The sequence below is a fragment of the Macrosteles quadrilineatus genome, unplaced genomic scaffold (assembly GCF_028750875.1).
Source record: "Macrosteles quadrilineatus isolate MER2022 unplaced genomic scaffold, UCM_ALF_1.0 Scaffold_3__2_contigs__length_128488019, whole genome shotgun sequence".
In the NCBI taxonomy this organism is placed as follows: Eukaryota; Metazoa; Arthropoda; class Insecta; order Hemiptera; family Cicadellidae; genus Macrosteles; species Macrosteles quadrilineatus.
The window spans coordinates 64431516-64559707 of record NW_026542596.1 but is presented as its reverse complement, the minus strand read 5'-3'; the positions used below and the strand labels follow the sequence as shown (position 1 = coordinate 64559707).

At 34.6% G+C, this 128192-nt stretch overlaps 4 protein-coding genes and 1 long non-coding RNA gene across 6 annotated transcripts; 2 read left to right on the top strand and 3 right to left on the bottom strand.

The window, feature by feature from the left end:
- Positions 1-12419: 12419 nt before the first annotated feature.
- Positions 12420-51624, bottom strand: LOC128989262 (uncharacterized). Its single transcript, XM_054411139.1, has 20 exons — positions 51530-51624; positions 28841-28902; positions 27336-27400; positions 26733-26859; positions 24158-24357; positions 22142-22289; positions 21746-21837; positions 20372-20640; positions 19324-19506; positions 18905-19059; positions 17777-18022; positions 17472-17616; positions 17091-17223; positions 16831-16945; positions 16176-16365; positions 15560-15698; positions 15069-15198; positions 14624-14825; positions 13832-14013; positions 12420-13375 (listed from the first exon to the last, which is right to left on the bottom strand). The coding sequence occupies exons 1-20, from the start codon at positions 51622-51624 to the stop codon at positions 12420-12422; spliced, it is 3834 nt and encodes a 1277-aa protein (XP_054267114.1).
- A 6466-nt stretch (positions 51625-58090) lies between these two features.
- LOC128991183 (uncharacterized) lies at positions 58091-65549 on the top strand. Its single transcript, XM_054413966.1, has 4 exons — positions 58091-58190; positions 62809-62927; positions 63402-63492; positions 65155-65549. Exons 1-4 carry the CDS (start codon positions 58098-58100, stop codon positions 65299-65301), a joined length of 450 nt encoding a protein of 149 aa, XP_054269941.1. The 5' UTR covers positions 58091-58097; the 3' UTR covers positions 65302-65549.
- An 8626-nt stretch (positions 65550-74175) lies between these two features.
- On the bottom strand, positions 74176-86297 carry LOC128988878 (eukaryotic translation initiation factor 5A). Its single transcript, XM_054410617.1, has 5 exons — positions 86209-86297; positions 78522-78647; positions 77449-77616; positions 76295-76429; positions 74176-74498 (listed from the first exon to the last, which is right to left on the bottom strand). Exons 2-5 carry the CDS (start codon positions 78627-78629, stop codon positions 74427-74429), a joined length of 483 nt encoding a protein of 160 aa, XP_054266592.1. The 5' UTR covers positions 78630-78647; positions 86209-86297; the 3' UTR covers positions 74176-74426.
- Positions 86298-102124: 15827 nt separating this feature from the next.
- Positions 102125-109033, bottom strand: LOC128990394 (uncharacterized). 2 transcript variants are annotated; one of them, XR_008490520.1, is made up of 4 exons: positions 108877-109033; positions 107530-107735; positions 104237-104375; positions 102125-102580 (listed from the first exon to the last, which is right to left on the bottom strand). It is a non-coding gene; the product is annotated as an uncharacterized LOC128990394 (long non-coding RNA). The 2 variants fall into 2 exon arrangements; XR_008490519.1 differs by lacking the exon at positions 108877-109033 and having other exon boundaries at positions 107530-108234.
- Positions 109034-109653: 620 nt separating this feature from the next.
- On the top strand, positions 109654-126822 carry LOC128989943 (leucine carboxyl methyltransferase 1-like). Its single transcript, XM_054412109.1, has 6 exons — positions 109654-109752; positions 110695-110958; positions 117819-118002; positions 118138-118379; positions 121712-121821; positions 122467-126822. The coding sequence occupies exons 2-6, from the start codon at positions 110761-110763 to the stop codon at positions 122663-122665; spliced, it is 933 nt and encodes a 310-aa protein (XP_054268084.1). The 5' UTR covers positions 109654-109752; positions 110695-110760; the 3' UTR covers positions 122666-126822.
- Positions 126823-128192: the final 1370 nt, after the last annotated feature.

Below are 128192 nucleotides of genomic sequence, written 5' to 3'. Positions count from 1 at the left end.
CAAAAGCTGGCCAATGCAATTGACCATAGTTTATTTGTTTACATTTTTGTTTACTTATTTTATTATTTGCTTTTATGTTCTTTCTTAAAAGAGGTGAGGTGAATGGACAGTGAGGCTATTTCTAGCTGTTTGATACAACTGGATTAAAGGTGTTCGAAACACGATTAACAGACCATGTATGTTGTTCGTTCCAAGATGTCGTCACCAACCTTTGACAGGTCGCCATTTCATTGAAAAGTATTCAAGTATAAAAAACGTCGTGATAGAGAGCGACGAATTCAGGTACAACCGTACCCACCTCGGCCACCTTAGGACGTAAGGTATGAAGGTTCCACTGCTTTTAACATCCGTTCAGATGAAAATTTCTCAAACTTGGGCCCTTTTAAATGAAACTAGTGTAAATGTTGCTCGAAATCGAGCAATTTCAAATTAGTACAGGAGTTATTTATAAACAAATAACTTGTTTAAAAACTAATAACAGTCATAATTTCCGATGATTATAAAAGAGTCAACTAAAAGATTATTAACTAATGGATATACTCACAATTTACATAACAATCCTATTCCAGTTTAAAGGCTTAATTTTTAACAATCAAACTGCCCATGGACAGGAAAAGGTAAACTTACAATTTAAGTCAACGTAAAAAGGCTGGCAGCTTTTATAAAGTACCCGTGTTATTTAGCCAATTTGTAGACAATAAGGTGTAGGCCACTTTAAACTCTACAGACAGAGTTAGGCAAAAACTGGCAGAACTCTGAAATGGTGTTATTTATTTATATGGCTTACTCATATGCCAAATCCTTTAAATAAAAATCCAATAACTAATAACTTATATCATTAAACACAAACCACCATCCAAAAATATACACATTTGTAATACAACATAGATAATTTACACATTGACTGTTTACAAAATTAACATATGTTCTTCTTCTAACTATTAATTTTTTCTTCGCAACGGGAAAAATCTGTTTCATAATCATTGAAATAGATTTATAATAATCTATCATAAAGTTTAAGATTAAATAAACCTATACCACATAGTTGTTTTATTTTTTATCAGCTGTCTGAAATTTTGAAATAGGATTTGACAGTTCTGATTGTTTACATTTAAAAGTCAAAGCAAATGTAAACATTGTGAATTTTCTCATGCTTCCATGGAGACCAACTATTAATATTTAATTTCTGACAACAGCTGGAGTTTCAAAACAATTTTTGTCCCCCATGTTAATCTTATGGAGAAATACAAAACTTTAAATGGCCCCAGCGCCTCACTCTTTAATTATTTCCCTAAAAAGAAAGTTTCCTGCACAACTTCACGTTACGCTCTTTCCAATGAGACCAAAAACATGTCAATCGGTTCAGTAGTTTCGGAGGAGTAATTGTCACAAAAATCCTGCTTGCGTATTAAATAAGTACGAGAGGTCGTCCAGTGGTCGAAACTCGACCAAAAATATGTAATGTACTCACTTAACTATTTTCACCCCACACTGTAAATAAAACATGTGATTGGAGTTTCCTCCATTTGTTTTGATTTTCTGTTTATATTTCGTTGTTATTTCGTAACCAGCATAGCAACGCATAAGATCCATGTTATTTTTTTACAACTTTTAAACTTATTTTTTGTGCTTATCTTTGAGCCTATTTAAATTTATAAAGGGATTCTGCACACCTACAGGAAAATAGCTTTCCAACGGTATGCGTAGATTTTCCCTACGATGCACACGAGCTGAGAAAAAAGGTTTTAAAGAAACATGCTTGCCTATTTTATATAAAGATAGATATATAGATATAGATATAGATTTCTGACAACAGCTGGAGTTTCAAAACAATTTTTGTCCCCCATGTTAATCTTATGGAGAAATACAAAACTTTAAATGGCCCCAGCGCCTCACTCTTTAATTATTTCCCTAAAAAGAAAGTTTCCTGCACAACTTCACGTTACGCTCTTTCCAATGAGACCAAAAACATGTCAATCGGTTCAGTAGTTTCGGAGGAGTAATTGTCACAAAAATCCTGCTTGCGTATTAAATAAGTACAAGAGGTCGTCCAGTGGTCGAAACTCGACCAAAAATATGTAATGTACTCACTTCTCTATTTTCACCCCACACTGTAAATAAAACATGTGATTGGAGTTTCATCCATTTGTTTTGATTTTCTGTTTATATTTCGTTGTTATTTCGTCACCAGCATGGCAACGCATGAGGTCCATGTTAATTTTTTCAAATTTTTAAACTCATTTTTCGTGCTTATCTTTGAGCCTATTTAAATTTATAAAGGGATTCTGCACACCTACAGGAAAATTGCTTTCTAACGGTATGCGCAGATTTACCCCACGATGCCCACTGGCTGAGAAAAAAGGTTTTAAAGAAACATGCTTGCCTATTAATATATGGATAGATAGATATCAAGTCAAAGTTGATTAAATCAACTTAATGGTGGCTTCTGTACACCCGTGAATTCTCGGGTAGAACCTCTTGTATTCAAATTAATTTATTACAGTTAACTACTATCGTATAGAATTTCGTTTTTATATCGTGTAGTCTACACATTGCTCAAGATAATTACGAAAACGTTTTGTTAGTCATGTCATATTGAAAGACCTTTATACATTTTCTGGATGTAGGCCTACTCGTTTGAAATACATTTAGCTAACTAACATAAGATTAAATTTCTGAGATTTTTCTTCTATCTTAAAAAAGAAACAACAATAAAATTAACACTCACGTTTATTACTCCTAATTCCTATATATTGGCAAGCTTACAAATCTACATTAGAACTGGTAGCTTCGGTATAAGCATACAAACAGGCCCTTTTTGATTATAGATTGAGTTCAGACTTCTCCATTTTTTAACCGAAAATCTTAATCCACGTAGCCGAGTGAGTACTTTTGATAAAAGATAAAGTGTGTTCGTGGAAAGTGATATGTTCTATTTCTGGGAAGTTAATCACGTAAAAGGTCCCCTTGTCTCTGGGTGCAGACAGCGGCGAGGCATGGCATGACTGACCTTCCCATCGAGTGTTTAGGTGTCACTGAAAATATTATTATTTTTACTTTTACCATACAACTTCATTTTAAAATAACCCATGTACAATAAACCAACGTAAACGATTTTGTATGTAGGGACTATTGTTGATTATTAGATAAAGGCAGGACTACTCGCGGGGCTACAAACTGTGTTTTATGACTTATTTTATCTGTGGGGACACTGCTTTTGATATTGACAGTAGAGAAAAGTAGAGAAGTTGACATGCTATGGTAAAACTAGCTTACCCTGTCGTGTCTTTGCTTAACAATATTTTAGTTAAATACATGCGCCTGAGTTAAACTAAGAGAGAATTTATTCATTTACAAACAATAACTGTCCTTCTACCAGGAGCTTCAGACTGCTCACTCTGAAATCACTTATGTTTTTCGCCAGAATACTATTCCCGCTATATCTCCTTTCACATAGGTTTACACGCTTAAACATAATTTTCAAATAGTACTGTCAGTTTTCCCATAACTTTATTGAAAAGTATTATGTATCTAAAGTAACATAGCATACGATGTTTTATTGTGGTTCTTATAATCCTCAAAGGCCCTAAACAGTAGCAGGTCTACAGTGTCTGAGTTTTCACCAAGCGGAATGCACTCACATAAAAGTGGCTTTTCTCACCTCTCCAGCAAAAGGAATTATTAACACTTCGTCAATATCATACATAAATTTAATTAAAAAAAAAACATAACAAGATAATACTTTACATAATCCGCCAAAAACGTGAACTCTGATTGTAAAGCAACATAGTCATCTGTAATGGCATGTTTGTGACATTGTTATCAGCCAAAGGGTTGGAAGTGATTAAGAACTTCTGATATTCTCTCTTGAGAGCCCATTACAAATAATCATAAAGTTGTTGGTTTGTTTCAGTTTTTTTCCGAAGCAATCTCGACACCTAGAAGAAGCATCCCCAAATGATAGAAGAAGGCGGGTGCCATCCCTTGAAAATATTTGATGAAACTCGATTGCAAATAATCATTCCTCTATTCCTCTGACATTGATATTCCGAACAAACTAAATAATACACTGTTAACGTACTGAATTGCTAGAGAAACCCATATCTTAAAAAACAACAAATAGATCTTTATTTTTAAAATCATTATATGATGAAAAAGTGTTATGCAATAAAACAAAAATTCAATTAAACATTTTTTTTTCATTTTAGTGAGAATTATTTTTTTTTTGTTTAGCAATTCAACAAGGAATCTATTTTTTAAAGGTTAAGACAATAGTTTTAAACAACATTTGATTTTTAAGTACCTATATATTAAAACTTATCTATTTTATTTGAAGCTAAGCCATGATTAATGTGAGATTTTTAATAATTATGATTAGAAAATAGCCAAATGTTTCATGAAAATAAAAGATTAATGAGGTCAACAGATTGGCCTTTCCTGCGACCTTTTTAGTGTTAATGACTGTTTCTTTACTCTCGCTTCTCCATTTAAAAGACTCTCATTGCTGTAAAAAGGATAAGACATATTGTCCGTATACAATATAATATTTAGGATATTTAATAACAAACATTAGGCTATATATGTTTTTTAACGAGTGTAGATTGTCATCTTAATGATGTACCAACATTTATACTCTTTCTTTTTGACAGAGCAAAACAAAATTTATAAAAGACAGTTAACCATTGATTAAGTTTAGTTTTAGATCTAATTACATCCACACACTTATTCCTTCAATAAAGTTTAAATACTGTAATTTGAAACATCCCATCATTTCATTGCAGCGTATTGCAAAGTGAGTTAGAAAATATCATTTGGTTTGAAAGACATTAGGTACAGGTTTGGGTTTTTATTACTATATTACTTCACCATTGTACACGTCATTTACTTTTAACTGAAAGAATACCTAAACCATTTAAATATTTGGTAAATCTGAAAACAAAATGGTTTTATGTCCTATATCACTTTAGGGTATTGATATAGACTATGTTTACTAACTTATTTTATATAAAACATTACAATAAGCAGGGATGGAAACTTTTTTTAACGATTATAATTTTTGAGCTGAAAACAAAGCGGTACTTACGTATTATACGGAGGCCACTTATTTTACAGCGCGCTGCGGCGGTTGGGTTAAGTTGGGTTATCATAAATATGTTTGTAGAACTTTCCTAGTTTCGTTATGAATCGAACTATACGAGATGAGTCATAAAAACTTATGATAACCCAACCTAACCTAACCGCCGCAGCGCGCTTACAATAAGTGGCCTCCGTATAATACGTAAGTACCAAAAGAAACCCGAAAGATTAACACTTCTCACAACCCATGGGATATTCTAAATGGATTTTAGTGTTTTTGGATATTATTATCTCCAATTAATAATCATATGCTGTTGTTGAATTTGTATTGATTCTATCTGTTTTTGCACTGGATTTGACTTATTTATGGTTTTGTTTTAACAATATATCGTATGAAAGTTATCTTTTTACGGTTAGAGTTTACACAATATATCACAATATTTCGATTTATAAGCTAGCAAAACCTAAGTTCTAACTGGTCGTGGATAAAGACGATGGGTTATGTGTCAATCAAATCAAGTTAATGCTTACTCATATATGGCTAGTGCTACATAAATCTTTAACGGACTGATAATCCTAACTTTATTGAGGGCTTGAACAAAATCAACAAGCATTTCATTTTAATAGTCTACAACCTGCATAATAGCTGTCATCGTATTTGTATTTATCTGTAACCACAGAATTAAGAGTTAATCTCTGTGCTAACCAAGTAAAATTCATAAAACAAAACTCTTCAAAAGATAATAAGGGTGCACAGAAACAGGTTTGCTAGCAAAATAATTAATGGGAAATCCTTATATACAGGGTGAGTTTTAAATGAGTCCCCCCCCTACTTTTTTCTACATTTCTTATGATTGACCCAGTAACCTTGTTATAAACATCAGGGTCTACCTTGCATGAAATGGGGTAGTAGGTTTCTTTTTTTTATGTTGTTTGTAATAGTACCGAGTTGCTAAATCCAAATTTTCGACCTCGACGACCTTCCGGATCACCTCCAAAAAGCTTAAAAATCGGCAGAATTACGCACTATTTTTACGTTTGTCCGATTTTGACCCTTAAGCATCACTTTTTCATTAAGAACAACCATAATCACTTTTAAAGAATATTAAATTACCTATCATATAAGACCAAAATGGTTATTACAGGCCTAATAGTTTTCAAGATATGACTCCGCAAACAACGGCTAAAATTACCAAATTTTGAATGTTTTTTAAGTTTGGCTAACGTTAACCCTTAAGCATAACTTTATCGTTATTTTTCATTAAAACAACCATAATTACTTTGAAACTGCATTAAATTACTCACAATTTAAGACCAAAATGGTGATTATAGGCCTAACACATTGAGAGATATGCCTCTTCAAGGTTTATAAAATCTTTCATAAATGTTTGTATTTTAAGATTCAACTTTCAATTTATTCAATTTGGTCAAGTTTTATAAATGAACCATAACAATAAATAAACAAATTTATTTCATTTCAAGTACAGATTGTGTTATAACAATTTATTTTTAAATTAATTTAAAATAGTAATTTAAAATTAATTTATTATAAATTGAAATAAATCTATTGTATCTATCTACATAAACACACACGTACATTGTTACAATAATTGGTTCTCGGACAGGCCTGTGACGAACGGTATTCATTTTTACGTAGTTTTGATTTTAAATTAAACTGTTTACAACATAGAAATACCTAATAATGGCTTAAATACTATGATTTTGAATACAGATATGGCTTCTGTAATAGCATAAAGAAAGTATAAAAGGATTACAATCATATTTTTTCCAAATAAACCCCATTTAAGGGGTCAAAAACATTACGTAAATTAATTAATTTGGCCTAACACATTTTGTGTCTTAAACTTTGAAATGCTTAAAATTGGCTTAAATATTATAATTTTTAATACAATTATGGTTTTTTTTAATTGCATAAAAAGTGTATAAAATGAATACAACTAAAAGGTATACAAGTAAAGCTCATTTAATAGGTGAAAAACATTACGTAACAGATTTTGCGTAACAGATTTTCTGATTTCAACTTTAAAATGGTAAAAAAGCTTAAATTTAATAATTTTGAATAGGATAATGGTATTATAAATTACACAAAGAGTATATAAATGGAATACAATTCTAACTTAAACAAAAAATCATATTTAATGAGTGCAAAACATCACGTAAGCAAAATACTCAAATTATTTTTGCTAACATTTTACTTGTTTATCTCCTTGCAGTTCATATATTTTTAACGCTTGAAAATGCTTTATTACTGAAGGACTATATACTTAATGGTATAGAACCAATTTAGACTATAAAAAGTCAATAGTTTGCTTCATAATTCAAAAACAAAGTCAGATTTACAAGAATTTAAGCGAGTTTTGTTGTGCAAACCATACATTATTTGTTAATATTTTTCAAATTATTCACGATTGACTTTTTAAAACCTCATATATCAAAAGAGTACTAGTTGGAGCAAGGTAAGAAACTAAAAAATACCAATAAAAACCTATGGTTTACGCAAGAATTAAGTTTTAACATAGGAAAGAGCTAAAGACCACCCACATCGCCAAGGGGACTATGGACACCTGTGGTCACTATTACCACAGAAAACGTACTACTATAACCCAGAATGCCAACCGCATGGTAAAAAGCATTAAGTGTTTTGAGAGAGCTTTGCCTGTCAATCGGTAGGCAGCGCCACCAGCGTTGCTATGCTATTGCTATTGTTGGCTGCCTACGGATTGACAGGCAAAGCTCTCTCAAACCGCTTAATGCTTTTTACCATGCAGTTGGCATTCTGGGTTATAGTAGTACGTTTTCTGTGCTATGACCTACAAACAACCATGATATGACTCATGATGACATATAGTTTTTTTTTTTGTCAGATATTGTAGATATTTGAATCATATACATCCTGCAGTTAATCCCATACTGATGGGTTGAAGCGTTCAAAAGTTATAGGACTTTGAAATTTCAAATTGAGACAACTTTTTTCACCCAAAAAATCATATTAATGTTCTTAATTTCAATTAAATTCTCGAAATTTGTTACAATTTGTCCTCTTGATTTAATGCTTAAAGGTAAAGCATACCTAAAGGTTGTTTAATCTTATTCCTTATCAAGAAATTGTGAAAATTCATAGGCATGCAGGCAGGCAGATCCAGTGTAAGAGTTCCTTATCAGGTTCATGTAAGGATACCTATACCCATGTCCTTCTAGTGTCAGTGCTGTAGTTTGAACAAGTTGGTCCTTCCCCCCACTACTGCTCAATTCATACAGCACAGACAGGACAGGAGGTCCTGAGGAGTGCCAGTAAATCCTGGCATAAAAGAAGTAATATATTGCATGGCAGAACGACAGCAAAGTTGAAACCTTTTTTCACTGTTGCATCTTCATTCTTTATATCAATTTCTCTTGATAGTACTGTATAAACATTTTAATTACAATAGATTTCTTCCATAAAAAAACGCATAATATGTTGTTGAAATGAAATAAATTTGTTTATATTCTTATTATGGTTCTTTTATAAAATTTGATCAAATTGAACAACTTGAATCTTAAAATACAAACATTTATGGAAGATTTTATGAACCTTGAAGAGGCATATCTCTCAATGTGTTAGGCCATTAATTACCGTTTTGGTCTTAAATTGTGAGTAATTTAATGCAGTTTCAAAGTAATTATGGTTGTTTTAATGAAAAATAACGATAAAGTTATGCTTAAGGGTTAACGTTAGCCAAACTTAAAAAACATTCAAAATTTGGTAATTTTAGCCGTTGTTTGCGGAGTCATATCTTGAAAACTATTAGGCCTGTAATAACCATTTTGGTCTTATATGATAGGTAATTTAATATACTTTAAAAATGATTATGGTTGTTCTTGATGAAAAAGTGATGCTTCAGGGTCAAAATCGGACAAACGTAAAAATAGTGCGTAATTCTGCCGATTTTTAAGCTTTTTGGAGGTGATCCGGAAGGTCGCCGAGGTCGAAAATTTGGATTTAGCAACTCGGTACTATTACAAACAACATAAAAAAAAGAAACCTACTACCCCATTTCATGCAAGGTAAAATGCGTTAGGTTACTGGATTAGATATCAACTCCGGACCACGTAAGATCATTGTAGAGTAGTAAGTACTTCATTTTGACTGGGTATGAAATTTTGGCCGCCATCTTGGATCTGCCATATTGGATACAAAGTTTTTTTTTTCAAATGTAAAGGTAGGATTGTGACCCATCGTTTCAAACTAGATTTGTACGATGAATATGATGCTGCAATCCGTTTTTAAAAATCTTGATCCATTCTAAAGTTATGGACACATTTTATAACTTATTTTTAGCCCATTTTAACATTGTGCAGTTACAAACTCAGACTATAATCGTAAAATAGAGCTAGATAAAGATAAGTATACACCACCAGTCATTGTCAACCTATTTTCACTTGGTTATGATCACTTGGATACGATTATGGTCTTAGTTTGTAACTGTACAATGTTAAAATTGGCTAAAAATAAAGTTTTAAACAGTTTAGAACGGATCAAGATTTTTAAAAACGGATTGCAGCATCGTATTCAGCGTAAAAATCTAGTTTGAAACGATGGGTCAAAACCCTACCTTTGCATTAAAAAAAAAAAAAACTTTGTATCCAATATGGAAGATACAGGAATATCTATTCTGACACATAGATAATATATTTCTTTGTTTGTTTAAATATTAGAATAATTTATTTTATATTATTGAGCATTTTAGGGACTTATGTCCCTACAAGCCACTAGTATCAAATATTTATGTAGAGATGTTTGCTCTTATCGTGTCTAATAAAATCCAAACATAGAAACCTTGCCTAAAATGGTACCCATCTTGGCAAATTATTTGCACCTGCCTATATTACGGACTTGGGCGCACTGGGTTGGTAACATTAATGAAAATAACACGACATTTTGGCTGTAAAATATGGTACAAAGAGAAAATACTATTTAAGCAGCACCTGTTATGACAGAAAGGTCATATTCCTTTTAAACTAGATTACATAATCCTTTATAAGATACGTTGATTAACAATATGTAAACGTCAATATATACGTAACAGCCAATTTACAGCATTTTTGCTTTTTGGAAATGTCCAATTGCTATGTTATTTGCATTATTTGTTGCCAATGGAGCCGCAAGACCATATGAACTAGGAGGCCTCTAACAGTTCAAGAATAAAAGCCGATTTTATTTTTGAACTTCACTTCAAGTATTCCACTACACCTAACATTCCGTAGAGATATTATATTGACAACTTTACGTTATTGATAAGGCTGAGACAACTAACTGACATCCCCCATGTCAAGGAATTCCAGCTTTAACAGTAACCCCACAATCAATTTCTCAAAACTATGCTAGAGGGTTCATTCATTGACACAGAAGTACGATATGAACTGACGCGACGTGACAGGAAAAATTAAACTTACACTGTAACGGATATACCTCCCTTTGAAGTTAGAATATGTCTTCCCAAAAAATATTTCCTTTTGAAATAAAATCATATTATACTGATGAAATCACGGATGTGTTTAGCTACAAAAGATCCACCAATACGATTTTAATACTATTTAAAGGTTCTTCCAAAGGAATAGCTACCATATAACATAGTAATAATAACTGCGATGACGTACGGTATGGGGAATATTTTATTCATTGAATGATCAACCAAATTTGGCAACTAACTCAATTAATATCATTATTGTTTTTACACCTATTACTCTTTAAACAATGCTAAATGCTCAAAATATGTGTATTTCACCCAATTTATCGCAGTTGGATGAATTAACGTAAGCCTTGAAAGTAACCGTCGATTTCGACGGGTTTCACCTAGTTAATTTTAATACTTAATCACTTAGAATTTAAAATTAACACAAATTACACGCATACATACAACACCGAATTTATTGATGCGACAGCTCTTCTATTATTTTTTATGAAACACGTTTGCAGTTTTTGTTCTAACATTCCTTCAAAAATCAATCCTGGTTGTTGTTCGCGTGAGTGCAATAATCGACATTTAAAACAGCTGTAATGGAAACAAGTTATTTTTCCTACAGTCACCTGACAAAGTTGGCTTCCTTGTACTCTTTATAGTACAGAAAGCTGCTAATTGCTGCATATTTATACTTTGCCGTACGGTTTATACTTTGCCGTACGGTTTATACTTTGCCGCACATCAGGATTCCAACGAAACAACACAAAACAGCGTGGTTCTATTATGCACGTAATCCGTGTACGCTTGGAAATAGGTTGGCAACACTTTAAAAATAATAATACTATGAGCAGCTGATTGACTATTATAACTACGATTTAACCTGTCATTTCGTGTTTATAGTTTCGGTATTTCTGAACTTTCTGGACTTTTCTTTTAAACGTTTTTAAAATATTCCTACGATCTTAACAAACAAGAAAATACCTTTAAAGCATTTTTTTAAGGCGCAGAAACCACTTCAAATTACAAAAACATACGGAACTATATTCTCAAAACGCGGAGCATATTTCTTGCCGAGGTAAAATAGCGGAGTGATACGGACCGCGGGTACTACTTTCTCTAGGGCACCATTTGTGTTGCCAGCTGAACCTAAAAACGTGTTGTATAGTGTTTGAAAGACTAATTATTTATATGCTTTATAATGACTGTAGGAAAAATATAATGTGTAACACGAGTGAAAAAGGCCTTTGCTGCACTCGAGATCATTTCTATGTAAACATTGCTCTCGTGTGCAGCAAAGTGCCACTTTCACCACTAGTTACACAAATAACTATTTCAAGGCTCAGTCATGTGTATAATGCATTGTGAAAAGAAAACATAGTTTTGTATAAAACGTTTTATTTAAAAAATATATATCACTAAACTAAATTGTAAAGCTGTGTTTTTGACATGTGTCTTGCCTTACCTATATCTACGTTTAACATTTGTTTCATTACTTATAAGCGTTATTTTTTTAATACAGTTACTAATATAGTTTTATACAGTGGGATTAGGTTAACAGTTAACAGTTATCACAATGCACTGATCATGGGTATTTTTATAAATCTGCAATCATGAGTAGCTAAGCTAAATTGATTATTAAATTGAAATGTGTTTCTAAAAGCCGTTATTAAACTCTATTAGTACAATAATATTGTTTACGAGGCAATATTACTAAGGGTAACCTTTTTGTTGCCATTTAGAAGGTACATAAAGCATGTATTACAGTTACGGATAGTACCGACATTGATGTTTGAGGCTGATTATGTCCAAACTAAATGTGGCAGTTGTATACATGTATAATCAAGTTGTATCGATTTAAATAATCATAAATAATTTATTAAACTACACGTTTGTTTCAGTCACAAAGATGTAAGGATGGTCACGTTCAATTTCGCCTTCAGTTATAGAATCATTTCCAGGCTTGATTTCCTCTGTCACAGTTGCATCGTTCCTATTCATTACACGGCTACAGCTCCCGCTCCCCGCAACTGTTCCACTCATGTCACCAGGTTTACCCGCAAACTGTTCAATGTTGCTATGTTCATTTGCAACCGTTCCTCCTGTGTTGCCAATTTCATCCACAACTGTTTCTCTGATGTCACTAGGTTCGCCCACAACCGTACCTCTAATGTGTACAGGTTCATCCACAAGCGTTTCACTATTGCCAAATGCACCTGCAACTGTAACACCCATGGTACTAGGTCCAGGCGAAAGCGTTCCATCGACGGTGACAGTGTCATTCACCACCGTTCCATCAATATTGCCGGATATGCCTGGAACAGTTCCACCCATGTCACCACTTTCATCCAAAACTGTTCCACTAATTTCTCCATGCCTATCCCAATCTTGTGTGACCGCTCTTACGTCATTGTTATCCTCATAACTTGCCGGTCTTTGTCTGCTAGTTACTTCACGTGACGTTCCCGCTTCTAGAGAACTAGCTCTCCTGTTCATACTGACGTAGCTCCCACTCATTCTCTTCAGCAACAGCTTCTTGGTCTCATACTGTGACTCCTTTTCACCAGAAGGATCGTCACTTCCGTCTATGTTTATCTGGACATCGTTCTGGTACTGGTTGGCAGGTTTGGCCCTCAACACCGTGTAGTGTTTGTTGCCGAGGTTGTTTAGACTTATTGTCTCCACGACTGAAGTTATTCTCAAAGGTCTCGGGTCGTCGTAGGCCTCTGCCTTGTAGCTGACCATGTCATTCGCATACTTGACCAGCGATGTCTGGTTGATCTCTTTCTCCGCCTTGTGCGGGTTGGGAATCTTGTACCCGAAATCCTGCTTCAAGACATCTGGAAAAGAAAAGAACTTTGCTGACATCGATCTAATGAATGTTACAGCTACATTCTTTTTAAATGAAGAAATCAAGGGCGCAGACTAGAGTTATCTATTCATTGTTCAAACAATGTAACACGATTTGTAAGATTTGAGCAAAAATATAAATTCACTACATAGCTACCTTAGAAGTTTTAGCAGAAATAAAACTTACTATTTGATTAAAAATGAGCTGTATCAGATAGGGTTAAAATATTTTGTGTATAAACTTTTGAAGAGTATAAAGAAGATTGTTATTTGATTTTAGCAACTATTGAAAGTTTGTTGATAAAGAGAGCAGTTCATACCTTACCTACTTCATTGTACACACGGCTCATTAATGTATATAATTCCCTTTTGTTTACAAGTTTTACCCTATAGATTATATATTTATTTCCCCCAAATTTCATGTAGGTAAATAACTAAAATATCACCAATGTCGTCCTCGGGAGAGAAGTCTGCCAGGTAGCCTTTGTTGATGACGAGTCTGTTCTCCAGCTGGAGTGGCAGGTAGTCAGTGTCTTCCTCCAGGAGTTTCTCCAGCCGCGCGGAGATGTGCCAGAACGGAGGCCGCTCTAGAGGATCCTCCCGCCAACAGTCCAGCATCAGATCGTACCTGACCGAGATGAACATTAATTTCGCGTTCTAAGCACTTGAGGGATGTAGTAACTCATTTAGTTTTATGTTTATACATAAATCGTTATGTGAAATAAATAAACGATAAAAATTGCATAATACTATGAGTCCACATTTTGGAGACCATCGCAAAAGGAGGATTCGGAAAAAGTTCTGTAATAAACTTGAACAAATTTCCTTTTTGAGATATCAATAATCATAAAGGGAGTAAGTTAGGTGCAAAAATAAGTGTCTCATAAACATGATGGAGTGTAGTTACGTTTATCCTTCGATATAACTCTTATGGCTTATCTTGATGAACATTAAGATTGCAACCTCACATTATAGCATGGTATTTCGTGCATGGGTCTAAAATACCAAACGAAAACTTACAGTATTGAATGATTAAATATGTATAACAGCCGATTTGATATCTACTTGTTAAAGACTTTTGCTTATCCATATTTCGACCTTTGACATTAAAAGATGTTTCTTCCGTCCTAGTTTTTTGAACAATTGAGATTAATTTCCCTTCCTGAATGAAACTGGAGTAAGACAGTAAGTAGTATTTAAGTGTTAGAAAAGTTGACTGTATGTTTGACACAACTCACAATCTGTCTGTGCAAGTGAGGGGGCGGTCCATGCGGTAGCCGGCGCGCAGCAGGGGATACAAGCTGTGCACTGCTACCCCTGGGTAAGGGGATGATCCCAGTGTCACCAACTCCCACAAAACTACTCCATAACTCCACACGTCACTTTTGGTCGTGTACACGTGATCAGCCAAAGACTCCAGTGCCATCCATTTCACTGGTACTGCAACCAAACAGGTTGTTGACGTTTTCAACAGTTGGTGTAGGTTTTACAACAGTCATATTTTCTATCTATATCTTGAATTAACTGCATTGGTTGGTTTAGGCCAAGCTTTTGGTTTAGGGGTTGATGTTGAATTTCTAGTTCAAACATGTTTCTAAGTTGTATTTTTTTAATTTGTCAATCCTGTGTATTTTAATGCATGTGATGTATTAAGTAAAATATATAATTGGTTTGTTCACATACCTCTTCCCTTGCTACGTTTGAAATATGCATCATCTTCGTAAACATCCCGAGACAGTCCGAAGTCTGATATCTTGCATAAAAGTCCCGAAGCCAACAACACGTTCCTTGCAGCTAGATCACGATGAACTAGCTGTGAAAGAAAAAAACTCTTGTCAACTAATACTAGGTTTGGATTATATTATTTCACAAAAATTCAGAATACTTTATGTAAACCATTGAGTTGTATCATAAGTCAAAGTGTAAAATAACATTCAGCATACACGCTTCAGTGAAACTCAAACGTCAACAGATTCTAATACGAAATACAATTAGGGACGATGTATTAATTTTTATGCAACGATTGGCTACCACATTGGCATGGACGAAGCATATCAACTACTCTCCGTAGTCAGAGATAAATTGTAAAGATTTACATACTAATAAACACACACCTAATCGTACTTTAGAAATCTTTATACAAAGATCCTTAAACATTGTTAAGTTTAGCCTACCTTATTTTCGGCCAAATAAGCCATTCCCTTTGATATCTGCAGAGCGAACGTCAGCAGAGACTTATACGTCAGCGGCTCCACGGCCTGGTTAGGAGATCCTGGAGCTGGGGGAACTAGGCGACTGCGTCTCAGGTACGATCTGGAGAATGGACACAGAAGGTATCAATCATCAAAATCGTGTCAAGAAATTGTGACTTGCCTAGAAGTGTTCTAGACCCTAATCCAAATATGAATGGAAAACTAATACGGGGATGAGGTTGCTTGTGTTGCTTTTTAAAAGGCAATATCTTCTAAAAAGTTGGTTTAAAAACTGCATTAATTACGCAGTATACACGAGAACATATTGGTAGTGCAGTGACCCCATGGCTTGTTAAAGGCTGTGAGAAGTAAAGAAAATGCCCAATATTTATAAGTTTTAGAATCACTAGACAGTTAACTAGAGGAGGGCGAAGAAAGAAGCGGTATCTATGATGGAGGAAGAAGAACTGTGGTAGGATATGTGATATTGAAAGTTTTAACCTAACCAATTGAACTTTATTAGTTGGCCTACTCGAGCTGTGTCAACTTATTTTCATGCCGACAATCTGTAGTCAAGCAGTGGACTTTATTGGCCTACCTCAACGAACCGTGTTCGGCGTACTCTATAATTATGAAGACAGGTCCACCGAGTGAGGTACAGGCTCCCAATAGTCTGACTACGTGGGGATGGCACACATCCTTCATCATTTGGTACTCTGCTAGCAAATCTGCCATTTCCGCCGAGGTGGCCGACACTTTAAGAGTCTTCACTGCCACTGTAGTTACACCTAACAGGAGAACATATATTTTAGGAATGACTATGCTATTATCTTTGCTCATGACATAAAATCTAAAAAAGTAAACAAACTTTCTACTGAATGCGTGAAAACTGTGCTTTATTATTAGCAAGTACTCCAAAAACATACGTTTAATTATTTTGAATCATTCTGAGCCCAGATTTCTCTTGGTCAGTCGTATGATCACTATTAAAAGTGAGAAATGGATAAGCAAACGAACAGTTTTGATTGGGCGCCAACAGTACTTCATGAAGTTTCAGTCTTATTTAACACAGGTCTGAATCAATATGATTTTATCATAAGTACTTGACAATAACAAGTGATTGAAGAAGATGGAGTAGCCAATTCACAAATAGAAAGCAAAATACATTCATCAGTATACATAAAATTAAAATTGTACCTTTAATCTGTTTGTCTGTACGAGTTAAGGACTTACTTAATAGTTCGCTTGCTTACCCTTAATGCCATCTATGTCCATTGCTCTTGCTTTCAACACACGTCCAAATTCTCCTTCACCTAAACACTGCTCAATGATCAGTGACTCACGAGGAAACTCCCAGCGTTTGTCAGGCTAGAAACAAAATATATTTTAAACAAATGAAAACTACTGATATTTATTTGGCCTAGAAATGTATAACTCTTTTCATAGTTAGTTATCCAAAAATAGAAAATCTTGGATAAATCTAGAGAACAACATAAATTTCACATCTACTTACCACAATGTACGGCTCTGGTGGTTGACTGACAACTGGATGAGTGAAAGTCTGTAACAAGTTGTCAGCTGCTCTCTGAGCTTCTAGCAGAGTGTTGGACGTGTCCATCAGCTTACGACTGCTGTTTTTGCGCCTTCTACGCAAAATGTAATTACGCAACATTTCAAAACATTGTATGGTAATACATAGAAAAAACTGAAAACTGCCAAGCATAAAATGCGAGGAGTGTGTGATGACTGATGTTGCCGCTGCTTTAAAAATGTTTCAGGATAATAATCATACACACAACTTTTACTACCTAATATATTGTCTTCTTACATGAAACGACTTTGCAAAGTATTTCACACAGTAATCTAGGTTCAAAATAACTTGTTTAACACTTACTGTCGACGAGACGTAAGAAACAACATGAAGAAGAGGCAAGATGACATGATAAAGATGATGCCGATGGCTGCCTTTGTCTGACACTTGAAGCCACATCCTTCTCTTCGACGTCCTTTTGGTTCGGTAGATTCAGAGGTTTTGATATCTAAAAGTGTAAATTCCAAATTTTGTATCGTAACGGTAGGCAGTACTCTAGACAATTTGTCAACTGGATAAACCTAACCTAGCCTGACCTAACCCAACCTAAAACCGACCTTCCTAACACAGCCCTAACAAATGAGGGTATGTTAGGGTTTTCAACCTACCAGGAACTAGTGAGAGGCTAGTTGTTGTGAGGTTATGTGGTGTCTGGGTGGATTTAGATGTCACTGACAAGGGTTCAGTTTTGTTGTGGGACGTGATGGGCCTCATCATGAGATTCTTCGGCGGCCTGGGAGGCTGGCCGGCACACACACAGGCCCGGCTGTGGTCGCAAGAACAGAAGGTACCAGAGGTAAACGGTTGAATCCCTTGGCCCACGTCCCTCACTCGTCCTGCGCCTAGGACATGGGCTGTGAACAGACAGGCCAGTGTGAGAATCTAAGATATTACAAAGTAGCGAATCCTGGAAAATATATCTAGTTACGCGGAGGTGCATTAACTGCACCAAATAGTTCCATAATTGTGCCTAGCTCTGGGTCCCAAAAAATCTTCCTTAGTTGCGCCAAAAGTATGTAAATGTCGTAAAGAATAAATGTCCTTAGTAGCCAGGTAGAGGTGAGTTGCCAGAGAAGGAATTGCCTTGTTTATGTGTCATCCTAACCTAACCTAACCTAGTCAAAGAGGGCCGTCACTTAGTGCAGTTAATAAACGTATCGGGTGGTTCCCTGGAGTAGTTGGCGCAATTCAGGAATACCCGACTACCTGACTCAGGTCAGCAATTAATGCCCAGTTACGTCAAGAAAACGCGTTACTACTCTCTTGAATCATCAGCTAATCACGCCTTTTTAAACTGATGGTTGAACTATTGTAATTTTTTGGCTGTAGTTATTAAAGTTACATAGATTAAAGTTATCTTTTAATAGAAATATTAAAAATAATGTATTTCGTGCAATGTGGGCAGTTAAACTAAAAGGCAGGCTTACATTGTGTAGCCCTAAAGTGGAGGAATTTATTTAGTAGTTAATTATGGTATGCGTTTTAGTGGAGAGAGTTCCCCAATACAGAGGAAGTTCTTCACTTGATGGATTCATGTTTTAAAATTTTGATTAATCGCAGCACAGCTTAGAGTTTGCGTCAGTCCAAAGGATGGTGATGAAACCGTATAAATAAAAACCCTTGAAATTTGAATCGGTGCCTCTAGGACGGACGTCTAGCGTTTAACCACTAGACCAGCCGCACACATAAGATATTCGGTGTTCCCATATATCTAATGTTGTGCTGTAATTCCTCACTTGTACAGTCTTGTAGACAGGTGAGGTTGTGTGAGAGCCGCTCCAGAGGATCGCACCAGTAGTCCGGACAGTGAGCGACGTCCACGGTGCAGGTGGAGTACCGTGTCGTGCTGCCGGGCAACCACTCGCACCTGAGAGCTGGGCGGCTACTGTTGCTGTGACATTAGTAAACGGAATTACAAAAAAATATCAGTAAAAATAGGGCTCAGCAAGATCTAGCATAACAAATACAAGAGGAAGATGAAAGTGGATTTAAGCCCACAATCATCCCACATAGTAAGACAAGCTATTGACCTAACTCCATGGGAAATATAAAGCAGAGAAGGTCCAAGAAAATTTGGATACAATTGAGCAAGCTACACGGCACTCCTAGCGGTGGACGCCGGAACATAAGCTAACTGCAGCACTGCTGTCGTTACCTAGCTCTGCCGCCGAGACCGTGGGCACACGTGGTCCTCTGGCACTCTCGCTGCTCCAGGGCGGAGCACAGGTTGTCCCCGTGGTCGTGGTCGGTGCAAGGCGGAGTGTCAGGGTCTACAAGCTCCACCGAGATCTGGGCAGAGTCCCGTCGACCGCTGGCTTCTCTCCACTCCACTGTCACCCTGTTGGGTATCAGAATGCTAAAAATGAGTCACATAACAACTGAGCCAGCTACACAAACTATCCTACTCATCCCAAACTAATGTTTGTGTCAAAATACGCCTTAGTAACACCCCAATGGGGATAGAAGGTGGGTGAGTATTGAGCTCTTTCCCCTTAGTACTTTATTCAAGGAAGTGTCGTGTAATGACCGTGTCAGTCGACCAAACGTTAGAATTGAGCGCGTACAGTTAGATATTTCCTTAACTATTCGAATGGTGTGTAGATTACATTTAAATTTCTTTCCGATTTTCCACTCAAGGCTAACATTTGTAACTCTAATATGTGGATATATTAAAATTTTAAAATGCATGGGTCTGTCACACATACTATAGACTTTTTAGAGTTACTTTCCAATTGTATAATAGCATAAATGGATAGATTTTACCACGAATATTAGAAAAGCCCCGGTATGGATCATAAACATAAACAAAGGACGTTTTTGGCCCGAAAGTAGACAAAACCATACGTTATTTAATGCTATTAGTATAGAGTTTTTGTTTACTTTCGGACTAAAAACGTTATTTGTTTATGTTTATGATCCATACCGGTGGATGTTTACGTCAAAACATGTGAGCTACAATTATTTGTCAGTTGTTATGTTAAACAAAGAGTAAAGATCACACTGTAATAAGGTAATAATCATCATAAGAGAGCAATATTTGTTCGGCATCACGCACCAAAGCAATATTAAACACCAGAATACGATGCAGGTTCCACAACACGAATAGAAGTCTACGTACAAGTCAATAACAACACATGAAAAATATCTTGTTACGATTTCTTACAAAATAATGATTTCCGATTTTCAAATACATCTCCACCAACCTGACGACTCTCTGAGCACGCTGCAGCGCTACGGGGTCGGATACATACAGGATGCCAGCTCTCTCAGTGACGTTGATTGAGGGGTGCTTCAGGGTGAATGTCGGTCCAGTAGGAGAGTCCAGGGCCCGCAAGTCGTAGGGCTCCGCCACCCTGGCGTGTAGAGACGCCGCGCGGGACAGAGTAACCGCGGGAGGGTACTGCACCATCGGCCGCGTCTGGGCCAAGGGCTGGAGAAGAGTCTGTGGTTGGAACGTGAGAGGTATCGAAACCTGGAATACGTTCGGGTTACTAGGAATACTGTATAGCTAAGTGTACAAAATAATAGGGAGTTTGAGGTAACCTATTACGGCTGTAACCGTTACATTTTAGTTGTATGGTTACTTATCCTATTACGTTAAATAACGACCATTTCTAATACGAACTACGTGACTATCAGTATAAGTAATTAATTTATATTGCATAAATGGAGTATTTTTTATATTCTCTATAAGATTCTTGCTAACCAAAATTATTCTGGTCCAATTTATTTGGTTATACATGAGCGTAGGTATAAAATATTCCTGTGTAGATTTGTCATTCTTGTGGATATGCTACATGTAATTTTAAAGAATGTTTCTATCCGGTAAAGTTAGAGTGTGTTTAGACGTTTTAATGTACATATTTATGTTTATTTTACCAGCTATAAACAATTTTGACAATACAAAATTAACTATTTGTAATACATTTTTACATGTATTTATACAAGTATAACCAGTCAGTTAAGTTCGCACTACATAAGTATCGCAAAATGATACGTTTAGTCGTCTTTGACGTACTAAAACACAAAAGTTATGATATAATTAGCTAAGTAGCCTATTTTACCACAGGATGGAAGGTCTTCCCGTATCATTGGCAGTGGTTATGCTTTCGAATTCAAGGTACATTGGATGAGGAAATAATCTATTTTCAAGAACTCAGAATTGATATTTTGATTGTTGGATATTTTCTATAGGGGAAATTTTCAAGTATAGGCCCATAAAGACCTATCAACAACATTAGGCCTATATCAGTAAGAAAAAACTATAGTTACCTTCAAAATAAGACTATTGGACTTTTTTGTAAACGTACGAGTACCAGTTCCTCGATTGTCAAGTACATACGTCAATATAGTAGCATATAAATTAAATAAATACATTTTCAATCTAAAGGAGAATACATTGGTGTTTTTCAGAATTTTCTTCTTTCTCCGAGATACACGATCGTAGGCTAATGCTAATTAATCCAAGATACACGATCGCAGACAAATGTTTGCCAATAAGTACCTGGTATATGATTTAGAGATAACTAATAATTCATCATACAAAATTTACTCAAATGAATGTGTAAAAGGTTTACCGTGCAGGGAGGAGGAAGATCCTTGTCGGTCAGCCTCACGACGAACGTGTAGCCAGCCTCTGGTATAGAGCGTCCCGCTTGTACACTCACATCTGCAAAATGTATTTTATATAGACTAGAGGTCGTCCAGTGGTCGAAAACTCTACCAAAAATGTGTAATTTACAGACTTTTCTATATCTTAAAAATAAATAATTTAGTATATTGTAGCGTTATTATATACCTAATGGTTGCAAAGGAAATTCAAACAACTATAACATAGAAATTTAAAATTCCTATGGTAATCTTCTAATTGTTGTGGAGAATTAATAAACTGTTGTATTTTTATAGGATGTATTTTTTCCATTTTTTATTTCATACCAAAATATTAACATAAACAGAAACCATAGGCTACTTACTTATCTTAATTCTTGTAGCCTCAACGCCTCCATACTCAGTTGGTGAGGCGATCAGTTCATACTGAAGGATATTTTTCGTGTCGTCCAACAGTTTAATTTCAAAGTTGTTGGCCCCAAATGTGTCCAAATCGATTAACTCGATTTCACTCTAAAAATATTTACAAATTTTTTTATTAAATACTATAACATTATTTGTTGACACTTGAAGTAAAATAAACATTTTTGAGAAACTTGTTTTATTTGACATTAGTTTTATTAAAAGAGTACTTACCTAGTTTAGTAATTAACTACAGAGACACAGTTCCATATTATTAATTATCTAATTGGCCAAGTCGTCATGGTGCTTACTTGCAAATATAAAGGTTGCCGATTCGATCCTAGCGAGGTATATTCTGGATCCTCATGTCATTTTTTAATTTGATTCATAATGATTCATGCTATCGAACAAAGTGCCAACGTTATATGTTCACATAGACAAATAGAATAAAAAATACCGACAGCAGTTCTGCGGTTATCATAAGATCTGGCGTCCACCGCTAGGAGTGCAGTGAAGTTAGCGCACGCGCTGCGTAGCTACACTGCACTCATAGCGGTGGATGCCAGAACTTATGGTACCGCAGCAGTGCTGTCGGTCTTTATTTAATTTTGTCTATATTAACTAGGATTTGAAAAAATCTCTCAAAACAATAAAAAAATACCAGCGGTAAAATAACCCACCAAATAAAATGTGTAAGAGGGAAACTCGATGTATTTTGCCGTTTTATTACGTCATCAACATCAACTGCAGTAGCATACCTGTATTTCTCCGTTTAGTGATTGTCGTTCCACAGCTGACTGGGACACGCCCCTCGCATGTCGTAATTACTAGGTAAGTGATAGTCACTCAGCTGTTAACTTCAACCTATCACGTTCCTCCACCCCCCCTCCCCCCCCCCACCCAGTAAACCCTACCGCAACTATCAATAGCACAGTGTGTTGTATTGTTATATGATTGTGTATCGCGTACAGTATTTTCAAATAAATAGATTGAAAAGATTACGTTTCTCAGTTATAAACTGGTATTTAAAACAACTAAAGTTAAAAATAAGAAATGATTGTTAATTAAAATTGAATCACACAAATAGCCTATTGTATTAGCTGTAAATACCAACAATAGATAAAATATGGAAACAACAACGACATCTAGAAAGTCTGGATTAGAAAATGTGCACAACATCCAGAGTGAATTTTTAAGTTCCATTTTTTAGATGAAAAATTGTATTCAAAGTTTTTTTACATTTTTTAACTTTAGAAAAACAAAAGTTTGGCACTTGACAAATTAATGCTGAACCTGGCATGTATAGTATTGATATGTTTAAGTGACTTTATAAAACTATTTGTTTGTAACAATTACTTATCATGGTGAGTTTTTTTTAGGAGAATGGACGTAATAAACGCAAAGATTATACTAAACTGATAATTGTTCGAATTATTCTTATTTGTACAAAAATCACACTACATTTTAACATGGCTAGGATTAATTCTATCTGTTTTTGTGGTTAAATATAAAGACCCTGATTAAGTCATTTTGATTATTTTACTTAGAACACTACAATTACCGAGAGTGCATAACAATAGTACTGCGATGTACAAATCCGACGCACACTTAAGCGCGTATTTCGGACTGAATATAGGGAGTTTAAATAATTTTAGAACGTGGAGAGGTGATCTATGCACAGCTACATATCATCTCTCCACATACTTAGTGTATGAGATCGAGATCTATGAGATCAGCTGTTTCTGTGGTCATGTTTAAGATTCCAAAATATATTAACAAGGACAGCTGGCTCAGTTTCGAACGACGAACTATACTGCAGTATAGGTTGGTTTTGAACCTTTACAAAACTACTGAATTTTCTCAGGATTGAGCCAGGGGCCTTTGGCTTTAGATAATAAAACGGATACTCTAACCACTTAGCTACCAAGACCAAAATCGTCAAACTAGACAAGCTATATAAAGGTCCACAGTATTTGTACCGAGTCCGAGGTGCTGGTGATGTTCAGGACCTCAGGCAAGTTGTCGTCCGTGTCCAGGAGTGTGACGGAGAGGACTCGGTCGTACGTGACGTCATCCAGAGTACAGGACACCTCTACTGACAGAGGTCCAGGGAGATCCTCACGGTCCAGGGCTGGGGCGCTCCACAGCTCCGAGCCAACTAGGCGGGCTATAGAACCCCCTGTTAACGTGAACCACTATAGTTTAGTATAGACTATACTTAAATAAACTAAAGGTACGTGGTAGTTATATTTGTATTTTGTTCAAATTTTACCAAGAATATGAAGTGTTTTCATACAGGGTGAATAAAAAGTCAAGACCCCCCCCCATCTAATATTTTTCCAAGTAAATATACAGAGATATATTTAAAAAAAAAGTTTCATTTTATGATTTTGAAATTTTTGAGTGTCCCCCCAAAAGGGGGATTCGGGGGGCAACTCAAATATTTTAAATGTAAACCCCCTTCAAGTGACACCTCATGTTGAAGGGTTTACAAAAAATTAAGGAATGGTGAAAACTAGAGGTTGCTATCTCTTTTCTATCCAAAATGCCAGCCCGTCAAATATTGTGGAAAATCAATAATAAAATTGGTTCGTAATGGTAATATTGGCTACCATTTTGGATAGAGAAGAGATAGCGAACTCTGGTTTTCACCATTCTTTAGGTTTTTGTAAACACTTCAAAATAAGGTGTCACTTGATGGGCATTTACATTGAAAAATGTTTAGTTGCCCCCAAATCCCCCTTTTGGGGGGGGGCACTCAAAACTTTTAAATGTAAATCCCCATTTAGTGACACTTTGTTTTGCAGTATTTACAAAAACTTAAAGAATGGTGAAAACCAGAGTTCGCTATCTCTTCTCTATCCAAAATGGTAGCCAATATTACCATTACGAACCAATTTTACCATTGATTTTCCACAATATTTGACGGGCTGGCATTTTGGATAGAAAAGAGATAGCAACCTCTAGTTTTCACCATTCTTTAAGTTTTTGTAAACCCTTCAACATGAGGTGTCACTTGAAGGGGGTTTACATTTAAAATATTTGAGTTACCCCCCCAAATCCCATTGGGGGGACACTCAAAAATTTCAAAATCATAAAATGAAACTTTCTGCTAAGATTGCACGACCACCAAAAGGATATCTCTGTATATTTACTTGGAAACATATTAGATGGGGGGGTCTTGACTTTTTATTCACCCTGTATAAAAATGTGGATTTAATAACATAAACAAATAATAAGTGTAAATAAAAAAATACATAATATTTTTCTGGAAAATATTCTCTAGAAGACGTCTATAGAAAACTATCATAAGGATAGCTACCTTATAAATGGTTTTGAGACTTACTAATCCAATACAACCCAATTCCAACTCAGTAAATTCAATAGAACCCTATTCTAAGATAACCTAACTCTAAACTAATCTAACCCAACACAACCTATCTCAACTCAACTCAACCAAATACAGCTTAACCGATTAAAGGCTTAACGTCTGTTCTTACCGATGGCTATAGGTGAGTTGCGGCCGGGACACTAATCTCTCACCTTTTACTTGTCAACGATGAACAAAACTCTATTATAGGGTTTTCTACCAAGCTCAATTTGAAAGTTTTTGAAAAGGTGGAAAAGGTGTACGTGGATGGAACTTTCAAGAGTTGTCCTAAATTGTTCACACAAATGTTCACTCTTCATGGATTGGTAAATGAAACGTATGATTAACAACAACATTAATATTTTTCTTTCTGCCTGACAAAACAAAGAAATCATACTCTTTAGCACTGAAATGTGTAGCTAGTGAATGTGATTCTCTTAATTTTATCTGCTCCCCTAAAGTTTTCATAGATTTTGAGCCAACACAATAAGCTTATGTATAATGGAGCGCAAACCAAACTAACACAACAAACTTATTTCTTAAATTATGTATGATTATTTTATGTACCATTAAACCAACCATATAATTGGCAATTAATCTGTTTATACTCGGGCCGCAACTCGTACAAAACTTTTTTCAGTCTGGGCCGCAACTCATACGCAAAATGAGGTTTGGGCCGCAACTCACCAACACCGTTACCGATTGTAACTAAGAAAATAATTTATTCATACAAATTAAGGTGCATTACAAAAATAAGGTTACCAATGACACAGAAAGTTTTACACTTAAAATGAGAATGATTATATCAGCTATAAGTTAAGACTATTAATTGTGATGTTAATCATAGAAAGGATTTCCTGAATGAACCTCTAGTCAATTACTCTCCTAATGATTCATATTGTATAATTATTTTCAAAAATAATCTTTCCAAATTATATTGTTTCCTAAGGTTTCCAAAAGAAATTGATAGTAACTGCTTGTAACATTTATCATAACTAACTTCAATATTTTTCAAACACTTTCTATGGATTCAAAACATTGTTTTGCAACTATAGGCCTACGACTAATTTTAATAAAAGTTACAAAATCATTCGACTCTTGTTACATGTCTGAAAAATATTAAAACATTAAACTTATAATAAATTTAACGAATTGAATAACTAAGCCTTAAGTAATTCACTGACCATGGAGTATCCTGTATACAGGCGATCTTGTAGAATTGTGGCAGTACCGCGGTCCCAGCACTCCCAGCATTGTGGAGGGAGAGTTCTCTGGTACAACATACCTGGCCGAGTCACCGAAACACAACTCCTACGAATAAATAACAAAGAAAATCATTTGACTTGGACAATGTGGGGTCTTTCCGAAAAAATGGTTGCCACTACTAAAATTAACCCTATGCAGATGAAGGTGATCTAAACCAACCCATCCTAACCTAACTTATATAGGGAAAGTTTTAATACAACCCAACCCAATAGTCATCTTCTTAAAAAGGCCCCAAATCCAATTACAATGTATGAAAGTAAGTTACACAACTTACTTTAATTAAAGATTAAGGTGCGCACTATTAGAGTCCAAATAAATTAAATAAATTGTGTTTTGGGGCAATGAAATGTTTGTTTTTATCCAAAAAGGATCGTTGGATTTTACAAGGATTCGTGTAGCGTCTGCCTGAATTGCCAAATAAATCTGGCCAATATTGGGAAAATTTTGATTGGTTGGGTTCAACCAGAACTGTTGGTTCAACAGATGACATTGCCAAGCAAACGTAGAAAATATTCCAATACAAAGGATATGTCGTATGCAATGTCCACATCTTTACTTATGAAACTTGTTATAGATGTTGATAGTTCTGAGACAAACCGATAGGTTAAACTGATGAAATAGTTGTGTTATATCACTGACTATTGGATACTATATCTATGAAAGTTGTTTTAATTTATTGCTTTATTAAAAATCATGAAACGTAATCGCTCCGCTCAACTGGCTTTCACCGCTATGAAAGCAATCCTAGTTTAATTAGTAAAAGCCACGAATTAAAGGCCTCGTGGTTTAGGACTGTTAGATATAGTTTAGAAGAAAAAAAACTTACTTTTGTTTACCTTTTGTTACGCTGTTTAATGTTAATCATTATAACCTCCCTCAATGTTATAGCTGTACAAAATGTCAACAAAAATACGGCGATAGTTTTGGCCAAAAATAAATCAACAAATGTTTTGGCATTGACAAGGGAAAACTAATAACGTCGTTGTGCAGAGAACAATGCCATCCATTGAGCCGTCGCAAGTAAACAGTCCATCAGTGCTTTGAACAGTAATATTTTCTCGATCGTGAAAAATATAGGTACTACACTGTTGTTAAAATAAACAGTGTTTCGCAATCGTGTCTTTTGTTGAGTGGTACATTTAGTTGTAGCATTGGCTGATTCCTGAGTAACATATTATATAGTAGAGAAATAATATTTTGTAACCATCTGTAAGAAGTTTCATCACTATATCTTTATGTCAAAATGTATAAGATTGAACGCAACTGGGCTTATTTTAAGCCAATTATGTACTAAATATAAGAGTGAAACAATTAAAAAAATATAAGAATAAGATAACCAGTTTCCTTGTAGTGCACATATAAAAAAAAACCTATCAATACCAGATGGGCCCATCTTGAACCATAAAAAATACAGTTAAAAAATGTAATTTAATATAAAAACTTAGAGTAGTAAAAAGGTGAATAATAGTTACTAATGGAAATAATTGGCTAAAGTTAAAATTAAATCTTATTTGATCGCATTTATTTTAAGAATTGTAACTTAAATTGGATTACATGTCAGATATGAATTTGAATATTATTAGGAATTTTCTAAACTTAAATAGGTATCCACAGATTTTTCCAAGCAGATTATAATTTAATTTAGACTTAATTTTTAAATTCATTCCGATTAGTCAATTTTGGTAGTAAAAACAAACGAGTATCGGTTTATTTTATTTTCGAACACTCTTGTCTTCCCTCCATGAGAAAATACTTCCCGAAATTTTCCTCGAGAACTCCAAGAATTCCTGGATCAAGATAATGTTTTCAGTTAAACGATTTAAAATGCTCCAACCTTTGGATACATTAACACTGTGTAACAGATAAACTAACGGCATCACTTAGATGTTGCAAAGTGTAAAGAGTACGTTAATCTAAAACATAAAATATATGAATACTGCAATAATAAAACCTGAGCTGTACTAGAGAGAATTACAAAATTCTGAATTGGTTTGTTGAATTGTTTATTGAAATAAATTTGTTTTACCTGAAGTCTTCGCGGACAGTCCGAGGTAGTAGGCTGCGCTTTGGTGACAGTGTGTGAGTCGGCTGAAATATATTAAATTAATTATAAACTATTATATTAACAGTTTTTTTTTCAGTGGGGGAATTAAAATTCTGGCCAAACATGTTTCGATGTAAAACATATAATCATCTTTTTATGGAAAGTTTTCTGCTAGTGACTGTCGTTTGATGGGGTAGAGACAATTCACACAATGTTGGATAACTAAATATAGGCTACAATAACACAAAACATGTTCAGTTGAAATCTTTGGCTATTGATACACAACCATATAATATTTGGTTTGATTTTTTATTAGTTTTATATTATTATTATTTAGTTATAGTGGAATCAACAGTAGCCCGTTCTGATCAAACCAACTCTTAACCATGAGCAGAGCAGTCCACGATCAGCTGTTTCATAAAACCCTCCTAGCTGTCTCCTTGGAATATAACAGCTATGTCGCCTGCATAGTGAAATCTTTCCGTAGGGCAGATTGAATAAATTTACCTATGTTTTCAAAATATTGATGTAGGCTGAAAACAAAGCAGGACCGTGTACTGCCTTGGATCACCCCGTAATCAATCTTTCTTGGGGAACTGTTACAATATTGAAACAACCTGATATCTGATGTATTTTATACTAGTAAACCACTTACACGTAAACAGCATAACTTCTTTAGAAGTAAGCCTGACTGATCAAAGTTATCAAAAGCTTTAGCTAAATCGATAAAAATTAGTATTTATGAACATAAAAATAAGAAATTTTATCTATTAAGGGTTGAAACATGTTCCTCGTGCCCATGATTCGATCATGCTGGTTCACGGACTCGTTCCAATAAACGTAGTAAGTATTCAAATTGTAATAATTTTATCGGATGATTTATTACTCGAGTAATCGCGCTAACACATACACACACACACACACACACACACACACACCCAAGAATTATCTTGATTTTGAACGGATGCTTTTCTGGCCCCTGGAGACCTCAAAACAAAAAAGTATCAAAACAAAAATCGGTCCGGGGTCCATATCTTACCATGACACCTACTTTATAGCTTATTCCGTATTTGGTGAATTCAATAATAACTTACTTACATTTTTTTATTATATTAGAGTAGATAAAAGCATAAAAGATTACATTATGAATCGGTAACATTAAAAAGTCCTAGTTTGAAAGTTTGGAAGCACATAGATAACTGATTTTCTTCTATTTTAAGAGTCATTGGAGGCTAGCGGCCATATTGGATAGTTTCGAACCGCTGCTGAAGAGTTAATTATCATCTATTATCAACAACCTTTAAAATATATTGAGCCGATTCACGATCACGATAAATATGAACTGCATTGGAATTAATTTATGCTTGTAACACCCTAGTGTAACAAAGGTAATGCCAGCCTTGCAGTTTGAGTTTTAAGGAAAATAGCTGTTAAAGAAGAAGAAAAAAGAAATCTGTTATGGAAAAAACTGTTAAGGAATTACTTAGTTTTATAATCAAAGTTAATACTGTATTACTAATCTAGCAATAACAGAGAATCTTTCAAGGTAATTTCAAAAGTTTTTAGATAGCTTTTAACCCTAAAATCTATTTTTTGGTCTTAGATATAATCTTATCAATTGAAATTCGTACCAATTTCTGAGTTGATTCTCAATGGTGCAATTGACCTGAATGAAACCTTGTTGAATTTATCTCGAGACCTATAAGATAATTCAGTTTTAAAATCGTCCACCATTTTACTTCAAATCTATGATGATTGGTTCGTATCATCCCTTGCGAGCGAATTAATTGTCAATTGAAATCCATAATTAGTAAAAGACGTAGTAAAATGTACTTGATAAATTATTGTTCCAAAACTATTTGAAAATTTCTGTGAGGTGTGAGGTATAAAACAGGTTAATGTCTATTAAACTAAAAAATATCAAAATGTAATCTATGTAATACAATTAAAAACGTGATAGTAAAGGTTCTGATGGTCGCAAGTTTAATAGTTTGACCAAAGAGGTATAGTTGTGAGTATAAAATCTATGAACCTTAGTAGATATTGTTGCAATAAAACTTTAAAATTTAAACTATAACATACCTGTGTTTGAGGCACACTTGTGAAACAGTGTGAGTAAAATCCAATAAATAGCAAACATATCGATTCACTATTTATATCCAAATTATATTGTTGGGAATCTCTCAGTAAACCTCAACAATTTAAATTCAATTAAATCAAATCAGCTCAATTTATTTTAACTTACAGCTTACTACTTTTTTAAAGTTCAAAATAGTTTTTATCACTACTGAGTGGAATAAAAATAGTTTATTGCGATTAATGAAAACTGTTTTTATAAATTTGAACTAAAGTAATGGTCGAAACTTGGTTAAATATAGGTTTAACAAGGAACCAGCACCACATTAATATTTTGCAAGCAATAAAAACTAACTACGACTGAGTGGTATGAGAAACTACTGTATCAGTGTTAGTCGAATGGCGCGGTAGTACTGAGTCGCGGCTTGGAGGGTGATACAGAGACCCACCACCCCCTGAACTACCCACACAGGGGGTATATGGAAAATTGGTACAAACATAGCATTTGTTCTTATTTTAATAGAAATATACAATAAACTGTATCAGAAACCTGACACATACTTTCTCCCATTACCTTGCCAACTTTATCATGGGTGGTGGGTGTAACTATGATATTTTATAGGGAAAATAACTGTTGAACCGTATTTGTTTCAGCAATGGGGGTTGCACTATTTTGTTTGGAATTATAAGGACCAAAGAAATTAAATTTAATCTTTTTTTAATAACACGTATTACAGTAACTTTTGAACCAAAGTTTTTACAGAAAATTGATTTGTACAACTTTTCAGGATTTTATGGAATATACCATACTAAAATTTTATCAAAATCGTTCGGTCCGTTTTAAAAAAAATCAGATTTTCCGTTTTTTATAAGTTTTATGAGGAAATTGACATTGAAATAAAAATGTCTAAAAAATGAAAAAAACTCCTGGAGATACCATAGATTAGTACCTACATTAAAAATGTCATCAAAATTGAACCACAGATCTGGTCTGTAGCTCTACACATCTACACATACAGACAGACAGTCAGACACACACACGGGCAGACATAACTTCGAAAACCACTTTTTTGGGTCTAGGTGGGGCCCAATGGATCTATCCACTCAAAACTTAAACTCTAAAATTTTAACAAAAACAATACTTTCTCCATACTAGGACAGAAAGTAAACCACGATTGTTTGTAAAAAAAACTCTCAGGCTATTTTTTGTGTTTGAAATTAACTGATTGTCATACAGCTTTAATAGCTGGATTTCTCCAATATCAAGAAAGTTCTTCGCTCCTGGAATGTCTGACATTTTGTTTGATTCACTATACTGGTGGACCCCAAAGTACATTACATTAAAGCAAAATGTCCATTGATGATTGGCGGGGTCCCGAGCCATCAGGACAGAAGCCAAACTCTCTATCTACTTTACCAGACGTGACTATCAATTTTTATTTTCGTATCGTAGTTATCGCGTTTTGAATAGCAATGGTATTGATCATACAACGGCTATGATTTTTAAAACAAGTAATATTTCTTTGTAGCTGAAACACTCACAGAAAAATATAATTTCCACAAATATATCAGACTAGTGTCTTTTTTAATTGCACTGACCAAGTTTCTTAAAAAAATATGACGAAGAAACTTAAGAAAATTTCTTCAGTTTATAAAGGTGTATAAGTTTGACGTGATATCGATAGTAATTACATGAGAATTCCTTTGAAAATCATATTCCTCGCCCACATTTATTCATTTTTATTCTTAATTGTCTTCAAATCATAAAAAATCTAATAATAAAAAAAATCCTTTTATGATGAAAATGAACATCTGCGATGCGTATCCTTTAGAAAAGATGAGGAAGGGTGAGTACCAATATCCGTTCGTCTGAAGAAACGCTTGGTTCTCGTCAAAATGTCTACCTCCGCAGCTGACTATTGTATTTTATACAAGTTGTTGAGTCGAAGTTAAAATTGAAAACATTTTGAGTTTCATAATTTGCATCCATAAATAAAAGAATTAATGTAGTAATAAATAGTGATTACCCACTACTCAAATGTTTTAAGTAGGAAATAGTACATTACCTAGAGATATTTTATTAACCGTATGCAGCCATATACTGTAGGCTTATTGAATGTCCCAGCTATGATATCTATATATTAATTTGAAACTGTTTTTCTTTGTGACAGCTATTTTGAGAGAACGGCTGGGCGTAGAAACTCGGTAGAGGTGTCTAAAGAAATGTCCTGGTCTGTAGATGAGCCATCAAAAGAGAAACATGGAGAATTCCCTCGGGGCTCTGCCCCAGTGGCCTTTAAATTCCCATCCCATGTTATTCTTATGGAGGAAAACGAGGTTTTTGTCACAGCTAATTTGAGAGAACGGCTGGGCGTAGAAACTTGGTAGGGGTGTCTAAAGAAAGGTATTGGTCTGTAGGTGAGTCCTCAAAAGAGAAACGATGTAAATTTCCTTGGGGCTCTGCCCCAGAGGCCTTTAAAGTTCACTCTGCAATTTTGTTTACATTTCGACCATATGGATAATTTTACACTTTTTTTAATGAACCAGCTGTTAATATTAAAATTGTATTCAAAGGTCTACTGAAACTGTCAAAATTAAATGTTTACATTATTATTTATGATTTTAAATGGATTCTCCACTGCATGGCAAGTTTTTTTATAGTTTCAACAAAATGATGAATTTATGATACGTTTGAAATGTTTTGTTCAAAAATCTATGCTTTATTGCTCTAAGAAAATTTTAAATTATGAAATAAGTGTGACATCAATTTCAAAGGAACATATAACTATTCCTTATCGGGTTAGCTTATACATATTGTAAGGTTGGCACTTTCCTTTTTTTCCTACTTTCAATCACCATTTATTTTTAAATTCAAGAAAGAACACCTGAGATTCATTTATTGGTATAACAGTTTTGATAATCGGGTTGAAAATTGTGTCATAGATGAGTACGTTGAGGATGAGAGCTGTGTTCAAGTTTTGGAATAGACTAACTACGGAGTCTATGGTTTTGGTAAAGTAGGTGAACTAATGTCAATTCAGGTATTTAAACAAAATGTGTACACAGTTTTTACTTTGATGTACACATGTAGCTAGGTTGAACAACGCATCTAAACCTCACTACATACAAAACATTCGGAAACACAACAGCGTCATCACATCTCATCGCATTTGCATAATTTGTTACCAATGCTGGACTAGGTTATGGATTTGGTTCCGCAAATGTTCAAGATTTGTGATAAAATTTCCTACAATTATGGTTCATTCCAATCCACGAAATACATGCACAGCTTTATGTGATCTATATGGCCAAGGCAAAACTACCCCATAAGTTAATGAATTATCAAGTAAGAACAGGATGATTAAATACATGGGTCGATGTGGCAAGAGAAGGATTTAAAATTGCTGAGATCGAAGTAAGAATGTTACTGCTTTCTGGAGAATCAGATATTTTTTATCAAAAAAAGATGAAGATTTACTTATAAATCCGGATACAATCTGAATGATTTTCCTAAAGCAGATGGAATTAGTGGTTAGTAATAAATATTGACTCTTTCCGTAACATGATATACTAATTATATGAATTCATTCTCCCCTATAGTGAAAGTGGCTTTGGTATGAAACAAACTCATGAACAAACAATTTTAAGACTCCTAAAAAACCTTTTGGGCAACCTAAAGCCGATAAAAAGAAAGGTAGGAAATATTGTGTTAAAAGAATTCATCAATCACGTTTTTTAGGGAACACAATCGTCATACTTATTATTGCTTATCCTCCCTTCATAAGATTTTAATGACTTCACTCTATCCAACGCAGTTAGCTGAATTTACATAAAACCTCAAGATTAACCGTCGATTTCGACGGGGTTCCACTAGTTTGTTATGAATACAATTATTTGCAATTAATTTCACCTCTTATTTTACTATTGATAGTAGTGAAACTGATTTACCTACACAATAACAATAATGAACAATTATTAGTGTACAAATAATGATATTATGCGTTTTCTAAGCTGTTATTAGGTTTAAAGCTATGTAACTTAAAAAGAAACTCTTTAAGCATCAATTATGATAAAGTAGTAACTCAATTTGGGCATTTTTCGTATATAATAGACCCAGAAGTAATTTACCGGTAATGTATTGTGGATTTATTTAGTGAAAGGAGAACATCATTGAAAAAATACTTAAAACAGTGATCAGAAAAAGGAAATATTTATAAAAGTATTATGTTTGACAGTTAGTTGCCAAATGGAAGTTGTTCATTAGCAAGTTTGTGATTTTGAGAAAAATATTAATTTAAAAAGACAACTCTCTCAGGATACAAAATTGCACGCAATCTGGCTAATGTCATTAAAATGATTTGATAATGTTTTTTTTTTTTATAATTGAATCTATAACTTTTCAGTCTCTAAGTGTGAATAGTCTGAATGCAAAAGCTAGGTAACCATGTCATCACTCTTTCCCTTGCAAATTTACGGATTATTTTCCAACACGTATTTTTTTCCTTGGGTGCTAGGCACGAGCCCGGGATTGTTTTTCACATTACTTCAGGCTAGACCTAGGGGTTGCGGCATTATCACTTAGATAAAATCCATTAGTGACTTGGCGGGATTTGAACCCGGGACCTCGGGGACTGAAGTCCCGCGCTCTAACCACTACACCAGCTCGCCCCCCCCCCTCGTATGGATATAATACACAATTTTTGTGGTATTGCCTTCCGTATTACTTAACAATTAATAATACGACAACTAATTCAGATGAATTTTCGAAAAATCTTTTGAAAATATTGATCGGAATACAATAAAAATTAGTTTATCGATTAATCAACATTTTACCAGGTGGCTTGCGATGTGTTTTGAAATTTAAAAATTAAAATACAAAAAATTGAGGGTTACATTTTTCGAATAAAAATATGTTAAACTATAAAATTTACAAAAATCGTCTATTGTTTACTTATTATTTGTGAATTTTTTTTAAGTTTGTAGTTTATAACCCTTAAAAATATTTTAAAATTTAGCATAAGAGATATATTTTTACTAGAACAAAATTATGTTGAAACAATGACATTGTATCATGTTGCACAATCTATGAGTCACAGGGTTGCCAACATCTTCATCTCACAGTGGTGGAATGAATGGGTGGTTAGGGGGTGGGAAGGTCACGTGACTCACTGGGCTCGTCACAAACACGGTCATATCACATACCGTCACAACCCTCATCTCATCTCATATACATCGCCGCTGGCCTACATTGTTGCTCAACTCGTTTAAATGTTTTTCCCACTCCATTAAACGTTAGTTATTCATATTTCACTACGCTTGTGCACATTTGCGTGGTTACGCAGTATAAAGTATTAATATTGTGCGTGTGTTGATTTATCTAACTACCTTTTTGCGACATTAGAAGAACTAGAATTTCTTTTGGGAGTCATTTCGTGAATTAAAAATATGCATTAATAGCTAATTAAGTTATGTGGAAACGCGTACTTATTAATTCAGTGTTATGCACATTAGATCAAATGTTTGGGATGATTATTACGAACGAGTATTTAGTATGAAATTTGCATTAACAGTGTTTCTTAGTTTTCATGCGTAATTAATATAAATTCTCTCAATATAAAAGTATTTACCTATGACTGTTTTTTAAATAGCCATTTCAGTTCAGTTCTTAGAATTGAAAGGTTTTACATAACAGCATTGTTTACTTACATAACAGCATAGTTTTACTAATAACAACACGAGTAACGGACCAATGAGGTTCAAGGATTGAGAGAAGAAGTAAATTTGTAATGATTCGAACTTCAACTAATCAGCTGTCCAGGCAAATGTAATTGTTGTGTGGTGCAATTGTTTGGTACAATGTTTCGTTGCACCACTGTCAGTGGCAATGAGAGGTTATAAATGAAGACATAACCTCCCTTAGAAGTTATGAGTATGATTTTTAGTAATTAAAACACTGTCGTGGTTAAAGTAGTATACGCAACTCGCGGAAATCTTTCCGATTACAAAGGTCTGAATCGAAGTGGCGTTTAAGTTATATAAATTAAACATAAACATCCTTCCTTGGTCAGTATAGGATTAAGAATCAAGAATCTTTGTCTTTGATAAGACACTGTATAGTTTCTTGAATGTCGTCATTTATGTACAAGGAAACTATACATTATGTCAAACAATGATATACTATAATAAACAATACCAACATTTAGGAGTACCTAAAGATCACAGTAAATATTATGAAATCTGAATGCTAAAGTTACAGTCAACCTTTTATTGTTGGATATGTGTAAAAAATACAAATAAACACAATGTCACCATGTGTATACAGCATCGATCTCTATTACAAAGAGATCGATGCTGTATACAGTAAATATATCCATCCATAGAGATGTTAACCAAAGATGTTAACCGTTGGAGGCCTCACTTGTGCCTCAATTATACAGGTCAAATAGATACGAGAACAATCACTGACTATGTGCTTTAGTTAGGGGCACTCATTCGGTAATCCAAAATGTTCAATAGATAAATTATGAAATAACTGAAACAGTTTTAAAGTTTGTTAAATTACAAGGAATAAAAATTTAACATCAAAACCCAACCTACAATAGTAAAGGAACATCCTTTTTGATGTCTTCAGGTATTTGTTAGGGTGACGGATCTTGAAAGGGAGTATGTTGTACAGTATGAAGCAGCGCCGTGCAGTGAGGAGTAGGCAACTTGAGTTCTGTACCCAGATTGCGTTGGCAGGTTTGAAGGCGTCTGTACCATACGTACGCGTTTATACCATGTCATTTCTCTAGGAAATGTTAGTTACATTTGATAATGTAACAAGCAATATGAACAGTGTTATTGTAATATGAGCAGTATATTGTCTTAGATAAGTTATCATTGTTATTTACCTTCTCGCTTTCGGTATTTGATACCGAAATTTGCAATAACATTTGCAAACATTAAATGCTTGAACAACAAAATATTTACCATACTAATAAACATTTCTGAAATTAAAATCTGTACATTTTTAAAACTACTTTTCAAAAAAATAAATACTTTTCGTCAGCCATAATGCAGTCAGCCATAACCATATATGATAACAAGTTCTCAATTTTACCGTAAGACGAGAAATCATCTTACAGTATTCAAATTCAAAGTCCCAACTAAAACTTGAGCCAAGGGGTTGGTAAGAATATAACACAACCTTTTTCCTAAATATTTTATTAAAAACCATAAGCGTGAATGAAATGTTTACGAGTCCATAAGGCGCATTTTACTGCATAGCTTGACCGCGTAAAAGTTCCACTTCCTCTATACGAGAACCCTACGCTCTCCCCACAGCCAGACATAACCCGTCACTGGCGATTAACCCATCAATCCTACGGTCTACAGTCGGCAATCAATTGGGCTAAAGTTAACAACCAGATAAATAAGGGATTGAAGTGATTATTGGTCAATTAAGGGGTCGCGAGACGAGGGTTGTGAGAGACACGCGTGTGGCATCAATACACGGGAACAAGAGAGGCTGCATTGCTATTGTTGTTAACCATTGGAATAAAAGATGTATGAACAATAATTGTATAAATTCATAGATATGTGTCATGGTTTGATTCGTAGGTGTTGTATGATTAGTTCACGATACGAAATCAAACTTTAGAAGCATTCGCCATTCCTTTTGTAGGGAACAGCCTAAGGCCTCGTTTATTACCTAATCCGACCTTCTGTTAGGAATCAGTATAAATGCTAGGGACGTAATGACGTACCACTCAAAGAGTACAGGTCATTACACAGTTTTACTTAAGAGTCCTTAGAGGCTAGCAGCCATCTTGGAAAATTTCAAACAGCAACTGAAGGTTGGTTATTCATCGGCCAAAAATATGTTTTCAAACACGAAAGTGATTATAATTTAATCTAGTATACTGTAGGATTAGAATTTTCTTTGTGATTTTGGTTTGTTCTCCGAGAGAGTTCCTGGAAGTTAACCATCTTAGATTTTCCCGCCTTAAGAGCAATGATCATTTCAAACAGCAGCTGAAGAGTTTTTTACCATCTCAAAATATTTTTTCAAAGACCAGAGTGATTGTAAATATCTAGTATACTGTGAGATTGAAAATTGTCTTTGTATTTCTTTAATTGTTTGTCAAGGAGTACTATTGGTGTTTACACACATCACTCAATGAGTAAAGGATTTTAAAATGTAACACTCAAAGAGTACAGGTTGCTATTTTGTTTCTCTTAATGAGTTCAGGTTTTTACGCTGTATCACTCAATGAGTTACGGAATTCCAACGTAACACTCAAGGAGTACAAGTTTTTATTTTGTTTCTCTTAAGGAGTGCCGGTTTTCACACTGTATCACTCAATGAGTAAAGAAGTTAAAAATGTAACACTCAAGTAACTCAGGTTTTACAATGTTTCTCTTAAGCAGTGTCGATTTTTACGCTGTATCACTCAATGAGTTAAGGAATTCCAACGTAACACTCAAGAAGTACAGGTGTTTATTTTGTTTCTCTTAATGAGTGCAGGTTATTTACACTGTAACACTCAATGAATAAGGGAGTTTCCAACGTAACACTCAAGAAGTACAGGTTTTGAACCGTATCATTTTGGGAGTTCAGACGTTTTATGGTTTTACGTATTCACTAAAGAAGTTCAGGTATTTTCACCATATCACTTAAGGAGTGCACGTAAGTATGTCTCAAGGGGTTGTGTTTTCGTATAAGCAACACTTTGCAGTCGATCGACTTTATGGCAGGCGTCGTCGAACCTTTCCAATCATGCATAAACACAATTTATCTGTTTACATTTTACCCAAGACGTTGCGGGCTTAGAACCTGCTAACCATGATTTAATTAGATATAATTAAACGTGTATATAATTTTGTAATTATCATACAGTTTGCATTAATAGTTGACAAAACTACTTTGTTTTCGCTAGAACTACTTCGTTGTTCTTTCTAATAATTAAGACATTACTGAAACTGTTTGTAAAACATATTTTCATTACGAACTACACTTTGCTCAATAGTAGGATAGTAGCAACTGATATTTTCCCCTTTGTACTGTATTGTATAATTTGCTAGTGTACTATGTATGGCTTGTTATAAACACGTGTTACAAGTTGTTTTGTTTATTTTTTCCTTGTTATTTTGTTCAACTAACGTGGTTACTTAACAACCCATAAGGCCAATGTTAAAAAAATGTAGATTTTTGCGGGATTGGATTGTTGTTGACAGTTTTAACTACAACATAATTTTTTAGCCATTCATTGAAATTATACAGGGTGAGTTTTAAATGAGTTCCCCCCCCCCCTACTTTTTTCTATATTTCTTAAGAAATCATCTCCGGACCACATCAGATCATTGTAGAGTAGTAAGTACTTCATTTTGACTGGGTACACATTTTTGGCCGCCATCTTGGATCCGCAATATTGGATACAAAGTTTTTTTTCAAATGTAAAGGTAAGGTTGTGACCCATTATTTTAAACTAGAATTTTACGCTCATTACAATGCCGCAATTAGTTTTTAAAAATCTTAATCCGTTCTAAAGTTATGAGGACTTTTTATAACTTTATTTTTAGCCCATTTTAACATTGTGCATTTACAAATTAAGACCATAATCTCAAAATAGTGCTAGATAACGATAAGTATACACCACCATTCATTGTCGACCTATTTTCACTTGGTTATGACAGATGTAATTTTTTCGGCCACCATCTTGGATCCGCCATTTTGAAATGAGATGAATTAATTTAAATATGAAGGTGGTGTTGTTACCCATCATTTTGAGCTACTTTGTTATGCTGAACTTAATGCCGCAATCCGTTTTTCATTTGCATCTTTGGTTTTTAAAATATTGGAATTTTAAATAAGAGAATATTAATATTTCATCAAGAAAGCTTGATAACCAAAAACTGATTGTGGCATTGAGTTCAGTATAAAAAAGTAGTTCAAAATTATAGGTCACAACACCACTATCATATTTAAATTAATTGATCACATTTCAAAATGGCGGATCCAAGATGGCGACCGAAAACATTACATTCGTTATAAGCAAGTGAAGATAGGTCGACAATGAATGGTGGTGTATACTTATCGTTATCTAGCACTATTTTGAGATTATGGTCTTAGTTTGTAGATGCACAATGTTAAAATGTGCTAAAAATAAAGTTATAAAAAGTCCTCATAACTTTAGAACGGATCAAGATTTTTTAAACTAATTGCGGCATTGTAATCAGTGTAAAATTCTAGTTGAAAATAGTGGGTCACAACCCTACATTTACATTTGAAAAAAAAATTTTGTACCTATCCACAGAGAAGTAATATAAATATAATATAATATTATAATATTATATTTACTTAATAAAAAATTAAGTAATATATAAGTTATATTACTTCTCTGTGACCTATCCAATAAGGTGGATCCAAGATGGCGGCCAAAAATGCATACCCAGTCAAAATGAAGTACTTACTACTCTACAATGATCTGATGTGGTCCGGAGTTGATATCTTAAGAAATGTAAAAAAAAGTAGGGGGGAACTCATTTAAAACTCACCATGTATGTTTTAGTACACTGACAATGTCAATGCATGTAAATGTCCTTGATAATAAATTATTTTATTTTATTTGCAGTAAACACGTTTGTAGGCCAGATAAAAATTATTTACAACAAATGAAGGAAATCGTCGAAGCCGATTTCAAAATATTTTTGCAAGCATACATACAAGCAAAACATTGCTTATAATAAGAGTATAGAATGCCATAATCTATGAGGTTGAGATGATATTTATTTTTTTTATTTTTCACACAGGAAAGTGCATACAACATTTTTGCTCTTGAATAACAAAAAGTTAAGAAGATATCCTAATTATTTATCCTTTTTGTGTTTACTAAACATTTTGAAACCACATGTTTGTTCTTTTATAATCTTCTCCATGAAACAATTCCTCAGAGGAGATGCTGACACATTCTAGCGGATATTTGAAGAACTGAAACTTCACTTCCAGTTCGTTTACAGCGCCACTAACACGAAGTGTAAACATCTCCCATTTTGGGTATTGTTGTAATACAGTAGTTTCAAAGTAAAATGTCTCCATAAATGTTATTATTGGTTTTATTAGTTCAGTTTCATTCTCTTATTTTGCTTAATTCAAAGGCTAGACATACAAAATCCACATACAATTATTGTTTACACTGCCACGTCTCTACCCCGTTGCAAAGCGCGGGTATAGCAACTAATAATATTATATTAGTAAGAAGTAAGATAAGCTAGGCTATTTGATTTATCAATTTTACTATAGCTCGCAATAGTTCTAAATTAAATTGTTTGGGTTTACTTGTATTAACATTGCCTATCATTAGATTTTCATATCTTATTTATTTATTTTTACGCGGTATAAAACATGTATAGTCATTGAATATTTGTAACCGTATAGTCCTTTATATGTTAATTGGATTAGCTGTGCCTAAACCGATAATGAAGGGAGAAAACTAAAGTTGATCTGTGGCTTGAACTGTGAATGAGAAGCGGACTCCATTGTTTGCACACTGCTGGGGTAGTTACTCAGGAAAAATCTCTGACAAAATAAATAGCGCATTGGTGCAATGACGGTGCGTTTTGGGGAGTAGATTTGGCAGTGGCACTTGGCCGGTGTCTAGTGGTCCAATCCCGGTGGGCCGTCGGGAGCAGAGACCAGACCACAGATTGTTACTTTTTAGACAGAACCACCCTCTTTTTTTTATCCCAAATATGAATGAAAGGTGGGTGTAGAATGTAGTAAATCAAACCAAGTGATTTTTTTACCTAAAATCAGCTGTTAAAAAAGGTCAATGGACAAGAACAGCTGGACCAATTTTTCAACCGTATTTACCTAACCTGAACCATGTGTGTTTATGTGACATGTTTTGTGCTCGAATAAGTCCAGGAGCTGAGGGGGGTTGAGCATGCATGAAAGTAGTACGCAATGTTATTGCTGATTATTGTAATATGGACTGTGGTGATCAAAATTACGTATGTCGCCTATTTCAAAAGTGGTCGATAAGGTGGGGGGGAGGGGGCAAACATGGCGGTTTGCGCTATGCGTTAAAACGCTGATAGTTCGAAAACGGTAAAAGATAGAACATCGGTTAAAACGTCGTTGTAATCCTAGAAATGTGGACAACAATAATGGTCATTGGGTCCGAGGTCGTATCTCTATAAATAAACAAGTTATTGTATAAAATATGTAAAAATGGACTTTTCGTGTAGATTTTTTACCGAAAGTAGAATTAATTTGTGAGTGTCGCAAAGAAGTAATATCAAATATCTTTGCTGATAGTTGTAATATGGACTGTGGTGATACAAAATACGCATGTCGCTTACTTTTCAGGTGGTCGAGAACTTGGGGGGAGGGGGGCAAAGATGGCGGAACGGGCTATACATCGAAATGACTGTAGCTCGAGAACGGTACGAGATAGGACATCGGTTAAAACGTATTTTGAATCCAAAAAATATTACCAATAGAAAAGGTCATCGGGTAAAAAGTCGTATCTTAACTAATAAAAAAGTTATAACAATAATAAGTTTAACAAAATCTACATCGTACAGCTATTTTTTTCGAAAATCGTATGGATTGTTGATAAATAATAGTGTAATTACTTAATTACTTGGCTAAATATTAACTAGATGCATTTTCTTATAAGAAAAAAATATATTATTACGAATACATATGGTTTAAAATGTAAAACACGGCCTCCAAACGCCTTGGGGTTCGTCCGTTAGGTTGCGTTATAATTGCTGCTGTTTTTAAAATAATGATTGCTTGTATTTTGTATTTCATTATACACTGAGTATATAAATGAAATAATGATAAATAAATAATCAAACAAATAAGATAATAATTAAATATGAAATATAATATATAGTAGTTTAATTCCATTGTCAATATAAACACCATTAACTTTAAATTTCTTGACCGCTCTCATGCATTAATTATATATAGATGTATATACATTTGTATCAAAGAAAATATTTACAATTTTTTATTTGTATTACAGGTGCTAAGAGAAATTAAAAAGGTACCTAGTTAAATTCAACAAATAATATGAACAACCAGTGTAATTGTTATGGATAGAATGAAGAGATTTGCCGTATTTTTTATTATAAGGTATTTACTTTTGTAGTAATGTTTTTTATTTCATATAACTGTATTAAATGAGAATCTGTTACATAATCATATTGTAATAACCTAGAACATTATAATAATTAAAATTGGATTTGTAGTGGTAGTCTGTATTATGCATTTGATTGCGGCGAAACCCCAAGTATTATATGTAGTTTGGAGGCCGTGTTTTTACATTTTAAACCATATTTATTCGTAATAATATATTTTTTTCTTATAAGAAAATGCATCTAGTTAATATTTAGCCGAGTAATTAAGTAATTACACTATTATTTATCAACAATCCATACGATTTTCGAAAAAAATAGCTGTACGATGTAGATTTTGTTAAACTTATTATTGTTATAACTTTTTTATTAGTTAAGATACGACTTTTTACCCAATGACCTTTTCTATTGGTAATATTTTTTGGATTAAAACTACGTTTTAACCGATGTCCTATCTCGTACCGTTCTCGAGCTACAGTCATTTCGATGTATAGCGCGTTCCGCCATCTTTGCCCCCCTCCCCCAAGTTCTCGACCACCTGAAAAGTAGGCGACATTCATATTTTGTATCACCACAGTCCATATTACAATACATAATATACTATATATACTATATATACATAGTATAGATAGTATATTACACGGAGCTCTAGATACGATAGACTTTGACGAGTATGTTATGAGACTATTGTCGATAGTGACGTCACAGAAGAGCGGAATGTTGATATTGCTTTCTCTTTTCCTTGTTGTCACAAAGCCTGAGGCTGCAAAGGCTCATAAGCAGGATTTCATTTTCTTTGTTTTACTATAAACATACAAAGGGTTTATTTCGCTTTTTGAGGACTTTCAAAACCATTTTCAATATTTTAACCCAGAAAATAATCTTCGATGTGAACTCTTTAGCAATCCTGATGCAACCGCATAAAATCAAACAAAACTAAAGGAAAAGTAAATATTTACACGAATTGAATAGGTACATTTGATCGAACACACACTGATTAATATAATTAAATGTAATAATTACAATTCTTTACGATGTACAGAAATATTACTCAAAAACCTATTACAATCCTAATTACCGAATGCAATTAACATTTTTAGAATTTTTATATTTGGATGGGTATTATCAAGTTACCCCATACACTTAGTTAGTTTACACACTTTCATGTGTGTTTTCAAAGGTAACATTTCCTTAGAGTTATCATAGACTTTTACTTTTAGATTTAACTACTTAGATTTTTATTTCATCCATGAAAGTGTACTTACATTAATCTCTGAATGTCAAGCAACTCCATTGTTCCAATCACAGATCAATAACTAGTGTACACATAAGAGAAGCATTTTGTTCATTATTGGAAGGACCATCATAAATCCATTATCAAGGATGTATCACAGTGGTATTTTAGCAAATATTTATTGTATAGTAAAACGTTTACAGACATTTACCTACGGCAGTTTTTTAAAGTAGCCATTTCAGTTCAGTTCTTAGAATTGAAAAGTTTCATATAACAGCTGTTTACTTTCATAACACCATAGTTTCATTAAATAACAGCATAGTATTTCTCATAACAATACGGGTAACGGACCAATTAAGATCAGGGATTTGGAGAAAATAAGTAAAATCGTAATGCTTTGAACGTCAACTAATCAGCTGATCAGCTGATCAGTTGACAATTTTTATTGTTGATCCGACTTGTTCCTGTTGATACTCGCGTATTTTTAACCTAAGTTTGTGGAAGTTAAAGGAAGGTAGATTAAACTGATTTACAAATGACAGTTAGTGAAAGTGAAGTTGACGAGATGGAAATGAGAGCACAAACTGTTTTTGCTAATCTTTTGCCACCAAATTTGAAACAAAGGTATGAAATTACATACCAGCAATTCATTAATTGGACGAAACAAAATAAGGTTAAATTGATAAATAAAAATGTGCTCACCCAACTCGTCGTGGACCACATATTCGAAGCTGAGATCTAACTAACTGCAGTTAATCTAATTAACTGTTTCACTATATAATTTAGTTGTCCAAAAAATATGCAATATTTTCCTAATTGTACCTGATACAGCATTTGCACAGTAGTAAGAATGCTGCTAGCAGAACATATTCCCTGAAAAAAGTAACGTATTATTTAACGAAGTTTTACAAACACGCAATTACATGAAATCAGCTGATTATACAATAAGTCGTTACATCACTTTCAGTGGCAATGACAATAAACGAAAACATAACCTCTCTAAGAAGTTATGAGTGGTGATTGTTAGTAATTTGAAACCAGATTGTTAGTAATTAAAAAACGGTCGTAGGTAAAGTAGTGTGACTATTAGTCTTTACGACATTTGGCACTCGCCAAGGCTCGTGTATTAAATTTTCTACTCGTGTCGTAAAGTCTAACTTAACGCAATCGTTGCGTAAACTACTATAATTGCATTCAAATAGTTTGTATTTATAATTTTACTTTTTAATTAAATTTCTAGAATTTTTTGTGTGCTGGGAAAACGCAAGGCATATTGGGGAAAACGTAGCCTACCTTATTTTAACAGTTCAGTTTTTACCTCTATATACCTAAAAAATACTACATTCCTAAATATAATACCCTCCAATGATGAGTGTAAACAATCTCTACACGCAGAAAAATTAACACTGGCACGCCACCAACTAATGCGGGAACAAAGAGAGTCGTGCAAGTTGAATCGATCGCTGAATGAGCGAACAATGCCGGAAGATGCTGTATGTTTATCCGGAGTCGCGGTCGCCATGGCAACGCAGCATACGTCAGCGCATGCGTCACTACTACTCGATCAGCTGACATCGACTACGTTTGTTTAATTGATGAATCGATTGTTTCGGTCACAATTAGTGCCGATATTCATGGCCCTGTCGTTGTCGTTGGTCGTTACCATCTATAAATATTCCATCAGCCATTCTCGTTCCAGCTTTATTGTTTCCCATCGGCCCAATACGATAGTCATGATGTATGGCCTCCGATAGCTTTTTAGTTTGTCTCTGTTGGCTTGTAATTATAGATGATCAAGTGATGAACACACGTTGATTTCAATATTCGGTTTTGGGTTCAGTACTACGATGGTATCACGAATTGAACTGTTTTCGTGATGACGAGTATAATTAAATATTATGGATGTAGTATGAAATTGTCTAAAAATAATTATATCGTTTTTCGAAAGATAGACAAATTGTTTACGTAATACATTATTAATTACTAACAGAGATTACCCTCCCTCATGGGTATGGGGTTAGGGAAAAATTATTAAAATTATTCAAATACTGTAATTTAAATCTAACGATTTCCTTTCTACATTCCGTCTGTATACAGAGAGGCTGAAAAGTAACTTACCCCCCCCCCATTTAACTTTACAACCATTTGATATATTTGAAATCAGTTTGTGGCGACCCTCTAGATATGAGGGGCTACAATAATTATGGTTGATTTTGAAAATTTTCGCCTTAGGAGTGCGGGGGTAGGGGTGGCTCAACATTTTCAAAGGCAAGTATAGTCGAGTTTGGTATCATTTTCCAGGTCTTGACAAAACTAAACAATTTACATAAAGAAAATCAAAATCGGACCACTAATAACAAAATGGCGTCCTAAAACGTATCAAATCCAAATAACCATGAGGGCTGAAAATTAACTTGCACCTCCTTAAATATTTAACTATTTGAGATATTTGAAATCGGCTTTCGGCAAACTGTTTGAATATGAGGGGCTACAATAATGATGGTTAATATTGAAAACTTTGCCCTTAGGTATTGGGGGTGAGGGGTAGCTCAAAATGATCAAAAGGAAACATGGTCGAGATTGGTATCTTTACAGGTCTTGACTAAACTAAACAATTAACATAAAGAAAATAGAAATCGGACCACTTACAACAAAATGGCAGTTAAAAATTACTTTTAATGGCCAATGTCTTAATAATTTTTCTTACCCTGAGAGCTTCTTTAAAAGCTTACTCCCAGCTTTTTATTTACTTATATGGTAAATTTGTTAAAAAGAGTATTAATCAAAAACTTCACTGGGTAAAATTTCAATTCAATATGTTTTTTTATTTTCTTCAATATGATAAATTAATTTCTTCCTCAGGATTTGGATATTTAGAAGCAGTTGATTGTAGCGTCCTCAACTCAAGAGACTTTCATTTGAAGAGACGACAAAATTCTCTGCGATTAATTATCACTCAAAACGCGATTTTCTCTCATAAAAGGCACGTTCCGTTCATTTCAAGTAGCAATCAATATTAGGCCTAGTGATTCTAAACATTAAAGATCCTGATCACTAGAAAAATCTGTGTTATATCTGTATTAAAAGAATAAATCTAAAGCCCACCTGACCTTAGACAACCCATAAAATGATATTAAAATTAAACTTTTAATAACTGATTATTTCATAGAAGATCTTACATGTGGAATAATTTTAATTAAATTTGAAATTGAACCATATAACTTAGTTTTAAATACATTGTAATTGCATTTAATTTATGTCAAATTAAATTAAATCGTTATTACACAATAACCATTTAATAATACCAAGAAGTCCAAACATAATACAAGAAGTCGACATTGCAATTGAATTGAATTGAATTGCCTTCAGTACACTCTTAAAATTGCAAACATAATCAAAAATTGGTAAAAAATAATCATCATTATTATTTTATTTTTTTATTTATTTATTTACAGAGTATTTTGAGACTGAAACCATTCTAGACAATTCCGAAACTTTCGGTTATGTGATAATTTTTGGTGGGAATTTATTAAAACAAGAATTTAACGTGTTACTACTGATGATACTTGGCTAAAAATACCTACTTTGTATGGTCGCCATTTCATAGAACAGTATTAACAGATGGTATTAAAAAATGTGAAATAATTTTGTATGTATACTCGACAACCCTAAAGTTATTTGAATAAGTAAAATCTTAGATAAAGGAATTACGACTATTTTAGTAAAAAATAATAATGACACAAATGGAAATTCACGTGGTCTGCGAATTTGCTGTGGGATATTTTCAAGGCATTTTTCAAATCACGACATTCATCTCAAGTCAAAATAACACGAGTTATAAACTTTGCTGCTTTGAGCGCCACTTTAATGAAGCCATTGAATAATCGAGGGGTTGGAAGCACCCTTTATAATTGCAAATGGGTTTGAGGGCGAAAGAGACGCAGTGTAACCTCAACAGGCTTGCGGGCCGCCCCTGGCACAACATTGCATAACATCATCTATGTACACAGCGGCGACATTCCGTTAGACAAAGGGGTTGACACACGTTTACTACCCTACCTCGTGCTGCCTCAAGATTATCGCAAGTTACGTAGTCAATGGTTGTACCCAGTATCGTGTACATAGTGTAAAGTGTTGCTATAGGTTCAGTTAGGTTAGGCTAAGGTGTTATAGTTTAGCTTTCATACTTTGTGTATGTAAAAGGGAGCTTTTGTTTAAAGCGTGTCGAGTTTTGCTGCATTATTTTATTGAATAATGATTGTACTCAAAATGGTTTACTCTTACTGGACTTTTTCCGTTAATTCCCTGCCAATAATAGTGTATTAGGTTAGGTTAGGTTAGGTTAGGACCTTTTCCGTTAACATAGTTCCTAACCTAACCTAACCAAATATACTATTTAGTGGTAGTGAATTAACGGAAAAGGTCTGATGTTAGATTTTGAATTTTATGAATTATTCAGTGATTTGAGTCTACATGGAGATATCGTAGAACAACATTTCGAATGGATATTTTTATGCGTTTAAACTATTGTAGTTTCAAGGTGTGTAAAATAGCAAAAGATGAATAGCACACATCAGTCTTCCATAGGGAAGTAGTACAAGTTATAATTGTTTACAAAACTATACACAATGATGATTTTTATGTGTTTATGCTCAGTATACATTTATAGTAAACCCAGAATGACTTACGCGAAGAAAGGAAATGTATGAACAGTTTGACCTCTCAAACTATAAGTTGATGATATTATAATGGATTATGCTTTATGGTAAAATGACCTGTAAAATGTGCTATGTGCTGCAACACAATATTAAATAGCCAATTAAGAAACTAAGCCTTTAAGACACCTGGTAGGTATGCATAAATCTTGATGTAGGTTTTTATGTCAATATTTAAGAAAAATCTATTATGTTACAAAAAAAAAATACAATGTATAACAATCAAAATTTACATTTCAACAATAGTACACAAATATATCGATAACTATTTGCCATAAAATCATGATGTACTGTACGAGTAAATATCTAAAGTTGGTTTTTGTACTTAACAGTGGCAGAACGTTTTAAAAGTATTGACAAATATCGTGTAAAATTGTTTTACTTCTATTTTGTTTGTTACACAAACACTCATCGGATAATCGGATTGGTCTGGTTGGCGATCTCATTCGAATGGATGTTTTGTTGGTTTAATCGTTTGTTCAGATAACAATAAAACTCATTCTCAATTTACGGGGGCTATAATGTCAATTGAGCTGGACCGATTAGATACCTCGGTGGACATGCCTCTACATGGACCAGCTGTATCCAATGTGTTAATCAAATTGAACCTGTAAGAGCAACTTACAGAATGAGCTACAGTACTGGAATAGTTATTTGTGTAACTAGTGTGCGAAGTGGCATTTTGCTACACACGATATAATTTTTTTACTCACGAGCCACAGGCGAGTTACACATTATATTTTTTTAAGTGTTACACATTATATTTTTCCTACAGTTATTATAAATCATAGAAATAATTACAGTAGTCTTTCAAACACTATACAACACGTTTTAGGTTAGGTTAAATCCAAGCGTGGAACTAAATCGGAAACACTGCAACAGCTGATCGTTGTCTTTAAGTGTTGCCAACTTATTTTTAAGCATAGACGTATTACGTGCCTTTGGAATTCTGGAGTGCGGCAAAAGTAAGTAAATGCAGCACAATAATCACTAATCAGTGAAACGAAGCTCACTTTGTCAGGTAACTGCAAGAAAACAAATTTTTATCCCTTTTGATACTATGATGATTTGACTTTTATATTGATAGCCTATAAAAAATGTTATAGTTTACAGTAAGCTGTTCTTTCAAAAAAATGTTTGTGAAAAGATCATACATCAATTGAAACATACACTCTGTTGGATGTTACGTTGTGATTTGCACAGTTATGTTTGTTTTTCCTCAGTTGGTCTTGTACTTGCGGGACTTATGCACTAAATACGAGGAACAGGATGTCGTCCAAAACTTGCATTTTGAAATTATTTATCCACTACTCTGTGGTTAGAAGCACACCTTATGCTGTGGCCTTTATCAAGTAGAAATATCGTCCTCTTTGACTGGAAGATCTACATTTATTTATTAAATTCGCAAAAACGAAAACCCATACGGTAATTACATTTTAAATCTGGAAATAACCAACAAATACCCTGCATTTGATAAAAACGAACAACAATAAATGAATTACTGCACTTACTTACTGAAGTGGCTCCAAAAATCTCAGTTGATTCTTCGCTTCGTGTACCAGCATCTTCCACCCTTCTCTGTCTTCTGCCACGTTGCCATTTGCATCCATTGTCCTGATGTCGTTCAATACTTTGTCAGTCCATCTCAATTTCGGCCTTCCCAATGGAAGTTTACCTCCAGGTGTGGCTCTCCAAACTCCATAGTCTTGTTCCTTTCTCTCTTCTTAGCTCATGCCCTATCCAAATTCTTCTTCCTTTAACCATTGCAACAATATCTGGGTCAGTGTAGTGATCTTAGCTCTCTATTTTTCCTTATTCTCCACATTTCTCCCTGCTGCACTGGTCCAAATATTTTCCTTAGGACTTTATTCCCAAACACCATGAGTCGTTTTTCATTTTTCTTCGGCAATATTACTGCACTTACAATTTACAAACAAATTAGGTATTTAAGTTGCATTTACTCACGTATGCGTTTTTATCACGAAACTCTGCAAATTTTAGATGAAATCCAATTAAAAGTTGGATAAAATAACACTTGGAGCTTTCCAGACTGTTACAGGTACAATTGCTTCAAGAGAGGACAATTAGTACGCAGTCTAAGCCGGTTGAGGAACGCTATGTAAGGCCGCACTAATGAGCTGGCCTCTCTGTTCTATACAGGGTTACTTAGCAGAAAAACTCGTATTAGAATACTCGAATATGGTGTGTATGCTGGAATATTCACTGTAACTGTGAGTTAAAAACAGATTTTTAAAAAGATGAAAAGGTAAAGTTTGTTTAATTACTTATTTTCTCGTCTGAAATGCTTTTTCTCTGTTTGATACAACAACGTTTAATAGTACTAGCTGTTACCCACGGGATTCAACACGTTTGACTTCATAAGTATTAATAAAACCATTGATTGGTTAAGTTAAGCTTAAATAAACAAAACCGAATAGAATAATACAAACAAATAATCACCAGGGGCCGATTTCATAATAAAGTACAAACTAATATATTACTAGCTGTTGTACCCGTGCTTTGCAACGGGAAGAGGACACAAAATAGAAACATTTTAATCTTTATCTCTTGCATATAATAGTTACACATCCGCCAACGCTTTTAGAAACAAAATTCAACTTTTATAGCCTTAATAGAAACGTTTAAGTTATATGACTTTTAAATCTAGTAAGTAGTGGATAGCACCATTTTGGTTTTGATTAATTTTAAATCTTGTGTAGGCTGATATGAGAAAAACTGACCAAATCTTCGAATAAAACATTGACATACATGATTGACCTTAATCTTACATATCTTTTAATTTATTATTGACATTTTAAATTTTAATTTTGAAGTTGCAAAAATACTAATTATTAAATTTAAATGAAAATTTTTTTAAATTTCACTCTTCTTTATATTAAATCACAAATCCTTCGATCTTCAGTTTCTTCACTCACAATAAATCATTAGCAAAACTAAGTCAGCTGTTATAAACTTTAGAAATATTGCTGTGCTAGATCAATACAGTTTTTTTGAAATTTTAAAGAAACTATATCTATAGGTACTATAAAAAATTGTAAACAAATAATTTAGCATTAAAGACAGCAGACAAAACTAATATGATTAACAAAGCATCAAGGACTAAAAAATGTAATAGCAAATACAGTATATGTTTCATTGCATCTCTGATTCTACTCTACAAAAATATCAACAAACAACTTAATATACAAACTCGTTCTTTTAATCAGCTCCATCGTCCATTGCCTTTACATTTTCACCCTTACCATTAAGTAAACATAGTAACATATATTTCATTGATTTTAGAAACAAAAGAACACTGTGTACTGCTTAGTTTTATGATATTTTCCTTGGTTTAATTTAATCAGTGGTGTGGCAAAACACAAATAATAAATGTATCAAATAAATTAAATGTGAACTGAAAGCTATGTTAAGATAAAATAAGAGTATTTTGTATTAGCATTTGATAATTAAATATAGTTATATATACACAACAGATTTTAGAAAACAAAAATCATCGTACAATTTAGTTATTGACGATATTCTTTAGTTTAATTTAAGCATAGGTTTAGCAAAACACAATAACTTAATTTACCTAAATATACATATAAATACCCCCGCCGCAGCAAACCTGCCGACTAAGCGAATTTCCATTTGTCTGAATTTATTTTCAATTAAATTTATTTAAATAACATTAGGTTTAATGAGTACCTAGGTTTGCTGCTACCAGGAAACTAATAAAGTGTATTTTTTAGGAAAATATTTATAGCTTAGTGTAAAATAAATAAATTTGCCAAGTTTGATCAAAATAAATCCATAAACAAGCAAAATACAACGGTTATTTTCTCCATAAGAATAACATGGGAATTTTAAATTTACAATTTTTTTAATTTTCTCCGTTACCAATCATCGTACAAAATCACTTTGATATACTAAATTATTTGTTTTTTAAGCTCTTTAAAAAGGTCTAGAGAGAAATTGGGTAATTTTGTGTTTTGAGGGTCAAAAATGAGAAAACCCATTTTTTATCCCATAAAACCTCCCGTAAAACGACGTTCCCATGGTCCGATCATGCTGGTTCGCGAACTCATTCAAGTTTATCCCGCCTTACACCTTTATACCAAATTTCATCAAAATCGGACAAAACACATGTTAAGCAGTTAGAACTTATTTAAAGTAGCCTCCAAATTCATATAAAACATCTATACTTTGTAATTTTAATACTGTTTCCATGAAAACATATCAATAACATTATTTTCATTACTTAGACGCTTTAAAAAATCCAAAGCAGAGCCGGAGTTGATACAGCAACGGTTATAGAATTTTTTTTTTATAATCATTGACATAGTTTCAGAATAAATAATCCATGATAAAAGGTTAGATTAAAATAAACCTACCTCATAGTTATGGAAAATATTATATTTAATTTCTTTGTATCAGCTGTCTGAAATTGTGAAATATGCAGTTTAGCAGTTCTTCTTGTTTACATTTAAATGTCAAAGCAAATGTAAACAAACATTGTTAGTGTTCTCATCACAGTCATGGAGACCAATCAATATTTGCTTTTAAAATATTCACCTCAGAACTTTTAAAACCAAAGGGGCAAAGCCTACGGTCAGTTTTGAAATGTGAATAGTCTTATAATGGTCCTTGGTATGGTAGCTATATTTTTGTATAATTTAAGCCCAGTTGGTTCAGTAGTTTTTGCACCTATTAGTAATACACATACAGACAGACACCATTAGATTTTTATATAATAGTATAGAAGATTAGTAAATCAGCTGATCGCCCAATGCAAATCTAATGGAAATTACAAGTTACTAGTTGTTACTTGTAACTTGTAGTTTATTATGAATGGGCCCCTGTTTTTTGGTAATAAATTGAAGGAATAACAAACAAATACGTACAGCTGAGGTATTTTTAACATTAGGTATATGGAAAATTCCCTTTGGAAAGTAATTACGACCTTAAAGTGCAATTTATGAAATAATGGATAGTTTTGCGCAAGGTTTCTCGTCATGACGAACATTTTAAGTATATGGTTTATGGGACGTGATTTGTGGTTTCTCAAAAGTTCATGGGTACTTTGGGATTTGTATATGGATTGCCATTGACTATTGGATACACTACTTAATATTACAGTATTTTGACTGATCTCATCGTGCTGTGAATCTAATTAAAAATTGTCAGTAGTATTCAGAGCATATTATTCATTTAACGTATAATTAAATCAGCATTTGATAAAAATTAACGTTTAATATCAGTTTGTACGCGTATGGTATTATTTTTGAATATTATTTTTGTCCTCATGAGTACGTTGCAACAGTATCAGTATTCACTGAGTTTGAAGCGCATTGCCAATCTCAGTATCAACATCAATATCAGAATCCACCAAGACTGGAGTGTACTGTAAATATCAGAGCATCTGTATAAATTTCCTTGTCTCAAGTGCACCAAATATACACATATTTGGACAGATGATCAGTATTCACTAAGTGTTCAGTTGCAATTCAGCAAAAATATCAGCATTAACTGAATGAGGTTAATGTTATTTCTACGTCAGTATCACTAGAGGTAAGGTGCAGTATCAATATCAGTATAAATTCACTGAGTGTGATGTGCAATATCAGTAGTATCAATATCAGCATCCGTTGAATATCGGGTGATATTTCTACGTCAGTATCACTAAGTGTAAGGTGCAGTATCAATATCAGTTTATATTCACTGAGTGTGAAATGCAATATCAGTCAGTAGTATAAATATCAGCATACGTTGATTATGAGGTGATATTTCTACGTCAGTATCACTAAGGGTAAGGTGCAGTATCAATATCAGTATATATTCACTGAGTGTGAAGTGCAATATCAGTAGTATCAATATCAGCATTCTTTGAATATCAGGTGATGTTTCTACGTCAGTATCACTAAGTGTAAGGTGCAGTATCAATATCAGTTTATATTCACTGAGTGTGAAATGTAATATCAGTAGTATCAATATCAGCATTCGTTGAATATGAGACGATGTTTCTACGTCAGTATCACTAAGGGTAAGGTGCAGTATCAATATCAGTATATATTCACTGAGTGTGGAGTGCAATATCAGTATTCACTGAGGTGTTTTCTAACACACGCAACAGCAACCTTGTAAATCACGCAGTTGAGCCCCAAGAGCCGTTTTAAAGCTAATAACGCCCCAATGGAACTTTACACTGTAACTTTATTACAATTGCCGCTCATGGTTTCTCATATGTAGTGGTATCTCTGTACCACACTTATTTCTTTTTGTTTAAATATTTTATTTAACGAAACAATTTTATTTTCGTTCTTTGTATGATTTTATTTTATTTCTGATCCTAAAATGAATTGGCAATTAATTGTTACATATGAGTTATTATTGTGTATGTTTGTTCTATTGAGTTATTTATTCTTATTCACGTTGATCGCTAACTATAAATTGTGAACAAAAAAATACTTAGGGGATTAAGTTTTGGTAGTAGAGAGCCAGGTAAAGTAATCAGGTACCTAACTTATTTGATCGGAACTGTTTTCCCCTATAGAGATTAATATTCAATGTAATCTTTGCTCAATAGTAAACAACTGATGTTTTCCCCCTTGTACTGTATATTGTAATCTGCTAGTATACTGTGGATGGCTTGTCATAAACACATTTTTCAAGTCTTTAGTTTACTTTTCCTTATTATTTTGTTCAACCAACATAGTTACTTGGCAACCTATAAGGCCAATGTTAAAAATTTAAATATTCCAATGAGTTGTGTAGCGAAATAGTGTTTTCCTGTGTGGCTGTCACCAATCACGTTTTGGCTATGAGTCCCTAATTCCAAAAAAATATTCAAAATCCTTCCGCTGGATTTCGAATTTTTAATTGCACACAGACAGCCACATAGCTCGTATAGGATATTCAAAACATTTGTAATGTTGTTTACTCTAACATCGATTCACAATATCCACAAAACAGTCAAACAATGCTCTCGCATGGCAAAAAGCCAATATTTCCCACTTCCGTGATTTATTCACGATTTCACCTCAAACCAAAACAAAGCAATCTGCAAAGCGTTTTATTCCTACTCAGTCGAGGGAAAGGAGGCAAAATGAAAACAAGAATAGACAAAGAGGAGACAAGAGAGGTGGCGAATAATGAAGTGACGGAGGCGACATTTGTTGTCACGATGGCCTGAGGGTAGTAGAAGGGTTGGTGTGGAGGGTGAGAGGGAGGGTGAGAGGGAGGGTGAGAGGGAGGGAGCCGATGTTTGTAGGACGGAGCGTAGCCGTGGAGCCTGTGTGTATCGGAATGTCACCAATCGATGGCTTATTTCGATACGACTATCGCAATAGTTAGCATCGATTACAAACCAGTTAGTGTTGCATTTTGGTGATAATAGTCTGTATAAAATGTGAAAGTACATAAGAGTTTTGTTCATTAATGATAATTTCAAAGTGATTGATTCAGTATGTGATTGCAGTTTGAGAGTAGTTTTCTGATATGCCTAATTGAGAGGACCTTGTAAGTTTTCTTCAATTTTATCTAAACATCAAACTTAATTGTTACAATTTATCAATTCTACAAACACCCAACATTGTAAACATTAGGGTTATTAGTTTCATAATTTATCACTCAGAGTGTAACATTTTTTTGAATTTGTAGTAAATCGCAAAAACTTTGCATACACCGTATTTTCTGAGAAACGTAACCTCTGAGAACACATACGAGACATTTCTAGGAACCTCGCTCATTAATGTTTTCAGGAATCGAGAAACTATTTGGCGTGAATCTTTAAACCACAATATATACATTAAGTATAAAAACAACACGTCAATGATGCGTTTTAAATCTAGACTCCAGGTTATTAAATTACAATCCAATTATTTTTTGTTGATAGCTAAGTGGTTAAATAATCAAAGCTTTGATACAAATTTGGCAACGAAGATTATTCTTACAGCTGTAGATTAACTGGTGTCGGAATAGATTTTCCAAATTCGACAGTGTAATCGGTAAACCATCGATATATCGAAGGATGCGACAGTAGGGGTGGCGCAGCTGCTGATGCTGATATAGTAGTGCTGAGGCTATGGCTGAGGAAGGCTGTTGTTGTCTTCCTCTCCCCCGTCGACGTTCCCGGTGTTCAGCACGTCATCTCCTCACCTCTAGGCAGCCGTGCAAGGTACGTGGACAGTGGTGATATCAAGGTAGCAGTGGATGTTTATATACCAACAATGTCTCTGCAGACGACGCTATAAGTGAGGATTCGGAAACTCGTTTTCCATAAGGATGTGCTGCACTCTCGTATTGTTTGTATTCTTTACATAGATTTTTCAATATTCATATTCCGAGATAGAATTAAAATTATTTAACCCATGAAAATTACAAGTAATGTGTTTCTTACGTAACTGAAACAAAGTATTTTTGCTATAGTGTAAACAAATAATATTTTTCTTCAAACAATATATAGAAAGTTATATGGTATTTAGCATGAAAATTTTATATCTCAAACCCCCTTTGGGTAACTAAACAATTTGAATTAGTTTAGTTGAGGATTCGGAAACTCGTTTTCTATAAGGTTACTCTACAATATCATATTGTTTGTATTCTTCACATGGCATTTTCTATATTCACAGATATGTTGTAAGAACACTAGCAATGCTAAAGAAAAATTATATTGACTGGGAAATGTCATATTTTAAAACCATTTCGTGTAATTAAACGAATTGAATTGGTTTCCGCAAAAAAAAACGAATTCACGTTTGAATTTGCAAATAAATAACATCTGATCTTTAAAAATATTTTTTCTGAATGTAAATTCGATGTTGTGGCTCTCCAGCATCAAACCCGGTGATTATTAGGATTATTTTTTCTTTATAAAAACATTTTTTGTCATTTTCCCAGTCCGTGTTAAATATAAAGATATAGGCTTTTTAAATTGAATTGCAGTAATATTATTCTCTCAGTGTATCCGTAGTCATAAAAATGGCGATCCTATACAAGGTGATACGAAAATTATAAGAGTAGTTAGTTTTTAAAGAAACAACAAAAGACACACATTTTCAGAATAATAAGTTTACTTGCAGTGCACAGAAATATTTTCCGTCTTCCAAGTATACAAATTACACATCATTATACAAAAAGTATACGAACTATAATTATGACCATTAATTTACAATTTCATGAAAAATGTGTTTAAATTTATGTAAGCCTATGATAAATTAATATTTAGTGTATTCAGATTATTAATACGAATATTTTAATAAAACTTATGATTATATTTCATGCAATTCACGTACAGACTACTTTAATTTTAACTTAAGACGTAATTTCAACAAGTCTGTACAATTAATTTAACAAGAGGACGTCCAGTGGTCGAAAAATCGACCAAAAATATCTAATGAACAGACTTCTCTATTATCACACCACGCTGTAAATAAAACATGTGATTGGAATTTCTTCTTCCATTTGTTTTGGTTCCCTGTTTATATTTCGTCACCCATAGGGCTCATGTTAATTGTTTAAATTTTAAATTCATTTGCTGTGCTTATTTTTGAGCCTATTTTAATTTTTAAAGGGATTCTGCACACCTATAGGAAAACATCTTTCTAACAGTATGCGTAGATTTTCCCTGCGATGCACACAAACTGAGAAAAAAAGTTTTAAAGAAACATGCTTCGCTATTAAATAGATTCTACATTATCAAATGTATACGATTAAGTAAGTTACTGTACAACGAACTGCAAAAAACATGACCAAATTTCTATTCTTGATATTTTAGATTACTATACAACTTTTTTATTGAATAATGCACTTTTTCCAAGTCAAAAATCTAGAGTTTCCAACTTCAGTATGACTTCACAGATATTTTAATGAAAAGAGTGAAACCGCCTGTAGCCACACAGCAGAGCCTTACAGTGTCGGATAGGCAACAAGATTTCTGTATCCGAATTGCGTTGTTAAACTTGAAGGCTTTCGTTTTAATGCGTTTTGTTGTTGAAGTGTTTACAATATTTACAATTTTGTCACGAGCATTGATTTGAAATAATTTTTTGTGTAGTGATCAGTTTTTATTTTTCATTCTCAGTGTTGGTATTACCATTGATAAAACATACTCCCTTAGCCAAAACTCTGCATTTACAAGTAAATCTTTTCAACATTTGGAAACACTATCATATCGAAACGAAGACTGTGGGACCGTCCCGTATCCAGTAGCCCCATTAAGTCCCAGCCTGAACGTAGTAGCATTATGGTTGATATATTTCTGCTATGTAACTACACAGGCTTTTGACTTTAGTACTGAAATGGTCAAAATGCTGATAAAATGTGCAAGTGTGTATTTATCGCTGTTAAGGTGGTGAGGTAAAAAAAATTGCCCCTCGTAAAATTGTAATAGTATATTACGTTACTAGTCCTGAAAATAAGTGTTTACCGGACGAGAGTGGTCGTTCCCAAGCGAGACGAAGTCGAGTACGGGATTACCATACGAGTCCGGTACACACATTTTGGACGAGTTACGTACGATAGTTTACGCCATACTACTAAAATTATTTTTCCTACAGTCACCCGACAAAGTTGGCTTCCTTGTACTGTTTATAGTACAGAAAGCTGCTAATTGCTGCATATTTATACTTTGCCGTACGGTTTATACTTTGCCGCACATCAGTATTCCAACGAAACAACACAAAACAGCGTGGTTCTATTATGCACGTAATCCGTGTACGCTTGGAAATAGGTTGGCAACACTTAAAGATAATAATACTATGAGCAGCTGACTGACTATTATAACTACGATTTAACCTGTCATTTCGTGTTTATAGTTTAGGTATTTCTGAACTTTCTGGACTTTTCATTTAAACGTTTTTAAAACATTCCTACGATCTTAATAAACAAGAAAATACCTTTAAAGCGTTTTTTTTTTGCGCGGAAACCACTTCAAATTACAAAAACATACGGAACTATATTCTCAAAACGCGGAGTACATTTCTTGCCGAGGAAAAATAGCGGAGTGATACAGACCGCGGGTACTACTTTCTCTAGGGCACCTATTTGTGTTGCCAGCTGAACCTAAAAACGTGTTGTTTAGTGTTTGAAAGACTAATTATTTATATGCTTTATAGTGACTGTAGGAAAAATATAATGTGTAACACGAGTGAAAAAGGCCTTTGCTGCACTCGAGATCATTCCGCACTCGCCTGCGGCTCGTGCGTAAACATTGCTCTCGTGTGCAGCAAAGTGCCACTTTCACCACTAATTACACAAATAACTATAGTAGAAAGAAAGAATTTATCCATCCGTACAAATTCTTATATATTTCCACCAACTAAAGGTCTAAAAACCGCTAGTTATATTATGTTTTTGTTTATAACCACTCACTGCCACCTAAATACAGTATAATCTGCTGATTGGTGTCCGGTAAAACTCATTGCAGCACAGTAGTACGCAATGAAACCCCATTTGAATAAGCTGGCGGCAAACAGCTGTTTTCTGGACTAAATCCTTGCTTGGGAAGTTCGTCAAAATAATGTAGTGTGGCGTAATAGTATATTACGTTACTAGTCCTGAAAATAAGTGTTTACCGGACGAGTGTGGTCGTTCCCGTGCGAGACGAAGTCGAGTACGGGATTACCATACGAGTCCGGTACACACATTTTGGACGAGTTACGTACGATAGTTTACGCCATACTACTAAATCCGTACATATCCTTATATATTTACACCAACTAAAGGACTAAATATCACTAGTGATAACCTCAAAGAGAGGTTATGTTTTTGTTTATAACCACTCACTGCCACCTAAATACAGTATAATCAGCTGATTGGTGTCCGGCAAAACTCATTGCAGTACAGTAGTACGCAATGAAACCCCATTTGATTAAGCTGGCGGCAAACAGCTGTTTTCTGGACTAAATCCTTGCGTGGGAAGTTCGTCAAAATAATGTAGTGTGGCGTAAAATTGTTTAATATTATTTGAACTAAGACTATGCCTATACACATTTTTCCATAATTTTTAAATAAATGTTGTTTTTAGATATCAAGGTTTTTAGCTACTAAATACAGCGCTTTTCTGTCTTGGTTCACTGACCTAAAATTTTGATTGTATTTATGATTAATTAATCTTTAAAACTTAACATAAATGAAATTGTAAAAAAATTAAATAAAAATTTACCTCTTTAATATATCTATCTATACTATTATATAAAAATCTAATGGTGTCTGTCTGTATGTGTATTACTAAAAGGTGCAAAAACTACTGAACCAACTGGGCTTAAGTTTTACAAAAATATAGCTACCATACCAAGGACCATTATAGGACTATTCACATTTCGATACTGACCGTAGGCTTTGCCCCTTTGGCTTTAAAAGTTCTAAGGTGAACATTTTAAAAGTAAATATTGATTGGTCTCCATGACTGCGATGAGAACACTAACAATGTTTGTTTACATTTGCTTTGACACTTAAATGTAAACAAGAAGAACTGCTAAACACTGAGATAGCTCAGTGCTGCTAAACTGTATATTTTACAATTTCAGACAGCTGATACAAAGAAATTAAATATACTATTTTCCATATCTATGAGGCAGGTTTATTTTAATACAGCTAGTATTTTATAAAACACAATTGGCATTCGATTGCAATACAAATCATGTCATTATAACGGCCCTCAAACCCCCCCTTTGGATAGCCTGTGTGTGTTGTAAATTCCTGTGTTATTCTTTACATCTGTATACATGCTGTTTAATTTTTATCAACTAGTTTTTTTTCACTTCATGTTGGTACATTGTACTGTCCCTGTGTAGGTGCTCTTATATCCGGAGGAAGGCTGGGCCCGCAGCGCCATGTCATCCTACTGGATACTGGCGCCTTGCTGGTGGAGCTGGTCTAGGTGTAAGGTCATTGAGGTCACAGGCACGAGGAGGTAAGTGTGTGTGTGAAAAACCTTTTAAAATCCAGTTTGTCAGGAAACCTTTGCTCGTAAAATACAATATTATCTAGGAAAGATGTTTGTTCAACAAATCGCCTGTGATTTACTATGCTGAGCTCCGAATTGTCCAGCTTTCAACAGTAAGCAACACAATACTACTTACATCCATTGATAGGGCAAGTTACACAGACTGGTACCGATACCTCATAACTCCACTGCAATACCTCACAACAGAATAATGTTTAAGACAACTGGGTGTCTGAGTTTTTCTTTCTGAAAACCAATTTAGATTATAAAGTGATGATCTATTTTTCTATACACAGCTTAACAAACTGGAGCAGCATGGTATATCTGTTGCAGACACATGCCGTGATATGTTTGGTCTTTGGTGCACCAAGTGATGTAAAAACCACACAAGTTTTTTTTTTTATATAAAAGCAAAATTACTTATGTATTGTGTTTTTGCAGGTTTACCACAAAAGCTCAAATGATCAGCTCCGATCACAGTTTATGCATCATTGGTTCCTTTAAGAAGATGAACATTGATCCTGATTTTAAGGTAAATATTGATACCTTTACAAAATAGAAACGGTTTCATGTGTGTTTTGTCATAAAACGTCTGTATACCGTAACACTGATTATTGGCCAAACATATAAATGCGGCAGCAGTTATTCGGTTTTTGTGATAAATGAGTTGGCTAAGAGATGAACATTGTTAACAGCTCACTTGCTGCAAAGTTTAACTGCTGGCACTAGGACGTTGTTACGCAGGGTTCGCCCGGTTGCCGGAGTGTTAATATTTAAATTTTACTGCAAATGAATGGTAGCAATCTTTGCAGAGTCCCTTTATTTGTCCACATACCCACTTTGATCTTGGATACTAACTCTCAACTAAAATATCTGCTGAAGTTCCTATCCATCATTGCAAAATACCCAGCCAATAAAGAACCAATTCCCGTCCGAAACAACCCGAGCAATGTCCTTAGATACGTTCATTGGCAAACCATAGCTCAATCTCTGACCCAACAGCAGCAGTAAACGTTTTGTAGCTCTTCGGTAATGGGTTGGTTGGGTTGAACCACACCAACGTAGGTAGGTTCATTTTCTGTGAACTCATTGGGGATACCGGACCTTGATATGTCAAGTAACTGTGAACCAAAATCAGACAAAGAAAGTGACAATGAGCCTCATCACAGTGAATGATTGCCCTTTACGAGCGACTCCTAAGCCCAGATGATGTTTTTCGACCTCAAAGCTTTGTGAAACAGCCATATAACTTTACTGCATATACACTCAGATATTACAAACCATATAACCGTGTACCTATTAACCATGAATATTAGAACAGAAACAGTAAATGATTAATAATATAAACATAAACAAATTATGTTACTATGGCCCTAAAGTAAGGATACAGTATTATATAACATTACTGAAATGGAACTGTCTAAATAAACCATGTTAATGTTTTTAGTATAGGATTCGGGCCAGTTAGGTAATTTGTTTATGATGCATACCACTTCTGTTCTAATATTCATGGTGTTAACGTAGAAGTATCTTTGACTTTTGATCCAGCTAGACATGCCATCCTCATGTTAAATCTGTCTTCAGTTTTTTATCAAAATCGTCATAGTTGATGTGAGCGTGATTAATAATAAATTTCAGTCAACAGATTGTGCTGACCTAAATTTTCTAATTTCTGTCAAATTCACAAATTTGTTACCAAGTCAAACTGATTGAATGACTTATTGTGAGCTATAGCAACTGTTATGACTCATGAAATTTGTCAGCAACAAAAACTATAAGGTTGAAAATTTTAACTTTCTTTTAAACACTAGCGCATTCTGTGACTAGCTCACACAACTAAGTTTTTTTTACTAAAATATTGGTGACGCTGGTCCATATAGATGTTATGTCTACTTCAGTATATAATAGTCAATATGATAGTATCATAGGCAAAAATAGAAAATAGACCGACAGCAGTGCTGCGGTTAGCATATGTTCCGGCGTCCACCGCTAGGAGTGCCGTGTAGTTAAGGCGCACACTGCTGCAGCCTCTGCTGATAGCATAAGGCTCCTTGCCTGCAGCTGTGCGCCGTAACTACATGGCACTCCAAGCGGAACCTTCCTTTGACATTCTATATTTATTCTATTTGTTGTTCTTTGTTGTTGGTAGCATCAACTCTTCATTTATCTTAAATCAGCTGTTTAATGTGTCTAGTTGAGTTTAACATCCAACGTGACGATGGCAGACTTCAACATGGGCTACATGATGACTGGATCACTAGAGCGAGGACACAAGAAGAAGAACAGTTACCAAACAACACACTTTGCCATCATCCAGAGAACTGATTTCTCCAACTCCTAAGAATCCTTGACGCTGTGAAGTAGAGTAAGCCGCTTCAAAACATGCAAGTATAATGTAAACACGGTGGCCCAATGTTACCAACAGGAAACAACAATATTTGTCTTAAGCACTCAAAAATTACCTATACAGCTATTTTGTACCAAATATGAAATCCAATCAGTGCAAAGATAATCCTTTATATCCATTAGGAATATGAAAGTATAAAAAGTATAAATTTAAAATTTTACCATCTCCTCTTAATTGTCAGAACCTAACTTATATTAGCCCTTGACAGATTATTGTGTTAGGATTAATTTTGTAAAGACACAATGTCTACTTAATGGTATTTAAATAATATTTAGTGTAGTCATGTTTGAAACTCTTTTGCAACCAATCATGTTTCAATAGAAAATCATTTATACAAATTATGAACATCTATGATGTACTTTCAGTTTTACTACATAAGTATATATATTCCAGCCAAACCTTCACATAGACAAGAAAGCAGTTATCTGCTAGAAAGTAAAATGTAATTGTACATTATTTCTTTTGATTAGCCTGCTATTAATCAGTATCTATGATATTCAATGTTTAACTAAAATTCCACATTCTATAAATGTTAACTGCCTTAACCACTGAAGTATTTTATAATTTTTATCAATTTCTTTCGAGTGAGAACTTTTAACAAGATCCGTCCAGATATCATAGGATGAATTTTTTCCTAGTTTTAACATTACCTAGTTGTAAGATTTTCCTGCCTCCCGAGTTGAAATTTAAATGCAAAAAAGGCCCTTTAAAGACTATTTTACCCCCTTTGGTCTTTAAAAACTATTTTACAACAAATAAATTCTTATTAAGTACAAACTTTATCATAAGACGGGTTTCCATAAATTAAAATGTCCGTCAAGCTCCCGCAAAGCCAAACAAATCTGAGATCAAAGTTGTTTTTTATTCTTTTTTTACTTCAGCAACTAATATTCTAGCTGGTTCCAACCCATCAACATTGTTCTCATCACAGTGTTGGAAGTCAAAGAAAAATTGACGCGATCCACAAAGTTTAAATAGTGTACTGTATTTTAGATTCCTGTGGTTTGAGTAGTCAACCATTTTTAAAGTCAATCGTCAGGTTGATGGACATGAATGGAGTCCATGACCCACTCGATAAAACTAACACAAATAAACCAATATAACAAACATAAAACACAAAACAGAAAACTTCATATTTCGTCCCAGTTAGGGACTTCATCAGTAGGAAGAAGAAAGAAGACTGGTATTCTTTCTTTCTTCTTCTATGGTAGACTGAGTCTTCGTTCTCCTCCCTACGAGTCCCCCTAGAGTTGTTCCTTACATTATTTTCAGCTACTGTAATGAGAATAATAATGGTCGCATTCGGTTGGGGACTGGCTAAAAGCTAAAATATTACAGGGCAAAATGACAAATTAAGAAAATGGCGTTGTCTAATATTTCAACTAGCTTGCTTGGCCAAGATTGGAGCTCAAAGGGGCTTAACTTAATCAAGGATCACTTGTAAAAGGTTTAAATGTGTCAATTTCACCGTTTTAAGGGTGATTTTCTTAGCCTCTACAATACCTGACTTGTTCTGTTTTTAAGTATATCTCCTAAATTATAACACCTAAGTATACCTGCAGTGGTGTAATTTACACTCTCAAAGTCCAATGGTTTTGGTTTATATAGTGGTTTAATTGTGCAAGTGTTTTTGTTTTTACCAAACCTATCATGGTATCTCTGAGGGAGTCAATTGAATATTTGTTACATCACTGCCTCCTTGATTGATTATATAAATCTGTTTAATCATTTTTTACGATACATATTTTCAGTCAATCATGATACAATTGAAAATATTTGTATCTTCATTTATGAGAAAACCTTACACATCTCGTAAGCCCTTTTTATAAATATGAGTACATCGTGACAAATTTTTTGTTTGGAAAATTATTTTATATCAATGGAATTCTACTTGTAAACCTGTACTCAATGTTGCTTAAATGCTAGAATTTTTTTTGTAATTAGTTGAATATAGATGAACAATTTATTAATCTTTACTAACTAGTCTATGTAAATTCCATCCATTATAGCTGTGAATGTAAATTGAGAAGAGCTTAAGCTTTACATATTAAGGAATAGTTTTTAAGTGTAGTTGTTACTAGTATAGCTAACGTTCGACTTAAGCAGTGTCATTTTGCTGTATTGGGTATTCCGAGTATTTAATGTAAAATGTGTTTAAATGTACAACAAATTATTGGTGTATTCAGGTTTTAAGGATATTACCTAAACTTATTAGTAAACTTTCTGCAATGTCAAGCAAACAACTTGACTTTTAATTGAAGACTTACTTTACAATGAGCTTGCACAATAAATTGTATTCCACTAACATTTATTATTAAGTACAGTAAGTTCTTGTGCATCTAATTTTCGAACAATAATACGCTTTATATTTTGGCTGCTTTACATGATGATGTTTTCCTTGTTTGGAAACAGACTATAAGCGTATGAGGATTAAGTTTGTAGTTCACAGGATTGCTGCCTAGGTGGCAGCACCTCTCCTTTAGGTTAAAGGTGCTGAAACCAACCTGTGGTCTTACTTAAGGCCATTCATAGATTTAGAGAATATATAACAGTTTGTAAAGGTGCGTTTTGCTAGGAACGACTGGTGCGACTTAAGCTGATGTAAACTGTTGATTTTAGCGTCTGCACTCTCTCAGATGAATTGTTGAGTTTTACAAGAGTGTATGGTGTTAATCTATAATTACCGGTAATCAACAAGCTAGAAAATTTTCTTCTGGGTGAGGCATCGAAAAACAAATAATTCCTAGGATTCTTAAATGCTAATAAGCAGAAAACTCGTTCAACACAAAACTGATGAGGGTATAGCACAGAGTTGAGTATTTACATAAGGAACATTCAATGGCACACTTAAGTGGTGCCTATCACTAGTAATGGTGTCTAGGACAAAGTTTAACACTTTCCTCACCCTCATGTACGAACATTTTCTCAAAGATAAAAAAAAAACAGCAGGCGTCTTTATCCCAGCTATGTAATATTGATTCATGGTTTGTGCTCTTGTGGTTTTATATGCACGATTAGAATTTTACCCTCCTTGCAACAAAATATTTGGAAGGCTTTAAATTAAGTTGGAGGGCTTGTCACGAATATCTTTTTCTCTGATGCAAGAACTGTTTTATCTATATTCTGGGAATTGTTGGTTTAGTTTCTCCTCCTAGATAAGTTAAAATTATGGATTGATTTATAACGTTGGGGTTAAGTTTTCTAAAAAAAAAGCTCACAGTAGACGATGCTGAGCTCTGTGCGATAGGAACAGTCTGCACCGCTCAGGCTCTTCCTTGCTCCTCACGACAAACTAGAGCTGAAAGCGCTCGGTTGTCCCATCATCGTGTTTCTTCTGTATCTTACTTCTCTGTGGGGTTCAATTTAATTTTATACTTTGCTTTAATACTTTTCATTGATATAATTAATTTAAATATCAAAAACCTTGTCAGCCAAATGCTATTACAACCCGTGACCAAAAGAATAGATGAACTAGGATTTATTTTCACGTAATAGTTATAACCTCACTGTGGCTGGTCAGGGCAGAACCTCAAGACTGGTGACAGTAGTTTTGAGCTTAACATGACAACTTAAACCCTTTATCTGTCGCTCCAAGCTAAACACACCTTAAGTAGAGATATACCTGTATCTCTTAAAAAAAACTTTCTTTACACCAAAGAAGTTTTTCTTCAATGTGTCATCTAGTGTATGCTTGCTTTGTGAATCATAATGGAGACTATTCACATTTTCACTGTTTGATTTCACAAACAATAAAAACTATTACGTAAAGTTTGGAAGGTTGTTTATGTATCAAAGCTTAAGGCTGTGATGACTCTTGTTCATGCTCACTATTTACTCATGTAACTGTCTAGTCAACTAAGAGTGGTATGTGTATTTTTTGTGTCAAATTAAAAGTTAGCAATTACTTTTATGATTGAGAATAAACAATGCTCCAATATTTGCTGATTGATTGCTTAACCTTTATTGCACCTGTTTTACCTCATGTTATATTATGTTTACACAAGTTAAGTTGGCTTAAATGCTAAACAGCAAATAAAATAAAGTAAGTAAAATAGGCACAAAGCTCCAGTGTATGTGTATGTGTAGTACAATGAACTGGAGGGAAAATTTAACCTTCTATGAATTGGCTTTCCAATCCAGCGTTCAGAATATGCTCCATGAAGATTATGTATACTTTTGTTTTTCCCTGGTTTATCCTACTGCTGCGCACCCTGTAGTGGAAATCTCTAATCTATAGGTTTTACTAAAACCTACAGTAATACAGTATTTACAAAGTTATCACCAGTGCTGTGAAGAGGACAACACAGGGCCAAACTTACACGACTTAGAGAATGCATCCCCAGAAGCTTTTTTTATTACATGCAACATGTTAGCATACTATTCTCAAACAAACTCTATATATAAAGGTAATAAGGATTACAAACTTTTAGGAAAACTGTAAGCCTCTATCAACCGAATTCTTGAATAAAAGGTCTTTATAGGACACTTGCAAAAAAAATTGGGTTTTCAATAAACCTTCTCCTAACGGCACGAACCTTAATGAAAGGTGAAAAGTGACAGCACGTGTGTGAATATTTATATCTAATGATGTGGAATATTTAATTTTAGTTTTCTAACCTTTTAATACGTGAATCTTCCAATTGAAAACATATTTAGTTCAGCTTTAACACAGTGATGTTGTTGCATGAAACAAGAACCGTTTAGTTTGGGAAGAGCCTTATGGGTTTTAAGTTGGTAAAAACTAATTCATCTGTAGAGTATTTTTCCTTGCCAGGGACATTAATATTGATTCGTATCAAGATCAAACGCCTAGAATCATCCAGCAGTTTGCATCGGACAAGACAGTAAAGAACCACAAAATCTGCTCTACTTGTTGCGGAGCACAGGCAGAACTAGTTAAATATAAAGGCAAAAACCTATCCCAAACCATTTACTAGTCAGCTTATTTCTAAATTGGAATATTTTTACTAAGTGATTCATTATTAGCAAACCCATGAGGCTGATCTTATGTTGTGTAAACTTTATCAATACTCCTTAGCTCTAATCCTCTCTAAAGCTAGCTGAGCTCTATCCCTTAAAAAAAAACTACTTATCAAGCATATTGTTGCGCAACAAGTTTGAAAGAAAAATAAATTATTGTTTGCAACCCAGGGGATATCCCCTCTAGTAAAAATGAATGTATGAGAGGAAGTCAATTAAAACAATTCAACAATGGTCGAGAAGAAAAAATATTTATTTCGAACCCATTCAACTTATTTGTGTTCCAAAACGATAACAATTGTCCTTAGATTAAAACAAAACAACTGAATCTTCAGATCCACTTGACCACACATGGGCAGAAAAAGTAACGTACAAAAGCAAATCAAAGTGTTGGTTTTCAAAATACAAAATGTCAGAAATTACAAATCAAACTACATGAGTATACAATTTGATTGTAAATCGAACTATGTTAGATTCGTTTTAGTGCAAACTTATCCACAGTCTTTTCTTGGTACTTGTACAGCTTTCAAAAAATACTTCCATTTAAAAAGGACATGGGCTGATTTTACTGAGATCATAATTTAAGCTTGATAATCCCTATCTTAGGTTTTAATTGGATGAAATAATCTATAGAAAGCGAACACACTCAAAAACAAGAAACCCATTCAAGGAGCTCACGTAAGGACAAGTAACCGACCCAAACTAAGCAATTAGAATTTCAACTCCAGGTACTTCGTACATGAATGAATTTCAAATATTCCGAATTTAATAGAAATAAAATAGCGTTACTTGTATTTATTCGTAATGATGTGGGTCAAATTGAGAAAATGCGGGGAACAAATGAACAGTACATTCCTAAAGACAAATTTAGGTTCACAGAAACAATACAAAACCTCTGTAACAATTTGAAAGCGGAAAATATACACATGCACACTAGTGTTATTTGTAACTCAGGCAAAGGTTAAACAAGCGATTCCACCAATACCCACTGCTTTCTTAGTAATTTACAGTACAGTTATTTCACAATAAACCAAGAATACCAAACACAATCTTATCTCACTGTAGTCACCACTAGCTTCTATATATTAATAGGCAAGTATGTTTTTTTAAACCTTTTTTATCAGCTCGTGTGCATCACAAGGAAAATCTACACATACTGTTGGATTTTCCTGTAGATGTGCAGAATCCCTCTGCAAATTAAAATAGGCTCAAAAATAAGCACACAAATGAAAAACATTAAAAAAATAACACGGGTCTCATGGGTTGCCATGCTGGTGACGAAATAACAACAAAAAATAAACAGAAAATCAAAACAAATGGAAGAAATTCCAATCTCATGTTTTATTTACAGCGTGGGATGAAAATAGTAGAGAAGTCTGTACATGAAATATTTTTGTTTGAGTTTTCGACCGCTAGACGAACTCTAGTATAACGTATACCGCAACACTATTGGGCTTCTTTAGCTCACCACACAGACCAGAAGGTCCATGGTGGCAGGCTGTTGAGGTTAATTGATTTAAATGTTTTGAAAAGTTGAGGGGAGCGAGCTGATAGTGTGGGGCTTCGGGTCCCGAGGGCCCAGGTTCAATTCCCAATCCTAATGGATTTTATCCATAAGATAATGCCATGACCCTCTAGGACTAGCCTGAAGTAATGTGTAAAACAGTTCTGGGCTAGAACCCAGTGTCCTAGGATACAAAGGTGGGACAAAAAAAATTAAACTCGGTGCAAAAGACCTGGTTGTGTACTCGAAATTTGAAAACTTTAATTTCAATTTGCAAAGCTTTAGACGAATATTGCAACATCTTTCATTAAGACTATACAAAATAACATGTAAAAGAAACTTATGTTGTTTTATAAAAATTGTCCATGATTATTCATTAAAAATTCTTATTACTTTCAAATGAATTTATCCAAAGTATTTTTTATACATAAATATATAAACCATTGATTATTCTTTATATGTTTATCATTTGAGCAAAAAAGAAATAAAAAATATTTAAAAAAGATTATGATTGATAACTCATCCAACAAATATTAAAGCTCAAGTTTAGTTGTTTAGCGTAACCTCATAAACCAATGGTAAATGGGTATTATTTTAATGTATATCTTTTATTACATTTCTAAGAAAACCAGCCCATTCTCCTTTTTAACCAAACATGAAATGCACTTACTGGTCAATGTGCCTTTGCATAAAAGGAATTAAATTACAGCATCCCTATAGTAATTTATAAAAAATATATAATCCTTAACTCTTAACAACAAATTACATGAAAACCAATCAGCAATACAATTTCACAATATACTGAAAAAGTGTTTTGTAATGAGAAATTATTTTTAGGCAGGTGGTTTAACTTGAAAATAAAATTAATAAGTGTTGAATAAATCAGCTTAATATTAAATAATTTGTACCAACCCAACCAACAGGTTCAGAATCATCTTGAAACTGTATTAGTAATTGAATATTTACACCAGTGCCAACCAAAAAAGCCTAAACATATGGGAAAACATGATCCCTCCTTTTAATATTTGCCCTACTTATTACTACCAACCTTAACACAAGTTGGTCATATGGGGATTAAAAATTATATTTACTATGTTTTAAACAAACCCCCCAAGAATTAGCAAACACATTATTGTAATTTGGCTTGTTGAAAGAATAATTTTTCATGGACTTGATCTAGATTTATAAGCAGTATGAATGTCCTTGAAAAGGCTAGCCATGAAAATATTTTTACAATGACAGTAATAATCATATTTAGAGGGTTAAACAAATAACTAAATATTGACATTTCTAATCATGGCTAAGATCTACAATTTAATAAAAGTGTCTAAAGAAGCCTTAAACTTTAAAAAGCATATTGTAAAGGCTGATTCAAAGCACCATAACTTAGTTATTGATAAAATTTATTTATTTAATTAGATTGTCTTAAACTATGCCAGACTAACAGCACATTTCTTTCAAAATGGGAAAAATACTTGGGGTTTGTTTAAAAATTAAATGAAAATTTGCATACCAGTTTAAAAATTGAGTAGACATCATTTGATCATCTAGATACTAAACAATTTTTAGATGACATATTCAGTTAGGCTATAATAGGACAAATTATTTATTGATAAATTTAAAACATGTTTTATTAGTTATGGGAATATTTTGTATAACAGTATGTTTCATTGAGAATTGTTTGCTCGAGCAGTTTTGTGATTGGTTATGTTGAGAACATCTCAATAATCATGGCAGTTTAAGCATATATATACCAAACAAAATAGGTATTTAACAAGGATAAACTGATAAATGGGAAAGCTATGTTTGGCTGTATCGCCGGGTTGTTAAAGCTTCCAAATAAGTTTATAGATATTAAACCAAAATAAACCCCTCATAAGAACAACACTCTTATTTATAAAAACGAATAAATATGATATTATAAGTGAGAACGAATAAATATGATATTCAAGCTGCGAAACTGTCGTCTCACAGTATGTATGTTACACAGCGAGATAGGAATGCACATAGATAACATACATTTTACAATTCATAAAATTACATCCTAACCAAATTTATTCCTAGTATGTTGACAAAACACTAATTTGGTTTTAGCTAAGGATACAAAATAATTGATTCAGTTTGAACTTATAAATTGATTACAGTATGTGTTAAATGTTATGATCACAGAGCGACACGTATTACAAAGCAGTAGTCGAACATTAACATCAGTTCAAAACAAACTCCGTAGGACCATGAATGCTACATCAGTAAGTATATAACTTATGGACATTGCAGTATCCGACTTGAGGTGAAGAAAGGTAAAAATAATTAAGCGATTCGAGTCTCTCAACACTTAGCGATTTAATCTTTCTGTTATCACTCCCCATGAAATAAAAATATAAACAAATTTTTTTCCTGTGAAAACATTACAATTTTCAACATCCTAAACAAAAATAAACAAATTATGTAGTATTAAGTGTAACAGCCCCCCTCCCACCCGTTAAATTATTTGTTATCGTTCGCTTCACGTCAGCCACTCGCCTTCTCACTCATATAAAAACAGCCTTTCCATCTTCACAGGATTTGTCAGCCATTATTTGTCAAGGGCCGTGTTGGTTTTGATTGCAATCACACACTCCTCCCCGCAAGCCTTTAAGACAGTGCACTGAAACATGACAACATTTTCATCAGGATATCCTAAATAAGTCATTTTTAAGCGTAGATTACATAAATGTCGGTAAAGGTCTCAGAAGAGATTAACAAGAGGTGGTTTAAATATTTTAAGCTTCTAATGGTTGACACTAGAGGCTTAACTTGTTGCCAGCTAGAAACAAGTTTGTGGTTGTTTTTGTACACTAGGCCTACACTATGTCAATGGGTTTTTAGTGTCATGAAAAACAAGATGACTGGACCCTTACTACCAAACAACACAGTAGAAAAATTCATAAAAACAAATGGATACTTTTCATGACCACAAATAAAGTAATATTCTGAAAAAAGGAAATACTGTAGTAATACTGTTTGTACTGTAATAAACAGGTACCAGTAGTAATTTATTTGTCAACGTGGCAATGGACTATACAATGCGTGTGCGATACTGTGTGAATCGTGGACGTTGGTGGCCAAATAAACTATCTGAATGGAGTCTAATATACAGGGTGACAAAAAAGTCTGGAAACGGTTCAATATCTTTTTAACTAAATTCGTTAGAAAATTCAAACCTTTCACATCAACTTATATGTATGAAAACTACTTTTTGCAGTCATTGCCATTATTTGACCTTCACCAGGGGACGGCCCACGAGGAGTAGGTACATAATCTTTAATGTAAGCATAGGTTGATATGCACATCATTTTAAAGGTCTGGTTAAGTGGAGTTCATTACCGGAAACCGCGTCAAAAAAGGTTCATCCGTTACAAAATGGCGGCAGTTCAAAGTTCTTGCGGAATATACCTGCAGAGGCCTTAGTATTGGTAAATACTCATAGTCAACATTAGCAGGGAAATCTAAAACCCGGTTAAATTTGTTTTGATGATTGAATACTATTAGTCTATGAGCTAGCTGACTTTAAAATACAGTCTAAGCTCTCAAGCTAATGTTTAATACGAGTATTTGCCCATACTAAGGCCTGTGCAGGTATATTTCACAAGAACTTTGGACAGCTGCCATTTTGTAACGGATGAACCTTTTTGGACGCGGTTTCCGGCAATGAACTCCACTTGACTAACCCTTTAAAATGGTGTGCATATCAACCTATGCTTATATTAAAGATTATGTACCTACTCCTCATGGGTCGTCCCCTGGTAGAGGTAAAAAAATTACAATGCTTGGAAAAAGTAGTTTTCATACATGTAAGTTGATGTGAAAGGTTTGAATTTTCTAACGGATTCAGTTAAAAAAGATATTAAACCGTTTCCAGACTTTTTTGTCACCCTGTATAAACTATTATAGGCTTCCCCAAACAAGTATGGAGGCTATTTTGTAAATCTGATTTGCTTTAACACTTGTGTAAAATGAATAAATTCCAATGCTTACAAAGGTAAAATTTTGTTTTTAATTCATCAAGAAAGTCTTGTAAATATGGAAATTAGGAGTTTGAGGATCCCAGAAATTTTTGGTCTGTTCAAATCAGCGTATTTGTGACTCGAGCCTCCAGTGAGAGGCTATAAGTAAACATCCTGCCTCGTAACAAAATGGTTGCTTGTATCTTTAATTTTGCCAACAAGTTCTGTACTGTATACGTGTTAAAGATAGATTATAATGGGCGACTGGATTTTAAAGCTAAGTTTTTACTCTCCCGATTGCAAAAAGCGTCTAGAAGGTTTTCCGAGATGGCGGGTCACAATGATGATGATATTTCTATATCACCATGAATCAGCATAATGCTAAAAGATTGCTGTGTATTGCTAAATATTGCTAAATATATATATATATATCATTTCATTATGAAAATCCACTTACCAACAACTCCTTGCCAGCATCATATTCAGACTTGAGCTGAGAACCCAGGTCACCGTCAGGAACCTTGAGATCTTCACGTAAGTCACCATTGTCAGACATCAGACACAAATAGCCATCATCCGAAATATCTGTAAGCTGAAAAATACAATGACGGTTAATCAAGAGGAACACAGGAAACTACATAGGATTAACTATATGTGAATTATTTATATGAAGATCTTAAATAAGTTTATCACATGGGTTCCAGCAACTAGGATGGACGGGAAATTGTACAATAATTTGGGACAAGACTTTTATTTCCTTCCCGATTTTTGGAAAAGGACGGGATTTCCCACCAAAAGCAACAAATTTTGAGAAAACATTTTTGCAGATGGCAGTCTTTGTGGCACTGTATTCTAAAAAGCGATAATGGGTAAAAATAAACAAGTAACATTTTTTTACTGAAAAACAAACATATTTTGGATTGAATCTTAATTCTTGGTTTCAATAGTAGCCCAATCACAGACACAAGTAAAATACAGGAATTTAAAATATAGTATCCAAATCCAAAATATTTAGACACAAAAAAGAACACTAGTTAAAATATGATAAAATACAACCCAGAAAAAAAACAGTCCTTACTGTCTTGATACTTGATGTTTTATCAGTTCTTAAACTTACAATAGATTTTTAACTGTTAAAGCTATAGGCCTAGAACAGCAACAACTTTGTGAGAATCTCACGCAAATTTCATGATAATTTCTTATGATCACGGCCACAACTGTGATGATTTCTCATCCAAGATCATATCTTAAAATCTCAAGTATCTAATGCACTTGCAGCAACAGAGTGATCATTACATAAGATTGCAGCAATGCCAGAATATAAGAAACTGAATAGCACGAATATAAGAAACGTTGTGAGTGTCTGACTTGATCGGGCAACAATCATAATACTCGCGATTGCGGCAACATTATGTGATATTACTTGAGATTACGGTAACATCTGTTATTTTCTACAATAATCATTTTAACACCTCTGGCTGTTTATCACGGTCACGGAAATAACTGGTGATGATTTACTGCAAATCACAGCATCCTTACAAAACTACCTATGTATATGAGTAGAGATTATAGGCTACACATTAAAACATTATCAACTTTAAGCAAACATACCTGGTAGTCCTCACGTTTAACAAAAGGTACGTCCATGTTGTGGGTAGAAGGACAGATATCTTCATACTTCTTTCCAGTAAATATATCCAAGCCCACAAGATGGACTTTGGCATGCCCGTGTTTACCAGTCTTTGAGGTTGACATTTCCACTATTTTACATGGCCGAGCCTAAAAAATATCATGAACGTTATAATAAAACATGTGTAAAATGGTAATTGAACTTCTTTCTAGTCTCTAATGAGTCTATAGTGTAATAAGTTTAAGTGTACTCCCTAATGAGTTTGACAGCCGTAGTAAAAAAATTGTTAAATAGATCAAACTAGTTTAAACTTTTTTTAATAAATGGCACAGTACCGGTACTATATGTTATGGTATTTAAAACTTAAAAAGATAGTAATTATTACTGCATAAGTAAAATAAACTGTTTAAATCAACATATTTAAAAATAGTGACACCTATATTTAGATTCTTTCGACAATACAACTAGACATTTCATCCCCATGTCAAATTTGTAGCCAGATTTTTTATCAAAATCGTCAATAGTTGATGTAAGACACCTACAGATTACGATTTAGGAATACTAAATTCTGTCGAATCCACAAACCTTTTAGGGAATGACTTAAGGTGAGCTATAGCTATTGTTTTGACCCATCAACCTGGGGTCAGTAACAAAAGATAAGGTATAAAATGGAATTTTAGATATTAGTGTATTCAGTGACTGGCTCACACAACTACGTTCTTTTTTAATAAAAACTTGGCAATAGCTGGTCCATATAGATGGGATGTCTACTTCAGTATCCAATAGTCAATGATAATACCTTCAAAATTCTTAAACTGCACGCAATAAACTTGTTGGCCATTGAGGTTAAAATTAGGTCTGGTCCCAATTAAGCTGGATTACCAACACACTACCAGTACAATACTGTGATAAAGATGCTAACAGAAGTCTCTACGGTTAACCAGAGTGTGAAATCCAGAGCAGGTAAGCTATATTTTGCCCAGGTAGAGGCAGTTAAGCAAAATTTGGTTGTTACTGAATGTCCACTTATTTGTAAGGCTAAATCCAAACATACCTTGAGCATAACAAATCCGTTTTTACGCAGAGCTGAGCACTGCTGTGGGTAAGTAACTGAGGCACCAGAGTCTCCGGTCTCAAAGTGGGTGTCCTCAATGTCAGCCATTTTTGTAAATTAGGTTTTCTGAAATTTCACATGGCATTAATTTATTAAATAGGTATCATATATTAGACCATATAATTACTAATTGAATTGTCAATTTGAACAAATCATAAAGTCTGATTTTGAAAATATTTTTTCAGTTTTAATCATTTGCGATCGGAATGAATATTTGCCGCTTAGCGCGTGGAAGTCGGATTTTTTTCTATAGCAGTTATCCTTTGCAAGCAGTTATCCTTTGCAATCAGATTGGCAAACATGAAATCCTACAAACGCTCGGGCATCCAGTAGGACTGGCCGACAACAATATTTTAGTTTGTAATATTCCAAACTGTGGTATGATGCCTGTAGAGTGATGCAACATAATAAGGAATTGATAAACTAAAGGATCAGCAGGCTTGCAATATCGTATTTTTTATCGTACAAATTGTGGTGGAAACAACTAAAATGAACACCTATTGTTCTGGCACAAGTGCTGTCATAATCATCATTGTTTTGGTTCAGTTTTACGTGAGGTTTTCTCGATAAATTTTGTGTTTATTTGTGTTTAAATGAAGTTTTATGTTTTTATGTACATTAGAGTTGATTATAAGAATACTTAGTACGTTTAACGTATAGGCCTAAACTTTTATCATAATTAGGCCTACAATAAAACTTTTTATCCCGTATAAAACAAATTTAGTAGTAAGAATGGAGTTAAGTTTGTTTTTATTCCCATATATTTAACTAAGTAATAATGGACGATCGTTAAGATCAGACGAATTGAGAGGCTTGTTATTTGCTGATGAAGTTGTTGACAATCCTGATATTTACTATAGAAGCGATGTTAATTTGACTGATTTAGCTGCAGAGTGAAGACTTGATTCGAGAAGAAGTATATGAGGGATATGAGGCCTATGGAAATTTGGAAGAGGATGGTTGAAGTAGTGAAGTTCAAGCAGCTCATGTGGAATTTAATGGACATTTTAAAGGCACGGAAGTGGCAAACAAAAGTGAAAATAATGATGGCACGGAAGTTGAAGATAAAGGTGCCCAAGGGCCAGAAAATAAATAAGGTATGGGTGTGTCAGGAGGCAGGACAGTGGAAGGTATGGTCTGAAGGGGATGACATTTTAATAGTGGAAGGTATGGTCTGAAGGGGATGAAATTTTAATAAGTTTCTGTAAAACATGATAGTGGTTATAAGCCACCAAATGACTAAACACTAACTACGACTTACAAATTGTTTCAGCTTTTTTTTACAGATGCTTTAATGTTAGAAATAGTGAAAGAAACAAACCGATATGCTTCACAAAAAATGCAGAAGAATAGGCCTACACCACTTAAGAAGAAATCCATCTGGCTTTCGTGTAAAGACCTTATATTGCAAGAGTTGAAAGCTTTTTTTGGACTCATAATTAACATGGGGATGAATGAGAAACCAGAGATCAGTAACTACTCATCAAACTATTGGGTTGACTACCAACCATTCTTCAAAGATGTCTTCAGTAAAGAGATATTTTTACAAATCTTCTTAAACTGCAAGGTCTTTCCACCCCTATCTGGTAGCAGTAGCTGGGACTTTAACTCTATCAGGAAAGGTGGGAAATGGCACTGCATGCCTCAATAAGAAATTAGAGAGTATTTTATCCCACAGAATGAAGTGTAGACGAAGCATGGTTGGGCTCAAAGGAAGGATCCTATTTAAATCCTACAACTAAGACCATTAAATTAAGGCCATTAAATAGGGAATCAATGTCTTCATCCTGTCAGACTCGACAACGGGTTATATTTGTGCTATTGAGCCATATGGTATTTAAAACAAACACAGTTCGCTTTATTAGGGCTGATTTAGGAGCTACTAGTCTAAGTGTCTTACACTTAGTAGACAAACTGAAGCAACTTTGGGAGTTCTTAAAGAGCTTCACGTCTTCACTGACAGATTTTTTTCTAATCTCAATTCGGCAGAAACAACCTTAGCATAAAAAGCCCATTAACCGGCACTATCATGCTACACAAAATAGGATTACCAGAAGAAGTGAGACCAGTAAGGCCTAAAAGTAGAAAGCAAAAACCAAACAAACAAGAACCCTCACATAAACCTGAGCTGAAATTAAAACTGGGGAAATCAAAATCTACAGAAAAAATTACGAAGTATCTCTTTTGTTGTGAAAAGACAAAAACTTTGTGGCTGTTCTAAGTCCAACAATGTACGGTGATAACTCTGCAGAAACGGTTAGGCGCTACAAGAAAGAGTAGGGGAGTTGGTGAAAAAGCCTGGTGCAGTTATAGTAATAAGCATATGGGTGGTGTGGACATCGTCGATCAGTAGGCTACTATTCATTCATTATATTCATTCACCATAACATCCCTGAAACAGCGTAGGAAAATGTTCTTTTGACTTTAAGAAACCACAATTGTAAAATTATTCTTTCTAGACAATGTCAATTAAGAAAGGGAAAAAGTTGTTCCCCAGAGACGTTAGAAAAATGATGTTGACACTGGTTGGAGAAGTAAGAAATGTCAAAAAACAAGGAAAACTTGGCGTAGAGGACGAGGACTAAATGGGAAACTACCTCTGCCCTATCCGCTTGATGAAGGTAAAACAAAGGATTGCACGGCGTGTAGCGATATAAGACAAGGAAAAGAAAGAAAAGGTCAACTTTTTTAACAATCCCAGACTTCATATGGGTGAATGTTGTAAAATATACCACTCAGGGGAAAAAATTAAAGAAGATTAAAAGAGAACTTTCAACTTGTTGTTTGTATGAGTAACAAATACAATCAGGTTTAGTAAATACATAAGATATTTCACTTTAGCCATCCGATCACAAAGGATTAAATCATCAAACCAAGATGATATCTTGTGTTCAGCTTATTCAATGATGCAATTTTAGCCTTATTTAGCCAAAACAGGGCCAAAACAGGGTTGTGGCCAATCAACGAGGATGTTTTTACGTCTGATGACTTGTTACCATCGTACGTCACGGACCGCCTTTCAGCACATCAACATTAAATCATATTCCCAATGATGCATCAACATCAGTAAATGCCAGTTTATCTGGTACCTGGACATCAACCAACAATTCTTGTGAAGCGTTGTTTTCAAATGCTAATCAGTTGTAAACCTTGCCAATTGATTCACCAGGCATTTTGCCCCCAATTACAGCCAGAGTTTTAGACCTAGGCCTATCTTCGCCATGTCAATCATACGCCAAATCAGGTCCTGTAATAACACCTGAAAGCATTCAGCCATTTCCGAAAGCCAGCCCTAGAGTCTCCAATCTGCCTACATTCAAAGGGAGAGTAAAAGGTAGCCTAAAACACGCATACTAACAGATACGCCAGAAAAAGAAAGGCTAATATTGATTGGATAGGAAAAAGTTGAAAAGCAGAGAAAGAAAGAAGAAATAGAAAAAAAGAAAGAGAAGAAAATTGTTCAGCATTGAAAATTCAAAAGTTAGGCCTAAATCAAAAAAGCTCAAGACGAAGAAGATCAAAACCAGTGCAATTGAAGACTCAACTTCTGCAGAAGAAAATTCAATCTCTAGTGGAGAAAGTAACTTCATCCTTAGTAGTGAGGAAGAATTTGAAATGAACCCTGGAGATATAAATCAAAAAATATTGGGACTTAACGACTTTGTGTTGGTCAAGTTTCATACAAAAAAAACCATTCAAGTACTTTGCAGGCCAAATTGAAGAACTGATTGGACTTCATGAGTAAGTCAACTTTCTTCGCACTTAAGATAAGAGAAAGTTTTTCTTTCCCCCTAATAAGGATTTGAGTGATGTGTCAATTGAAGACATTTGCTTAAAACTTCCGCCTCCAACCATTATAGGAGGTACTGAACGTGCTATAGGGGGCTTAACTTTTAAACTTGACCTAAGCCATTACAATATAGCCTAGTATTTATGTAGGCCTAAAGAGAAAATGTAAATATGAAATATATAGAGTCAAAACTGAATGCCGCCGGTTTTATACTTCCCCACCCAGTGTATGAAAAACCTAAACCGCCCCAATGTTGGGGTAGTTTCATACAAAAACACATTGGTTGGAAATATTTTTTTAAAGCTAATATTCTCTTGTTTTTTTTTTTAGTTGAAAATATGATATTCTGAATGCCTATTAAGCTTACATAATTATTTATCATTTATTTGGAGCTTAAAATAAGCAAAAAACAAAAAATTACAAGTAAAAATTTTTGAAAATTGTATGAATGTGCCCCACTCTCCCCTACAACTCTATTCACCTAGACAATGAAAATGTCATAGTAGGCCTAATTTTTTCCCTATAGCCTAGAGTAGAGTTAAATTTTACAGGTAAACACACAAATTTTCTGTAATAGCCTATAGCCTACAAACCTTTTTCAGGTAAATATGCTGATTGGAACTTAATAACTAAAATTTAGTAAAATATTTTTTAGGCTTTAGTAAAAAATAATTCTAAAAAGGTTGTGAAACTAAGCGATTTGGTGTAAGCGATAATTAAACTTAATATCGAAGTTATTGTACCCTAGTCTATATGAAAAACATTAGGCCTAAGATATAAACAGTAGGCCTATTTCATATCTTCCAAAAATACTTTTTCATCATAAGTTAGCTTACTACAGCAAAAATAGCCGTTTTTAATAATAATGTGGGTCTAAAGTAGCATTTTTACTCTCTAGTGAATAAAAGCGCTTTTTAGCCCCTAGGGAGTAAAAATCAGCTGTTGTCAATTCAGTTGTAAATTTCAATAGGCCTAGTAGCTTAAACAGTTGCATGTACTGGTAAGTATGGATTATTTAATCGATTGTAGTTAATTGTTGCCTCATCATAAATAGTTGGACATATCAATAAAATAATGTACACTAACACAATCGTCTTAGTAGAAACTATTGAATCACTTAGCCTACTAAACAGCTGCTTGTTTCCATTAGCAAAATAAATTTGAAACAAGTAAGAAGTATAGTTTTGACAGGTTTGCTGAAAAATATTTTAGTTTTGTAACATAAGTTAGTTTGTTCAAATAATGGTACAATAATATGATGAAAAATATAGTTCATGAAACAGGCAAAGAGTGTCTTTCAACCCTCAACTTTAAACATGGCATTCCCCAGATAGGTATATCTAAGTTTCTTTACACCATTTCCCATTCCTTCACTTCAGTTAATGGCGGTTTTAATAAAGTCCTAGTTAAGTAATTCCTCACAACAGTGTGTCTTTTAGTGTTTTGGAAGTAAGTTACAGGGCAATAAGACAATTTGGGTCTCCTTGTTTTTTGTAAAGCAGTGCTTATTATGTGTTTAACTTAAGTTAACAATAGTTTTATTTAATCTATTACAGTATTATTGCCTAAAGATTATGTGCTAGACATGGAATCAAGCGACAGAGGATTGATGGACTATTGGTAAATGTCTAGTACGAGTAGGCTGTTAAATGTTTTATGAAGCCTACAGGATATTTTCCCCGGCATCTTTATATTGAACCGTCCCGAGAGACAAAAAATGTTATTAGGCTAGCCTAAGTCAAAAATGAAGCTAGGAAATTGAAAACTTAGGCCACTTTAATTTAAGAGAGTGGGTGCCAGTAGGCCTAAACCAAAATCTTAAAAGTTGGCATACTAGCGTGTGTGGAGAGGGGGTTATGCGTGGCAGTGAATGGAAGTTTGGGAGGGTTGGGGGGTTGAGGGGGTGGTAGTAGGATGAGGAATCACAACGTCACAGGCATTGATAAGTCACTCACGGCGCAGCATGTGCACGGTGTTGTCAAACCCTCACCAGGAGGCATGATTTTTATTTCAATTCCAGGAGTTCCGGCATATAGGTATAGGGTGAATGTAGTGAGTCATTTAATTGCTGATCCAACAGTGACAGATGGCAGGTGTAAGGCCTATTTAAAAAATGAAACTGTTAAAACCTAACCTAACTTCATTCGCCCTATAAGCCGGAATTCCAATTGGAAAATAAAATCCCCAGGATGAAGTTAGCCAAGCACTGTGTTACATCGCGTTGGCATGGTGCACGGACTGTCAGTGAATGGTGATTCCACCCTGCTTGGCGGAGTGCGCTAAGTTAAATCACTTTAATTGCTTAATATAGGCCTACCTATTACTTAGACTACTCGGGTTTGCTAACTGCTATCCGTTAACTTTTCACCCTACCTATATTAGAAATCCGGTAGTGGTTATCTCAATTACGTATACACATTTTTAATAGGGCCTAACTAAAAATTATTATTTTGAGTTATCGATGTTTGGCTATATAAGTTAAACTTAACTTAGGCCTAACGTATAACAAAGTTTAATAAGTTGAATGTCTTAATTTGTTTGAACGTCAGTAACTTACAGTAAGTTAAGTTTCTGCCTGAATGCCAATATAGGAAGCTGACATAAACTGTTCAATTAAATTGGCACAACTAAATTAAACTTAATACCATTACCATTACCATTACCAACTCCTATGTCGTTGCCCAACACTTGTTGGATAGACTGCGTCAAATAGAAAACAACTGGGGGACTAAACTTAACTTGGGGGTGCAGTTTCTTAACTGGGCTGCACTAATATCGATGGTTCGATTAGTAAGTAACTTAGACCTTCATTCGATGTTTTCATTATCAGCAAGTAGGCCTATGATAAGTTTGGTTAGGTTATAACAGTTCCATGTTATAGTTTGGTTAACTTTTAAGCTTAGGCCCAGTTTAAAAAATCGAATGAAGGTTTAACAAAGGACTAACTTAAGTTAATCGAATCGATAACTTATTTTCAATCGATATTAGCGTTACTTAACATAGGCCTAGGTAAGTAGTCCAGTTACAAGAAACTGTACCCCAAACTTAATTTTTTACTTAGTTTAGGCTACACCAGTATAGGCTACGTTATTTCTAGCTAATCTGGGTGGGAATTGAACGTGTGATATCCTAAGTAAGCTGTCAGTAGAGATAACATTATCACTTTGTTATTACCATTGTTATTACTTTTCTAGTTAGTAATATTGCAAATGCCATCTAAATTGTTACACATATTTTGTAAAAAGGTGCAATCCGTTGGGAAATAAATAAATAAATAAACCAATGCAGGGGATGTTCTCAAAAAAGATTAGCTAGAGGACTAACTTAGGCCCTAAGTCTATGTCTGATAACTAAGTTAAAGCATAAGTTTAGGGAATCGAGTTGGAAAGTTAGTTTGTCGTTCTCAGATCAACGTAGATATCCAAGTAACCGAATAATTAATTTACGTTAAAACAGGTTGATCACAACGTGGGTTAGGGGGGGCTTTCATCTCTGCAACGTGATAGTTAAATAACCGCCCCAACAAAGCTACTGAAGAAAATAAACTTGAAAAATGTAAGAAGTCGTATTATGAATTAAAGAATACTATTCCAATACTAGAATAACGAAAATGATAGCGAACTATTAAAAATAATAGAATCAACATGGCGCGAATACCCATCAATGTCAATAAACCCAGCCCAACCGGTCACTTAATTTCAGGTATTTTATTTTCAAAACCACTTGTGTTTCTACTCGTATCAATAACCAGATATTTTACCTCACATAACGTAAAACTAAATTTACCAAAAATACATTTATGGCCATTAAATAAGATTAACAAAATAAGGGACTCACATGTGCTGTAAAAGGTAAGAGAACTAGGGAATTTCAGAGAGGCGCAGGCGTACGACGACCACGTTTTCCTTCCTGAACAAGATGGCGTCAAATTGGCTTTAGAGGGGTATCAATAATTGGAGTCAACGCCTTAGAATTTCGTGTCATTACATATAGAAGTACTATAAAATATACTGTGCAACGTACTGCACAATGCCAAACAAATGGGCGCTCATGACGTCCATAAGATGAGCAGGAACCCCTTGGGGAATCAAACATTACAAATATGCATCGTTGCATTTCTGGCTATATTAGGCTGAGGTAAGGCCTCAAATTACCTATGGTTCACTCGTTTGGTGGACAAAAGTCAATAAGATAACTAACTCATTGGTGAGTCGGTGGCTCAGTTGGTAGCGTCACGGACTTTGGGCCCAAGCAAGGCAGAAGTGTCGTGGGTTCGGATCCTGGTCACTGCCACAAACTTTTATCAGTACAGTTCACCTTTGTACTGTACCGGCTCACCCATTGCTTTGCTGGATACGTTCCAACCACGCACAGATCTGTAGTCTATGTGGACGGGCAAATGCAAGGTTAAAAGAGGCCGCCAATCACTTAAAAAAAACTTTTATAGACAAACTAGAAAGTCTGCAAAGGCTTGGTACCCTAAACTTCAGGAGCAGTCAATCAGCAACTCTCTAAGTTGCTTTTGGCTGCTACCTCTGGGGTCCATTTCATAATAAACTACTGGGGTCCATTTCATAATAAACTACTTGTAATTTCCACTAGATTTGCATTGGGCGATCAGCTGATTTACTAATAATATTAGTTTGTACTTTATTATGAAATGGGCCCCTGGGGTCCATTTCATAATAAACTACAAGTCCTCTGGACATCTTTCATTGAAGCTGAAGTTCGCTAAGCAGCTTACTTACTACCAGACCAGACCTCCAGACCAGACCGTCTGGCTGCAACCAGACCGTCTTGGACTGCTCTACACACTCCCAGACCAGACATTCCAACATTCGAAATTGAGACGCTGTGGTGAGAACTCCAACTAATAGATAAAGACTGTTACGACGGTCTACCGTCTGACAGACAGCGCTACACACTCACAGACCAGACAAAAATAGTGGTGGGGGAACCTCAGACCGTCTGTGGTCTGAGGGTACAACCAACAGACACGCAGACAGTCTGGTCCGAGAAAATTGGTCTGCAGACAGCCCCACACACGTTAAGACAAGTGCCAGACGCCAGACCAGACGGTCTGGTCTGGAGGTCTGGTCTGGTAGTGTGTGGGGGGCTTTACAGCAAAGAAGGTTGCAAATCTGTGGAAAGAAAATAAAGTGTCTTGGGCAGGTAACTACACCATTGCCAAAGCCATTGCTGCATGTCATGTGCTTGACATGACCTCAGACGTTCTTAGTGCAGAAGTAGTTTTCAGTTTTCACCAAACACTTATTTGTTAAATTCCGCTCAAGAGATGAATGGAAACATAAGGAAGAATACGGTATCAGACAAAAACAGACAGCTTAATTTTGTACACAGGTGGCTCCCAGCAAATCGATGGAAAATCACGCTTCTGACACAACAGATACTTGGGTATAGCTAACTGTGCCTATACCCATGTCCTTGACCAGGTCCAGGAGCTGAGCCACGGCCGCCTTTAACTGCAGGCCGCGGCCTTCGAACTGGCAACGTCGCAAGTGGTGTTGTAACAGCTGTTTTGTTTGGAAGCAGATAATGGTATTTGTGTATTTACGAAAGATTCGTTACTGGACTATGACAATATATATTGACTCCTCTTAAAAATGTACAGAAATAGATTTTAATTCAGATTGTTCCGGTTTTCAATTCTGTATGTTTGATTTTCAATATTTTAATAAATTTATGTTTATAAATGTCAATTTAAATCAATGAAGTGCGAATTAAATGAGCTGATGTCACCTGTCTATCATGTTACTATGGGACGTCTGTCACTGAACAACACCACTTGCGATGTTGCCAATTCTACCAGGCCGCGGCCTTTAGTTAAAGGCGGCCATGGCTGAGCTCTTGCCCTAGGTTTCTTTGCGTAGCCTATGGTTCATTAATTTATTACATACCTATTCTTGACCAACCAGGGTCCTTCCCCTGTCCCAAAGTCCAATCCAGAATTATTAAATGAAATTAAATGAATAATTTATTGTCGTTATGCCTCCTTTACAGTATCGTTGGACTGGTTACAAAGTTTACATTACTAGTTTTCATCGATTATTCCCACGGTGTGAAGGTGTTTCCTGAAATGACCGTGTATGTCCAGTGTTGGAACGAATGTACCCTGATTCCACACTTTCATGCAATGCAATTGCAATACAACTTCTGGGTGCCGTATTTGAAAACCTATAGCTTTAAAAACCTAGAATATTCCCAAATGATAAGTACTCTGTTTGTTTTTTTTTCTTTTTTTGGGGGGGGGGGAATTTATGTAGTCTAAGTTGCATTTTTACGGAATGTGTTAATGTCATTAGCATAATTTATGTTTTTTAATTTTCTGTCAAAAATAATACTCGTGCCAATTGCCAATTCGTTTGTTCACTGACACGGCCCCCTTTAACTACATAGGCTGCGGCCTGGTAGAATTGGCAACGTCGCAAGTGGTGTTGTTTAGTGACAGACGTCTCCTAAGATAACATGGCAAACAAGTGACATCAGCTCATTAATTCGCACTTTATTGTTTAAATTTATGAACATAAATTTATTAAAATATTGAAAGTAAAACATACCTACAGAATTGAAAACCGAATCAATATGAATTAAAAATCTATATCTGTACATTTTTAAGCGGAGTCAATATTGTCATAGTCCAGTAACCAATCTTTCGTAATAACACAAATACCATTTAATTTATTAGCTGCTTCCAAACAAAACAGCTGTTACATCATTACTTGCGACGTTGCCACTTCGAAGGCTGCGGCCTGGAGTTAAAGGCGGCTGGGCCAATGAGCTGGCTATAATATTATAACGTGGGTCGTGGGGCGCGTGGGGTCCCAGTTTATCGACATCCCAAAAGATCGACACTGAAATAGTCCCACTTTGTCGACAACTCAAAATGTCGACAGTGTCGGTAATATGGGATGTCTGTAAAGTGGGATGTCGGTTATGTGGGATGTCTGTTATGTGGGACGGTTGTGTAAATTTTCCCACTTTATCGACACGCAAAATGTCGACAAGCAAAACAGATCGACAAAGAGCGGGAGATTCAAATTGAAGGTGAACAGCTCTTGCTGAACAGCTCGGTTGAGTCCGGATGCATATGTAATGGAGAGTCGTTCTTTTTCTTAACTCCGAACGACTTCTATTCACCGCGCTTGCAGTCTCCTTCAAATTTGGCAATGCTATCCCAACTATCATGTGTATATAAATTGTGTTCTGTTGTTTGAAGGCTTTAAAATAATCTGACATTTTGTCAAACTTGTATTATTATACTGTTTTTTTTTTCGTGTAAGAAGAAGGTAGTTAAGACTTGCTACCTAGGCCAAACTTTGCTTGAGGATGATTATGATATCCATCCAAAGTTTTTTCAATCATAAATTTATATGAAATAGAAATATATAACGATATAGTAAATAGCTTTTTCATTTAACTTGCTAGCTTAGTGTTAAAATAGATCAACCCAAATAACAATTTTACGTTCTCCAGAACTTACATCGGAAATGAGGAAATGAAAAACTGCGTTAATTTTCCTAAACAAACTGCAGATGCTTTGATTCTTTTGTTAACCTTTCCATTACCAATATGGCAATCCATAAAAAGCAGTGACAACATAACATTTTGCAATTTCTTTCCAAACTATTTTGGAGAGCTTTAAAACAAATTATTTAGTATATTGAAGCATTGTTATGCGCCTAATGGTTACGGAGAAAACTCAAACAGTTTAAAATTTAAACTGGCTCGAACGGGAAATTTCGTTACAACATACTGACTATACATCACTGCATTTACCTAGCAGTGTAGCCATGCTGCGGAAGGAAAGTTGAAATCAGGGGCGTAGTCTCGCTGAATTGAATTAAAAATCATTATTTTTAGCCTTAGCCAATCTATTACCGACCCTCTACGACTAAACTATACGTGACATTTGTTGTTCTACTACTTTTACTGAACCTCTTAAATTTTATCTCTAAGGTAGTATGTGTTAAAATGAAATTGTATTAGTTAAATAATCATTTGTCTAATGAAATTTTACTTAAGTTAAATTTAACGTTCGTTGGTACCATTTTATTAAAACGAAAGGTTCGTAATTGCTTAAAAGTTGTTATTTGAGTGGAAATTAAATCGTAAAAGAAATTCATAATCATATTCTTAATTCATTTCTAAAGATTTGGATAGTTAAAAATATACTGTAATATGCTAACTGGCTAATGGTTTTTCATGATCTTGTATTTCTGTAACAGTCAGTCTTCCAGTCACTTAACTGCATTCTCCGTAAAAAATATAACACATAGATAAAACATAAAATTTAATGTACTTTTTCCATAGGACGTCATTACAAAATGTAACAACGTCTATATGAGTTTTGCATGTGTCATCATAATGAAAACTATGTTTACGAGGGATAGACATCAAGTACATTTTTTTTCAGAGGCTTTTTGGTCGATGCGCTATACTTCCTCAATTTCGAAAATTAAGGCGCCACTTCAAATGTTTTATTAACTGCTACGCTGGAAAAATATTTCAAATACTTACATTTATAACAAAAATAAATGTTATATTACAGTATCTCCATTCCGCCTTTTTTACTGTCTCCCCTATACACAGTATATGGAGTAAGTATTGATGTAGGCCTATTTGTTATTGATGCACTTTTTGAATCTATGGTATTGTTTGCCAAAGCTGTCGAGTTTGTGGTTCGAATAAAAATATCCATTTTCGGTCTCCTTTAGCCCAATCTAAATATTCATAGGCAAGCATGTTTGTTTACACCTTTTTTCATCTCGTGTGCATTGCAGGGAAATTTTACGCTTACTGATGAAAAGATATTTTCATGTAGATGTGTAGAATCTTTTAGCGAATTTCCCATATAGGGAATAAGCTATTACCGTTACTCATGGTAAGACCTGGACCCGGGACCGATATAATTTTTCGTTTTGAGGCCCCTAGAGGTAAAAACACCATCCGTTCAAATTGATATATAGGTATTAAATATGTGCGTCCTTAACTCGATAACTCGAGCAAAAATGATCCGATTTTGATGAAATTTGGTACAAACGTGCTAACCTACGTTTATTCGAACGAATTCACGAACCAGCATAATCCGACCATGGAAACGGGGTTTATGGGGTAAAAATAGGATTTTTCCATTTCCCCCCCAAAACAATAAAAATTTGCAATTTATTTTTAAACCGTTTTGTAGAGCTTTAAAAATGGAATAATTTAGTATATTGAAGCGCTGTTGTATGCCTAACGGTCACGGAGAAAGTTCAAAAATAGTGTAATTTATACCCATGTTATTCTTATGGAGAAAATGAAAACTGTTGTAGTTTACTTGTTTATGGATGTATGTTGATAAAATTTGGCAAATTTAGTTTTTTCATCCTATACTACTGACGTATGGTCGAAAACACTTTTTACCTTCCCCGTAGCAGCAAACCTAAGCACTCGTTGAATCTAATGATAATTAAATTGGGAATAAATATGTCTTATTCATGGAAATATTTTAGTAATAATGTAATCAGACAAGTTGAAATTCGCTTAGTCTACAGGTTTGCTGCGGTGAGGGTATTTAAAAATTAAAATAGGCTCAAAATAATCACAAAATGGATTTAAAATTTAAACAAATTTGCATATGGGCCATATATGGGTTGTCATGCTGGTGACGAAATAACAACGAAATATAAACAGCAGAAAATCAAAACAAATGGAAGAAATTCCAATCACATGTATTATTTACAGTGCGGGGGGAAATAGAGAACTCTGTACCTTTAGATTATTTTGGTATAGTTTTTGGCCAATGGACGACCTCTCTCGTATATGGTTACACTAGGGTGGTCTACCGTTACATTTTTAGACGCATAAATGAACGAAGCATTATTTAAAGATTGTCAGTGGCTAAAGTAGCTAACAACCTACAATATGTTCCCTTTCAACAGATTCACCATTTGTTTGCCCGATATTATTTAAGTTCTAAAGAATGACAAATTTATCTGATAGTTCATTTATTTAGTTAAGAATAAGAATTGATAAAAGGTTATTAGACATGTGTATTTGACATTTCGTTTAAACGGTCAAGAGCTTCTTTCTTCTTTGCTCAAGATCCGTGTCTAATTGACATCAATCGGTCTAGTGAAAATGGTGGATCCAGAAGCAGGCCTTCAAATATCTTAACTCTTGATAGCCCTACACGTAGGACAAACCTAAGCCATATTCTGAAGATCTAATGTCCACAACAGCTTTGTTGATGACTTTGAAGTTTTCGGGTAATGTAGGTATGACAGATGCTATTTCATTAATATCTTGCTCAACATAAATGACCTTTGTAGTGAAACTGGCCATCCTGACCCATTTGCTTGTACTTTGTAAATGCTCATAGCGGGATGTACTCGTGCAATCAACATTTGTTCTACAATCGTTAGGTCAGTTAATTCGTTCGGGACACTTGACACATCCATATTATTTAACGCCGTGAATTTTGTTGCATTTGAACGACAACCCGGACAAATCGGTGATTGGTTTGAAGCTGTTAGTTGTTGGCGATGACAGTTAGTGCAAGTGTAAAATTTTAGTGCATCTAATTCATGTTGGAATTGATAAGCTAACTGCCTATCATTATCAGCTTCTTCCGCCACTGCTTCGTCTAGTTCTTCTTGTTCACGACGCCACTTATCTTACAATATTTGCATTATTGGTGAGCACGATTACTAGAAAAATACTATTTTTCTAGTAATCGTGTTGGTGCGACGACCAATATTACGACGTGGCCTAATTGAGGCATGCTCAAAACAAATATAGCATCACGCGTTACTTCCATTGATAAACTGTTACATTCCAACTTTAACCTAGGATCAAAGTAAACATTGAAATGTAAAGAAAACAGTTACAAACAATTAACATATGTTTATCTTATTTAAATGAAACGAGAAAAACCCAATATAATTTTTCTTTCAACTTACATTAAAATGACAAGCGAAATTGCGTGACCCGTAAAACAAAATCCATAAGGAAATTTGCAAATATTTTTTACCAAAACATTGTGCTCAGTATTCTTTAGCTTTTGGCCAAATTTTATATCAATTCTTCAAGCCGTTACATTCTGATGCTCTTACAAAGAAGTTACAAAGTGAAGGAAAGTGAGCTTCGCTCAATAAGGATAATTTGAGTAAAACTAGTCGGAAGTGTTACGTTAATTCAACTTTACAACTATCTACCATATAATTGAGCGTCAATTATATCGGTTTGACAAACGATGTGTCAAAATTAAGTATTTTTTGTGTAGATGCTCCCTTTCACAAATTCCTGTAATAAAAGTCCTCGGGCTTTGCCCCACAGGCCATCAAAATCCCAATGTATTTCTTATAATAAAAAAAACAGACAAATAATATTTTTATTGTATTAATTACAGCTGTCCATTAGTAAACACATTATACACACAATAGTGTTCGTTTTCAGATTGAGTTCGTTTGCAGTTTCGATAACTAGAGTGGAGTGATTGATTACATTATCTTTCAGTTGACTCTTTTGAGTCATAATCGGAAATTATGACTGTTATTCGTTTTGAAATAACGCCTGTAATACTTTACAATTGCTCGAATTCGAGCAACAGGTGCTTTAGTATTCATGTATTACGCGTTTTTCACAAAGGCCATTCAACTTACAGTTCTTGGACCAGAAGAAAAATTAGAAAGAAGCTCTCTGTGTACACACGCCTCTATGTGGAGTCTGTGACTTACCCAAAATTCCCTGAAGGCCTTATTCAACCAAAAGTACTAGTGATCGTGATGAGGAAAATTCTCGGGTACCTAGCCATAGTATGAACGAATAATATATTAATTTGAATATTACTTCATCTGGCTACCTATAGTTCACTTACGCAGATTTTCCAGACTTGTGTATGGACATAGATAAAACATACTCCTCAACATACTCCTTGAGGAGTATGTTTTTGTTTTATCTATGGTATGGACTTGGTGTGTATTCGGCGAAAAGCAATTTAGGTTTTATGTATTTTTTCGTGCAATGTATAATCAACCTGATAATGTTTGTTATTTATTAAACAAATCAGTTTTACAGCTTTAGATCATTTTAATACTATAGGTACTGAAAGATTAAAAGTATACAAACATTATTAACGGGTACCCCCAAAAAGGGCTGTCGGTGCAATCGTAGGGTGGACCTAATTCCTGACCAGGTGCAATCGGGCAACTACAGGAGGAATAGTACACTTCCTGTATATTGTTAAATGAAAGTAGTAGCTTACAGATTACGTTAAACTGCATGTTTTATTGATTTGGCGAATAAAACCAACCTGAACTTTTTTCTGACACAATTTTGTATATGGAGCTTTAATTATATGTTGTAGGAGGGTATTTCTGTATTTTAAATGCACAATTATTAACATGTTTCAACATTATAGCACTCTTCTTTTCAGTTGGAGATGGACTTTTAAATATTTTATATTGTAGTGGAAACCAATAATTAATTACGTTATTAATATATGTCTCAATGTCTCTGTTTGAAGTGAAGTAAAATAATTTTTGATTTGTTATTTGTATTTGAAATTATTATTACAGTACAAGTATTATTTTAATAACGTGCGAAAGTTCCGCATTGACCTAGACCTAGACAATTTGAAACATAAAAGTACAGTCTGCTGGTATGACCGCAACTGTAGCCGTTGGGAGGCACACGTCAAGCCTTTGATATCAATGGCATTTCCGGCATTTCCGCTCGGGCATTGTATACTGCTGGAGAGATTAATAGTCAGCAATTGAGATAAGACTTGTTTGCGTTGTTTCCGCTTCTTTATTGTGTGAAATGTAAAAATACCCCCGTCGCAGCAAACCTGCATACTAAGCGAATTTCCATTTACCCGGCTTGATTTCTACTAAAATATTCCCTATAAATTTTCAGATTTATTTCCTATTTAAATAACATTAATTTTAGTGAGTAGTTAGGTTTGCTGCTACGGGGAAGATGTTGAGGTGTGTTTTTTCAATTGAAATATTGATAGCTTAGTATGAAATAAACCAAATTGCCAAATTTGATTAAAATATATCCATAAACAAGCAAACTAGAACAGTTTATTTATTCTCCATAAGAATAACATGGGAATTTTAAATTTACAATTTTTTTAATTTTCTCCGTAGTCAATGAACATTCAAAAACACTTCAATATACTAAATTATTTGTTTTTTTAAGCTCTTCAAAATGGTCTAGAGAGAAATTTAGAAATTTAAAGTTTTTAGGGTCAAAAATTAGAAAAACCCATTTTTACCCCATAAAACCCCCCATAAACCCCTGATCCCATGGTCCGATTATGCTGGTTCGCGAACTCGTTCGAATTAACGTAGGTTTAGACGTTTGTACCAAATTTCATCAAAATCGATCAATTTTGCTCGAGTTATCGCGCTAACGGACACATATATAAATATATATATAAATATATATATATATATGAATTTGAACGGATGGTGTTTTTGCCCTCTGGGGACCTCAAAACGAAAAAGTAAATCGGTCCCGGGTCTAGGTCTTACCATGAGACCTATGGTAATAATCAAAAATAATTTATAAATAAACACTTTTTTAAAAACAAAACGTTTTTAAACGCGCTAAAACGTGGAGAGTATAAATACTTGCAAGATTTAAAACGAAAAACGAGGGGTGCATGCAATATATAATTTACAATTACCTTCACCTATTGAACTATCAATATTAATATCAATAATATCAGTATTATTATCAATTGCATGCACCCAATGTTTTCGTTTTAAATCTTACAAGTATTTATACTCTCCACATATTTATAAATTATTTTCTACTTTTTAGTGAATTTTAAAACGTTTTGTTTTAAAAAGTTTTTTTTATTTATAAATTATTTTCTAATTTTTAGTTTTTAATGTGTGTGGATGTTAAATCTATTTCAAGCATCTATATCAGATTAAGACAGAGGCATGTGGGAAATCTACGGTTTTATTTGAGTTTCTTTCCATATAATTACTAGCTGGCCCGACAGACCTCGTCCTGTCCTAATGTTGTTTTATGTCAAACGCTCGTTCATTTTCAAGATGAGCTCGTCGCATCCAGGTTGAAGTTCGTTCACTACGCTCACTTACCTTTTATTTGCAAATTAGCTGTTGTCGTAAATAAAAAAAAATAATAGTGCTGCACCCTGTTGGTAAACCTATTAACTTTTGAATGAAACTATGGAACATTACAGAATACAGAATCAAATTGTTTAGCTGAACCAGCTGTTTTAATTACATTTAAATATAAGTACTCATAAGGCGAACTAATGGGAAACTCTAGAGCCACTGGGGCGGAGCCCTTTTGACGGATCTGCACCAAACTTCACCCAAACCATCCTTGAATAATGTTTAATACTGCCTGAAAGTTTCATTGCAATCTGTCGAGCGGTTTTGGAGTCCATAACGTTCAAATATATATATATATACTAGCTGTACCCGCGGGCTTCGCCCCGTTTAACTTCATAAGTATTCGCATGGCTCATTCACGTCCTGGTTGAAGTTCGTTCGCTACGCTCACTCACCTTTTGGTTGGAAATTCAAATTAGTTGTCATAAATTTAAAAAAAATAATAGTGCTGCACCCTGTTGGTAATCCTTGTAACTTTTATGCTATTGAACATCATAGAACAGAACCAACTTGTTTAATTGAAACAGCTGTTAAGATTCATTAATTCCTTTTAAATATGAAAAATCATAAGATTAACATGGGGAACTACAGAGCCACTGAGGCGGAGCCCGAAAGGGTTTTTGAGATAAGAATATGCTTTAATGTTAATCGGGAATGTGAGCTATCATCATGCCAAATTTCAGCCCAATCCGTCCAGTAGTTTATGCGTGATTGAGCAACAAACATACACACAAACTTTCAGATTTATAATATTAGTAAGATATATATATATATATATACAAACTTCCTCTTTTATCAATATAGATGTGAGTGAAAATTTTGAAACGTACGTTTTCAGGAAAAGCACTTTAAAAATTTCTTGATCCATTTTTTGAAACTTTTATTATTTTACCGAATTTCCTTATAGGGAAGTAACTATTATTACCGTAGGTCTCATGGTAAGACCTAGGCCCGGGACCGATTTGCTTATTAATTTTGATGTCCCCAGAGGCCAAAAACACCATTTGTTCAATTTTTTATATATGTATATCTAGGTATATATATATATATATATATATATATATATGTGCGTCCGTCCGTAAACTAACTTGAGTAATTTTTGTCCGATTTTGATACAATTCGGTTTTAAGGTGTAAGGATAAACTTGAATGAGTTCGCGTACCAGCATGATCGGACCATGGGAACGGGGTTTTATGGGGTAAAAATAAGTTACTCTTAAAACACAAAATTTATCAATTTGTCTCCAGACCTTTATAAAGAGCTTAAAAAAACAAATAATTTAGTATACCAAAGTGTTTTTTGTACAGTGATTGGTTAGGGAGAAAATTCAAAAAATTTTTAATTTAAAATTCCCATGTTATTTTTATGGAGAATATTGTAAAATGTTGTAGTTGGCTTTGTTTATGGATATATTTTGATCAAACTTGGTGAATTTATTTATTTCAAACTAAGCTATTGATATAAAAAACATACTTTATTAGTTTCCCTGTAGCAGCTAACCATAGGTACTCGTTAAACATGATTGTTAATTTAATAGATTAATTGAAAATCAATCCAGGCAAATGGAAATTTGATTAGTCGGCAGGTTTGCTGCAGCGGGGGTATTTTTTATTTCATTAACATTTGAAGTTTCCTCAAATGGCCATGGTAGCGCAATATCTTTGGTAACTTTTCATTAATAGAGCATCTTTGATGGAAAAACACAAAATTTTATCACGACCATCTTGGACATAAAACTGAATATTAAAAATGGTCAATATTATTGTTATAACTATTTTTTGCTATAAATTCATTTACTTTTAGGGCCATTATACAATAAACAGCTCACTAAGGTTTTGGTTTATTTGGTCTTTCTAAAAAAAAATAAAAAAAATAAAGAAATTAAAAAAAAGCCAATAACATTTTTTTAAGTTTGTATAACTTAGAAAAAACTTACCTGAGACCCGAAAAATCGTTATGTTTCTATAGAGGTGTGCTTCTTTTGTGTATAAAATATTAAAATAAATATGATGATATTTTAATTTTAGAAATTTATATTATAGAAATCATAAACGTAATGGTCAGGGACAAGCGGTACAGTCGTGAATTGTCTGGAATAATCTAAATCTCTCCAAACAATCCTTCAATTATACTGTTAGTTATAATAACTAGGTGGCGTTAGCAGAGGCATCCACAAAATTGAGCAGAGTCATCAAGGGCTCATATTATATTGTTTTTGTCATACTGCAGTAAAAACAGTTGTTTTTAATGCATGCCTTGCTGGTCTAAAGTAGCATTTTTACTCTTTAGGGAGTAAAAATCGTTTTTAGCCTCAATGGAGTAAAAATCAGCTGTTGTCAACTCAGTTGTAAATTTCTATTACAAACGATTGCATGTATCGAAATATGTATCGATTCGTGCTTTATAACCATTTTGACCTACAGTCTACAGTCTCTTTCTCATAGCATTTTAGCATTGCAGATACATTGATCCATTCCCACATTCAACACTGCTCGCCTTTACTACTTCCTTCACCACCCCCTACGTCGTGGACCTGTTTCCCTCTCTTCCCAATCCCATAGCATTTTAGGATTTTAGATACGTTAATCTAATTGCCACAAACATTGCCCACACTCTGCACTGCTAGCCTTTACTACTTCTTTCGCCATTTTCTATGTCGTGGGCATGCTTCCATCCCTTCTCATAACATTTCAGCATTGCAGATACATTAATCTAACTGCTACAAACGGTTTCCAGTTCCCACACTCCACACCTTACTACTTCCTTCACCTCTTCTTACGTTGTGGACTTGTTTCCCTATCTTCCCATAGAATGTTAAGGTTGTAGATACCTTAATCTAATTAATCATCATAAACAGTTCCCATACCCCGAACAGCTCGCCTTTACTACTTCCTTCACCACTTCCTACGTCACGGACCTGTTTCCTTCCCTTCCCATAGCATTTTAGGATTGCAAATACCTTAATCTAATGGTCATAAACAGATCCCATACCCCGAACAGCTCGCCTTGACTACTTCCTTCATCACTTCCTATACATCGCGGACCTGTTTTCCTCCCTTCCCATAGAATTTTAGGAATGCAGATACCTAAATCTAATCGTCATAAACAGTTTCCAGACTCCAGACTGCTCACCATTACTACTTCCTTCAACATCTTCCTACGTCACGGACCTCAAGCTAGTGTCGTCATTTGATTATATTTACGATTCATACCGTTTCTGTTCTAATATCTGTGGATTTGCTATCAGCTATTTCTTTATCTACTGCATTCAAAAGTCAACAGCTGATCATATGTTTTTGTTTATGTGTCAAATACATCTATATTTATAAAAGGCAAAGCCCTCACTGACTGACTGACTGACTCACTCACTCATCACTAATTCTCTTACTTCCCATTTACCTAGGAGGCTGAAATTTGGTACACTGATTCTTTACGCATTAAATAGTAATGGTAGTAAAAATACGCTGGCCCAAATGGGCCAAAATCGTACTTTGAGGGCTTGCCAAAAAGGGTTTATGGGTCAACGCACCGACTTGAGACCCTCAAAAGGCACATCTACACGTTTAGATTAGGGCTTTCAAACAACATAAAAAACATTAAAATTGAGCCAGTGGTTTGGGCTGTAGGTCCGTCAACATTCAAGGAGAAGAAGGAGAACACGGAAAATTAGCGAATTTTCAAACTAGTTTTTCTTGGCTCAAACACAACCGTTTTTTAAATGGTTTTTTTATTTTGTTGAGAATGAGTGCCCCTATCCAGTAGATGAATACTTATTTTAATAGCTTTTGTTTCTTCAGAGCTATAGAGGAGTAAAAAAGCCACTTTGTCTTTGTCATGTATATATACACTGCAGCAGCTGTGTACCGCTGGGGGACTTGGCGGGGCGGAACGCTGCCGCGTTCCTTAATCACTTATAAAGTTAACTTATATCTATTGTATGGGTTGGTTTCTGCCTTTTTTACCACTTTTTCTTGGAGATTGTACGTACCTCTAGGTGATATTCTTTGGCAATTGCATCTGCAGACGAAAATTGGATTGGTGTAATTATTACAAGGGAAAAGAGTGAGAAATCCTGGACAATTTGATATAGGCTAAAAATAAAACTGAATTAACACTGTGCTACATTTCTTGAGCAATCATTGATAGGTAACCGATTTGCAAACAATGGAAACATAGAAAAAGTCATAGAACACATCCAGGTAAAAGAAATAGAAATATTTTTTTTACACTAAAAACATTAAAAAAACAAGATCAGCTTTTTGAAAAAAGATAAGATATTTACAAAAGATTTTGATATCTAACTGTTGTGTAGATCGTAAGTATTTCCATAATCTTTGAGTCGCCTGCAATGCTCCGCAATTGCTCGAATTCGAGCAACAGGTACACTAGTAATTATAATTATGATTCTCATTATAGATGTTTGCATTGGTTTTTGTTCTGCCACACTGTTCAATGCAAACACAAGAGATGTCTATTAAAATAAGTATTAAGAATGATTGAGATTTGCCTGTATATTCCAACCATGGTAAGTGTGTGTAACTTATTCAGTTATAGGCTAGTTTGACTAGCCAGAAAACCGGGCTGACACTAACAATGACAGGTTTTTACTTTCCTGACCCTATTTTCACAAGGTCAGTTTGTGTGGTGTATTTTCCAGGGTGGCTCTTTCAGTGACATCCATATCCATGTTAATCAGACACACAAAAAAACATTGAAAATCTTCAAAAATATTGTTCAAAATGGCTCTTCATGCTGGAAATATGTAAACACCTACACCTTACCTACTCTTTAGGTTTTCACCCTACTAGGTTTGCTGCTACGGGGAAGGTAAAAAGTGTTTTTTGACCATACGTCAATAGTATAAGATGAAATAAATAAATTAGCCAAATTTTATCAACATATATCGACAAACAAGTAAACTACAACAGTTTTAATTTTCTTTTCTCCATTAGAATAACAAGGGAATTTTAAATTAAAATATTTTTGAATTTTTTCTGTGATCGTTAGGCATACGACAGCGCTTCAATATACTAAATTATTTCTTTCTTTTAAGCTCTACAAAACGGTTAAAAAATAAATTGCAAACTTTTTGTTTTGAGAATAAAAAATAGGTGAAACCAATTTTTACCCCATAAACCCCTGTTCCCATTGTCCGATTATGCTTGTTCGCGAACTCGTTTGAATAAATGTAGGTTTACACATTTCTACCAAGTTTCATCAAAATCGGACCATTTTTGCTCGAGTTTTCACCCTAACGGACACATATATACAAATATATATTATTCTTGAGGAGATCTTGATAGAGTTTATGATTAATGAAACATGAAACATTGCAAATTTTCTTTTAATACAAATGTTTTCATGCAAAGAGAAATTAATGAAAAATGTAAAAATGAACAAAATAAATAAATTTGAACTGTTTTTCCATAAAAATATAAATATATATATGAATTTTAACGGATGGTGTTTTTGACCTCTAGGGCCCTCAAAACGAAAAATTAAATCGGTCCCGGGTCCAGGTCTTACTATTAGTACTACAGTAAATGGGAAATTCGCTAACAACATTTCATTTCATATAATTTATTCATTTCAGTACATCAATACAGGAGTAGCGATCTACACTATATAAAGTTGAAAATGATTAATTTACAACTTATCAAAATATAAGAAGGTTTCAACTGACTTATACGATCCCCGCCTATAGAACAGGCACCCTGCTAGTTAAATATCAAGATATCTCTTTTCACCCAAGACAAGGTCAGTTAGTGAAAGTAATCATTTTAACAAACATACTAAAAAAACAGTATTTTTTTTACCAGGCAGAAGTACAAACAAATATTAAAAATTTAAGAAAACATTTTCATAAAAACAATAAAATGATCTTAGTTTAATAATCTAAATGAGAAAAAAATTTAAATAAAAGTATACTGATATTCCAAATAAATATTAAACTAATCAACATAATGAATCTAAAGAGATTTGTCTCCACTTCTTCAGCCTCCTCACCCCCAACCACCATGCCTCCATCACCTTCTACCCTGTCATCAGGCCTGGAAAACAGAACAAAAATTAATACAAAAAACTGTATTCTGAACAAGTTTAGTCTTTTTATGCATACTTTTATTATTATTTAATGTGCTCAGTGGCGTACTGAGGGGGGGGGGGGGCGGTTCGCACCAGGCCCCACACCAACATAGGCCTCCAAATATCAGGGCCGTATTCCCCTAACGGCGGACACTGTGATTTCCGAGGGCTTCGGCCTGGGAAGGGGACTCACTTGCGGCCTCAAAAGAATGTTTTTTTTCTCTTGGAAAATAAAATTTCCCACAATCTGTTAGAATTAGGGGGTACAATAATCCAAGTTTAACTTGTATTCTCATGATAGGCGAAAGCGTCTGCAAAGATTGCGTGATCAAAATTTACGACTACCAGCGATCGCGGGTGACGATAATCAGGCCTCGCAACCGCGAAAGATGTTCACGATTGCTCCGAGGATGCCCACGATTATAACCACTGGAGACTGTGGAAGACGAAGATGATGACCCTGCAAACACGGAAGACGCTCACGATTTGGTCATTACCGAGGACAATATCGTTTAATTTTGCCACAAATGCAGTAGTCGTTTGTATCAATATATAAGTGCAGACACCCATACAACCCATTTTGTATAGGACAAAATATAATGTACAGAGTGTGGCAAAATTATCTGATAGTTTTCTTCGCCGCCCTGTGACGACTGGCGGAGGGTGGTGGGGATAGGGGCGCTCCAAGGCCTACGTGCGGACACTTATAGTTGCCATGGAGCTGTGGACAGCTGAGCACCATGCAATTGTAGTGCAAGTGTTTTTTAAAAGTGGCAATTCCGGTGTAGCTGTTCAGGGGTAGTCCCGTACACGTTTCCAACATGGGTCCAAGGGGAAAAGTCTCAACTTGAAACAACATTTTGCTGTGGGTCTGCACTTGGATAAGCTGTAGCTGTGCACAAGTCTGGCCACTCAGTAGAAGAAGCTACACAGGTATAGCAACTTTTAAAAACACTTCCACTACAAAAATACATGGTACTCAGCTGTCCACAGCTCCATGGCTACTAAAAATTGTTCACACGTTGGCTTTGTAACAACCCTATTCCCACCACCCTCCGCCACACACTGGCTTGACAGGGCGGCAAAGAAAACCGTAAAATAATTTTGTTTGTCAACCGCCCTGAATGACCTTTTTTATTTCTTAAGATAACAAATTGGCTTGGTGGACAACATTTTATGTCAAATGATGAGGTCATCAATGAAACAGAAGAGTATTTTTAAGGCTTTTCAAGTTTGTAGGGTACTATTTATTTGAACAGCATTTGAAGGAGGTTGGAGTTAACTTTAAGATAAGATAAATTGAAGCACGCTCGTAAAATACCTTATTGATCTATCAGAATTTTACTACTTGTTTCAACTGCTTCTGTTGACAACGCTTTTCCATTTCTCTTAAAATAATTTTTGTTTCAGTACTTACCAAATGTAAACACTATGACATATTCAGAATAATTATGTTGTCAAAAAATATAGCCTACATTTCCTAAAAAACAAAAGCAAATTTTGGGCACCTCTCCAGTTAAAATGTTCGGTACACTAGGAATTAAGGAGGGTTATGCAACATAGGTTTCAGGACACGGCCCTGGATTTATAAGTATTAAATTTAAGGAAATGGCAAAACTTACCATAAGTTAGCTCTTTTCAATCTTCGTCTTTACTTTGCCCCATCCTCCATCTCCTCTTCCTCTGGCACCTCTCCCCTGTACCCTCCAATGTCGGAGGATATTAATTACAACGCCCCCATTCTACTGGTAGGCTACAGCTCTGTACAGAAATATTGCAAAAAATAAAAAATAGTGTTATACAAATAATTTTAGTCTAACAAATAATACAAGAGTGTACACTCCTTTCTAGATTTGCGATATTCAAATAGGTACAGCTAATAGATGAAATTTTTTGGCAATCTGGGTCAAGTTAATATAAATGTTAGAAAAATGTTCCATTTTTCCACTGCCAGTGCTGGGAAAGGCCCCGGATGGAGGCTCAATAGTTAGTAGGACTGCTGTCGGTGGACACGGTCATACCGATTATGACGGAGGGTGAGGACAATTGGACCTGTGTGTCACATTATATCCAGGGTATTCTCCGCGCCAAGAAGATCGACCTTGACCGGGATGCGGTGTAGGTTATTAAGAATCTAAATGCCAGAAACGGTGCGAGCCCTGAGGGCTTAGGTCACATGTTGGCCTGACTTGAAGTAATGTGACAAACAATTCCAGGTCTGTGTCCAACAGAGTAGAGGGGGTTTTTTAGTGAGTAGTCTTGATAATTTTCAGGAGTCTCACACTACAGGCTGGCTACCTGTGTGCGTAAAAGCATTTTCCCTCATCTCCCTAAGAAAAAAAAAAAAAAATATATATATATATAAATGTTAGAACTTTTATCAATAATTTGGTTTAGACAAAATGAATTGCTTCAAACATTAATTCATTGTTATTTCCCAATTTGGAAAAATGCAAGCTATAGCCTAATTAAGACATTTCCAAACAACATGTTTCGAGATGTAATCCAAATAAATTTTAAGTAGGGGCCTAGTTTTAAATTGTTATAAAAACTAAAAATTTGCATACAGATTATAAATTATCCTCATGTTTCACCAAAAACTATTGTAACTAGTGGGCAAAGTGGCACTTTGCTACACATGAGAGAAATGTTTAAACACACGAGCCGTAGGCGAGTGTGGAAAGTATCTCGAGTGCAGCAAAAGCAGTTTGCACTTGTGTTACAATAGTTATTTTATTTGTGTAACTAGTGGGCAAAGTGGCACTTTGCTGCACACGAGAGCAACGTTTACGCACTCGCCTGCGGCTCGTGCGGAATGATCTCAAGTGCAGCAGAGGCCTTTTGCACTCGTGTTACACATTATATTTTTCCTACAATCACTATAAAGCATATAAATAAATAATTAGTCTTTCAAACACTATACAACACGTTTTTAGGTTCAGCTGGCAACACAAATAGGTGCCCTAGAGAAATAGAGAAAGTAGTACCCGGTCCGTATCACTCCGCTATTTTTCCTCGGCAAGAAATGTGCTCCGTGTTTTGAGAATATAGTTCCGTATGTTTTTGTAATTTGAAGTGGTTTCCGCGCCCTAAAAAAATGCTTTAAAGGTATTTTCTTGTTTATTAAGATTGTAGGAATGTTTTAAAAACGTTTAAAAGTAAAGTCCAGAAAGTTCAGAAATACCGAAACTATAAACACGAAATTACAGGTTAAATCGTAGTTATAGCCTAATAGTCAATCAGCTGCTCATAGTATTTTAATCTTTAAGTGTTGCCAACCTATTTCCAAGCGTACACGGATTACGTGCATAATAGAACCACGCTGTTTTGTGTTGTTTCGTTGGAATCCTGATGTGCGGCTAAGTATAAACCGTACGGCAAAGTATAAATAAGCAGCTTTCTGTACTATAAACAGTACAAGGAAGCCAACTTTGTCGGTTGACTGTAGGAAAATTATATTTGTCTTACAGTTATTATAAAACATATTAAATAATTAGTCTTTCAAACTCGGTTCAACACGTTTTTAGGTTAGGTTAAATCCAAACATTGGTGAAATGGTAAGCTGTACCAGTTGATCCTAACATCTAGTATAATATCTAGTCGTAATATCTTGAATGCATAGCCAACTTATTTTCAAGTATATGTATGTATTACGTGTCTAGTTTAATAAAACCAGGCTGTTTTGTGTTGTTTAGTTGGAATACTGGAGTGCGGCAAAAAAAGAGTGCGGTAAAAGTAAGTAAATGCAGCAATTAGCAACTTTCTGTGCTATAATAAGTACAAGGAAGGCCACTTTTTTGTCAGGTGACAGTTGGAAAAATAATTCACATGCGCTTCATTTTGAAAACTGTGAATGACTGACTTAAACGACCTTTTTATTATTACTGTTATCATGTTAAAATGTGTAATTTTGCGCTAATGCTGCCTAGTTATTAGTTTATAACTAATGTGATAACTGTATACACACATTTTTTTTTGTCCTAGGACGCTACAGGCACTAGTCCGGAATTTTAATTCACATTTCACACTTCAGCCTAGGTCTAGGGCTGTGGTATTCAGACAAAAAATAATAATAAAAATAAATAATGAAATACATTGGTCATCTGGCAGAATTTGAGCCCCAGCCCGGTACTGAAGTTCTGCTCGCTCCCCTAGGGTAAAGAATTTAGTCAATTGTAGGCATTAGGCAGGCCTATAAAATACGTAGAGGAGGCTATGACTTAGAGCATTGGAACGCTGAGAAATATGATCAGTCATTAATATTAATCGGGGCCAATCGATGTGACGTCAATAGGCCTATGAGCGAAGACAGAATCATATTTAGTAAATAAAGTTGTCACTTCCAATTGCTTGGTGTTGAAAACAATCAGCTGTAGGCTTAAGTTACTTCACCCACAGTTCATTCCACTTGTTAATGTCATCCACCCTACCTTGACTATTCAAACATTTTGAGCGGCGATTTATTCCGTTTCCGTAATATTCATCTGCAGTGAAAAATAGTGGTCTATTTGGATTCAGTACATAAAAAACTACGCAGAGGATACGGGCCCGGTAACCGGACGTGGATTAGGCATCCGGCAGCTACTGTCATAACCTAACCTAACCAACCAAACTTGCTGATAATTGTAAAAATTGAGTGAAGGTTAAATTCTGTCCATAAAATAAATTTATAAAAGTAAAATACTTAAACAACAGATAGCCTATTGTACAGTTAAGAATAAACCCAAATATGGAGAGTAGGCCTAGGACATAAAAATGTTCTTTCCATTTATGATAACCCAACCTAACATAACCGCCGCAAAGCGCTGTATATCTGTAGCCTCCGGATAATACTTACCACAGAACCGCTTTGAACATTGAATAACTTCAAACATAGCCTAGAATCTATCCCAAAAGGGGAAGAATATTGACTCACCTCACTTAAGTTATGGTTAGACCAAGGAACATTATCACAGCAGTATGGTAATTGCCTCCAGGGTACACAACTCTGGTCTCTCTCTCTCATCTGCAGTGATGTCGATAGCAATGTCGTCCAGAAAGGTCAGTCCTCTTAACTTACAATATTTAAAATAAAGACCAATTTGGGTTCAGGTCAAATTACAGCCTTTGCTCCAGGATCATCTATAAAATTAACATTGAAGTCATCAGCAATGAATGATATAATCCAAGTCAGCTCTAGAATATTTGACAGCACTTAAGTTTACGTCCTACACTCATTCCAATGAAGGTATTTCTTTAATAGGCCTACTTTCTTTCTTATTACTTGACGACCATACAAAGTAGGTATTTTAAGCCAAGTATGAATGGAGATGAGTGTAGGATGAGTGGAGCGATCCTGTAGTCTTGTTAGTGACTAAGACCGACATTCCTTAGACACAACTGTTAATTAATAGCCCAAACAGCTAATGGCAACTAAGGGACATACAGTTTATAGTGGAATCCGAACCACATTATTGCCTTGGTATAGGCCTACTATACGAATTGGTCTAATTATCAGGATAGTACTGGGGAGAGTCGTAGTAAGTATTCACTCGTGTGGACGTTCATCCACACCAGGGAGTGTCGAATCCACAGTGCATGCCTATAAATATCCACAATTCGTGACCTCCTAGTAGCTGGATTACAGGACGGCGCCACCCGTCCCGGAGTCATATTGATTATTTCATTTGATAAACTTAGGCCTAGGCCGGCTGCACTTTACTTTACGTCCTACACTCATTCGAATGAAACTATCGATTGTTCGATTGTTTCATTCGATATACCGTTTCGTTAGGTAGTTAGGCCTACCGTACGTTACCGTAGGTAAAACCTTACCTAAGTTAACTTACCAAACCATATATCAAATGATACAAACGATTAGGCCTAATCGATATATCGATCGATATTTTCATTCAAATGAGTGTAGGACGTAAAGTAAAGCCCCTAGGCCTAATATTAAGTTTGGTTAGTTAGGGTAAAACCTAACCTAACTAAAGGAATGAAATATTCAAAATACGGGTACAGTTTCTTAACTGGGCTATGCTAATATAGATTGAAACTATCGATTCGATTAGTAAACCTTCATGCGATTTTTTTGCCATCAGCAAGTTTTGTTACATAAACAAATTCTTAAAGTTGACACTGGGTCAGTGGGAAAAAGAGACTATCCTAATAGCCTAGGGATAATGCCTATTCAAACATTTGCTACAATATTGTTTGATGATCCAGAATTAGCCTACGAATAAGCTGTATCTTAGGTTCTTGTTGCTTGTTGGTGACTTACCGAAGTTAGTGTCTGGTAGGACTAATGTTATGAAGTTATCATGTTGATTAAGTTTTTATCCTATAAAAATTAACTTATTTCACATTATTCCTTGAAAACTATTGTTTGTAACACTCGAGTCATCTATTTTCTTGTAAAGAAATAAAAAAGATAAATATTTACAATATACTTAAAAGTTTTTAGTCTTAGTCAATAAATGGCCAGCTTGAAGATGTCCGTCGGAATTCGGAATCAAATATTGCGAGTTGCGACTCGTGAGTCGTGAGTTGAGGAACTGAACGATGAATTAGAACAACTCCTTTTCAAGAGTAGCTCCGAAGAACGGGAGCTTGTCGATATACTGGGACTATTTCAGTGTCGACATAGTGAAACTATTTCATTGTCGACAATATGGGATGTCGACAATTTGTGGTGTCGATCATTTGCGACGTCGGTTATTTGGGATGTCGGTTAAGTGGGAATATTCCAGTGTCGACAAACTGGGAAAAATTCAGTTTCGATCAATTTCTACGGTTGTCGATATTGTGGAACCCACCCGTGGGGCGTGGGGCGTGGGTCCCATTCCTATAACACTAACCATATTGGACCCCACGAATACTTATGAGAATCTATTAAGCTAGGCTGCATGACACTTCATAAAGCCCAGAAACAAGAATCTAAAGATTGCAGAAACTGCAGAAAGAACAAAGAAAAAGAGCACTAAAAAAAGTCCGATGTCGACGATGTCCGAATCCGAACCGACCGAATCCGAAACGAAACACTGTCATCAATCATCATATTTACATTCTCTTAGGTCTTGTTCTACTTGACTTGTATGTATATTTGTCATTTTTTTGTGTAGGTTAGAAAGAAGTCCTATTTAGGTAGTTTATTCCGGTAAGTTTTTGTTATTGTTTACTAACTAGATTATTGTACATGGCATCATATTTTTAGATTATGTGAATAATTTGATTCTTCAAGCACATAACTTTCATTAAACTCTAAAGTTATAAATAGCCTATTTCTAGAGAAGTATTTTCTCCATTACAGTTAGGCCTAGGACTAGTTTAAGTAACCTTTTACAATTTCTAAAAAAAAAAATATTCATAATTCGAAATTTATTCTTAATTCTAAAAGCCATGTAGGCCTATGGGGTACAGTTTCTTAACTGGGCTACGCTAATATCGATTGAAACTATCGATTCAATTAGTAAACCTTCATGCGATTTTTTCACCATCAGCAAGTTTGGTTGGTTAGGTTTGGTTATGATAGTTTTATAATATATATATTTTAAAATATTGATTATCAATCAATATTTTCAATTCAATAGTTCAATAGTGATATATCGATCAATATTTTCAATCGGTTGTTTGTGTCAACAGATGCGGAAGTCTTAGTTGCAGAGTTTGCACCTTTGAGTTAAAAACACTTGCTTAAAACCAATGTTTGCAACAATTAAAGAAAGCTATTTTGTTAATAACACTTTGCTGGTGTCATTAGCTTAGGCTACAGTGCAGCTGGCACTTTTCTTTCCACAAGCAGTTGACAACAAATCAAAGAGGAATGTAAATTATATGAGGTTAGCGTTGACAACACCCTGTCAAAAGCCTTACAAGAAATCTTATTATGATGGAATGCTTTAAAAGCTGTTCGTTAATGATATCAACAAAAGTTCTAAACATTTTTGGTTATAATTTCCAGTGTAAACACAACTTAAAGCCTCTCTAGTTGGCTAAATATCTGTAGGTTTGCATTTTTTTCTTTACTTGCTCTTAACTTTCATATAATTTTATTTTTCCCCACTGCTTGGATCTTTACTAGGTGTGTCTTGTGTCACAGGATAATGAACTAGTCAAACTTGTAATCTCACTGAAAGGACCAGAGGTTGACAAAAACCATACATTAATGGAAGTTGATGAGGCAGTGCAGGCCACCAATGATGATGCCAGTGAGTGTAAGCGTTGCGCTGTGCAACTCGGCTACTGGGAAGACAAGTATATCCACCATCTTGTCCGAGGGAGGGAGAGGAAAGCACCAGAAATCAACAGAGGCTACTTTGCCAGAGTTAAAGGAGTTGGAATGCTACTGAACAAAGTTTTAAAGGTATGTTAATAGGCAAATTATTTTGTTTGGTTTTGTTCTGTAATGTAAACACTTTGGTAACCGAACTGCAAATTACTAATTTCATATCAATCTCTGCTTTCAAGTTCTTCAAAAAGCTCCCTGCTAAGATTCGGTCTAGATTAAAGGGATTTCAATGTGGCTATGACAGATTACAGTACTTCTGAGTAGGCGTACCTAGACGGCACAGAGTGAGACAATTAATTGAGCGGAGCGAGCAAAGCTCTTTAAGATCGGACTTATGCAAACTTTGTAATGGAGATGGGAAATACCGTTACTTTTTGGTAATAGGTGAAATAACACTATTATTTTTGTCACCTTCTCTTTTTTATTATTTCCCCTTCCAGCGTTATTTCTCTTACTACGACGTTATAAAAATAATACAATTCTCAATAAACTACATGGTGTCTACTCTCCGGGAAAACTCCGGGAATTTTTTCTTACCTTGAAATGTCCTGGAAAACTCCAGGAATCCACGGAAACCTCCGGAGCCTGGTCATCGGAATCGTCGGCTAACAGCAACACTACCGCTTTTGTTGCCGAAATTGAAACGAGCATTGGAAGCATCGGAAACGATTATCGGTGTCGCTGAAACCGCAGGACATGCTCACGGGTATTGCCGCGATCGTGGGAGACGATTATCGGTGTTGCTGAAATCATAAAATATGCGAACCTGTTTTGCCGCGATCGGTTGCAGGTTTTGACGAGACTGTAAGTTATGCTCACTGGTATTCCCAAGATCGCGGGAGATGATAACTGGTGTTACCTACCAGTTATACTGTTTTATTATTTTGTATAAAATATTATTCTTTGGAAAAGTTTTGTTTCAAATAAAAATAATTAATAATTATTAGCGGGTTGTGATTAGTTGAGCGGGTTGCAATTAGTTGAACGTGTTCCGATAATAGCTCTTAAAATTGAGGAATTTGTCTTTAATCTCCTGGAAAACTCCTTGAATTTTTCAAACCAGGTTTAGTAGACACCATGAACTATTACCTAGTGCTCGCAATTAATTAATAGGATTATATGGTCAGCGTTATTTCACTTGTTTGTACCGGTACTACAATGTTACAAAAATAATATGATTCTGATCAGTAAGCTATTACCAAGCGTTTATTAATAGGATTACTTGGTCAGTGTTATTTCACTTGCTCGACCTTCCAGTTCAGAGGACGTTACAAAAATAATATGATTCTCAGTAAAATATTGCCAAGCGTTTACTATTAATTTGTAGAACGAGACGGCTGACCATTATCTATACTTATTTAATACGCAGGCATGTTTTTTGTGACAATTACTCCTCCGAAACTACTGAACCGATTGACATGTTTTTGGTGTCATTGGAAAGAGCGTAGCGTGAAGTTGTGCAGGAAACTTTCTTTTTAGGGAAATAATTAGAGAGTGAGGCCTGGGGGCCCTTTAAAGTTTCGTATTTCTCCATAAGATTAACATGGGAAACAAACATTGTTATGAAACTACAGCTGTTGTCAGAAATGCTGTTCTGCTATTTAATTTAATTTGTTTACAAGGAGAATTGTTTCTTGGTGCCATGTGGTCAATGAATTATACTTTTGAATATATTTTAAATGCTATGCACTATATAAAAAGATAGTACTGTAATACATTATGAGATCTTAATTTAAATAATCAATAAGCAGGATTGAGCTTTTGCCTATATGTTTGCTGGTAAGTGTGTTGTAACTGTTTCTCACAGTATATTATAGTATCTTAAAGTAAAACCGAATTATTCTTTTCTGCATTCTCACCCCGTAGCGAAGCACGGGCAGAGCCACTAGTTATTAGTTATTTCACTAGCACTAGGTTCAGAAAACATTAGAAAAATAACAGACCTTAGTAACCTGTTACCAAGGTAATAGGTGAATCTTCAGTAATAGTGTTATTTATCCTATTACGTTACGCCCACTCCTACTTTGTAGTAGAATTATTCAACAACGGCTGAACACATTGAAGCTTTACAGTACAATAGCCAAAAAAACAAATTCATTTACTATAGCCTAATACAAACTACATTTTTACGACAATACAAAATGTTTTTGCGGCAAGAAGGCAAATTAATGGGAAGTAATTTGATAATTCGATAAGTCAGTAATCTGGATTCAGTTACATAATAAGAACTTTACCGTGACTCATACATTTTTCTATAATTTGAATAGGCTACAACTTTAAAGATGTAGTTAGTAGTCCTATTTGCTACAACTGATAGTCCAGATATTGCTAAATGGATGGCCTACGTATGGCCTACTTTGCCTTCTTTAATAGTATTTAAAGCTACGGTATTTTGCTGTGGGGCTGTGGTCATGATGTTAGCAGAATCTTGCTCCTACAAAAAAAGGCTTTAAGAATCATTACTTTTTCTAAGTACAGAGCCCATTGCAAACCCTTGTTTATTCAGGAAAAAATACTCACTGTTTTTAATTTATTTATTTATGTGTGTCTTGTTTATGTAAAGTTAATATTAATTCTCTAGCCTTGAGATCACATTCACATAGTCATTTTACTAGACATAGGAATAATTTAGAGTTACCTTTAGTCAGGCTAACAAAGTCACAAGAATCTTTTTCTTATATAGGGTTAAAGATGTTTAATCGTTTGCCAGCTGAGGCAAACTGTGTTGATCTTAAGTTATTTAAAAGTAAACTTTTTTGCTGGTTATTAAATCGCCCTTTTTATAGTTTAAGTGATTTTTTTATGTCTGACATTGATATTAGGTTTTAGTTTCTGACTGATGTAGGCCTTAAATCTGTAACTTACTTTGTTGTTTAAATTATTTGTAGCCTAATTTATTGAATGTTATGGGCCCTAATTAATATAGAATAGAATAGAATAGAATAGAAAAATTCTTTATTGCTCAATGTACATAATATACAGTTATTGTAAACAATCACAATAGTATTGAACACAATTCTGGTTATACTATTTATACAAATATGCCTATGAACTTACACAAAATTTTTTAAACCTTAACTGTTTAAAACATGGGATATAATAATAAATAGAATCATAGAGCAATAAAGCCCTGAGGTTATAAACCTGTGCGGGATCTATATATGAATCTTACACAAACTCAGTAGGCCTAGTAGGGTAGAGAGTGCCTGGCCGGATCAGTACCACAGTTATACTACACAATATTTAAAAATAACATAAACGTGGCTTCTTCACATGAAACAATATTAACTTACTTAATTCTTACGTCTTATTAAAGTATTAGGCATTGTTTAACAAACTATAACTAAGACTATAACTATCAAAGGAAAACACTATGTCTTTATATTAGAGTAGTAAAAAATTGATTAATGTCATTATGGTTAAGTAAGTAGTTACGTATAATTTTATTGAATTGGTTCTTGTTTTTACACTCTTTAATATAGTTTGGAAGTAGATTATAAAACGTTGGTGCTAAGTACAAAAAATATTTTTTGAAGTGGGATAAATTGGGTCGCGGAACATACATTTTACCCACGTTCCTTAATGTGATATAGCCCTGGTTCATTCTGTGTGTATCACATCTATTAAAAAAAATTCTTAAAACCTTAAAAACGTATAAGTTTCTAAAGGGCAAAATGTTTAAACTTTGGAAAAGAGGTAGAGAAGGTTTGGTTTTTGTTTCGTTTAGTATTATTCTGACGAAGGCTTTTTGTAGTGTGATTATTGGTTTTAATGTGGTAAAATATGTCCCACCCCAGATTTCTATGCCATATTCAATTTTTGAATTTATGAATGCGAAATAAATTGATCTAAGAAGCTGTATATAACATACGCTTCTGAGCATGTAGAATATACGGATGTATTTTACTAATTTTAGTTTTAAGTATGAAATATGTTCTTTCCAATTAAGTTGGCTGTCCACGTATAAGCCTAAATACTTTATGCTTCCTACTTGCTCAAGGTCTTGACAGTTACAAATGTTAAAACTTGTAGGGCATGTTACGTTGTGATATTTCAGGGATTTTGCAAAGTGTGTATGTTTTGTTAGGTTGAATATGATATATTTGGTTTTTGGGCTCATGACCATTAAATTTGATGTAAACCACCACCTCAGAGCATTCACGTCATGTTGCATTTTAGTATTCATCAGCCACTGAGCAAAAAAAGTTATTTAAGGTATTCGTAACCTCATCGGGGTTGTCAATCAATTGCCCGATTTCATTTTTTAGTACAATTGGGGTACTACCTTTATGCTTTGCACCTGTTAACTCTTTTATCAAATTCCATTGGTTTTTACTATTTTTCATGTTATTTTCTAACTGGTCTGAAAAGTACTTATTTTTCGCATATCTTATTTGGTTTATAACTAAATTCTTAAAATGTTTGTATCTCTGTTCTAATGTTGGGTCATTTGGTTTTTTCAAGAAATCTCTATAAAGTTTGTTTTTAATTTTAATATTATGTTTTATAGTTGCATTCATCCAAGGGTTTTTAAAGTTTGATTTTATGTTTATAATTTTATAGGACTCATTAATGCAATGTTGTAGTTTATGTGAAAAATAATCAAAGGAAGTCGAAGCTGAATTTGTTGAAAAGGCCGAACTCCAATCTGTTTTGCTTACAACTGTTTTCAAATGTGCAATGTCCAGTTTTGAAAATTTTTTTCGTTTTACTACTTTCCTTAACTTGAACCGGTTTATTGTACCTCATACAAGCTACAGTTGACCAATGATCGGTTATACATGTTTTGATTACTTGGGCTTCACAAATGAAATTACTGTTAAGTTTACTTCGTAAAAAGACATGGTCAATACATGTTTTTGTTAGCTTTGTAACCCTGGTGGGCTCATTGATTAGTGACTTTAGACCATGACTGGCCATTCTAATTAAGTATTTATCACATACAATTGATTTATCAATAATGTTAATATTAATATCTCCATTTATCATTAAGTTAGCGGTTTTAATTAATGCTAGTATTGTATCTAATTCATCAACGAAATTGTCCGCGGCGAATTCATGTAATAATCTATAAATCGCCAAGATTTCAAAGGAATTATTGGCGATTAAGGATATTTTTAAATGCACACAATCAGCTGTTATCATATTTGTGCTGTCCAACTGGATAGCTGTTATCTTATCAGTCACAAATACAACTACTCCACCTGATCTTTGATTAGAGTTACATTTTACAAACATTGAATAATTAGGTAGGCTGTAGAAATTTACCTCGCTTGTATCAATCCAAATCTCTGTTAAAATTATAATATCTGGCATTTGATCAATAGAATGTAATTCCGAGACAAAAGAATCAAAATTTTTCCTTAAGCTACGAATGTTTTGCTGTAACACTACGATATCATTTGAACAAAGATTATTAAAACTAATACTATTCATTTGAATGATTAAACCTCAATGTACAATTGCACTTCCATTTCTGAATAAAAGACCAAAAACACAAAAGACAAAAAGTAACACCAAGAAAATAATACTGTTTACTGTTCGGAGGAGGCCGCATCCTGAGAATCAGATGAATTCGGCGACGCTGGCGCAGGTGCAGGTTCAGGGGCATGTCTTGGTAGCTTCTCCAAGTCCTCCATTGTAGTGACTGCAATTATTCTAGTGCCTTCCGTTGGTCGTACGAGGATCGTTCCACCTCTCACCCATACGTAGCTGTATTTATAAGTTTTCTTTAGAGTTCGGACTTCCTTGTAAACTTCACGTCTTGCTTTGGTCAAACTTTCATTAATGTAGACAATTTCAGCAGGATGATCAACATAGCCAACGTCGTGTGTATTGAGATCGCGCTTAACTCTTCTCTGCTTTAGGAACTCTTCCTTTTTGATTCTTCTGGTAAACTTAACTATTATACCTCGGGGCTGGATTCCATTTCTGTGCTTAGGTCCAAGTCTGTGACACGCATCCACTGACTCTTCCGTTAATGCTACGTCTAAGCTTCTTCCAACACTTTTTACCACTTCTAAAACATCTTCTTTCTCAATCTCGGGTATTCCATTTATCTCGATACAATTTATACGAGAATACTGGTTTGACTCATCTTCACGCCGCTCAAGTTCCTTTATGCGTAGGTGTAGTTTTTTATTTTCTTCAAACAAAGAATCAAACATTTTTTCAAATTTATTTAAAGACTCAGTCTGTTTTTGAACTGTTTTCCTTAGGTCCTCGATGGTTTCATGGCAATTTTCCACCGATTTACCAAGTTCGGTTTCCAGGTTCTTTATTTGGTCTTTATTTTCTTGTCTTAGTTCCTTGAGTAGGTTGATAACATCTTGGATGTCTGGCTTATTTTCTTCAAGTTTTGATTCGACCTGCATACTTTTCCTTCGCTCCTTACTACAACCATCACATCTCCATATTTGCTTTTCTTTTTGCATGAATTCTGCATCTTCTTTTGATATATTTACACAAGATCCATGAAAATGTAATAAACAATCCTTGCACTGCACTTTAGGATGCCGATTTGTGATGTTTTTTTGGCAGCTCTTACACTTTTCAGACATTTTATTTAGCAACACCGAACAAAAACTATATAAAACACTTAAATGAAGGACGCACTGAGAACTGAATTTATTTAACAAGATAATACTTAAAAGAGTTGGATTTGGGAAGCCAAAAACATAAACATTAAATAAGCAGGAATAGCTTATCAATACCTTATCAGTGGCATCTGACCGAGGCAGGGCAACCGTACACTCCGAGCGCTGGCTCATAACTGATATGCTATCCACTGGACATTTTATCCTTGCAGATTACTGAGACTTCTTAGCCAAAGTTACTCTCATATTGACCTCAACTATACAAAATGTTCTATTTGTAATTTGTTGCAATAAATTCTTGATTCTTGATTCTGATTAGGTATGTTTCCTATATTCTAGAAAACTGGACAGAAGTGTCAGATCATCAATCTCGGAGCAGGATTTGACACGTTGTACTGGCGGCTGAAGGATATGGGTTACACCGTTGTCAACTTCACTGAAATCGACTTTCCCAGTGTTACATCTAAGAAATGCTTCTACATCAAGAGGAATAAGACACTTCTTGATGAAATATATGTTGAAGGTAAATAGTCTTTTGTAAAAGATGACAGACCTATCTTAGGCCTGCCTAAACTCGAAACTTTATAATATAAAAATAAACCTTTGTTTAGCTATACATAACTACCCAAGAGGAGTGTTTAATGTGACTGTTTGTCAGATGGGGAGGTAAGGTTGAGTGCAACAGATCTCCACGCAGGCAACTACCACGTGGTCGGAGCAGATCTTCGCAACTTGGCTGAGGTACAGCACAAGCTAGCACAGGCTGAGATCAGCTTTGACATTCCGACCATCTTCATCGCTGAATGTGTCCTTGTTTACATCGAGACAACTCTAGTCAGTCAACTACTCTCGTGGATTGTCAGCGCCTTTCCCACCGCCTTCTTCATCAATTATGAGCAGGTAGTTCAGAGTGTTAGTATAGACTATTGTATTTGATATTTTTCATTTTTGATGAATTATTCTTCTAATAAATTTATTGAGCGAATAGATTATATTTGTACGATAACTATATTTGGCTCGCAACATAGGCTATGTGTTGGAAACATCTGTTAAAATTGTCACTCTTTGTGGATGGCTCTATGCTGTGAAATTTAAGGCTACAGTGGTATATAATTGTAAATTTGCTGTGTGGTACAGTCAAGTTTTCTTTCTATAATCAGTTATTGTCTAACTGGTTTCTTTAGTAAGTATATCAAAATAGCTACAGCCGTTTAGGAAAATTTGCTAAAACACTATCTCTTCTGTAAGCACTGACACACTACCCAGTTGCAAAGTCTGAAAAGAGGATTCCTACTCATATGAGACCAAAATGCTTATCATCCTGGATTTTCATTTGTTCTCCTGGTGTTTGTCTTTAACAATATGTCCACTTCTTGATCTTTTAAACCGTAAACTCAGGCAAATTCCACTAGTAATAATAATAATAATAATAATAAAATGCCTTTATTTAAAGCGGTCTTCAGATACACTGGTTTTCAAGACAACTCAAAGTCACAAAAAATTTACAAGTACACAATAATTACAAACAGTGGAACTAAACTAGCTTTAGATTGGCCTTAAATGAATTACATGACATGATTTTCATGTTTCTTGGGAGGGTGTTGTATGCCTGGGGTCCAACGTATGAGAACCCCTTTTTACCTATCTCACGCCGCACTCTCGGCATTTCAAGCAAGCCGTCCTGCCTAGTACAGCGTTCCCTAACTGATGTTCGAGGCATAAGCTTCCTTTTCAAATAGGGAGGCAAATTAGAAGACAGTGTCTTGTGAACAATTAAAACAGTTTGTAGAAAACATTGTTTTTCCAAAGAGAGTACCTTAGCCTGTTTGCGATAGGCAGATATATGATCAAACTTCCTCAGATTGAAGACAAACCTCAGGGCTCGGTTTTGCAACCTCGTAAGAAGAACTCTACAGTCAAGAGTAAGACATTCACCAAACGATGGAAGTGCATAGTGAATAATAGGGAAGACTGTTGATTTGACCAATTCTAGCTTAGCATTTTCAGATAGTATCCCTCTCAAACGGTGTAAAATTCTCAACCTATTTGAGACTCTCTGACAAATGTAACTAACATGTGAGCGAAAATTGAGTTGAGAATCAATTCTGATACCTAACACCTTAACAGAATCAGACACCACAAGAATTTGACCGTCCAGCTCTACCTTTCCAATAAGACTATTTTTAGGCTGCAAACCAGAAGACCAGAAATGAAGTACACTTTTCAGGATTCAATTTTAGACCGTGATCGTCAGACCATTGCTTTACCCTTAGCAAGTCAGTGTTGATGAGATTGACTGCTTCATGAAAATCAAAAGGGGCGCGGGAAAGAACTAGTTGACAATCATCAGCGTAGGAATGTAAAGTGGAAGATTTCAGAACGCTATCGAGGTCATGGGTGTACAATATGAAAAGTATTGGACCCAGACAAGTCCCCTGAGGGACCCCTACTTCTCTTTGAATCAACTCGGAGCACCTACCATTCACCTTAGTCACCTGGGATCGGTTACAAAGATATGAGGAAAACCATTTGAGTGTACACTCATGGAATTTTAGAAACCTGAGCTTTGATATGAGCATGTCGTGATGAACAGAGTCGAAAGCATTTGAATAATCAAGTGACGCCATAAAGCTGTGCAACCCTTGGTCCTTGGCCTGAAGAAGCTCATCAGTCATATTGAGAAGAGCAGTGCAGGTGCTGAACCCTCTACGGAAACCTGACTGTGATTCTAAAAGTATGTCCGACTCCTCCAGGTAACTTACCAACTGTTCCACAACAATTTTCTCTAAGATTTTCGAACAAACAGGCAGAATTGATATTGGGCGGAAGTGGCTACTCGTAGTTGGATTAGAGCACTTTGGGAGCGGAATCACAATGCTTTGCTTCCAACTATCAGGGAAAACTCCAGTCTCTAGTGACACATTAATCAGATGAGTTATTGCTGAGACACAATAAGGGCTAACACCTTTTAACATATCAATTGATATGCCATCGATACCAGATGCCTTTGAACGTATTTTATTCATAGTGTCTATAACTTGCTCTTTGGTGACAGCTCTAAATTTGAAATTATTCTCAACTTCTCCACAGTAATTTTCCTGATAGAATGCCAATCTCTTTTGGTCAATACTGTTACCTGATCCCATACTTGCAAAAAACATATTTAATTCATTTGGAGGAAGTTGACAAGGGCTTTCTTTTTCACATTTTTCTAAAACGCCACTTTTAGACAGTGTTGACCAGAACTTCTTAGAATTTTTGTAATCTAGGTTGTGCGCAAAATATTCTTTCTTGGCCCTTCGAACAGCACTATTCAGTACAGGGTGATTAAAAAAGAATGGTGCAAAACTAAACGTTTGGTATGTCTGTTTCCGTGATTTCAAATAACTGATTGTTACACCAATGGAAAGGGTGTGTTTATAAGTTTGTTTTGACAAGGTTATGTTTTGTCTCAGTTGCTTGGTTGAGTAGCACAAAGCCTGCCAACAAAATCAAAGAATATCAACATGAATCGAAGCTATTATAGTAAATAGCTGAGCCTTTTTGCTTGTCAGTAAGCTTCAATGCTTTTAATAACTGAAGTTTGTCCTGGAATTTGTCTCAAAGGCTTGCGTAAAACCATGGACTGCTTTACGTGAGGTTCCCTACCAGCTTTAGTTTGTGCAGAGTCCAAAAACCTCGACAGTCTTAGCTTTGATTCTCTCCACAGCGCCTGGCGGAGTCTGAGGACGACCCAAACTCTTCCCGGCACACAAAAACATCCAACTGTCTTGAATTGCCTCATCCAACGAACCTTGCAGTTCCTATGTGGAGCCTCCTTACTAAACTTTGTCCGAAAGTTCCGCTGAACACTAACAATAGCATTAGTATGAGCTAATTGGCTAATTCTAAAACATAAAATGCTTTTCCCTGTTTTGTAGTAGCCAATTGTTGGCAGATTTTGTAATACTTAAATAAACAAATGAAAGAAAACACTACCTTGTCAAAACAAACTTATAAACGCGGAACACACACTTTCCATTGGTGTAAACGCATTCAGCTGTTTTAAATCGCGGAAACGGGCTTACTAACCGTTTAGTTTTGCACCATTATTTTTTAATAAACTCATAAAAATATGCCAAATATTTAATTTTAAGTTGGTTGACATAAAGTTAAAACTTTCATAATTTGATAGTAAAAGGCATTGTAGAAAAGGCAATTAAATGGTGAATTAACATAGTTATGAAACACAGGTTAATATGGGAGACAAGTTTGGACAGGTGATGATGAACAATTTGCGAGCTCGGGGTTGTCCGTTGGCCGGGGTCGAGGCTTGTCACTCCCTCGATAGTCAGATGCAGAGGTAAGCTAACATCGTAATGTTTTAAGTGCAATATCGTGGTCTTCAGGGTCAAACCGTGTCAAGTTAATGGGTAATTAGGGCTGACGTTTTAGCCTTGTAGATTGCTATCTTTAGAGCAGTCACAGAGCACCACTGACGTCTTCAGGCGGAAACAGTTGCCCAAGTAACCTGTGTAATTTGGCACACAGTTTTACCTCTAAATGCCACAATATTGCTGCCAAGTGTGACCATCGATGTCTTGCTTCTAGTAATTTGTGGATTGCCTGATATTAGCTTTAAATTCTTGTGTATTGTTTATGATTTATGATGGGGGTAGGAGTGGTACCAAACACTTTCCTTGGGAAACAAAACATAGAAATTAAATGAAAATATGTAAACTATTTATTTGTCACTTTTATTATAATTTACATTGTGATTTCTTTATATGAATCGATGCTATATTTTTTTAGCTTTTAGTTTTATTTATTACAGGTATTTTAAAAGTTTTCAGAATACGGAACAATTTACTGTTCCTTTTTTGGGACAGGAAAAAATATAGAAAAATCTACGACTGTCCCATTTTTCTGTACGACAGCTCTACAAAGTTCTTGGATGAGCAGGAGCTGTTGATACATGGAGAGAGTTGACATGTGTGTTTGTGATCAGGTTTGTAGGGACGGGATGGGACGGCTCGCGGGCGTGGGACATGGTCCAGGTGTACAACACAATCCCTGCCAGTGACAGACAGCGTATAGAGCAGCTGGAGTTCTTGGATGAGCAGGAGCTGTTGACTCAGCTGTTTCAGCACTATTGCGTGGTCGTAGGGTGGCACGGTCCTCTACTGGCCGACGTGGACATCTCATAGCAACCACCTCCAGACTGGCACACCACCTTCACTGACAAACTCACCATCTAGCACCTGCCAACCACGCAAGCACAAATTACTTCAGCTTTGTTTTCTTTTAGTTTTAGTCCATTTGCGGATTCTTGGTCAGCTTTGTGTTTCGAGTCAATTTTAGAGGGCTGACAAAAAATTACGTGAGAAAATATATCTAACCTATAAACCCCTGAAACCGTTTTATTTATTTATTCATTTCTTATTTAACAGTACTTAAATGAGTTGTTAAATCCCAACTCATTTATGATGTATTGATTTTCGTAAATTCATTGAAAACATTGTCATTTATTTGTCTAAAACGTCAATTATATAGTTATTGTTTTACAGTAGTTGTTTAATATTCTGCAGACTATGTCTATTTTTAAATAATGTATTTCATAATTGATTTTACCTGAAAAATACAGTTAAAATAACATGGAATGTTGGCAACCAACTGGTGAATTATTGTACTTGTATAGTTAATTTTTACTCATTGTCTTAAAAAAACTGTTGCACAGCATCTAAGTATTCTGTGGTTTACATACACTCTACATATTTCAAATTTGTGCCAATTTTTACATGTGTCAAGACGTATAAAATGATCAAATGTTTGTTGTTTTTGCCATCGTCACTTTGTGCATCGTGAGTAACTACATTAATGTCTACAATGGTTGGAAATACTGACAATCCCATTTTAGATATAATGATAACACTGTACTCAGTCTTATTGCATAATCAGTATTGCCAACTTAAATGTGATTTATAATGAAATTATATTTTCTCAAACTATAGACTTAACTTTTATAAAACTTTTGTAATCAATATTCTACTGTAACAACATGAAAAAATGCAATTTTCACTGTGGTTTATGTTGGTAAAGTCATGACCATACTTAATCCTTCTCTGTGAAAACTATGCACCTCCCAAAGCAACTATCTGTCTTATAATACAAAGTTGACAGTATTCACATCACATTAATATTTGTTGTATCATTAAAGTGTAAAGCAGTGCTAATTCTGGTATCAGAGGCACATCTCTGATGTTGGGTCCTAGTTTGAAATAGTTAAGATATTGTGTACCTACCAAAGTATAATCTTTAAGGATAACTGGTCTGTTTGAATGCAAATTTTAAACTTAAACTGTCAGCAAGATCTACTAATTTACATACAAAAATTGGCTGATTTTGGCTTATAAAAAGTACAAAGCGTAGAAACCCCCAAGTTTACTTTTATTCTTGCTATATACAGGAAACAGTGTAATGTTATTAACAGTATGTCTTGGAAAACGTTTGGTGTTTAAAAAATACATAAAATATCAAACTTGAACTGTGATATATCTATGTTTTCAGATAGAAGTCTTAATTTTTAAATAAACAGTGTTGAAAAATATAATGCATCTGTCAATGCTTTGTAAACTACTTGATTTAAACATATCTATAGACTATACTTATTTAATACGCAAGCAGGTTTTTTGTGACAATTACTCCTCCAAAACTACTGGACCGATTGACATGTTTTTGTTGTCATTGGTTGGAAAGAGCGTAACGTGAAGTTGTGCAGGAAACTTTCTTTTTAGGGAAATAATTAGAGAGTGATTCCTTGGGGACTATTAAAGTTTCGTATTTCTCCATAAGATTAACATGGGAAACAAACATTGTTATGAAACTCCACCTTTTGTCAGAAATTAAAAGTGAGAAGAACATATAATTGTAAACAGTCTATAAGCAGTATAACAGCAGTATGTTTTATCTATGCTATAAGTTTGCTAATTTAACAGTTTGCTACAAACATTTACTGACTTGGTTGAAATGAAATATTTACTATTTGAATTTGGGTTGGCTTAAATATTACAATGTAAAATACCCCCGCCGCAGCAAACCTGCAGACTAAGCGAATTTCAACTTGTCTGATTACATATTTACTCAAATATTTCCATAAATAAGACATATTTATTCCCAATGTAAATAACATTAGATTTAACGAGTGTTTAGGTTTGCTGCTACAGGGAAGGTAAACAGTGTTTTTTGACCAAACGTCAATAGTATAGGATGAAATAAATAAATTTCCCAAATTTGTATAACATATATCCATAAACAAGTAAACTACAACAGTTTTCATTTTCTCCATTTTTAAGAATAGCATGGAAATTTTAAATTTGCATTTTTTTGAATTTTCTCCGTAACCATTAGGCATACACCGATGCTTCAATATACTAAATTATTTATTTTTTTAAGCTCTACATAATGGTTGGGAAAGAAATTCCAAAATTTTACGTTTTTAGGGCCAAAAATGGGAAAACCCCATTTTTACCCCACAAAACCCCCCATAAACCCGTTTTCCCATGGTCCGATCATGCTGGTTTGCGAACTCGTTCGAATAAATGTGGGTTTACACGTTTCTACCAAATTTCATCAAAATCGGATGATTTTTGTTCGAGTTATCGTGCTAACGGACACATATATATAAATATATATATATGAATTTGAACGGATGGTGTTTTTGGTCTCTGGGGACCTCAAAATGAAAAAGTAAATCGGTCTCGGATCCAGGTCTTACCATGAGACCTACGGTAATAGCTTATTCCCTATATGGGAAATTTGCTAAAAGCGAGAGAGCCTGAATAATTTGATATAATAAAAAGAAAACTGAATTAACACTGTGCTGCATTTCTTAGTAATCCTTGAAAGAACCGATTTGCAAACTATGGAAACATAGGAAAGTCATAGAACACCACCAAGAAGAAGAAATATAAATAATGTTTTTTTAGAATGTATAATCCTTATTATGGTCAACCTAATGCGGCTATGAGTAAGGCTGTTTGTAGAAAACACTAAAAAACAAGATCAGCTTTTGAAAATGATAAGATATTTTCAAGAAATGTTGATTATATCGATCTGTTATGTGTTATGTACATCTTGAGTATTTCCATATCTTTAAGTCGACTCTTTTAAAATCATCAGAAATTGTGACTGTTATTCGTTTTAAAATAACGCCTGTAATACTTAGCAATTGCTCGAATTCAAGCAACAGGTACACTAGTTCTGTTTTAAATTCAACAAGAACTTTTATAACACAGGCACATTTTATAATGTTTAATCAATTTTTTAAAATTAAAATTCACTAAATAAATTGCAGTATTAATCAGTTCATGCATATGGATCAATACTAATAGTCAAAAGACCGATGCCCTTACTCAATCAATCCTTTGTGATGATAATTTACTAATAAAAAATACAATAATGATAATGTTTCAATTATTGTACATTTAAAAAATGAATGTATTTCTTGGCTGCTTAAATCAATAGTTTTTGGTCATCTAATATATACACGTTGAGCCTCATGAGTGGTATTTTGTTTTAGACATAACAGTTTAAGAGCCCAAAAATTGGCACAAGTTGTATACCTTAGGTACTGGATTTACTCTTGGTAATAGCATTTAGACTTCCCATCTATATGGACCGGCTGTAGCCCATTTTTTATTAAAAATGAATGTAGTTGTGTGAGCCAGTCACAGAATGTCTAAAATTCAATTTTATAACTTATTTTTTGTTGCTGACCAGGTTGATGGGTCATAACAGTTGCTATAACTCATCATAAGTCATTACCTATGTTTGACTTGGTTAAAAAGATTGTGTATTCGGTAGAATTTAGTAATTTAGATCAGCGCTCTCTGTAGGTGGCTCACATCAACTACGACGATTTTGATAAAAAAAGCTGGCTACAAATTTAACATGGAGATGGAATGTCTAGTCAAAGGTAATAGTCAGCTTATGCCCCAATAACTTTCTAATAGGTTTCCTTTAAACAAATTTTCAACGTTTTTAAGTTTTTTTTGGCACACTTGGCATTTTGGGATTGACTACTCAATTACTTTATAATATGATTTTCAATAGTATACAGGTTGTGTCACTGGCTCTTAAACTATTAGCAAAACTAAATTTGCAATTTATCTTAAGATGTTTAGTTTCCCATTTCACGGATTGTATTTACTGTATTTATTGTGATATGATACTCATTGTGAATCCTGACCTAGAATTAATATGTTTTGGTGTAGTTTATTGTGTATATATTTGACCATTGTTCAATGTTAAGTGATCATTATTTCTTCTGTTGAATCGTGTGTATAGTAATAAAATTATTTTGAAAAATTAACAAGACATTATTATACTGACCCTCTCTATAGATGAACCTCTCTATAGATTGATTTTACAGAGTCCAAAAGTCTGGTCCAAATATCATCAGAGACGATGTGCTCTCGAGTTTTAAAACGACCACCTCTCTTCCCTACTCAGCGCATAGGGAAGTGAATAATCTTACTCTTGATGGCCCATACATTAGCAGGCGATATATAGAGGCAGGTGATAAAAGGGGATGTAGGAAAATTTTTTTATGAAACCAAAAACCTCTTATCTTATCTAACAGGGGCAGGCCTAGACTATGAAGCACTTCATCCTTTGCGCACCCCAGACAATTGTTTTCTTGATGACCTTACAAGTTCAGGTGTTTAGCTTCCCAATTAGTTCCTCCTTGGGAAGATATCTTCCTCTAGCCACATTACCAAGAGTTATCATTCTAGCATCAGAGAGCTCATCACAATCAAAGAGCAGGTGATCGGCTGTCTCCTCTGACCTATCACAGTGCCTACAGATCGGTACACCATCAAATAAGCCCATCTGTTGTAAATGTTTCCTGAATCGCCCGTGACCAGCCTCAGTTCTACAATTAATTTGATTCTTCGCCAGTCTATTCTCAAGAGGTCAGAGGCAACCTTTTTAGAAGGCCTTAACAGAGTAAGATTGCTGACCCTAAGAACGAAAGTATCAACCCAGCGTTTGCGATGCTCTTCTTTGGCCCATGACGCAATCGAAGATACGCTAATTCGTGAAATGCCACAGAAGGGCTGAGGTTTCCAAAAACCTTCCAAAGTTTTATCGTAAGCTCATTGGATTTAAAATGTAACTAATAGATAAATATGTTGCTACGTGATATTTGTTAACTAGGTGGTTATTCACGATAAATATGTCAGAATAGTGTTTATGTAGGAGGATGTGTGTAGAAGTGTAGTAAAGTTTTTGTCCGCATCACTCAAAAATTATGATGTAATTGTCTAGCTAGTTGAGTAACCAGAGTTCTCGCCTTCAAATCTGGTTTGTTCGCAAGGCATATCATTACCAGACCTAGATGCCATTTGTCATTAGGCCTATTTAATGACGATACACAACAAAAAGGATTGATAAGAAGTCCAGGGTTTGGTCCGTTCTTGTACAAAAACCATTATGAAATGCCAATGCCTAGAGAAATTTAAAAGAAAAACCCACTGATCTGAATAAATAGAGTTATATCGAAATACTGGACTCCTTATTTGCATAGGACCCAGCTGCTAGTACTAATTGAAAACCGATTGTCTACAATAAGTTGATTGATTTTGGCCAGCTAGGTGTTTAATTGAAGAAATGAAATGGACAAAAAGCGATGAACAGTCCATAGGCTGTGGGGTAGAGTCTCAAAATACAGTA

Excerpts from the sequence above, each read along its gene's own strand:
- LOC128989262 (XM_054411139.1), bottom strand. The coding sequence starts at position 51,624 with ATGGATGCAAATGGCAACGTGGCAGAAGACAGAGAAGGGTGGAAGATG. Across the intron at positions 15,699-16,175 it reads GCCGAACACGGTTCGTTGAG|ATCGTACCTGAGACGCAGTC; the intron begins GTAGGCCAATAA and ends TCCATTCTCCAG. Across the intron at positions 13,376-13,831 it reads CTCTCCCGAGGACGACATTG|ATGTCTTGAAGCAGGATTTC; the intron begins GTGATATTTTAG and ends TTTCTTTTCCAG.
- LOC128991183 (XM_054413966.1), top strand. The coding sequence starts at position 58,098 with ATGGCTGAGGAAGGCTGTTGTTGTCTTCCTCTCCCCCGTCGACGTTCC. Across the intron at positions 58,191-62,808 it reads CCTCTAGGCAGCCGTGCAAG|GTGCTCTTATATCCGGAGGA; the intron begins GTACGTGGACAG and ends GTCCCTGTGTAG. Across the intron at positions 63,493-65,154 it reads ACATTGATCCTGATTTTAAG|TTGAGTTTAACATCCAACGT; the intron begins GTAAATATTGAT and ends TAATGTGTCTAG.
- LOC128988878 (XM_054410617.1), bottom strand. The coding sequence starts at position 78,629 with ATGGCTGACATTGAGGACACCCACTTTGAGACCGGAGACTCTGGTGCC. Across the intron at positions 77,617-78,521 it reads ACGGATTTGTTATGCTCAAG|GCTCGGCCATGTAAAATAGT; the intron begins GTATGTTTGGAT and ends GATATTTTTTAG. Across the intron at positions 76,430-77,448 it reads TTAAACGTGAGGACTACCAG|CTTACAGATATTTCGGATGA; the intron begins GTATGTTTGCTT and ends TGTATTTTTCAG.
- LOC128989943 (XM_054412109.1), top strand. The coding sequence starts at position 110,761 with ATGGAAGTTGATGAGGCAGTGCAGGCCACCAATGATGATGCCAGTGAG. Across the intron at positions 118,380-121,711 it reads TCTTCATCAATTATGAGCAG|GTTAATATGGGAGACAAGTT; the intron begins GTAGTTCAGAGT and ends TATGAAACACAG. Across the intron at positions 121,822-122,466 it reads CTCGATAGTCAGATGCAGAG|GTTTGTAGGGACGGGATGGG; the intron begins GTAAGCTAACAT and ends GTTTGTGATCAG.